At 38.9% G+C, this 144,179-nt stretch overlaps 1 protein-coding gene across 9 annotated transcripts; it reads right to left on the bottom strand.

Annotated features, from left to right (window-relative positions):
• Positions 1 to 58,914: 58,914 nt before the first annotated feature.
• pbx3b (pre-B-cell leukemia homeobox 3b) lies at positions 58,915 to 137,645 on the bottom strand. Of its 9 annotated transcripts, XM_073867729.1 has the most exons (12): positions 136,877 to 137,645; positions 136,052 to 136,790; positions 135,221 to 135,300; positions 75,408 to 75,649; positions 73,763 to 73,953; positions 72,412 to 72,547; positions 70,867 to 70,896; positions 65,814 to 65,979; positions 65,206 to 65,283; positions 64,685 to 64,797; positions 63,735 to 63,824; positions 58,915 to 60,620 (listed from the first exon to the last, which is right to left on the bottom strand). In XM_073867729.1, exons 2-12 carry the CDS (start codon positions 136,246 to 136,248, stop codon positions 60,528 to 60,530), a joined length of 1,416 nt encoding a protein of 471 aa, XP_073723830.1. In that variant the 5' UTR covers positions 136,249 to 136,790; positions 136,877 to 137,645; the 3' UTR covers positions 58,915 to 60,527. The 9 variants fall into 9 exon arrangements, with proteins under 9 accessions (XP_073723830.1, XP_073723829.1, XP_055023911.1 ...); XM_073867728.1 differs by having other exon boundaries at positions 136,052 to 137,645; XM_055167936.2 differs by having other exon boundaries at positions 135,221 to 135,294; positions 136,052 to 137,639.
• Between the last annotated feature and the right edge of the window lie 6,534 nt (positions 137,646 to 144,179).

The following is a 144,179-nucleotide window of genomic DNA, read 5'->3' as shown; positions in this document are numbered from 1 at the left end:
TTATCTCCTTCTGACATCACAGGGGGAGCTAAATTTCAATTATATTTTTTCCACATGCTTGCAGAGAATGGTTTACCAAAACTAAGTTACTGAGTAGATTTTTTTTCACATTTTCTAGGTTGATAGAAGCACTGGGGACCCAATTATAGCACTTAAACATGGAAAAGTCAAATTTTTGAAAAAGTGTATAAATTAACATTTTTACATTTTATATTATTTGTATTTGATCTTTTTCCATATTGTGTACCACCTGGGGAAGATCCAGGTACAACTGCTGAGAAATCCACCAGCCTAGCTTATTACCAGAATTTCTATTTCTAAAAATGAGACAATTAGGCAAAACTTGTAGGATTAATCACATCCAGAGTATGTTTTTAGGATATCACCGCGAGACAATGGTGAGCACAGTGGCTGGTTGAGCAAGGGGAAAAAGTGCAGGGGAGAAGAAAGTCCTCATTAACAACAGTGGCTTCGCAAATTGAACGGATGCACAATTCATCACGTCCTTTCTCCCCAGCCGGTAGAGGCAGGAAGGCCAACCAAACCAACTAATGACCTGGAAATAGTTCCTCTAGGCTTCCTGTAATGATGCGGCTGCTTGGGATTTCTTTTTTAATTTGGTCCTTAAGAAAATAACAATCCTCCGTGGCAAGTGCTCATTATGAGCCGGTTGTCGTGGGTGACCATTAGGAAGTGAAAATAACCTCGCTCGTTTACGGCCAGCAAAAACACTTAAGTTGGAAGACCCCGAGGCCAGGCATGTGTGTAAAGGATGAAATGTCCGAAAATAACTGCGCTTTTTCAGTGGTATAACCTGCCATTGTGATTTGAGTGGAAAGAATGAATGCGTGTATCGAGTTCGCCTCGAAACTTTAAATGATTCCAGCGGGCATTATAAGGAAATGTTGCTCTGTGTGACAGAATAGATATTTGGTCATTTAAAGTTTTAACATGTTTAACTCTCACGTTTGGGGTCCTAAAGGAACCCAGATGATGTTTAAGTAGAAGTAATTAATGTAATAACAAATTTATCTATGATTTTCCTCAGATTTTTAAATGTTAATTCAATCATACTGTAAACACCAAAAAAAGATATTTCTGTTCTCTTTATATTCTGTTTTACCACAAAATCTGCAATTTTCAGAAATTGTACTATATAATATCGGCTAATAGGCTAATTCTCTTTGGGGTCCATTTGGCTTCAGCATAAATATATCATAGAAAAACACAATGAAACGAATCCAAATAGACAATAACAATTATACTGCTAGTGTACACCAATCAGAATGCAATGCACTGAAATCACATCACTTGACATTATGGTAGCAACCATAATGTCAGTTATGCGATTTCAGTGCAGTTGCATTCTGCTACGTATTAAAATGATCTACGTAGCATTTAAGAAAAGCAATGTATCCTGTCATGGAATCATCAATATAGAAATAATCACCATAATAATGTCTAAAGTAATAAAGAATATAGCCAACTAATAATTCACAAGCAATATACTAAACCCCCAAGTGGCTGCATGAAAACCCATTGATGTGGTGGGCAGTGTATTGTGCTGTTTAAAATGAAGGACTGGTGTGTACGGGAGCACTGAGGCATGGTGAGCACAGTGATGCGTTTCTCCAGGCACTCTTCATACCCATGGGTTTGCTAATCCAATCTCAGGCCATCTCACACAAACTCACAACACTTACAGGCCACGAGGACTCCAATACATGAAAACACACATGCAATTCAATCCTGAAACAAAACCATACACGCACACACACAAAATATGAGGTTTATTTCATTCAAAACTTTAAAATGTCATGTATATTAACACATATACCAAAACAACGTTAACAGAAAAGCAAAGTTTCAATCAACCAAACATTATTGATATGTGTGAGTTTGCTGGCGTTCATTGTCATGACAATGGTGCAGAGCAAGTTCAACGATGCACATAACCGAAATCCAGTTAATCGCTTCGCTTTTTTTCTTCTGCCAGCAATATATTGTAGTTTGTATGTCTGAAACATGTATAACCCTGCTTATCAAGCAACACATCTTAGAACTACAGTTCCCATCCTGCTTACATACAGTATTCCTCAAGTTCATGGTGCGCATACAAATATTTCTGTTTCATATGCCATGCGCCTCATTTTACGCTTGGTTATTTTTCAACAGCATAAAGTTAAACTATTTAATTAATATATTAATTAATTAATTGTCAACGACAAAAAATATGCATGTACTGTAGATACGTTTTGTTGTTATTTGCTTAATCTGAAACGAGTGTGATTCTCCATCAGTGATGTCATTTTAAAGGAACAGTTCACCCAAATATTAAAAGGGACCTATCATGAAAATCAGACTTTTTTATGTTTAAGTGCTATAATTGGGTCCCCGGTGCTTCTATCAACCTAGAAAATGTGAAAAAGCTCAAACCAGTAACTTAGTTTTGGTAAACCATTCTCTGCAAGCTTGTGAAAAAATAGGTCATTGAAATTTGGCTTCCCTTGTGATGTCAGAAGGGGATAATACTGCCCCTTAATCTGCACTATCCAACCACGGCACTGCCATTTAGTGCAGAGATCAGCTAATTTGCATATTAAAGGACACACCCAAAATGGCACATTTTTGCTCACACCTACAGCCAGCTCCTTGTTTCCTGTCTGCCATTATTAGACAAACGGATTAATCCAGGTGTGTCTGATTATTGTTGTTGTGACCACTGAGGTCAGGCACACTTGGATTAATCAGTTTGTCCAATAATGGCAGACAGGAAACAAGGAGCTGGCTGAAGTTCAGGAAGTAGTGCAGCTGGGCATAAAGCCTATTTTAACATGCTTTAAATAAATTATCAATATGGTATGAGCTTCACATACGTACTCTGGGGACACCAAATACGTATTTGACATCTTATGAAGCGTCTCCTTTAAAATTTGTGATTTTCTGTACTTATCCTTGTGTCATCTCAGATGTATATGACTTCCTTTTTTTAGTTGAACATAAACAATATTAAAATGCTTTCATCTTCTCCTTAATTATCTGTGGGTCAACATATGGCAAAGCTCCAGAAAGCAGACACATTAGAGTAATCCAAATGAGTTAATATATGTCTTCTAAACGCTTGTTTAGAGGAAAAATATATTCTAGAATTATTTAGCGATCAAAATGTCACGTATTCATGGCAACACAGAGATCAGTGTGGTACATTTAAATTTAGATGCATATATGCATATATGAAAACATCGAATCTCATTTGTGTGTTTCATCCTGACACATGCAAAAACAATGAGATTCTGTGTTATTAAAGTGCATCATATTTAAACTTACCGCTCTGAAGTGTGTTTACAATAATACACAATGTATGGATAGTTAAATAAGCTCAACTATTAAACATTTTTTGCATGTTGAAGCTACACTCTGTTGACCTCTTATATAAGAAGATAACATGATGACATTTTAAAGTGTATTGTCCATTATTCATTCTGAAAGGCCTTTTGAAGTGGCCATGATTGTTCTCACTCCAAAGTGGCCTTTGGATGTGGATTTATTCCGTTTGGAATGCACCGTAACTATTGCTTATGCGTGATGTCACATCCAGACCTACACTGTAAAAAATGTCTGTAGAAATTACAGTATTACTGGATATTACTGCCAACTAGCTACCAGTAACTTACTGTAGATTTTACATGCATGTTATTTACTGGGAACAGTTTGTTCAAAGTTAAATGAACATGAAACATTTTCAGTCTTTATATTCTACAGTAAGTTACTGGCAACCAGACTTTTTTACAGTGGTGTACAGTGTAATGGCAGCCATATCAGCCAGTGCAACATCAAAAACTATTGACCCTGCATCCGAAATCTCATACTCTGACAGTACGTACTTTATTCAGGCCAAGATTGCTTAATCACAATAATAAAAGCAAGGCTCTCAGTCTCAGATTACACAACTCAGTGGTGTAATGCAGGGGTTCTCAAACTATTCCCCTTATAGGGAAGAACATTTTTCAAGGACCCTCTTATAATTATAAAAGTTATTAAGTATACACAGTATGCTTACCACTATTTGCACTCACATTTTTTTAATTCTGAATACTTTAGATCAGATTTTTACCGATAAACAAAACAAAAAAACATTTCACATTAAATCATGTTAATTCCACTTATGTTTTTGTTTATAGAGTAATTTTATTTAAATTACATTTTGACTTAATTTGTATAATTTTTACATTTAAATCTTAAAAGCTTTAATAAAGTCAAGAGTATAACAAGACTGGCATAGTTGTAGATGGTCCCCATTAGTAAATATGCACTTTTAAATAATATAGCACAATTGTGTAATTCATAACAAATTATTTTGCAGACCCCCGGACCCGAGAACCCCTGGTGTATTTTAAGCAGCAACCACTACCAAGGGCCAAAACGTGAAAAAAAAGGTAACACAGATTTAAAATTACGATAAAGAAAAATAAAAATAAAAAAGTAAAAAAAAATCGACCACTTGTCATAAAGTCCTAAAGTGACCTATCTCATTATTCCAGGCTTTAAAGCACTACCATAGTCTTGTCCCCACCAAATTGAGTGTTGGTTGATTATAAGTCTGTAATATTTTTTCCTGTTTATCATTTCTTCCACATTGACTTTTCAAGCACTTTGTAATGCTAAGCGATGCCTGCCATACATTAAATGAAAAACCTTAATGCACCGCCGTTACTTATACAAGCAGTAAACATAATAAAATCAAAACGTACAGACACTATATTGTGAGAGCTCTCTATTTCAGTCATTGATCTGACCCTGTCCCCTCTTATCATAAAACATGTCCATAGTGTCTCCGTCAACAGCTTCCTCCTTAATGTGATATCTCTCTGATTACTGCATCCACTCCCCGGCCCTCCCTCCAGCCCTTTAATGCACACAGCACTTTCAAAAAGCATTTGTTTCTCTCAAGATCAAAATAACACCAGGCCTTCCGTGGGGAAAGAGGCATTATGCTTCCTTTTTTAAAGGTGCTCTCCGGGGACCGACATTGATTCATTAATGAATGGAAGTGGGCAGACAAAATGGATCTCTTCCCCATCGCAGATATGTTTGCACGCTTCCCCTTTAACGTGGTCCCTCGTAGCATTGCATTGCATGTGATTACACAGCGGGAAGAGGGAGATGTTTGCATCTTTATAAAATATTCATCGCCAGGGCTGGAAGGGTTGCCTGCGTGCATCAACCCACACGGAGAGGAGGATTAAGCCAAAGATACTGTGAAGGATATTGTTTTGTTCAATCACATGACCCTTGAAACATTGGAAATGATAAAATGTATTTATTTACTCATATTTAGGTGGGGGCGGACAATATGCCGGTGCCTGCGGGTTGGCTTTATTTACAATAAAAAATTTTATCGTTCAGTGGATTACTAAGAATTAGCACGCATGATAACATTTCTAAAGTGTAAAACACGGAAACTCTCTTTATATGATGATGTTTCTATAGTTAAACATATTTACTTATTTAAGCACATCATTTTGTGAAAATAGGCATCATCATTAATTCATTTAAACATGTCTTAATGTGTCTTTATTGATGTGTTAATTATGATGAGTATTTAAATGTGAAACATAATCAAATTAATTGCATGTTTCCAAATGATGTCCATAATTAAAATAAATGAGAGTTATAATATTTGGCAAGGATAACACTGCCTTAGTGTATATTTAGGACATTAGAATAAAAGATTAAATTGAACAACTCTTTGAAACAAATTTAGTGACATAACTTGATTGTCCATGAGCTTATTCTTATTCTGAGAAATTCAACATACAATTATATATAGTGTAAAATTAGCTGTGACATTGAATAATGAAAAATACCTTTGTTCCACATTTGTCTGTTTTAATATTTGTTTTAAGGACATGCCAGTAGATGTCACTGTTCCAATAACAGCAGAACATCAAGTGTTACTGTACACAGATCTTTTGTGTGGTAAGACGAATCTTAATTAATATTGTGATGTACTAAATATTTAAGTTTTACAAAACGTACTGTCATTGATGTAAATAACTTGATCATTTAAAATCATGATTAAAGACTTTAAGCAGATCTCATCTCGGCATCTTACCCCATTGTGGCCTCTCTGGACAATTTCACATTATCGTGACAATCTCTAAATGAAGCACTTGACAGCTAACCCTGCTATCACCGCATATTCTTACCTTTGACAGTGAGGAGTGGGTGAGTTGATGGAGGGAGAAAAAGAAAGCAAGGCAGAGAAGCTTGTCAGAGGAATAATACTGCTGCCTTGGTATCTTCTAAATTGACTGGGTGACAAACATGTCTGTCAAAGCTGTGCCAATATAGTTTAGGGCCTCTCGTGATGGGGCACACACCCAATGACAGAAACAGGTCATTTCCACCGCCTGGCCACATAAATCCACAGTCTGGCCCTTGTCCTACTGCTGAGCCTGCAGAACACATGCTTACAATGAACATGCATGCAGAAAGACACTGTTTGGAAACTACTGCGTCACTAAGAATACACACGCTTGGACTTGTAGATGGAAACAGGAAGTTGTGAAAACTGTTGGGCATGACATGCACTTATTGTCGTTTGTCATGACTTAAATCAACAGGCAGACTGTATACAGGATTCCCACTGGTCCTTAAAATCCTTGAAAGTTTGTGAATCTGGGGGGAAAATTCAAGGCCCTTGCAAGTTTTTGAAAATATACATGCATAGATACAGGTCATTGAAAGTGCTTAAATCTATTTTTTGCAAGAAGTTTTCTGGGAAAAAAAATCGATATTATTCCCTGTGTAGTGTAGGATAATATCATACAAATTCTAGACTTTTTAAGCACACGTGCTAAACTGTTCATTTTAAATGCTTGTTTCTTCTGTATGCGAATGTTGATTCATACCAAAGCGCTTTTTTGCATAGATGTGTTTGACACATGAAAACGTCTCGGGTTACGTATGTAACTGTTGTTCCCTGAGAAGGGAACGAGACGCTGTGTCTCCCTTGCCATACTTCCTGCGTCCCTGTAACGCCGTGTTTGTCAATATATCAGATAGCGATATACTTCCTGGCTCCCGCGTCACCCTGTCTTTGTCATTAAGCCTCACCATTGGTTGAATATGATATACACATTTAGACGCACTTACCCCTAGAGGCGTCCCCAAAGTGTCACCGCAGTGACGCAGTGCAAGTTCCCTCAAAAGGGACCTGTAACAATATATCTTAAAAGGTAACACGATGTAACCTTGCTCTCACTCAAAATGTGTCCCCATATTTAGTCCTTAAATTTGAGGGGGATTTATACCTGGAAAGTCCTTGAAAGGTCCTTGAATTTGAAGTTAAAGGAATAGTCTACCCTTTTGCCATTTTAAACTATGTTATTACTTCAACTTAGATTAATTAATACATATCTATCTTTTATCAATGTGTGCACTGTACAGCGTGTTGTGAATGTGTTAGCATTTAGCCTAGACCCATTCATTCCTATGGTACCAAACAGGGAAGCCACCAAACACTTCCGTGTTTTCCCCATTTAAAGACTGTTACATGAGGAGTTATACCAGTAAGTATGGTGCCACAAAATAAAACTTTTTTTTGGTACACTGTCAATAATAATGGTACGAAGCCGCCACTGGGTCAGTACGCTTTAAAAAAGGTCCTAACATGTACCATTTAGGTAAAAATATGTACCTTTAAAGGTACATTTTGGCATTTCAATGTACTAATATGCAATATGTGGTTACAAAGTTGTACCTTTTTGAAAGGGTACTGTCCCAGTGACAACTTTTGTACCTTTATTTCTGAGAGTGTACCATAGAAATGAATGGGGCTAGGCTAAATGCTAACACATTCACAACGCGCTTTACAGTGCACGCATGGAAAAAAGATAGGTATGTATTAATTTGTCTAGGTTGAGGTAATAACATAGTTTAATATGGCAAAAGGGTAGACTATTCCTTTAACTAAGGTGTGGGAAACCTGTGTATATATTATTTATGCAAACGTATATAGTATAGTGTGGAGACTGTCACAAAGGCTAATCACAATAAGTGACAGAATGGGGCAAGTTGTCACACTACAATTTACAAATTACAATAGTATTACATTAAAACGTTTGTCAGCCCTTATATTTAAATGGCAGGTTTGTGACAACTTACACTATACCTGTAAACAGTATGCTACAACATTGTGTATAGAAGAGGTCTTCAACATTTTTCAGTCCAAGGACCCCTTCCTGGATAGAGAGAAGAACCAAGGACCCACAGTACATGTCTCAAATTAATACCTTACATTTTTTTGTTATGATGGTTACATTACAAATATATAAAATTATCTTTTTTGTATACATAGATACATACTGTTAACATACTTTATATTTTCATTAAAAATTACTACATTAATTCACCCCCCCCCCCAAAAAAAAAATCAAATAATATTTGGGGGACCCCCAGTGAAACGACCACGAACCCCCAAGGGGCCCTGGACACCCTGTTGAATACCAATGGTGTATAGCATTATATATTTTTATGGGCAACAATAGTTTAAATGTTCAATGGCTAAATATACTGTATATATATATATATATATATATATATATATATATATATATATATAAACTTAGATTTAAATACTGTCAGTATTAGTTGTGTGTAGGAGAAGAGAGGCATAATGCATTCAGACTTGTTACATTTGGATTCAAGGGTATAAAAACACCCAATTTTATTCTGTGTCAAGGTGACCAAGCAAACCAGAATCTGAATGGTTAAATCAGACTCCTTTATTCAACTCAAATAATTCTTGAGTGATAAACTGAAAAAAAGGATGGCACAGATAGTCCTCATAACTCGCTTTAAAACACACATACTTACACACACCCTATTTCCTCTCTCTGAAATGCTAATACCTCTCCAGGTTTCACGGCGCTCCTACAGTAACACGCATTGACAGTCTGTGTAGCCCCCTTTTCTCCGGAAGGCTGAAAAAAGCCCACTGCAGTGCCTGTGTTTAGAGCGGAAACGTATTAATGTTTCAGTATGTAAGGGCCATGATCAAATATGCGCTTAAAAGATGCCTGAGCTAGTGGCTGGTGTGGAATGTTAAAACACGGTACATCTTCAAGGTTATCTGGGAGGACAGGGCCCCTTTCTCCATATCCGTTTTTGCCTTATTCCTTTGAACGCACGCATTAAGTTGCTTGCGAGGTTTGCGTAAGACGGCTGAAGGTGACTTTTAAAAAGCGAAGCCAAGTTCCTGTCTGTGCCCGCTGCCTTGCGCACTTTTCTAATGGCGAGTAGATGGCACGAGTGAGTCGTTTACGGGGTCGGGTTGCTGTTATGGGGTTTAAAGGTGGGTCAGCTTTAGGCGGTCCCGCATACGGTAACTGTGAGGCTTTCACCCACAATAGCTGTCATCGGAGCAGGGGTCACTTTCTCAGCTTGTGCCGCGATATTAAAATTAGGTCATCATCTTTGCACGGGCCGCTGCCATAGATCACCACAGACCCACTCCTGGCTCCTCATTACACCATATTTGGTCAATAAACCATTAACATGCCGCAGAGGATGTTAATAATAAGCATTTCGCATGAGATGGGTGCAAAAATGTGCTTGTGTCAGTGTGTATGGTGGGTGGGGGAAGCTGGTAAGAGGGGATTATTTTCTGTAAACGAGAAGATGTGCTATACTGTAAAAGGAAAGCATGGCCAAAGCCATTTCCAAATCCCTCCGGACACCCTCAGACCTGATACAACACCATGCATTTGTGGTTAAATTTGACACCAAGAAGTCACATTCTGTGATTGTCATTGGTCAATACTGTTGACCTTTCACCCCTTTTACCAAGCAATCCATGAAACAGGTTGGAATCAGGTTTAGTTGGCTCGGTAGCGTTGTCTAGAGTGCCTTTGTGGCATTTTAATTTTATCTGGGAGAAGCAGAGTACTGCATAAACAAACAGCGCCCCGAGCTATCACAGACTGCTTACACAACCCCAGGCTCTTCTCATTTAACTGCTCCTGCACAGTTTAACCACACTGCACTTCACATTTGGATAAAAATATCCAGCTTATGCTTAAAGGATGGTTTCACCGGTCCAGTGATTGGATGAAGGAGGCAAAACAGAATTTTCAAATGATATTGAAGCCTGTGGGAGTTCATGTACTGTATATTTCATAAATTGTCAATTTTGAGACTGTGACAATTGACCCTATGTGGGATTTTGATTAACAGGTGAACTGACCAATCATAACACCGATATGTTGCATCACTGCTATTCGCCATTTTGTCCGACATTCAAACCACAGAGTACAGTTTAACCGTCTGTATGCTAAATGATCTTAAATAGCCATTTTTGTGAAATTAGACGTAAAATCTGATCACAGTTTCTTCCGTTGACTAAATCTGACAGAAACAAACGACACTTACCACACATTCTGTCGTTACAACAAGCAGACTATAGGCTAATATTACTCTAAAGGGGGTCGCACACCGGCCGTGCAGCTCAGCGTCGCGTCGCGTCTAGGATAACACGGAGTTATTGTAAACCGGAAATGCACATTAAATAGCGCGAGCTATGATGTTATTTTATGTTAAACTATGTGAGTGGCGCTGTGTGGTGCGACAGGGATTTGAGCAACTTCCTAGTCACAGCTGGGCGGCGTGGACAGGCGCCACCTGGCGGCTCCGGTGTGTGTACACTCATAGAAAACAATGCGCGGCCGGTGTGCGATCCCCTTAACACTATCTAGGATGACCTACTGAATGTGACATTATTAATGCATGTTTTTTGCTTTTAAATCTTTGCAATAGTGAAGAGGGGGCTATACTCAGCTTTACAGGAACAGTGTTGCATTTTTATCTTTCGTCTCAATGGCGAGGTGGTGCGGTAGATTAGTTTTACCCTGTGACTTGTAGGCAATAGCTTCAATCTTTATTTTCTTTTCATTTCGAGTTACGCTTACATACTGCATATATCTCTTAAATGCAAATTGCAGACCTTTCTGTCTGCTTCTGCCTGAAACCAGCATGTAATTTTTTCAGAAATTAGTCAATATTTACCCAGGATGTGCACAAATTGACGCTGGGAGCCATGGCTGATACCGTAAGGTTGTCGGACATAGAAGAGGGGCAGGGCATTGCGAATGGTTAATTGTAAAGTAACTGAGTACATCTAAAAATAAAGTAAAAAATTAAAAACCCATGATTTACTCACCCTCAAGCCATCACAGATAGTGTACATATGACCATCTTCTTTAAGACAAACACAATTATAGTTACATTAAATAATGTTTTGGCTCTCCCAAGCTTAAAAATGGTAGTAAAGTGATTTTAAAGCTCAAAAAAGTACACCCATCCTTCACATAAGTAATTCACATGGCTCCAGTGGGTTGATAATGGCCTTCTGATGGTAATTGGACGGTATTTGGACTTTTTTATTATTGGCATCAGCCGATAATTTTTTTGTAATCGGCATGTAAATTTCTCTATAAGGCTACTTAAATTTGATGTTTGTAATAAAAAGACGCTCAGTGTCACTCGATGTAAAGCGAAATTCTGGTTATTCTAAATAACCAATCATTATTCACTTTTTAACATAACTTTATGTTGTGTCACACACAACACCACACTAGTTTAACACACTTATTCACTATATTATTTACTATATTACACACTTATTTATTTACTGTCATAACATTTGTGTTATATTGACCTCATATTGGCCATACAGCTTTCTTAATATCGGCATCGGCCATAAAAAAAACCCATATCGGTCGACAACTACTATGGGGTAAGTTGTAACATTGGCACTCCTGTTACTTTTGTTGTAATTGTATAATAACGGTAGGTCCCACAAACCAACTTTAAGGGCCCTATTTTAACAATCTAAGCGCATTGTCTAAAGCGCATGGTGCATGGTCTGAACGACGTGACCAATTTCACTTTTGCTAATTTATCGACAGGAAAAATGGTATATGTGCGAATGGTATAGAGTTGATAAGGATACGTTCAGTCAGAAGCATTTGTGGCTTGCTGTCAATTACCACGAAAAATAAGCTTGACTTATCACTCATTTTATATATGCTGTTTGAACTGTAAATGTGTCTTTATAACTACATGAACCCTGAACATTCCTTTAAATCATATTCTTCATCTTTCAATTTTTTGTACAGTAGCTGTGTACAGTATGTAGAGTGTTTACTATTTCAGAATAAACTGATTACACATCAGCTGTCGTATAATAACCTGTAAGAGCAGCTGCAGGACTCAGGCCAGAGCAGCCATCACCTGTAACAACAGTCATTGTCATGACCCATGTTCTCGTTTTCTTTTAACACAGTTACACACGTGAAGCATAACATTTTACGACCGACTCCATCCAACACGGGTGGATTACGGCAAAATCAACCCAAACCTGGTTTGCCGACTCCCCTCGTCTGATGACTCGCTCCCGGAACATAGCACAACAACGAAAAAGCACATTATGAACACTGCCCTGTTATTTTATTATATTTTCTTCTCTTTGATTTAATTTATTTTTCCTTGCCTTTTTCCTGAGTGCCTTCTTCCTGCTTGTGAAAATGGGGTTTATATTGATGAGCTGGGTCCCAATATTGATTTCCCATCACTCTGGTGTGGACATTTTCTGGTCTATTATACTACACTTGCAGCATATTCCCACAGCAGCTGTAAACTGGATATATGGACAACCTGACCTTGGCAATATGGAGATAATGAAATATCCTTAATGACCCTCTCGCAAAGATTTTACAGGCAGCGCTATAGACTGCCTGCCCGTGTACAATAATAGCACGGGCAACAGTGGCTTTCTCTTCCAATAGCCCAACAAAATTCAACAGCTATAAGTACGCTCGTAATATTTGTCTATTAAAGTTGGGTGACTACTGTAGGTCTTGATTGTGTATTCATCTCATCACAAATGCTTTGACATATATGTGATGTACAAAAAAAGCTAGGCCGAGAATATACATTTGTATAAACTAATAGCGGGATGTGCAAATGAAATGCCCCGGTTGTCAAAATTATACCTTGTTCCTTAACAAGCATTGGTCGAAAAAAGCAGGCAGGAAGGATAATGATAAGGTATTTCCGATCCTATTACTATCGGGAATCTGTGAATGAGAAGCATGTTGAACGCGTCTGTGCCTTGCTGCGCGAGTTGAAAACTCGGCATCGGGTGTATAGATCATTACTTGTCTGACTGTCTGACAGGCCCCTTCACTGCTCCGTGCCTATGGAAGATAATCATCGGCAGAGCCGGGTAACAATGAACTCGTTCCCGTACTCCAGTATTTCCAGGAGAGCACTTCAAACGCACCTCTTCTCCCAACACAAAAGAAGCCATCTCCTTTGATGTCACTGTCAAAGACTGAGTTTTGTTTCCGTCGCCTTCCCAAACTCCACCCCTTTCTCTATTTCGTTCTTCGTCTCAACTGGAGAAAAGGAGAAAAGTAAGAAGAGATGCGCGGTTCCGAATCGTGAGAAAGAGATTTTCACATGAAAAGTGCACCTGCGTTGTTGTAGAGGCTCCTGGATACTCCGCTGAGAGGCAATCAAACAAATACTTCACTTTTAACGTGATCGTCTGGGGACTGTGCCAGCATGTCCGTCAAAACAAATCTGTACGGTTTAGTGAAAGAGTTTTATATCTTTTAAGCCAATTAAACCGTCTGCTAATTATAAATCTAAGCATGTTATAGGTTGAGGGAGGAGGATTTTGTTACTTTGTTGATTATTTTTCATTTCTTTTTAAAAGCCAGTTAGCAACAGGAAAACAAATAAAATGTAGATCTCACAACCACAAAAACAAAACAGATCCTGAGTGAAAAGGAAACATAACCACACATTTTTTATAATAATATTTGTATAAACTATACTTTCACAGCATGATGTGCACATGATGCACTGGTTGTCCAAATAATACCTCATTCCTTATTGGTCGGAATAGCAGGAGGGATAATGATACTGTAAATTGTATTTACGATAAGGCCCAAATGAGCCATTTGTGTTATGCACTTTAAAAATCTGCAACTTAAAAAATAAATAATGTTAATTCAAAAAAGTATTTCTATATTATTGTGTAAGAAACATGCTAAATATCAGTCAAACACTTAAAATTGTATTATTGTTATGTCCACAATAGCAAGAACATTATGCCTAAGAGGACGAAACAGAGAGCTAAAGTTAGGCATTGATTGGTAATTAGTTAAAATTTATTTATATGATAATACTAATTTCTACAAAAACAGAATTAAATGTTTTAGGGTAAGAAAAAACAAGTGATATCTACCACAAAACATCACAGAATTAAAAAAATATCATTATGCTAATTCCTCCTGACCTTAGTAGCCTACTGTTGTGCCACTCAAAAATGACATCACTTCCTGGAGGAAAACATCATTAAGTAACCAGCTTTTGTTAAAGGTATACTACAAAAGTATTTATTAATATTAATTCACTAAATGAATGAAAGATATTTCCAAGAAAAATTTTTTTACATATAGAGCACTGGGAAAAATTGAGATACATTGAAAATAATAATAAATTACCAGCTTTGCATAAAGAAGGTGATGCATAGCAGCCAAAAAATGTCAATATTAGTTTTGATAATTTAACTCATAAGTAAGGAATATAGGCAAATGGTTGTTATAGCAGAAATAAGCCCCGAATTTGCAGAAGTAAGGCTTATTTTTACTATAACATCCATCTGCCTGTACATTATCTTGCTTATTACACAGCTATTTACCTCATAAGTAAGGTAAAGAACATTAAAAATATATTAAATATTTTTATTAGCTCATTTTTAATGAATGCAGACCTTACTTTTCGTTCAAAGGTCACAAGCACATTATTTGATTCAATCATTTGTAAATACAATGTCATATATGTTATTAAAAAAACATATTTATATTAGTTTTTTGTAATATTAAACTGCTCCAGGTAACCTTGAATAAGTGGTTGTCACTGTATCTGGGAATAACAAACCTGCAAATGTTGCGACTGCCCAATCAGAATCAAGAATAAAAAATATAAAGTAAAATATATTGTCGCTGTCCGAAGAAAACCACGTATGTCCATTTTGCCGATTTTTAGATTTTTCGACGGATTGAATGTCCAGGTTCATTTCCGTATACAGTATGCTTCACATACCTAAATGGCCAATGAAAAGTTGTGAAATCATGTCATCTGATTTTCCCTTATAACCATTGGGTTTCAAATCTGTCAATCACGCCACGTATCTCCTGCCCTGTGGTAGCATCTCACCGTCTCGTGAAGTTTCATTGAAGCTCAGCACTAGATAGCCGAATAAACATAGCCTGGTGAGACAATGACTTTCCTTTATCAATAATAAACTAATAAACTAAATAAACTAAGCGTATTTAATAAACTAAGACGTAGGCTATTTAATAAACTGAGCGTATTCATCTGTCAATATGAAACGCGACTTGGCCATTCTAATTAATGATCGGAAGAACGCGTATCGACCACCGTTACTGTAAAATATGCACGTATGTCCATTTAAATTCAATTTTGGTCAAATGTGGATTATATCTTTACACTGGCAAGAATATGGTTACATGTAAAGATGCCGTACCAAGTATGACAATGCAACATTTAACTGTGGGGGTTTTTTCACTTCCTGAAAAGTAACCGTTTTGGACATACGTGAGTTTCATCAGGCAGCGACGATATATATTATAAAATGTATATTATAAAATATAAGCATAATAATAACATCCATTATGTTAATGCATATATGGGTGCATGAAAGCATATTGCGTAACAGAATTGACCAAGCTGCCTTCTGACTGGAATCCGGATTAGAAGAACCAAGAGAAGGAATGGGAGAGGATGTTTTAGGAAAAAGCGGAAGAGGTAGTAGATTAACTGATTCTTTCAGCCGTGGTTTAAGTGAAAAACGAGATTTTCAGAGCGAATGACATTCAGATCGCACGGGTATCCTGGTTTTGCAGGAGTAGATATCACATTGAGCACAATGGATGCTCTCAGGCTTAGCATCCGGCTCAGATGAGCAAAAGACTTGAAAACTGTGCTCAGCCCAGCAGGCTGGAAAGGCCTCAGTTACACTGGGTATTATCTCAGATAACCAAGAGCAGCATTGTGCAAAGATTAATTAAATGCTTTTTTAAAAGATTCACTCAGAATTCCTTTGCTTGGATAGGAAATTCCATTCTTGAATGTGGACCTATGACTCCAAGGTTTTGTTCACTTAGCATACAGTACAAATACGAGTTTGATCTAAGCATTTGATCTAAAAGTCTCTTTTGCAAGTTATAAAATCTGATCAATTTGTTAAGACATTGTAACAAATTCTAACCGGTTGCCGAAGTTTGACTTTTGCTTTACATCTTTTCTGCAAGGCAGTGCAAAAAAGTACATTTGAACTCTATTTTCATGTAGTTAGAAAACAAATTGATTTTAGTCGGATGCCAAAAATTCAGATTACTGCAGCCTGTTTCAACTAATCCTAAACAGTCTGCACCCAAAGAGCTCTCATTAGTCTGTGCACCACACACATCATCTCTCTCTTCCCCTCGCCAACCCCACCCTCTGTCCTTCTCTCTCGTCGTGTTTTGAGCGTAAAACAGCCCGCTGCTGATATTAGAGAGATCACATATCGGCCCGCTGACATATTTCAAATGTATCGCAGATTAATAGCGTATCACTGTGAGAGATCTACAAAAACCATTAGTAAGCCTGACACTTTGACGTCAGATTTTTAAAAATTCCCAAGTAATCTTTTTGATTTATGGAAGTGTGTCCAGGTTCATCGAGAGTGATTTCAGATTTATCATGTCCTGGTTAGAATTATTAATGATTTTCAATTTGTAAATCTGATGCTGGCGGTGTCTATGGGAGCTCGGTTGAATCGGTAAGCGCTGACACCAGGGTCTGCTGCTTGTTCCTGGAGCGCCGATTACTTTATCAAACTATCGCTCGCTTTGATTTACATTTTACTTCTTTTCTGCTTCTTCTACCTCTGTCTAACCTTTCAGACTCTCTCGCGCGTTTTTATTCATCCACCCACCACCTCAGTGTACTCCGCTCTGGCTTCTTCTCTTGTGCTGTAATTACAGTGTCATCTTTAATTGTATCTCTGGAAGCCTCCAAGTCTTTAAAGTCAAATTTTATTCTTCAGAGCCTTGGGGATAAAGATTGGCTTTTGAAATTTCTGGGCATGTAATAATAGGGATTTCCTCCTGAACAAACTCTACCCGCATGTGCTTCATTTATGATGGGTACGTCTCTGCTGCTTTAAACCATGGTAGACCAGATTATGAATAAGCTTGGTGCAGTGATTTATCTAATACAGAGTAACCAACTGTCAAGAAGAAGTATACATCTACTGATATTATAGGTGCCATTTTGGTTGATTAAAATAAGATTATATTTAGGAGGGAGTAAAACTCAGAATCCATAAAGACTGGAATTACTAAAGTATTACCACAGCAAGGTCATAAATGCTTCTTATTTATTCTTCTTATTTAACTCTTTCGCCACCATTGACGTCAATCAAGAGAAAACGCTTCCCTGCCAATGACGATTATTTCCGGCTTTCCGCAATATCACTATTATGCAACTTATAAAACCGGAAGTATCGCCCTAAGACAAGCAACAGCATGTCCGTATATGTTTTGAGGATCGCTCTGAATCTGATCTCTATCAAAAGTCCTTCCCAAAAATGGATTTATCTCATATATTTGAGAGGTGATGAAAAGAGAACTAACGAAGGCAGGATGAAACTTTTTATTTAGTTTGAAAGCAGATCTGTTCTTTCATTTGATATATTGTATGTTTATATTTAACCTCCTGTTGTTTGCACAATTATACTTAAAGGGGGGGTTTAATGGTATTTCAAGCATTCTGACTTATTAACACAGTTATAGAGTTGTTTCCTCATGCTAAACGTAGGCAAAGTGTCAAAACAGCAGTTGGACGTGTTACAGAGTATTTCTGTGCCGAATGCACTTCGCCAGGGTTCGTACAAGTTTCGGCAAGTTTTTTCCGATTACAGTTCTAACTGACGTTTCAGGGGTTTTCGATACGTATCACTTCTTTATATGGGCTTCCACCGGAAAACTTCCCCCGGAAAACCCCGCCCACCCGTCAATCAGCGGGAGACGCTAGAGCTGCTAACAGCTTATCACGCCACTCAGCTTTGTTTAATTTCAAAAGTCAACAATGGCACGAAAGAAGAAGTGTGTTTTTGGATGTAAGGAGAAGACATCCAGCCTTATGGAAACAATGGATATAGTTTATTATCCGGATTAGCAGCAAGTTTTGCGTGTGTGTTTGATGCTGTGGATTTTCCCAACGAGGTCATGACGAGTTGCACGCGGTAAGTAAGACTTCTGTCTTATGTTGGAAATAGTCGCGTGCATATTATATAAAGGACACGAACATGTAGTGAATCATCAGTTAAAACAGTGTTGTATAGTGTTGCATGACTCGTACTCGCTCCTCCCACGGTAGTAACTCCTCCTTCTTCATTTTTTCGTACGTTATCGGAAAGATTCGGTAAAGCTAATCTTTCTTTTATAAATCTGATTAAACCAAAGACTCTTCAGAGATATAAAGGATGTCATACTACTCTATAGGTACTCCAGATTAACATCAGAAATGCAGAAACAGCGTGTGTTACGTGAGCTTTAATTCTGTGTAACTGTAACGTGTTGTACGCAAACGTGGACAATTGCACTGCTTCATGTTCAAAGAAAAATATTTTGTTATTATGGTTATTGGTTCTTTTTAAACCCCAAATAGCTGTAAGAAATCTGAAAAACGACAAACCAAAGCTCAGGTCTTAGGAGGTTAAAACAAGCAAAAAAAAAAAAAAATCTGCCAATGGAATAAGAATTTTTTCTTGAATTTACTTAATACAAGAAAAAAGTCAGCAAAAAAATTCTTATTCCATTGGCAGATTTTTTTTGCTTGTTTTAAGCACAAATTCGCTTAAATTTGATATGTTTTGTCTAAAAAGTAGACTTATTTTTTTAGATCATTTGCTCATCAAGAAAAAACATCTTGATTTAAGAATTTTTTGATATTTCTACTGAAAACAAGACAAACATACTAAGTAAGAAAGCCAGTTTTTTGCAGTGTATATTTAAAAATTACCAAATTTAATATTACAGACAAGGTGCATTTATAAAACTGTGCGTAGGATCCTTACTAAAAGTCTAAGTACGCACAAAAGCCAAAAATGGCATACGCCACTATTAAGACTTATAAAACAAAGCAATGTTCCCTGTTTAAATCACAGATCACCTGCAAGTGTGCATACATGAATCATCCTCATATAAGCCCATTTTTCCATTAAGTTAGTTTTTTATAGAACACAAACTTTGTGTGGGAACTGGCATACGCACATTTCCAGCCTCATTTTTTACATTCGCCAGTTCCCATGCAAAGTTTGCATGCTTTGTAAATGAGGCCCCTGATGTCTAGGACATTACATTGGCTATTCATAAGAAAAGTAAACATTTTAAATGATGTATGCATAGCCTTAATACTCATACTTAGATAAATACTCAATAACTGAGCATTTTGTGTCTCCAAATTCATACTCAGACGTGCATGCAATCTTAAACTCAGTCGTGAATCTGTCTATGCCTCATCATTACAAAACAGCACTGAGTTTCCTAATGCTCGCAGTTCATGGGCAGAGAAACTAAAATGGCAGCCAGTGGCACAACACCCAGTCAACAGACAGACGATGATGCTCATGACAAGTCAACACATTTGTGTTTCAATCTCTCTTTCTCTATCCCTCTCCTCAGTCTGTGACTTAGTGCTGTATTTACTGGTGATGAAACATGCAGTGAGGAAGTGTTTACAGCGAGTCGTGTGACAGACGTGAGCGTGGATGGCACTTTAGCGAGGAGACGGTTTATTTCTTCCATTCTAAAGTCTTGCGTTGTTGTGACACTCCAGCTGAAATAAATGTTAGAAACCACACAGCGCTAGTTCCACACAGATAATCTAATCTCACTTTTGGTTTGAAATAAGTTACACTTTTTTATGTTTTCATTTTGAGTTTAAAGACAGTGTTGTGAGATCTGCTTTTTGAATATTTGACTTGACATCCCATAAATAAAAAACTAAACAAAAAAATCACATACAAGATATCTTTAATATTTTAATGATTTCACACCATATGGAAACTTTTGCATCTCCTGCATCTTAGATATTTCTCCTGAGAAAAAGATCCAAAAAATCTCACAAATGTCTCCTTAACAATGTTGATCTTAACAATGTCACAAACCAAGCTCATATTTGCCAAATTTGCAGATATGCCAAAGTTTGAACTTAAAAATCAACTTTACCCAAATCCAGATGAATTATTCCCTAACACTTCTCAAAATAAAGTAAATTGATTATATTCTTATGCAAGTAGTACTCTCAGAAATAAAGGTACAAAAGTTGTCACTGGAACAGTATTAAAAAGGTACACCTTTGTACCCAAAGAGTGAATATTAGTACTTCAAAGGTACATATTGGCAGTATAAAGATATTGTACCTAAATTGTATATTAGGACCTTTTTTAAAGCGTACTGCCCCAGTGGCAGCTTTGTACTTTTATTTTTAACAGTGTATATCAGCAACAAAATCAAGATTACAGTAACCAGTGAGTCTTTCTGCTAATCAAGAAAAGTGTTTTACTAAAACCATCGTCTGTCAAGTTGTGGCTGCTGTGAGAGGTAAAACTGTACGTCCAGCTGTGAAGTATTTCTGCAATGTTTCTTGCTTTTCTTTCTTCAGACTTTTTTCTTGCCTTACATTCAATCTGCAGGAAGAGATGAACAGAAGTGTCAGGCTGTGCTGTTGACATTAACCGTTTCTCATTTAAATAGGGATTTGGTCCTATCACACGTCAAAGGTTTTGACCTTCTCAACTGTATCTTTAATTGAAATCTGACATAAAAAAAAAACATTTATTAAATGCATGTAGACTACGTATCTATAAAACAACCTTTAGTACCAAACTACTGTGCTAAGCTCTTACTGAGTGACAGCTTAATTTGTGCTAAATTTGAAACCTGTTACTTTCAACCTCTTTACTGATTTATTTCACAAAGCATATGTTGAAAAGGAGTTGCAGGCATTTTGTACTTTCTTGGAATTCTTGGAATGTGTCATATCTATTAACACTGTGTTTAACATAGTGGATTTTCACTGACTTGCAATTGCATTATGGACCGTTAACATGTGTTATGCATGTGATGAAGTGGTACAGGATCGATTTTACAGTGTGCAAGCAAGAACACCAAAGTCTGACTTTCTGCGCTACACTTCATATGACAACCTGACTGACAGTTCTCATGTGATAAACCCGCACAAACACACAAGAGTACACCAGTAGCGTCCCCACACTTACTGTATCTTTTCTGTTTGACTCCATCTCTGTAATTCTTTTTTTTTGTCTTTCAGTCAAGTGACGTTTTCTCAGCTGTATTTCTATTCTAGTCCTCAGTCAACTGATGTTCTCTCAGGAGATGATGCGCATAGTGATTGCATTAAATTAAAAGAATGTTAATCACTAAACCTGACTCTTACTGACTTTTCTGGTCGATTGCCCCGTGTATAGTAAGATCTGTATATGGCAGTTTTTTTATATATGTCTACAACTTTTATTTATTTGCAACTTGCAACTATTTTGACTTGAAAAGTAAAGCCCTCTGTGTGGTAATTGAAAACGGATTTGTGTATTTTCCAGGATTTTAACGAATAACATGGCCAGAAACAGTAGGGGAGAGCAGGGGCGAAATACATTTTTTTCAGAAAAACTTAATTTTAAAAGATAATTTTATACACAGAGATATATTTCTGCGTGGTCAATAACTCACAAGTGTGTTCGATCAATATCAGGTGGAATTTTGTAAAAATTTAAAACGACTTCAGTATAATTTCACTTTAAACATAAGTAGTGAATTGTTACTTTCGACCCCGCCTGCAGAGACGAAAGTAACACACAAGTGAGTCAAAAGTAACACAAGCAAGATAGATTTTCGTGTTACACTTGTTTTTATTAAATATACATGACTATGACCTCGTTGATATGTAACTGCAAACATATTTTGTTATTCATCTTTGTAAAAAATTTTGAAATTACATTTTCATTTTAAATTTCAGTTTTATCAAATGTTTCAAAAGCAACCAACTACAAACTTAAATTGTTGAGAATAAAACATGTTTTCAACAGTTTGAACACTATGAAAATGAAATTAAATCAAATTAGAATAATATACATTTTTTACATATACAACAGTATTAGCAGCGGGACAAAAGTAACAAGTGTTACTTTCGTCCAGACAGTATCTCCTCACATTTAAACACGATTTACTTTTATTTTGAAAAACTCAGAAAAGTCAAACTTCAGGATGTGTTACTGTAGGGGCCAAATTTATAAAATGCTGCGTAAAAACCATCCTACATTTGATCTTACGATCATTTAACAAAAATGCGTACGTGTGATTCATAAACCGAACGTACGCGCAGAAAACGCGCGTACCCCTTTCAAATCTATAAATCGCAAATGAACGCAGCCAAGCAGTTTCAGATCTCCGCCTTTAAACGATGTGTAATTAATGTCAGATATATAAAAGACTGCTTGTCAATGTTTAAACCCAATTTCAAACAGCAAGAATGGCTTATATTTCCAAAAACCTGCAGCAATCAGACAAGCAAAAGTGTGTACGTCTGCTCAGACCCTGACGTGGCGCTAAGCACTTTTCCACGTCAAAGACAGTTTTTATAAATAAAGACTTTGCCGTGGATTTTTGCCTACGCACACTTTACGATCAAATCAGTGCATACGCACGCTTTATAAATAAGGCCCTAGGTCACTAAATAACCTGTAGATTGATCAGTAATTTAACACATGAAACCAGAAACACAACGCGTTATAAGAAAAAAAACAGCTTTTTTACTTTAATATACTTATCAGGATTGAAAACACCTTTCTGGATCTACACGCAGAAAACGGTGAGTAAATAACGCGATATTTGTCATCTCTGTCAAGGGTTTGTGTGCTTATGATGCAGTCATAGTTTAGGATGCAAATGTTATCAAGGCTCGGAGAAAATCACTTTATTACTTTTGTCCCGCGTTACTTTTGCCGCTGCTCTCTCCTACAGTTTTGAACCTTCAAAAGCGTACAGACATTTATTGCAATTTATTGAAATCATTATACCGTTTTACATTGAGCACAATGTGATTGTTTCATTATGGTTACATCTGAATTTCAAATACAAATTTCCCACATATAAATTATGTTAAATGTTATGAAAACCCAACATGATCTCACGGAAAGTCGTGTTATAGTCACGAAAATTTTAATTATTTATTTGTGTCCATGGCACGAAATTCAGCTTTTTTCGTGCCTGGAGCACGAATGTCTTTTTCGTGTCATTTTATGTATTGTTTTCTTTTTTTCTATTTTTAAATCATTGTCGTTTGGGGTTGGGGTTGGTTAGATTTGGGGTTTGGGTTAGCATGTACTTTTATATTTTTTTTTCTACAGGTTTTTCTTTTGCTTTTAAAACTATTTTTGCCTGGAGTTGGGGTTAGAGTTGGGGTTTTGGTTAGGATGTCTAAAAATGTAACAGAAAGTGATTCTAACTCAACTCCAAGTGACAATGGTAAGAAAATAGGAAAAAACAATGAGAAAAAAGACATAAAATAAAACGAAAGACATGCAATGGACACAAAAAAGTATTTATATAAATATGTGCGGGTGACACGAAAAAGACATTTGTGCTCAAGGCACGAAAAAAGAGCTGAATTTCATGCCATGGACAGGAATAAATTAATAATTTTTTTTGTGACTATAACACGACTTTTCGTGAGATAAGTCTGTAAAAACCACATACACCGAAACATTTAAAATGAAAGGTAGTATATTTTTTATCAATGCAAATATCAAATGTTATCCAGACCCAGCTTGATCTCACAGAAATTCCTATGTATTTTACGAGTTGGCTAATTCGTATGAATTCATATAAAGTGAATCATACAAATTATTTAATTATTATAAAAACAACAATGAAACCCCTTCCCTAACTCAACGTCACATGGGTGAAAACAAATTGTACAAAAACGTACGAATGTGGTCATACAAATTTTGGTCGTGTTCGTATTAATACAGTACATACAATTTGCCATGAGATTGTGTTGTCCATATCACAAAAGTCATACTTAATTTGTTACACAGGTGTCACAGGGAGTGTACAGTATACCCAAACTATGTGTATAATAAGGAAAGCATCTATTTATGGTTGTTTACTTGGATTTGCATCAGGACATGTCAATAAAGTTTATTCTGGATGGAGAGGGGATAATAACAGCATACTGACAAATGTTAATTACATTACCTGTGAGATATTATATCTGCCATTGGCTTTGCAAACAACATTCACACCTGTTAATAACAACGGATTTTCTCCGTACAGCTGCGCTAAATATAACTACACCACATCTCCCTGTAATGTTGTAGGAATGGAGTGCAAGGGTGATAGACATTTTCTCATTAGGGTGAGCAGACTCACTCTTAGTTAGTGCTGGGTTAATGAAAGACCCTCAGCCTTCCTCATATCCTCCATGCAATCAACTATTCATGAGACTAATTTGTAATGCTTAATCTACATGGTAATTCATTTCACGTGACATGTCAAGGTGATAGCAATATTTACATGTAAATATAGAAATCCACGCTATTTACTCAGGGATGGTGTTGATGAATTACAAAACTCATTATTTAAGACATAATTATGGCAAAAAACATATCTGTTCAAGGTTGTCAGTGTAATAACTGACTTATTAGGGGTGGTTTCCTGGACAGTGTTTTTCCTACTCCCAGAATAAAATGCATGTTTGAGCTGCTTAATTTAAAAACATCTTGCACTAACATATCTTAACATACAGTATATAAGTGCCATTGTTTTGTCTCAAGATGAACATCAGTATTTTTTTTATATGTATGCTTGTAAAAAACTACTTAAATGTCCCAATTTAACTCAAGGCCTAATCTGGATTGAGCTAAGGTCTTTCCGGGAAACTGACCCTAAATGTTAAATGTCTAAAATGTATTATTCTGAACATTATTGTTATTGTAGCTGGTGATATCAAGTAAAACTTAATACCTGTCTGAACTTTTGTTCCAATACATCCTCTTAAGATCTTTAAGATCCCACAATCATGGTCTATTAATAATTACTCTCGATATAAAAAACACAGTGACCGTGCCTTTGCCACTATTGCCCCGAAACTTTGGAACAATCATCTCTGTAGTGGCAATCTGTCCACAAAAAATGTCACTACAGGTAGTTTGAAGCCCTTTCCAACTCTTGCTGTTGCAAATAAATGAGGTCCTCCATCGTTGTATAATTCACTCTTCTTTATTTCGTAAATTTAAAAAACATATACAAACGACTGACTTAACGTTTAAAGACAAACAGACTAAAAAACCATCACCATCGCACAGCTGAGGTTGAAAAACTGTGTGGCTTCCTCAGCTAAATTCCTACTCTGGCTTCCCCGTGATTCCCTTACTAACCTGGCTGATTAGCACATCCACACAGGTGCGCAGGTGACGTAACGGACAAATCATTCACGCAAACCTAACCCCCACCCACACACGCTATACATGCACACACATTCACATTGGCCACAACACACCGGCCCCTAATTGTTACTGTATAAAAACACAACAATTCATCAAATTAATAATGGAGCCAATGACAAATTATTCAGTAATGTTCATAGTGCAAGTGTGCATTTTCAATCAATAATGTTCATAGTGCAAGTGAATGTCCATGGAGTAGATAACCTCAAAGTTGAGGTTAAAGCATTACAAAAGTCTTAATCAGCTTCCAACAAAAGACAGATCTTAGTGATCGGTCTCTCAAGTATGTGTTGCATTTAGTCAGGACTTTGACAGAACGTACCAGTCCCTGTGTGTTTGGAAAGGTCTGCAACACATTTCCTAACAGCCAGGATCCACGAGGGGCAGTAGAGTCTGCCACAAGAACAATGTCCCCTACAACAAAGCTCCTCTTGTCCTTGAACCACCGTTGCCGTTCCTGTAGTAGTGGAATGTACTCCCGAACCCATCTGTGCCAGAAAAGATCAGCAAGAAACTGAACTTGCCTCCATCGCCGTCTGGTATACAGATCACTTTGGTCAAAAAGTCCTGGTGGTAAAGCAGGTTTTCCCTTTAACAAGATAATGTGATTGGGAGTCAGGGGTTCCAAATCATTAGGATCATCTGAACTTTTTGTGAGTGGACGGTCATTAAGGATAGCTTCCACCTCACACAGAAGAGTTTGCAATCCTTCGTCATCCGTAGTTTGCTGATGAAGTACGGAATTCAGCACCTTCCGGACCATACGAATGATTCTCTCCCATACCCCTCCATGATGTGAAGCACTAGGGGTGTTGAAAGTCCATTTTACTCCAGATTGAAGTAATGTATTTTGAATTTGCTTGTGATTCAAAGTAGACAGAGCTTGTCGCAGTTCACGCTCTGCTCCGACAAAGTTAGTTCCATTATCAGATCTAATGTGTGACACTTGGCCTCGTCTTGAAATGAATCTACGCAATGCATGGATGCATGAACTGGTGTCCAGTGAGTACGCCATTTCCAAATGTACTGCCCTGCTGGCCATACAAGTGAAGATAACTCCATATCTTTTGATGCGGCTGCGGCCTGCCTTCACTTCAAAAGGACCAAAATAATCGACGCCCACATTCGTAAATGGTGGGAGATCTGGTTGGAGTCTTTCCTTTGGCAAATTAGCCATCTTTTGTTCACCCAAATTTCCCCTATAGCGTCTACAAATAACACAGGAAGAAATGATCTTTCTGGCTGCAGAATGAGCACTGGTGATCCAATACTGTTGGCGGAGTCTGGAAAGCAGATGATTTCTTCCACAATGTCCCAATTGCTCATGAATGTGGCGCAAAATGAGAGTTGAGATGTGCTGATCTTTAGCAAGAATGACTGGGTGTTTTATGCCATCAGGCATTGCCGCTTTACTGAGTCGTCCTCCCACTCTCAAAAGCCCATTTTCCAGCACTGGATCAAGTTTGTAAATCTGACTGTTTTTCTTAACTCCAGATGTTCCGCTTTTCAATGCAGTTATTTCATTGCTGAACTTTTCCATTTGGCAATACTGAATGATGGCACTTTCAGCAGTGTTAATATCTTCCAATGACAAAGTCTGACCACCCAATGTGGCTTTGAAGCCTTGCATCTCATTTTCCACTTTGTTCTTCTGTTCAGATATGTCAAGTCCACTACCAGACACACACTCTTGTATTTCCTGTCTTTTCTGACACAACAACTGCAACACCTTTCTCCAACGTTGAAACCAAGCAACTGAGATCTTCAGCCTTTTCCATGACGAGAAGTTTGTAATCAGCTGGGTCATTGCATTCTGTGACTCTTTGAGGATTACAGTATTCATAATAGCCTGTCCTTTGACCTCAGGATCATCACAGCTAAGAGAAGAAGTAGGTTCCACAATATTTATAGGCCAGTCACCTTCATTCTTGAAAAGGAAGTCTGGACCATGGATCCATCTGCAACATGTAAGAAGTTCTTCAGCTTTTAAACCCCGAGAGGCCTCGTCTGCTGGATTCTGGTTTGTGTCAACATACCTCCATTGGGAGACAACAGTGGCTTCTCTGATTATGGAGATCCTATTTGAAACAAAGGTGTGACAGCGTTTCGTTTCATTCCTGATGTACTTTAGCACAGTTGTGCTATCCGTCCAGAAAACTGAACTTTCCAGCTCTAATTGCAACTCTGCTTTCAACATTCTGTCAACTCTTACAGCAAGTACAGCAGCTGTTAATTCCATCCTTGGGATTGTCACCTTCTTTACTGGAGCAACTCGTGCCTTTCCTAAAACGAAGACTAGGTGAACTTTGTCCCGGTCATTTTTTAACCTCAGGTATGAAACCGTGCCGTAGCCATCCTCGCTAGCATCAGAGAAGTGATGCAGTTGAACACTTATGAGCTGTCCACAATCTTTGGGTTTGATGCATCTTGGCACACTGAATGCGCTAAGCCTTTTTAGGTCTTCTAGCCACCTGACCCATTGCAGCTGGTATTGTTGAGGAATGAGGTCATCCCAACTGTAGCTTAACCTACAAAGGTTTTGCAACATCAACTTGGCAGGTAAGGTAAAAGGTGCCAAGAATCCAATGGGGTCGTATACGGAACTCACAACAGACAAGATGCCTCTTCTTGTAAATGGTCTTTCCTGGACTACCATCTTGAATCTGAAGGTGTCAGTTTCTGCACACCATTGCAAACCCAATGTTCTCTCTACAGGAAGATCGTCTCTGTCGAAGTCCAGTCCTTTGATTTCTTTAGCTCTTTTCTCTACATCAATGGACTCCAACACTGATCTGCTGTTACTGACCCATTTCAACAACTGAAATCCTCCCAAATGGCATACAGCTGTCAGGTCCTTCACCAAGGCCATTGCTTCTGCTTCTGAAGGCATGGACTTCAAGCAATCATCTACATAAAAGTTCTGCTTGATGGTGTTGATCACATGTGCTGGGAATTTTTCTCTGTTGTCGTCAGCAGTCTTTCTTAGGGCAAAACTAGCACAGCTGGGTGATGATATTGCACCAAACAAGTGAACAGTCATTCTGTATTCAGTGAGATGTTGTGTCAGTTCACCATTTGGCCACCAGAGGAAACGAAGAAAATCTGTGTCCTGTTTTGCCACTTTGACTTGGTGATACATTGCCTGTATATCCGCCATCACTGCTATAGGTTCTTGACGAAACCTTATGAGAACTCCAAGCAAAGAATTTGTCAAGTCAGGTCCCTGGAGTAGTTGATTGTTGAGGGAATCCCTTTGAAACTTGCACCGCAGTCAAACACCACTCTCAGGGTTCCCTTTTTGGGATGATGCACGCCATGGTGCGGGATGTACCAGACCTTTCCTTCTTTTCCTTTCAATTGGTTTTCTGGCACTCTCTCTGCATAGCCCTTGTCTATGACATCACCAAGGAACTGGACATATTCCTCCTTAAATGTTGAATTTTTCTCAAGTTTTCTTTTCAGGCAGAGAGCTCTTTGCTCAACAACATGGCGGTTATTGGGCATAACAACATTATCCTCTCTAAAAGGTAATCTCAAGCAGTAATGTCCACTGTTGAGTTCAGCTGAATTGTTCATGATTGCCATAAAATTGAGATCTTCTCTAGACATTTCTAGCTTGTCATCTGCCGATGTCTCATTGAAATCATGGTTGTATTGCTTCACCAGTAGTTCCTCTATATGAGCAATAGTTATTCTGTTGGCTGTAATAGTGGGACAGCTAATCTCAGTCTCATTGCCTCCTCTTACTGGTCCATTTATAACCCAGCCGAGTATCGTTTTGACAGCATAAGGTCCTTCGTTGGTGCTGTGTAACACTTGCCATGGTTCCATTGCCTTTGGAACATTGGTCCCAATTAACAGCTCTACATCAGCATCAATTACAGGAATTTCCACAGAGCTTAAGTATGGCCATGCACTTAACTCTTCCTTTCGTGGGATGTTGTCACGAGTCACAGGCATCTTACACTGGGTGTAAACTTCTGGCAATTCAAAGTAGGTGTTACCATTGAGTGCAGCTATCTCCAATCCTGAGATAACATGACTGTCAACAAACTTTTCTTGATTCATAGTCCTTAACAAAATTTTGGCACTCCTTCCTCTGACTTTTAGCTCCCTCATGAGTCGTTCAGAGCAGAAAGTGGCTGTGCTGCCAGGATCTAAAAATGCATATGTAGTTAACACTTGGTTACCTTTCTTAGCCTTAATCTGAACAGGCACAATTGCCAATACACTGTCCTGTGCTCCGGCCCCTATATGGCCACATGTCTTGGGAGAAACCTTGTGACTGTTTGCTGATATTTCCTGCTGTGTGTCCTCTGAATTGGTTTTCTTCTCCTTTGAATGGATGTGAAGGATGGTAGGGTGTTTCAGATTACACAATTTACAAGACAGACGCTTATGACAGTCCCTGCTCATGTGTCCAACAGATAAACACCCAAAACAAACACCTTTCTCCTTCAAGAAGTTAATTTTTTCATTGTGTAACTTCTTCTCCATCTTGGGACACAACTCCAATTTGTGACCCTCTTCACACAGCAGACAAATTACCTTATTTGGTTTATCAGGTAAGTTTCTCTCATTTTGAGTCACAGGTTGAGAATTGACAGCTGTTACAGAAGTAGCAAAACTGCTTCCTTTTCCTTTAAAGCATACTCGTGAGACTTTGTTTCTCTCCTTATGCTTAGTCGTTGAGGTAAATGTATCCTGAATGTTTCCAAAGAGTGGACTGGAAGCAATAGACACTTGCCTTTCAATTAAGTTGACAATATCACTGAAACGTGCTTGACGACTATGCTTCTCCTGCAGCTCATAAGCAGTGCTTCTCCACTTTTCCCTCAACTTATATGGTAACTTCAAGACAATAGCACGCATGTTGGATGGCATATTCATCTCTGACATATAGCTGATGTCCTCCATAGCATTACAACAGACACGTAAAAACAAAGCAAAGGCTTGCAAAGCTTCAATGTCTTCAGATTTTACTGATGGCCATCCAAGAGCCTTTTCCATGTATGCAGTGGCTATTTTTTGTTCATTTCCAAAACGTTCTTGTAAGAGGGCCTTTGCTCTTTGATATCCTCTGTCTGGTGGCATGTGCTGACAGCTCTTAACCAGCTCCCTTGGTTGGCCTTTAGTATACTGCTCCAAAAAGTATAAACAGTCTATGCTGCTACCAGCAGCCTTTCCCTCCACTCCATGCTCAAATGCTCTAATAAAGGTGCTGTACTCAAGCGGATCTCCATCAAAGCATGGTATATCCCTTGGAGGTAATGATAATGAAGAATGTTGTTGCACTAATAAAGCTGTTATGTCGTTTTGTTGTTTCATAATGGAAAGAAGATTGCCCTGGTCCGCATTAGTTTGCATCAGGTCAACATGTTGAATGGGTTCCTTTGTATGACGTGTTGCATGATATGTTTCCTGACATATTTGAGGTATGCTTGGTTGGGGATTCAGAGCATGAGCTTTTGGTACAACATACTGTGAAAATGTTTCCTTGCGTCGTGCTCCCATTGATATGGCAGTTTTGTCACCTCCTATTGATGTAAGATTGAACTGAGGATTAGAATACTTAGGCTGAGCCTCTGTTAGCGCTGCTGCATTGCTGCCTCCTGTTGGTGGAAGATTAAACTGGGGATTGGAATACGTAGGTTGAACCTCTGTTTGCACTGCCACATTGCTGCCTCCTGTTGGTGGATGATTGAATTGAGGCTTTGAACTTTGTGGAACAAATTCCGTAGCAGAGAGTCTGAGAGAAGATTTACGTTTAGAACTTCGCAAATATGAATTCATTCCATCTGAATGAGCTTGTGAGCTCTCCACATCAGATCCTCTGTAAACATTAACCTTTGCAGTTTGTACAGCAATTTGACTTTGCAATTCCAGCAATTCCTTTTTCCGTCGGATTTGCTCCTCCTGAGCGTCCAGCTCATGTTTTTCTTTAAGGGCAGCTGCCTTAGCAATAAGAGCAGCTTTTTCCGCTTCTGCTTTTAGGCATGCAGAGGAAATTGAAGACCTTGAAGACCTATTGCTGTAACGGCCAGTTGATGAGCCTGATTTACCACCAACATTAGAAACGCTGTCCCCTGGACTAATGTCATCAGTGACCACAGTGGTGGCTGGTGCAGCTTCATTTAATGCAACATCATCATCATTGTCCCCTTTTTCAAACAACCACTTTTCCACATTTTGTATAATTGCTTTATTGTTGTGCATTTGATTTTCAACCCATTCATTTTGCTTTGACATTTCATCATCAGGCAATTTTTGTTTCAATGCTTCGTGAAACTGTTCAATTTCCACACAAAGTTTCAAACACATTTCATATTTTGTTTGTACCTCAGACACATTTCCCTTTAAAAGCATCAGTTGCTTAACATCCTTTGTTAATTTGTATAATTTCTTTAACCTGGAATTCCTATCCTTTTGATTTGATATGATTTGTAAGTGCAATGCTTTGACCGTCAAATTGACCGATCTTTTACCACTTTCATTTTCCGTTTCATTTTGATTGACAGCTGCAGACACATCACTCATTTTGATATAGCAGAACTGCTGAAGGCTTTATTAAGAATTGTAGCAGGACGTACCTGTGTCCTTTTTGTGAGAAGGCCAATCTCTTCAACACAACTTGTAACAATCCTTATTTTGTCCTACCGTGATTCCTCCGCGAAGCTCTTTCCAAGCGTGTGTCTGCAGTGAGTGGATTCAGCTGGCACTCAATCAATGAAGCGCGGCGCTGTCCTTCGCGTGGCAAATCCAATCTTTCCTTGCTTTGAAGCTGAGTTTTTCAACAAAATGTAGTGGCAATCTGTCCACAAAAAATGTCACTACAGGTAGTTTGAAGCCCTTTCCAACTCTTGCTGTTGCAAATAAATGAGGTCCTCCATCGTTGTATAATTCACTCTTCTTTATTTCGTAAATTTAAAAAACATGTACAAACGACTGACTTAACGTTTACAAACAAACAGACTAAAAAACCATCACCATCGCACAGCTGAGGTTGAAAAACTGTGTGGCTTCCTCAGCTAAATTCCTACTCTGGCTTCCCAGTGATTCCCTTACTAACCTGGCTGATTAGCACATCCACACAGGTGCGCAGGTGACGTAACGGACAAATCATTCACGCAAACCTCACGCCCACCCACACACACACACTATACATGCACACACATTTACATTGGCCACAACAATCTCTTTCATCTTTTAAAATCAAACTCAAAAACTCATCTTTTCTCATTGGCTTTTAATGTTCCGTAATGTCTCTAAATTTTTTAATTTTCTTTTTATATTGGATCTCTTATTATTTTGTTTCTTTTTTTATTTTCTTGCTGTCTTTTATTTGTTTTGTCTACTTTCTTAAGTTATTGTACAGCATTTTGGTCCACTCCGGTGGTTTTACAATTTATTAAATAAAGTTTGATTGATTGAATTAAACTTAAGTTGATGTGACAGCTGTAAACCATATTTTGCTACAAACAAAAAAATACTTACCCATGGATGGTCAAACACCAACCACTGGGTTTTTGCATGTTTGTGATCCAGTCGGTGAAAAAAACAGCTTAAGTCATTTTTTTTGTAATTTCTACAGTACATAAAATCATCCTGAAAAATTGTCAAAAAATGGTCTCTGTGACACTGCACTGTAAAAAAATGATGTAAAATAAACACATATTTTATATTACTTAACAAATTAAAGGTGCAATTTGTAAGATATTTGCAGTAAAATCTCCAAAAACCACTAGGCCAGTGTTATATATTTTGTCCAGCTGATTACTATCAATATCTGTAATGTTTTCTACTACTTGTAAATCGTGAGAAAATTTCCATTCAAAACATTGACACGGGGCAGTGCAGTCTCCTGTCAATGACGTTAATATCCATGTGACCCTTTGTCACCGCCTTTACTGACGTAACCCACATGAAAACACTGGTCGAGCTCGAAAAAATAAAATGGCGGCCAAGGAATCGGCTGGAGCACAAATTTAGTGAAAATAAACGCATATTTTCACTTTTTAAGCATTTTAATTTCATTTCTAGCGAGAAATTAGTATTGTAGTTTTCAAATATGTGATTAGTTATCACAAAGGCGCTCTCTGTTTATATTTCAAACACGCTGCTTTTGAAGTGCGTCGGAAAGCCTTTCTCTGAGCGGCCTTCAGGCCTCCGAGTCCGAAGTCATGTCCTCATGAGGCAGCGAGGCAAGTCCTCACTGCCTTGAGTTTTCGGACGCAGCCAGTGTTGTGGACAAATGCGGAACTATGCGCTTGCTTATGGACTTATGGATATCTCTGTACCGTCTGCCGCTGGTTGTGTCAGCTCTTGTAAGCGTACGGCCAACCAAACGACCCAAGAAGAGTTTGGAACAAAACGAGGGAGGATCAATTTGGTGTTGCATTATATGGATAGAGAGAGCTTCACGACAACATTTAACTAGACCGAGATTCTGATCCTGCTTGTGTTTTACGCGATGGGTGAGTTGTTTTGATTCGTAACCCTTCAAAAAACGTATGCTATTATATTGATGACAACATTACTGTAATCAGCGCGTCTTCCCGCGGACGATATGCACATCAAAGGTATTGTGAGATTCTGATCCTGCTTGTGTTTTACACGATGGGTGAGTTGTTTTGATTCGTAACCCTTCAAAAAACGTATGCTATTATATTGATCACAACATTAGTGTGTAGACTGTAATCAGCGCGTCTTCCCGCGGACGATATGCACATCAAAAGGTATTGTACAGCAATATAAATGGTCATTTTAAGACACTTCACAATAAGATTTGTACTGTCAATACATTATGTGAAAAATCATTGTAAGTTGAAAACTTAATTCTGAGCTGTGTTTACCATCGAATTTGGACTAATACTGTAATATCAATATGACTAACAATTTCGTTTTGAACATCACATATAAACTTACATAAAGAAATAAACGATGTCATCAAACGCAACATTTATAAGACTTGATTACCTTATCCATCAACGTGATTTCTCGTTCTCGTCTGATTGATGGCTAAAGTTAAAGACTACAAATCCCATAATTCCACGCTGCTTCAGAGCGTCAGTAAACAACATCATTGTTTTTGTTTGATCTGGTGCCATCTTTCGGCACATAAATACAAATTGTATCTTTAACAAACAATTTCAACTTTTTTATAGGTTATGTCCACGTTATGACAAGTCCACACTTAAAATAGTACGTTGAAAAACTTTATGCTGCATTCTTTTTACACTATGAGGCAGTACCGTTTAAAAAGATCCTAATGTGTAACATTTATGGTGCTTTTCTATTGCAGAGTACCCCACGATCTCACGGATCTCCGCATTTTTCTGTGGCCCTGCTATGGACTGTCTTTTTCCGTGGCATTCTCACGGATTGGTTACTCAAGTGCTTTGTCCTATTTTAAAACCATTTTCGCCTCGGTTTAGGTTTATATTTGGTGTTTGCGTTAGTATGTCACTTTAACTATTGGTTTATACAATTTTTTCTGATTTATTCTTTTATATTTTCTAAACTTTAAACAATTGCCGCCTGACGTTGGGGTTGTTGGGTTTGGGTAAGGATGTCATTTCATGTAAAACAACCCTAAACCCAGTGATGCTGGTAACGCGTTACTTAGTAACGCGTTACTCTAATTTTACCACTTTTTTTAGTAACGAGTAATCTAACGCGTTAATATTTCCAAACCAGTAATCAGATTAAAGTTACTTATCCAAGTCACTGTGCGTTACTATTTTTAAAATTTTCCTTAGTAAAATATATATTTTCTTGTATATTTCTTCTTGCGTCTCGGGAAGTGAAGTCAGGTGTGCGACAAGTCACGTTTTCAGCACGAGGACAATTCAGGTCACGTGTAAGCGACACAAACGTAAACAACGTACACTGGAGAGAAAAGAGAGATGCAGCTACAAAAACACTATGTCAAATTAAAAAAAAAACATTTGGAGTCGCGGCACGGCGCAGACAGTCAAACTAAGAGCAAGTCCCACCCGGTGATGCGAAGCAGTGAGCAGGAGTTCATCCACTACCCAAACAACAAAAGCTGGACTTCAGTGCAAAACCAGTAAGTGTGGGAGAGTTGAAGAACGAAAGTAACAAAGCGATTTTCTCCGAGCCTTGATAACATCTGCATCTCACTATGACAGCATATTAGCACATAACCTCTGAAAGAGTTGACAAATATCGCGTTATTTACTCACCGATTTCCACGTGTAGATCCAGAACTGTGTTTTCAACCATGATAAGTACATTCCAAAAGCGGTCTTTTTTTCTTACAACGCTTTGTGTTTCTCGTTTCATGTGTTACAATACTGATAAATCTACAAGGTATTTACTATATAACATCCTGAAGACTTCTCAGTTTTTCAAAATAAAAGTAAGTCGAGTTTATAGAGTAAGTAGATCCTGTCGGGTCAAAAGTAACACTTGTTAGTTTTGTCCCGCTGCTAATACTGTGTATAATATTGTAAAAAATTGATATTATTCTAATTTGATTTAATTTTATTTTCATAGTGTTCAAACTATTGAATTTTTTTTTAGTCTCAGCAATTTAAGTTTGTACTGTTGGTTGCTTTTGAAACATTTGATAAAACTGAAATTTAAAATAAAAATGTAATTTAATTATTTTTTACAAAGATAAATGACAAAATAAGTTTGCAGTTACATATTAAAGAGGTCATAGTAATATATATTTTATAAAAACAAGTGTAACACAAAAATCTATCATGTTTTGTTGTGTTACTTTTGACCCACCTGTGTGTTACTTTCGTCCCTGCTGTCAAGGTCAAAAGTAACAATTCACTACTCTTGTTTAAAGTGAAATTATACAGAAGTCGTTTTACATTTGTTCAAAATTCCAGCTGGTTTTGATAGACCACACTTGTGAGTTATTGACCACAACAAAAATATATCTCTGTCTAAAACATTAACTTTTAAAATTACGTTTTTCTGAAAATGGCCCCTGCTCACCGCTATTTATGTTAAGTGAAGTCAAGAAAGACTCATATATATATATATATTTTAGTTTTTTAAAACACAACAGTTCAACTTAAAATGTCAGGAGATACATTGTTGACGTTACTGATAAAAATGCACTTCCAATAAAGTGAGTGTTGGCAAAACCGGTTGTCATTTTTAATGTTGAGGCAGTGGGGGTGTTGGCAGCTACTGGAATGTAACTAACAAAGTAACTTGTAATCTAACTTAGTTACTTTTAAAATCAAGTAATCTGTAAAGTAACTTAGTTACTTTTTAAAGGAGTAATCAGTAATCAGTAATCAGATTACTTTTTCAGAGTAACTGTGGCATCACTGCCTAAACCGAAGCGACAATGGTAAGAAAATAGGACAAAACAGTTGAGTAGGAAATTCGTGAGAACAGGCTGGTTTGGGTCAGGTCAGCTTACTTTTGGGGGCTTTTCCACCAGGTGCAGTACATACTGTAGCACCCAATACTTTTTTAGTACCACTTCGGTTGGGGTTCCAAGCGACCCCAGCTAATACCAAAACATGACGCAAAAACACTGTATATCACTGATTGGTCTGAGAGAATTGTCACTACCAGTGTCATCGCTATAATGTAAAAGATTAGCTTTACCTTCGTGCTAGCTTGCGCTGTCTCGAGTAAACCTGTTGTCATCTGTGCTTTGCTGTACATTTCCATGGTTGAGAATCAGGAACACCATACCAGTTTTTTCCGGACTTGCAGTTTGTGGCGTCACATATACGACGTGCACGTCCACATATATGCTTAAATGCAACCTAAATGAGGCTCAGCGGAGCGCGTCGACTGATGCCAAGAGTGTTTGTACAGAAACTGTCAAGTGAGACACAGGTAGTGATAAACGCAACATGCAAACATCTATTTGTGGTGGTCAATTTAATTGACTGAGAAATAAATTAATGTATAGGGATGTATAGCATTCCAACAAGCTCTCACTTGTATGATGTCACAGCAGTAGGCAGCACAAATATAACAACACGCCTATAATCCCTTCCACTCCGAAGTGTTACTAAACTCAATGGAAAAGCTAACCGAGCCAAAGTGAGGTGAGCTGACCCGACCTGTCCCGACCTAAACCATTGGGTACTATGCAATGGAAAAGCGCCATTAGATACAAGTATGCACCTTTCAGGTATCAATATGCACTTTTTGGATAACAATATGTACCTCTCAGGTACTATGATGAACTCTTCAGGTACAAATGTGTACTTCTTGAAAGGATACCACCTGCATTTTATGACCATTTTTTTGTGACAATGTAATGTAAAGAACCCTCTGTGAAAATATAACCTTGATATGTTTAAAATGTTCATAAGGCCATGACAAAAATTGAAATCAATGACTGAAATCAAACTTTAATGCTCCTAATCTCATAATTAGATTAGAAGATATTACCCATCCATGGGCTGTAACAACACAGCATATAGCCTACGGTACATCTGCTAAAAGATAATACAGAAATAAATGCCACCAATTTCCAGTTTTGGTGTATTATTGTAGCTATTACATCTTATTTTTAAGACTGATATATTGAGATATAGCTTTTTGCATTTTTCTAGTATTTACAAAGGGTCATAGATTCAGGCATTAGTGTGCTGTTCAAACCACCGGTTCACATTCCAATCCTTTCTCTTTCTTTCTTTCTTTCTTTCTTTCTTTCTTTCTTTCTTTCTTTCTTTCTTTCTTTCTTTCTTTCTTTCTTTCCTTCTATCTATCTCTCTTTCTCTCTCTCTCAGCCTGGGGACATGAGACCATTAACCTCCTGCAGCCGACGCCTTCTATCCTTAATGAGGGGCTGCTAGTATGACCCACTATGTCGTTCATATTTCTCTTCTCCTCAGTCCACCACTCTGAGGTGATCTGTCGCTCCTCCGAAAAGGGGGATGGGATGTGTGAATACGTCCACAGGAGAGAGAGAGAGAGAGAGATATTGTCAGATGCGTCCTATACACATGGACTTGAATTAGTAATTGACTGCTACATTAATGTTCTGTTGATTGAGGATTAATTGTGTCATGTTTATTTGGGAATTCATCATGCTGCTACATACTGAATGTAGAGTTTCCCCTATATCTAATTTCCCCTTTTATGATGGATGTCCCCGATTTGTCCTCTGGTGTCTGTGAGGGGGACCACACAGGCACCATAGGAACGTTCATATTTGAATAGCAGATGACTTTAAAGATACACGTTGAACGTTGGCGTGAGAGGAAATCGGATTCGTTTTGTCAGGGGACTTGCCATTATATCTGACTATTAATAAAATAACTGCTATTCCTTCTCACCACCTGTAGATAAGAGATCGAGAGCTTTTAATAAATACTTAATTAATATTAGTCCCTCACTTCTTCACTGCCCATTGTTGACATGTTTGCATTGTTATTGCTCCTTCATACCTCAGGATCCGAGACTTAATTAAATTCTCAGTCGTGGTTTATTTAATAATCAACTTTATGAAATAACTTTGAGTAAATAAAATAGACACAACCGTTGACATACATTTAGAATATAGGGCTGTAATTAACAAAGATGCTGTTTTTGCAAGGATTTGATGAACAATTAAAAATCGCTGACAAAACTAAGCATATCCCAAAACATTGAGATCTCTTGTGAAACAGTTTATTCCCGAGGATACACTACAGTACGTTCTCGGTTTCCATTTGCAAATCTCAAATCTCATTGCTGTCGAAGAGAAACAACTGAGATATTAAAGAGTTCTCATTTGTTATTTTCCTTCGGGCTCTCCTCTCCAGTCAGCCCTGGCTCCCTGACAGAGAAACAAATCTAAGATGGCTGATGATAAAGTATTGTGGTTTGAGAAGGTAGGCTGAAAGTGCCAGGACTTCATTTGTGTCAGACGCTCCATGATGGTAATGAATTTCTGTGGTGAACCCGAGACAGAGAAACAGAGAGGCTTGCAAGCGGTACATGCATGCGGCACCAGTCAATATCTGCTGATTTTATCTGCATAGCCTTGTCACTCCATATACCATCACATGACATGGTACACCTGTATAACGCTTGCATAAGTAAGAGCAAAACTTTCCGTTTTACTGCTCAGGCCCTGCCAAACCTGCATTTTTGAAAGAGAGGCATATTCACATGCACTCAAGACGTTAAAAGGTCTATAAGAGCAGAGAGACTGACTCTTTTATCCATCTCATAAAACCCTTTTGATTCATATTGTCGATGGAGCGTATCTGGTTACTTACTGTAGGTGGAATCTGAGTAGCAGAGGAGATTTAATTGCTCCCAGCGAGTGCAGTCGAAAGACTTGATTAGACCCTGGACCACTTCTCATGTTCTTCATTTGTGTGGCGACGACCTTCTGCAGTGATGGACTCAAGCACGAGGGCATTGACTCAGGGTCTCCTCTGGGAACAGACCTCTTTAAAAAGAAAGAGTCAAATCACTGATAAACTTCAGGATTTATTTTGAAACACATACTGAGAAACTTAGCCAGAGGAAAATTTTATTCATGTTTTACGACACTTCTCTCTCAGTAGTTTCCGGTGATTCTCCTTTTTATGATAAATATACGCAAAGAATAGTTCAGATTGTTTGGTCTTTAATGAATTTGAGGAGCATTATTTGATATATTTATAGAAACAACTGAGAAGCCAAAATTTTAATTTCCTCTTTATTTATACTCATCCGAGTCATTGGCTGCTTTAAAATACATAAAGTAGAGCAAAACTCCAAGCCAAACTTTCCAGCTATCATTACATCTGAAGCTATGAACTGTTTCATTGATTTAAAACTTTGAAGTACTAATATACAAAATACCTTCATCCCAAAACATTCAAACTGCCAAACTTGTAGCTTCTATGAATATTTTGTCTGTAATCTCATGAGAAAGTGCCTGGTGAACTTACATTAGTCAAACATAACGTATGATGCTCCTCCCCTGCAAAATTTTAAGACTTTTATTTCCAACTATATGCAAGGCAAAAATCAAGCTAACATTCTGACACGGCTGTAACATAGTCATGAATTTTTTATTCACATAATTTCATGCAGAAATATTTTTTTGGGAAAAAATCCACTTTATGTATCGTTTGACCATTATTGGACATTACATCCACAAACAGCTTTAAATGATAGTTAAAAATAAGATTTTTACGTGTTAGGCATTGCTAAAACTGTAAAAGTGCTAAATGCATCGTATCAAAGAAGTGAAACGAAGGAGGAACGAATAAGAATACGAAAAAGAGAGGTAAAGCAGAAAAAAGCACTCAACCTAGCTGCCTGCCATTAGCAAGATGAATTAACCAAATTCATGCAAGTGACAATGGCTACAGAGGGAACTTGATACTGGAGCCTGAACAACCTGAAGTCCCAGACGCCATAAGGAGGCAGACAGGGCAGCCCCCTTGAGACCCAGATATCAAACACACACGCACATGTATTTACACAAGCACACAAATATGCACATCTGCAATACGTGAACACAGAATCGCAAAGCAGTAATAGTTTCAACAAAACAACATGGAGAAAACATGTTTTTACATATGTGAAATTCATCTGGTCTTTCTGTAAGGATGATACTTTGATGTGTTTAATGTCAATTACTCTGCTACTCCAAAACAAATGCAGTTAGACATGGTATTGCATTAATCATGTATCTTTTTTAGTTTTAGTAATATTCAGTATTGTTTATTTTACAATTTAGCATGTATGATGATTTGGACTGTTTTTTGAATGTGTATAAATATGTGTATAGATACATAGACTTTAAACTGAATCCAAAGTATGTAGGACTGGTTTTAGGGCCTTTCTGCTGCTCTGCACCGTTGCACAGGCAGAAGTGGTGACATTGACTACAAATGAGTTTAAATATTGAATTCAAGACTGGTAGACCCTGGACCCCACTCCATTACCCCTGGGAACCTGGCAGTCACATGTAGACATGTGTATCAGATCACACTGGAGAAGTTTTAGAGAGAGAGAGAGAGAGAGAGAGAGAGAGAGAGAGAGATAGGTAGGTAGTGAAGTGAATCTGTGGATTTCTGTAACAAGTGCAGAACAATATGACATTTGAAAGACTTTATAAAAGGATTGTTAGAGTTACATTGAAAGTTAATATTTGATTCATCATTTTATTTTTGCATAGGCTACTTTACAAGTTCCACTGAAACATTTCCTCTTTTTCCCATTACAGTCATAGGGCCCTATTTTAACGATCTACGTGCATTGTCTAAAGCGCACGGCGCACGATCTAAACGGGCGTGTCAGATTCCACTTTTGCTAATTTAATGACGGGAAAATGGTATATGCGCCAAACGCACGGCCTAAAAGGGTTGTTCCTATTCTCATAATGAGTATTGGGTGTGTTTTAAGCATAACGTGCATTAAACCAATGAGAGTCTCATCCCCCTTAAAAGCCAGTTGCGCTGGCTCCATGCCTAATCCCTATTTATAAAGCAAAATTTGTAAACTGAAAAACTAAGTGGAGAAAGAAGACCACCAGTTTAAGAATAATGTTAAAAATTATGTTGTTTTCATTTTTATTGAATTTTTTTTTTTTAATTAAAACTTTTAAAAGGCGTTTTCTTTCAGTCATAGAAGTAAAAATAGCAGGCTTTTAATTGCTGTAGATGTATGGATATGGGATATCCTACATAATCATTGTAATCTCATAAAATAATTTGCAAATATGCAAGAAAAGGTTTGTACTCTACTTTATTTGTAACAAACAAGAGATAAAGATTTTACAAACATGTGGAGACCTGTTTCAGCACTCCGACAGCGCCATTTTTTTTTTACAGGTGAAGCAGCTCTTTATGCTTTCTAACATCTCATAATCAATCCTCATTTATGTCCAAGAGACTCAATAATAATCTTTTACATTTTAATCCTTTAATTTTTTATATTTAAAAGCGTTTTAGTACTGCTGCGCATCCATGTATGTGATAAGCAAACCCGCATTGTCGTTCCGTTTATAGGCGCATATTACTAACGCGCTCTTTAAATAACAAAAACAATATTGCGCCATAGACTTTAGACCTGATTTTAGTTGGTCAATGGCGTAGTCTATTTTAGTTGCCTCAAAATAGCAACGCGCCAACAATGCGCCGGAACAAACCTCATTTTCAGACCAGAACGCCCATTGCCGCAAAATTGGGCGCCAATGCATTTGCTATTTAAACAACATCTTTCCAATCTATCACTTTCCAAAAAGGAAACAACATCTATTGATGCTCATATTAAAAACAGACTTATCAGTTGTACCTTGAACTCTGTAGCTGCACATCCTTACCACAATGCATGTGCTAACTATCACAAAAAATGACTTGATAAGAGTAAACCCCAGCACTTTGTCTCACACGCTGTTTAGTCTCTGACACATTGTGTCTCGGGGCCAGCGTGGTGTCAGTTACGGTGTGTTTGATATTAACACATTGTCTTTGTCATAATGGCGTCCTCCTGGTTTGTGCCACACCGCTCGATCGTCTCCGATGGACAACGGATCTCTGATGAGCCTTGACATGTGAAGTATGACATCATGCCAGTGGGTGGCCTGTCGGACGGCCCGCACCAGTGAGGTCACGGGTCCTGTAATGACTTCCTCGGGGTTCAACAGCAGCTGTGGTAAAAACCCAGGGCCTTCGATTCTTTCTGTGTGTTTCCTCTTACTCATTTTCTCTCTTCTTGTACTCAGGTGTTGGCCTTAACTCGAATCTCTCTGTCAAACGATCGTTCATCTGAAATAAACAGCGTCGACAATGCTCTATTTATTCATGTATTTTTTGAAAATGCAAACCAATATGGACTTAAGTGAGTAAGGTTGACATCAGTGATTATTTTTTATCTTAAAGTGTCAAATAAACTATTTGCAGAATGATTTTTTTGTTTTGTTTTATTTATTTATTTATTTTGACAAAATTAGAAATATTCATTAAACTACAAACATAAAACATGTATTGTTGTTTCCTTGTTTCTTTGTAGCTTAACTGATATATTGCACTTGTAGTTTTAAGGTTGTGGGTAGTGGCGGCCGGTGACTTCTTTTTTCGAGGGCGCACGATGCGAAGATCGCCACAACATGTATGTAGCCCGTCATGTGTGTGGTTCGTCATTGTTTGTTTGTAGCTCAACTGATATATTGAACTTGTAGTTTTAAGGTTGTGGGCAGTGGCGGTGTGTTCGGCGCGTCGAGTGAACCTATGTGCATCATGTGTCTTGTCAAAATAAGCGCCTGCTGCAAATGCTTCTAAAAGGTTTATGATAATGTTTTGCGTGTATTTTGTGAACGTGAGCATCTCTTTCATCATAAACAGTTTTGATGCGTGTGCAGCAGGCACTTATTTTGACAAAACATGTGATGCACATGGTTAACATGACGCAACAAACACATATTTTGAAAACACGAGCAACACACACAACACTCCGAACACTTAACTCATTATAACAACTAAACTCCGGTTATAACAACTCATCTCTAGTCAAGATAAATAATAGTAAGTTGAAATTACTTGAAAATTTGAGTTGATTCAACTAAAAAATTAGAGCAGCAAAAATGTTTTACAGTGTTGAGGTATTAAAATATGTAGGGGCGGTTTCCCAGACAAGGCTTATCCTTATAAATTTCTTAAATGACCTAATATAAATAAAGCCTATTCCTGTATTAACCTAATTCCTGTCTGGGAAACTGCCCCGTATTATGATACTTAAATGTATTCTTTGGTACCAATATGTACTGTACCTCTGAGGTACTAATAGAAATTATTTAGGTGCAAAGTGTAGTTTTTCGAAAGGGTGCCTCCTCAGTGACAGCTAGCGACAATTTTTTTTACCTTTTTTCTGACAGTGTACAAGAATATTAGATAATTGTAAAACAAAGATAAACTACTAAATGCAGATTGTTTGGACTAAAGCAAAAATCTCAAGAACAAAAATCAAATATATTTAAAATACCACAAACTGACATTATCTAAAAGTTCAGTTTAGTGGTGTATATGTCAGCGAGATCATGTGACATTTGCAGCAGAGGCGCATCTACAGGTCACCCTCGCCGACTTTCATCTGGATTTATTCTGGTCTGAATCATAGCAGGCCCCGGGCTGTCTTGATAAATAGCTACTACAGGCAAACGGAAGAGTGTGCTCTTTGACTTCGTAGGTCATGTTGCCTTGTTGTGGGGACATATACTAATGCGATCTGAAGTGTTAAGTTATTATGGCGAAAAGCAGACCGGCGCTCTGTAAGCGAGGAAGTCAGCAAGGAGGAAGGAGGCGGAATGGTGGATGAGGAAAAAGAGAAGGTCACCAGAGAAGGAGAGATAGCGAACAAATGAGCGGCTGAAGAGGACATGTAACGCTGTGATGGTATTAGAAAGAGGTGAAATTGCTACCTGATGACTGGAGGGCGAGAGATAGGTAGAGGAAAGAAAAAAAATTAAGAAAGAGGAGACTGTGATATCCACAGAGAAGGCGAGTTTAAATGAAAATTGTGAGCACAGGGGCCTGTACTACATAGCGTCGCCTTGTTAGGGTGCATTGTTTGTCGGAGGAACGTTGTTTGTTTATCCAAGCTCACTTGAATAATGCAGTAGTAACTCAACTCTCTGAGTCTCCAGAGCAAAAGCTTCAGCACCTGTCAGAGATCTGCTTTGCCTGTCGAGAGAGACACGAAGACGAAAACACGCCATTGTTACAAAGCCAAATAAAGTCCAAGTAATCGCTTACAGATGGCAAAAACAAATTGCAGCTGTTAATTCTATGTGAAACAGAAAATATGAAATATAAATGAAGCACGGGGGGAATTCGGAAGGCAAATCCAACGCCGACGTATCTTTATTACATAGTAGAAAATGTGATTGACTGTGAGAAACACAGTATTGCCCTTCAGGCACTTTTGGTTTTTAATGTCAGTGGCCTTCTTGAGGTACTTTGAGAGATGTAATATGGATAGAATGACAGCGTAATTCTTTCAAAAATGAAACTTTTGTCAGTAGTATTTAATCATTCTGTTATTTTTTTACCATGAGAATTTTCATAAAGACATGGCATAGATGCTCTCTATTCAGCTACAGTATAGTGACTTTGAAATTACAAACTATAAAAGTATTGTTATCCAAGACAAATGTTCTCCATACTGCTTTTATGAATGATCCAAGTCTTCTGAAGGGATATGACAAATTTAAAGGTCCCGTTTTTCTGTGTTTTTGAAGCTTTGATTGTGTTTACAGTGCGCATTATAACATGTGTTCATGTTTCACGTGTAAAAAAACGTGGTATATTTCTGCACAATTTACTTATCTATATAGCGCTGTTTTCACTGACAGTCCTCAAAACAGCCTGATGTCTTCCTTGTTCTACTGTATGACGTCCCTCCTTTAGAAATACGTAACAAGTTCTGATTGTGTAGTTTGTTTAGTGTGTTGTGATTCGATAGCAGCTTAGCTTACCGTTAGCTTAGCTGGCGACTGATGTATTTCTGTGGGCGGAGTTTAGTCAAAAAAACATTTCTAGTGACGCTATTAAAGCAGGAAGTAGAGGGCTGTAGTCCAAACCGTCTGCTCGCTGTAGGCTTTGAAAGGCGAATTCTGTTAAATAAAATATATCACCTGGCAGTGAACTTTGAGCTTTATCATTTTACAGGTATTATTTATGCGATTAGAGCAACATTACACACTAAATAGGGTTTTAAAAATGGGATCAGAAATAACGTGACCTTTAAAGCATTATTTATCAATGATCCTCAAGAGCGCAAACCAAATAGGTTGTCTGGTTTCAAGACAAACAACAACCAGAGGTCACTGATGTCCACGGTGGTTGTTAGTTTTCTAAAAAAAAAGACAAAATAATACTTATGAGGTTGTAACAACACAAGTGCAAGTAAATAATGACAACTTTTTGAGTAAATAATAGACAAATAAGAAAAGGTTAAATTGATGGAGAAAAAGTGAAAGAGTCGGATATGGGTGTTGTGTCTGTGATGACACTATGGCTACATTTACACGTGGCGGCTATTTTCATAAACGGACATTTCAACCTCTCCGGTTTAAAAAATAGTATCGTGCACACATGTCAGTTTTCAGAAAAGTGTACATTTACACGTACCCATGCATATATGCCATCAAGAAAAGCTTGAGCCCACGTAAGCCAATCACCGGCGGCGCTAGTGGTGATGCGGACTGTAGTAGGTGTTCGATGACGTCAAAGTACTGCGGGAGCGATTCGAAATTAAGCCTGTACGTGTGATTTCTCAATTTGCTCTCGCGGTACGTTGACATCATCCGCCTGTCGGTTCTTGCAGCACCGCATGAAGTCGAACACGCCTAAAATTGCTGACCTCCAAGCACTCGTCTCTGCTCCTCGACATAATGGACCAGCTGTATTTGCAAGTACAAACACACGCAACGAGTTTGCACGAACATAAATGTTATCATGGAAGCGTTCAGAATAGCAGTCACATGTAAACATAGGTCGCACTTTTGACGTAGGTGCGAGCTCTGGGGCATACTCTGTGACGTTGGCCGCCTAAACATCCGTTTGTCTCAGTTTACATGCAAGCGTGCAAACAAAGGTTTTCAAAATATCCACTTTGGCCAGAATTTTTTAGAGGCGAAATCTACGTTTACGTGTAAACGAAGGGCACAAACGAAGGTAAATGTCTTCGTTTTTTAAAATACCATGTACGTGTAAACGTAGCCTAGAGCATTTTAAAGCTTTGATGTGCTGTCTGAAAAGCCTCTGTTGAGAGCTTAAAGAAACACCTGTCTATTTCTACTGTCACCAGAATTCACAGCTCTGCCATTGCCCTCGACATGCAGATAAATCATCAGAACAGTGAACGTAAGAGTCGTCATATACTGCCTATCCTATTGCTATAACATGTAATACAGCTAAGTGTTGAGGGCGAGAGATGCAAAGTGAATTGCTGTTGAAGGGAATTGTTTAAAATCTAATAGAATACATCACTTAGAGAAGGAGGTATGGTGGCATGTGATAATTAGTACAGATATTTACATGAGCCTGAAGAAAACAAAACACAGTTCTTTGAGAACTTAAAAGTTTTAATTGGATTCTTGTAACTTTGTGTTCATTAGCAAGTCTTTATTGGCAAGCTGTGAATTACACCTGACAGATAAAATTAAAACATATATACATGTGAAAAATCAGTAGCCGAGGCAAGAACAGTAGGCTATGTCCGAATTCCTAGTATTTGAGACGAAAAGATGTCCTATAACTTCTGGGTAGATATTTAAGTGTACATTCAATGGATGCTTTATCCTGTGAGGTCACACGAACTAAAGAGACGCCAAATTAAAAAAGTGAATATAATAAAACTATCAGTAATATTTAGTTTTTATTATAAGTAGGAGTGATATCTGTATTTTATTTATTTGACAGCTCAAGTATTTATCCTTAAGAAGTGTAAATTTCCCTGTGGTAAGACGGGTGCGGAGAGAGGATAAAGCAAAATGTAGGAGGGGATTGGGAAGGAGGAAGGATGCTGGATGAATCGTCACTGGGGAGGCGTGAAAACTGACTCGCTTGAATAGGCCCTTAAGGAGATTGACGGGACTGAATGTTTAGGCTCCTCCCGAACATATGTTTGGAACTTTATAGAAAACAATTACTGTACGTTCACACCGCCACCGACTTGAGCTTCCAAATAAGCTCAGGCAGCCCGGTCAAAGACGCTTGTCAAAAAGTACGGGGAAGCTTGTTGACGCTTTGGCCGCTCTGAAGTCTGTGTCACCATTTTTATAATCATTTTGGTCACATTTGGTCTGGAAAAAATAATAATTATCTTAACGATACTTGGTGCAGTCCTACTGGCAATACACAGACACATTTGGGTATCTATCAGTACTAGTTAAATATATTATAAATCATCAGAACACACTTCGCAAACTCACCGGGTACACCAACTATACCAGCTATTTTACCCCATGCCTCGTTCTTTTGTAACTGGTCCCTATATGAAAATAACATCATAACATATATGATAGGAAACCCAGCAACAGCGATGATCAGTTTCTCCTCCATGTTCTCGAACTAATGTTTTGGTAGGAACGAAAGTTTACACCGTATTTTTCTCTGGAATCAGCCAGTGATGAACGTCTAGGCTATATTCCGATTGGTTGCTGGCGTTTTGCCACTGCTTGCGCTGAACCGCGTCATAGCTCATTACCATAAAGTTGAGCTTTTTCAACTTTCTGATTGACGCTCTGGTCACTCAAAACCCCCAAAACCAACCTAATCTCACGAATTTCCTTTTTATAGTGACGGAATATTTTGTTCATTTATCCGTGTCATTGTTGCGGATCTCCGCATTTTTCTGTGTCCGTACCACAGACTTTCTTTTCCGTATCAGTTTCACGTATTGGTTACTCAATTGTTTTTCCTATTTTCTTACCATTTTCGCGTGGATTTGGGGTTAGAATGACTTTCTGTAACATAAAATGACATCCATATGACATAGTATAAACCAATAGTTAAACATCCTAACCCAAATCTAACCCCAGACCCACGCCAAAATGATTTAAAAATAGGAAAAACTATTGAGTAACCAATACATGAAACTGACACGGAAAAAAGTCAGTGGAACAGACACGAAAAAATGCGGAGATCCGTGACAATGACACGGATTAATATGCAAAATATTCTGTGACTATAACACAGAGCTTTGTGAGATCACGTTGCCCAAAACGTGACGCCGATGGATTTGACGCTCCTTGCAGCTGAGAGAAGCCAACTTCCATTGTAAATGAATAAATTCCAGTAACTTTGGAGACTCAAGTCGGTGGCGTTGTGAACGTACAGTTAGGCTATACCCTTCTTCAGAAATTTGTCAGAACACACCTGGAATCACACCTGTCCGTATCCACAGTCATTCAAACATATCTGACATTTCGCCAATGTCTTTGACAGAAACTCAGGGAACATTACGCATTCTCTGTATCCATCAGCCCGGATGTCCTCCATTACATTAATCAAACCAACATTGACACCATACAACAGCAAGCAAAGTGTGAATTGAACTACGTAGCACCAAACTTCAGAGCTCACTTCAACTCCCGACCTCAAAGTACACTTAATTTGACAAAGTATCTGTAATAAATCACACACTCATTTTAAAATAACCACTCCATTTATATTCAGATATTAAAGAGCTGGACATTCTCCTTTAAAATGTAGGGTTCACTTTGAATGGAGAATAAGAGAGTCCACTGTAATGACTTCCAGATAGCTGTACTTTTTGAGAGAGCCATACATCATACTTTAACAAGTACCAATCAACACATCTCCTCTCCGTTCGCCCTCGCCGTTCCTTTGTTCAGTGTGCTGGCTAGGTTGTGGGAAGGTCCAGATGATGTCCTTTGTGTTGTTGCTGTTGATATTTTTATAGTGTCAATGAAATGGTACAAGGGTACAAGCGTATAAGCACCTGTTGGAAATCTGTTCTGTCTGTCTAGAGAGACGCCGGAATAAACATATGGTATTGTTACAGAAACAGATAAAGCGTAATCATTTACAGATTATTAAATTGGGGGAATCTCAATCCTGCACGTTTTTAGCTGAAGGTGATTTATTAACATGATATTTCAACGCTATCGCATGAGAATTTTATGAGTTGGCTAATGCATATAAATTCATACGACCACATTTGTACACTCTAAAAAATGATGTGTTGGATTTACTTAAAATATATATGCACCATTTTTTGCATCACACTTTTTAAGTAATCCCAACTAGGATAATTTTACTTAAAATTAACAAGAAAACCTGTGTTTTATGTACTTAAATTTTTGAGTAAAGAATGTTAAATGAACTGAAATATTTAAGTTCATATAACACATATTTTCTTGTTAATTTTAAGTGAAATTATTTCAAGTTGGGATTACTTAAAAAGTGTGATGCAAAAATGGTGCATATTTTGAGTAAATCCAACACATCATTATTTAGAGTGAAGTTGTGTAAAGAGCAATTTAGTATATCCAATTCAGCTTACCTGCATGTTTTAAACTGTGGGAGTCTACATAGAAAGGTCTCCTGAACAAAGTCTGACTTAGCTCTTGCTTGAATCAGAGACCTTTTTTGCTGTGAGGCAATTATGATGCGCGCTATCCCACTGTGCTGTCCTCTATCTATACTGAGTACACACTTCTCAATCATGGTAACAATGAACAAACATCATTCTTTCAAAATAACTCTAAATACAACATATAACTAACATTAACAACATATCAACATAAATAAAGCCAGCAAACATTAAAACAGTCATCTTTTTTAGTAAATATTAACCAAAGATGTGAACATGTCGCAATGCATGCTGGGAACCATTCAGATCATTGTTTTTTTTAATTGCTTGTTCAGATTACTCAATTCGGCAAGTTAGGTAAATGAATTGGACAAAAACTTATATTTATAAGTCCAGTCAACAAAATAAAATGTGTTAGCAGGATGATTATGGGTATTTCATTCAGTGAACACAAAATAATAAATTGACTCCCTTCAACAAGAAAAAAAACTTTGTTCAAGTTCTTTGTTAAAAGATAATTTTGAAGTTGGATTTTTTTACAGTGCATGTGCTTCACAAAATGGCTAGAACAAATGTCAGAATTTTTGGTTGTAAAGGCATCATGGGAAATTTGCATATCACGTGGCTCTATAGTTACTTAAAATGTTATGCTAGATTTACTTAATTTTGTAGCAATTGTTATAGTAGTTGGCATTACTTATGTTTTTATTTTATTTTGCATACATTTAAGTTCACCTGGTAACTTAAATTTGTGTGTTACACATACTATATATGTTAAGTAGAGGTTAAAAAAGTTATAAATACTAAGTTATTCGTGTTTAATCTAATTACTTTAATAAGTAATGTTTTTTCAGCCAACGAATCGTTTTTAGAGTGTACGTTTTGGTACGATTTGCCCTGACCCCTGTGATGTTGGTGTTAGGTGCGGGGTTAGGGGCGCGGTTAGAGGTTGATTTTTATAGTTTTTTTTTTATAAGAATCATATGATTTTGCACGATTAACTTCGAATAAATTGATACAAATTAGCCAACTCGTAAAATATGTAAGATTTCGCATGAGATCAGGCTGGATATTTTCATGAAATTTGATTGAAATATGTTGATGTTTGATTCAAATGTAAGGACTCATAGCAGGTGGCTTCTCTAACTTGATGCAGGCTATGTGAGGTTAACCAAATACATAACTTGATGAATTAATAAATACAGTTCTGTAAGTTTTTAGTCTTTAGGTTTTTTGTCACACTGAAGTCTGAAAATACATAAAATATTGAGGTTTGTTTTAAGGGAAGTGACATTTATTAAACAACAACATATTGTTTGGCTTCTCATGAATGTTGAAGCATTATTACAGGGAAAACAAAAATATAGTTTAATTTTAAATATATTATTTTGAATAGAGAGAGAGAGAGAGAGAGAGAGAGAGAGAGAGAGAGAGAGAGAGAGAGAGAGAGAGAGAGAGAGAGAGAGAGCATCAGTGGAGTGAATGAAATATTAAAGGCCTCTAATGAAGAATAGGAGGTTTGCTTTTTCTTTTGCACTTTCAAATGTGTTTATTAATTTATAGTTTTAAATCACAGTCATTTCATTTCGAGCAGAGTAGCATCAAGCAAAAAAGATGGTTTAGAATTTTAATGAATAAACAATGTCCTTTCTCTGAAATGTTACATGGGTCTTTGAACAACGCGCAACCGGCAATTAATCAATAAGAGAAGAAAATTACATTTCATATTTAACAGAATATGAACTCTGGCTTAATAAATGATATCTTCTTTTAATTTAATTGGCGTCAGCTCAGATCCAGCAGATTGCTAATAAAATTCAGGATTTCCATATTTAATGATGCATGCTTTTCGTGCTGAATTTTACAGGGGAAATGTTGTCTTTAATGAACCTTAGATACAATCCTAATAGACATTGTCTTTAACAAATGTAACTTCCCTTACATTAAAGGTCTTTTGGCCGATTTTGCTGATTTAAACACATTTTGCCTCTTACGGAGGAACGGAGAATTATGATGTTATTGTGCCTGCTGTTTTTGTTTGCTAAATTACTGCAGCATTATCCATTATTCAGATAGCACAAAAATAAAACGAAAATAAATAAATAAATAAAAAACCCTCCCTCGAGCTGCTTCATCCTTTCCTCGGTTGGGTTAAAAGGCATGGTTCATTTTAAAGAAGTCTGCAGCGAAAATGGGAATAAATGGTTGTCAATTTCCATTTTAAATTGGTAGCCAATGACCCATGGAGGAAGCCCTTTCCACCACAGACAGACAGAATAACTCGAATTAGAAGCGGCTGACATTTCAGTTAATTGCTGCGAGTGTGGCCGGCTCCTGCAGTAACCTCCAAACCTCCAGGTTCAATTAAGTCCTCACCTTTCCAGCCGAGAGTTTGGAGGGAAGGCGAGACCGACGGCACTCAGATGGAGGAAGACTGATGCTCGGACCATCGATAGTGACAACCCGAGTTTCTTCCACAATGAAATCTCAATAGTTGTTTCGAAGCGTGAATCTCGCTTCATTTCGGCAGTTTGCCGAATTGGGGTGGTGTGAAAATTGACGCCTCGGATACGGCAGGCTTTTTTTAATCATGTCTTAACTTTGTTGACAGCATATTTCAAACACGACAACATCTATCACATTCCTTAAATTTTTGACGGGGTGAAGTTGAACGCTATCCACATGCTGTGATCTGTTCCCAGTTTAAACTCGCTTTAACCACAAACAGGGCGCGTTATACACCAAGCACCATCCATTACACCTAATAAGCTACCGTGCCACTTTAAGCATGTTTCGTTACCAATAATCGGCTTTCACTCAGGAGAAAAACGCTCATTTTCTTTAAATGAGCACAAGCAGACACAAAGACCCTCTTGTAGCAGTCAAACTCGTCTCTGTTCCCACATTACGTTAATATACAAAAACACTATTGCGACAAATGAGGCTATTGAAGGCTTGCATTGGCAGGTAAATCATTCTGGTAGGATCAGAGGGGGAATTGTTTAAATTGGCTTTCATTATTCAAGGTCTGTATATGATTTGTACTGCCCTTTCTAATTACTAGAGGTACTGACCGCTGGGAGCAGTTGACTGAGGCAATGCTAAATAGGTTTACCTGCAACAAGATCTGAAGGTCAAACTGTTTATCGCCCGTGCCTCTCAGATTGCCATCTGAGGAAAAAGATAGACACGAAGGGAAGATGATGTGTTGAATATGTGCAGGTGGTTTGGTAAGCTATTGAGACATGTATAGATATGTTCGGTTGTGAAATGATCAAAATAGCCTTACATTCATTATGGCATAAAGCAGACTTAATAAATGGGCTCATGTCTTCCAGGCATTAAACACATCCAGTTCACTCTTTCCTTAGAGCCATTATTTCTTTCTCCGTTCGCAAAGTCAATCAGGTCATTAGTCAGACAAAAGGTTTTGTATAAGTGCATACACTACCTGGTCTAAGAAAAGACTACTTTAGGTTAAATGTGACACGGTGGGGTGGTGCATGACCTTAGTGATGATAGCTTGGTAATGGTGCTGTCGTTTTCCCTGCTAATACTTGGTACAGTCAGTATTTGAACAAGGTTGTATAAAAATCTGCTCTGCTTTCTGGAGTTCATAGTTTAGAATTGATTCACAGCTGATATGGCAGTTTTCTCCTGTTACTGTCCAATCAGATCTCATTTAGTTGCAGATTTTGTTGTTTATTTATAACTTTGTACTTTTTTGTTTATACTTTTATTTGTACATTTTGGATAAAAATGTGAACCAACTCAGACCACACATGCATACATTGCGAAATGTTAATACACACTATTAATAGTTGAATAGTAAATTTGAACAAATGATTTTATGTAAATCATGGCTCAATGCATAACAAATCTATCAAAAAAAGTTGTTTGCAGCAATGTCATACAAAAACTACTATTTCCAGTAAGAAGACTCCTTTAGTCAAAGGTTCTTAAAAGAACAGTTTCTTAAAAAAAAAAAAATGCTTAAAATGTTATAGGGGAGAGCGGGGTAAGTTGTCACACGGGTAAGTTGTCACACTGTTCATAACTCCAACACTATAGAGGCTCTGTCTCAAAAATCAAATAGCCACTTTATGTGACTTCTTCTTCTATAGTCAACTTCCTGTTCACATGTGGTCAAGATCACTGTAATCTGAGGTTAGCACAATTTTCTTATTTTTCTGCTTAAAAAGTAAAAAAAAATCACTTTACATTTTATGCAATACAACTTTGTTAGGTGTGAATGTTTAAAATGATTATTTTGCACAAAATAGAGGAGACCGCAAAGTGTCTTTTGATACTTTAGCTAAAGTGATATGATGAGGTAAACTTGAGATTTAGACAACATTAGCACACAAGTAAGTATGGGGCAAGTTGTCTCAATGACTTTGGGGCAAGTCGCCACATCCGACAACCCGCCCCTGCACAAACAAACACACCGAACACGCCCAGAAAACATGATACAGAAAAGAACAAGCCTCAATCCAGCAAAAAGCTGCCTCAAAAGAAAGGGAAGCAGAAATCTGGACCTATGAAAAACAAGGCAGCTAAAAGAAGAAAAATCATGCAAGAGTCATCATCAGATGATGAAGAGTGCTTCTGCCTCGTCTGTGTAGAGCCATTTTCAAAGAGTCGTCCAAAGGAGACCCGGGCAAAATGTGCAAAATGCAACAACTGGGCCCATGATGCCCGCACCCCAGGCCAGGCAATCCACGCGTGCCAGAACCGTGACTCCGGAGATGAGTCCCACCAGTCACACAGGGCATCCGTTTTGCTCAGAGGTTAAACATGTTAAGTTAAGCAAGTTATCTGCAGCGTTCCATTCAGTTATCTGGTTTTATGTGAAAGCCATAGAACATTTGAACCAAAGTTCAAAGTAAAGTGGTCTTGCCACTTAATTGAAATGTGCATTATTTGGATTGAAATAATTGTTTTTCCAGATTCTCCAGGCACGGATGTTTATATTTCCAGTTTGGTTTGAGTTTAAAAATTAAAATCAATGTTCACAATTAAGTAGTTGTGTTCTTATTTTTAGATAATCTAGTGTGACAACTTACCCGCCCTAGTGTGACAACTTACCCTCCGATGGGGCAAATTGTCACAAGTGCACAGTCACTATTCAACAGTCTACAACTCTGTAATGAGATAAGATATAAAGATGTTATGAATACAACATATGTGCCCAAGACTTCCTTCTTTCATTTGGTATGAGATTTATACCATTTTGATGTATGGTGCTCAGTAAATGTTAGACAGTGTGAAAAGTGTGACAACATACCCCGCTCTCCCCTATTCTTTAATTTTATTACGAAAAGCAACAGACAGTTTCTGTGGATGTTGAAGTTCCTGTAAAGTCAGATATTAAATGTGTTCTTTCACCCAATCAAAAACCACTAAGTAAAAAAAGTTGATAAAAATAAAATCTTGGAAAAATAGGCAGCATTCTCTGCTCTCAAGCGGTGAGGGGGTGTCCGGTGTCAGTGCTAAAGCCACGCCCACTTGCTGGAAATCTGCCGTCTCTCTCAACTTTCAAATATCGCTACAACCTGAATGAATGCTCGCGATTGTTTTGGGGCACAGCCATAGTGGCTCAATAGGGTACATGCGCAACTTACTTCTGCATTCATGTTAAAGGGATAGTTCACCTTAAAATGAAAATTCTGTCATCAATTACTCATCCTCATGTTGTTGTAAACCTGTATGAATTTCTTTTTTTCTGGTGAACACAAAAGAAGATATTTTGAGAAATGATGGTAAACACACCGTAGAGTAAACACAAATGATGGTAAACACAAAGTCACAGTAGATAGTGACCATTGACTTCCATAGGAAAAAATATTTTGGAAGTATTGTGATAAATGATGAAGCAAATATTTTGATAAATGATGGTAAGCACACAGTTGACGGTACCCATTAAATTCCATCATATTTTTATTCCTACTATGAAAGTCAATGATCACTATCTGCTGTGGTTTACCATCATTTCTCAAAATATCTTCTTTTGTGTTCATCAGAAAAAAATAATTCATACAGATTTGTAACAACGTGAGGATGAGTAAATGATGACAGAATTTTCAGTATAAGGTGAACTATCCCTTTAACCAAAGTACATCACTTCCGGTTCTCTATGCTCTACGCTGACATGGTGCTGTTTTCATACTTGAAGCCAAAGACGGAGCTACCAAAGATGATATTAACTGATGTCTATTGGATATTCTCGTTAACATCTTAAACCTAGGTAAAAGAAAATTTACTAACTTTTTAAATACTTTTATAGCTTTTGACAAAGGCATTTTTACTCACATACATTCAGATATTACAATACAAAAAGAACATAACACAAATAATAATACTACGAATAACAAGTTACGATAGCACATGCCGGCCACTGGAAGCGACACATACATTGTTCAGTACTGTAAACAATTAAACACATTAAATGAGAAACACAACGCGTTATAAGAAAAAAATGAACGCTTTAGGAATTTATTTATCATGGTCAAATAATAGCTTTCTGGATCTAGATGCGTGAAACAATGACGAAATAACGCAATATTTGTCATCTCTGTCAAGGGTTGTGTGCTAAAGATGCTGTCATAGTTTGGATTGCAAATGTAGTAAGTGCACTGAGAAAATCACTTTTTGTTACTTTGTTTAGAAACAATTTTCAAGATTGACTTTACAGGGACTTTAAAGGTTCTTTATGGAACTACACAACCTGACAAAGAACCTTTTAGGAACCTTATTTTTAAGAGTGACGGCTGTATATTTAGGATCTCATAGGAGTAAAACTTAAAAATGCTGCCAAAGGTTCTTCACATCAATGCTATCAAGGAACTAATTTGGTTCTCCAATTTACCACTCAGTAAAATGTTTTAAATAATCTTTATCTTTTTACATTCTGAAGCATGCACTTCAAAGGACATTTTGTGAAAATGAAAGGGTTTTTGGATATCAAAGGTTCTTTACGAAACCATATACAACTACATTTTTGAAAATAAAATCCTTTAAAGGTTCTGCACAGCAATGCCATTAAAGAACCATTTCTGGTTCCCCAGAAAACAATTCAGTCAATGGTTTTTTAAAGGTCCATTATGTTTTCATATGTTTCCATTTCATAATCTGAAATGGAATAATTTTTTAATCACAAAGAACCTTTTTGTGTAATAGAAAGGTTCTTCAGTTGTAATGGTTCTTTAGACAAAAATGGTTCTACTACGGCATCGCATATCACCTGTATTTTTAAGAGTCTAGCTAAAACCGATTCTTAACAGTTGGTTCAAATTTTTAGTAGACACATTTTTACACTATTTTTTGAGTTTACTAATACTTTTAAGTTTAATTAACGCAAAATTTTAAGTCATCAGCTAACTTACTTTTTAAGGTCAACCAACATATTTTTTACAATGTAGTATTGTAGCACTTTCATTTACTGGAGTATTGTAAGTAGGACTTATTGTCCAGAAATCACATGCTGTTTATTTGGAATAATCTCAATATTTGGCTAAAGTGCAAATCTACAAACAGGCCAATTAAAGCAAGCCATTAATTTAGTTGCATTTGTCAAAGCGCTCAGGCAACAATTAGTACTATTAATGCAATCTTGTCACATGTCGCCGTGCCACATGGAATAGCTTCTCACAAGCTGTTGTATGGATCCCTATCAAACCAAATAATTCATTTGGCCCCAGCAGCCCTTGCTATGCTAAAATCTCACTCTTTCTCTCTGACAGAGAACAAGCCTGCGGGGGGAGTCGTGATTTCTTTGAAGGGACTGTCAATTCTTCTTAGTGGCTTTGTCATGCGCATGTGCAGTTTGCATAGACATGTACTAATGCATGCAATATAGAGCCGTATATGATTGTCTAAGTAATGTGACACAAGCACTTACGTGTGAGCAAAATGGGGTGCTGTGTTTACGATAGATGCTTGATTTAATACATGCGCACTGGAGTAGAATAACATTTTTCATTTTGTTAAAATATTAGAGGTATTCATGCAAATAAAAAAACTTGGGTTTTAAATGTAATGGATACATGCATGTATATGTTGAACTTAAGTATTAACTTTATTCCAAAATAATAAAATGTAATACTTTTACAAACATGCATGTTTGTGCATATAAATAAACTAACATTTTAAAGTTAAATCTGTTAACAATTATTATATTGTTAATTGTATACATTTGTTTGTGACTTAAACAAATACGACAATAAGAAAACATTCTGTCATCATGAAAGGAAAACAGTTTATTCATGTTTGAAATTACACATAACTACCACAAGGAAGACTTTTCAGTCCAGGGTGTAGTCTGGTTAGAAAGAAACACGAAACATCTTTAATACATTAGAACCACTGCCACAAATAAATTTCGTATGATTTTTTATCAGTTTCAGAATCACATACGATACAAAAAGGAGAAAGAAAGTTGGAACCCTGTCACACAGGGTTTGAAATGTACAATTCTGAATACCGTAACCTCTATGCATTACAGGTCTTCTTTTTTAATCATGGTTTTTATTTATTAATTTTTTATTTCTTTTTTGCATGAATTAGTAACAAGATGAGCAACATTCAAAATGTTCTTCAGTATTTACAACAGTTTCACTGTTTGGTGTTCATGTAAATGACCGTGTTCCCCCTTGCCTGTTCCTTCAGCCACAAAAAAACCCTCTCCACCTGCAACTGTACTCTCTATACTCTCTCCATGATATTCATTTTATTATTATTATGGTTATTTTTTCTTTTTTTCCATTTTAAAAGTCGCAACAAAGCAACTTGGTTTTCTTAGAAGGTTAAAATATACATTAGATTACATAACAAGTGAGTGTGAGAGAGAAAGTTTCTTACAAGATGCGACCGAACTAACAAAAGGAAAAAATATATTTAAAAGTCAAAGAAGAAAACGGCAGAAAGTAAAAGACAAAAATGGCGGTGTCGATATTGTTGAGAGGTAGTCAGTGAGCACTATAAGCTAAAGAAATGCTTTAAATCTATTGGTTTTCTATGAGTTCGAATGAGGTAATAAAGCTGAGTATTGATTGGTGAGATGTATAAATACTCTTAAGCTAATTCATATACAAGAATGTAATGTAATGGAAAGTTGACTGCAAAGTTGCCAACAAAAGTACTGTATGTCCCAAATTTCCAACGGTGTCTTCTACGCTTCCTTCATTAGTAGTATTGTACTGAATATTTATTACCTTTCTTGTACCTAAAAAAAGACATTAATTGCCAGATATTTAAAAATCACCCCCCAAAAATTGGAGTGGATTGCGTTCTGTATATGGTCTTGATTAAATCAATGCAACCACAACATATGACATTACGAAACAATCAAAAGAAATAAAAACAACAACACACAAATTATATCAGAAATGAATTCCCCAAGCTGCCTTCTGTAGCATTTAGCCCTGTTAAACGGGTTAGCATAATCTGAATATACTTTGTAGACATATGTTCTTGTGTTCTTGCACTAAAGCTTTGCTGACAGTCAGTCAAAACAATGAATATCAGCTATGAACACTAATCAACTCATGAAAACCTAAAAAAAAAAAACTTTTAACATGGATTTGAAAGGATAAAAGAAATTAAACATACAGATTTAATATAACCGGAGGAGAGACTGTTAGTAGAAACTGCACTGGACCGATGTGACGGATAAGAAATGTTCGGCTTCCAGAACTGTTAAAGTACAGTGGATTTGTATGCTTGAATATTCCATGAAGATGTTTCTGGATTAGCTGCGAGAGTTTTTTCTGTGTCTCTGATTGGTCAGTCTGTGGTTTTGTAATTCTGTGATTGGTTATCCACAGCTTGGGGAGGGGCCATGTCAATGACGAGATCAGTTCGAGGTATCAGAGTGCACACTACCAGGGCCTTCTGTAGGGGAGATCACAGAGGATGGAGTCGTAGCATCCTGCCACCCCCCGTTACCCTAAAAGCACAATCATAAAAAAAAGTTTAGTGACTTTTTCATTCAGAAATATTTATGTAAGAATTGGAAAAAATAATGCATTAATCTTCCTGTAGGAAAATTGTGGTTATTTGTGAAAGCCCAGCTAATGTCATTTTTGGTAATTTACTGTTTTCTACATAAAATCATTCTACATAATGTAAAGAACATTCTATGAAAAATAACCTTAATGTCTTTTAAATAGACTGTAAGATCATATTGAAATTAATGTAAAATCGGTACGTTTAAGCAAACTTTAATGCTCCTAATCTCACAATTAAATTATGAGAATATCAACCCAATCTCACGGAAATTTGTGTTATAGTCACAAAATGTTTGATTAATGTATTTGTGCTATTGACATGAATTTCCGCTGTTTTTCATGTCCCTGGAGTATGAATGTCTTTTTCGTGACACACAACACCCCTTTCTGGACTGTGCCAATTTTATATTTTGTTTTATATTTTGCACACAGACGAATTTCTAGAATTCTTTTTGTGCACGTGGCACAATTTTCTGGATCGTGTCATTTTGTATTTTTTTCTCATTGTTTTGTCCTATTTTTTTACCCATTGGGTTAGAATCACTTTCTGCAACATCCTAACCCAAACCCCAAATGTAACCCCAAGCGACAATGATTTAAAAAATGAATAAATAAATAAATAAATAAATAAATGAATAAATAAATAAATATATATATATCATACAGAGCTATGAAATTAATCTGGACAGTATTGCTCAAATAATTTGATTCAAGAAGAATTTGATGAGAAATATTTAAGTTCATTTAATGCAAGCCTTTTTAAATGCATGTAACATTACAGGGGTCCTTCTCTTAGGAAAAAATCTGAGAATGTGATCTCCATTTACTCTCGTTGATTTTAATCATTTATCTAAAAGAAGGTTTTTTTCAGCAATAATAAATGCACAGTAGCATGTGTGGCAGAAAGTGTGTGTGTGTGTGTGTGTTTGTGCGTGTCCTGATCCTGGTGGGTACGTGTGAGGCATGCATATATATGCATACTAATGCATTAAGAAATTAATAAGAGAGAGTGTCTCTTCCGATCTACTGTCTGACACGCCGACGGCCATCTTGCCACGTTACACTCGCATGGGCTTCTCCCTCCCTTGCTCTCTCGGAAAACAAATTCGCATAAATGTTGTGGCCAATGGGAACGATTGCTGAAATCAATGTCTAATCAGATTTCAGCGGTGGGTCGACAGCTTGTCGCTCCGTATTTTGATGTCAGTCAAGAGGCGGGAGACCAGGGCGGGGATTGGGGGGGATATCGGGAAGGATGCTGAGTGGAAGTGACGGTGCAGGCCTTTCCTCCACCCTGCTTGCCCGAGCGCTCCCAAGCGGATTGCTTGGCTCTTGCCGAAAAACAGCCTTTGCTGTGTATCTTCCTGTCTTAATGTCAAAAAATAAAAACGCAAAATATTTCCCTCCCTGCATCCACAACAAAATAATATATAGTTTGGTAATCTGCAAATGATGCGTCGGGTTATCAAAACAATCCGTCTGTGTTTCCCAGAAAACCCGCGGGGAGAGTGTGTGTGTGCTCGTGTGTTTGTTTTCACGAAATTAGGATTTTGCTGATTTCGAGTTCCAGGAAGAGGTCAATAAATAGAGTTCGTTGGTCTCCTCCAGCCACAGTGTCTGGACTGAAGCTGAAACGCGAGCGTTGTGAGGAAGTCTGCTGTACCCTGATGACATGTATCACTCGCATTCAGCCTGACACGCGGGCACACAAACACGCCGCCCGTACCCAAATGATAGAGTGAGTTCTGACTTGAGCGGTGGACCGAAGTGAGAGAGTGTGAAAGTGTGGCGTTTGAGCCTGCGTGAGGCTGACACTTCATCTACACAGCTACGGGCCACGGAGACCTCCAAACACGCACACATCGACACACAGCGTTAGCCACAGATACACTGCCATGTTCGAGTCCCGCTGCTCCAAAACATCGGGCATACGTTTTGACTTATGACATTTATTGTGTTGAGTTAATTCATGCAAATGGGGCTCTAACAGTCATCAAAACGTACACATATGACAGAGACGCTCTATTAATTACCTCACTGGAAATTATTCCTCCATCTGAATGCATCTGTTTCTCAATAGAAAGTGATTTGTTTAGCTTTTGGAAAGCTGTTTATTTATTTATTTATTTATTTAACCATTTGCAGCTACAAATATGCAGTTTTGTATCAAAATGTATCTATTGATATTGTCAGTCAGCAGAGTTTGTACAGTATTTTAATGGTTTAGGGCAAATCTAAGTCTATGCATTTATAAATAGCACCCTAACAGATATAACATCTAAACTTGTGTTTTGCTATGTGTAATACACAAGGAAGATATGCCTGTTCTCTCTCTCTCTCTCTCTCTCTCTCTCTCTCTCTCTCTCTCTCTCTCTCTCTCTCTCTCTCATCAAATAAATGAGTCTTTACTCTGATGGTTTCAGATTACGGAGTGTATGGGGAAAAACACCATATCAAACCTCATCAACGAAGATAAAATTCATGCCTGCAGACGGCTGCAGGCAATCATACTTTCATATTTCATCATGTTGATAAGGATATTGCAAATTCTTTGAAGCATTTCAAAACAGGCAAACAGAGGCACGACGTGCTGGTAAAAGCCTTTTCATCTTACCACGTTATAGGTTACTGTAATATGAACTGTTTACACAGGCAGCAAACAGACTTAATATATTTCTGAATCTCATTTTCATCACACCACTCCCAATACTTCAGTTTTTACTGAGCAAAGCATATATTCGCACTTGGAAAAAGGATCACATATTCGGATTTATGCATATTATGGGACAGACTGTGAGACCACTTTGTAGGTGGGAGCAAAAATGTGCTAATTATTATATGAGCTATGATATTCTCATTAATATTATATCTTTGTTTTGTTTCTATTTTCGTTTAGGGCATTCAAAAAACATCTGAGCCAGAGTTGATACTTAGATAAAAACTCCATTAGGCCTCCAGAGCTATAAAAGAGACACCTCTGAGCAATAAAATGCATTTCTCATCATTATACGTTTCACTGCCACTTCATGGCTGAATAAGACATTATTACTTACATTCAAGCCATGTGGACTAAACATGGAGTTCCCCCCCAGGGCATCATTGTATCCTGCCGTCTGACTGATAACATGGCGCAGGGTATCCACCTGAAGAAGACACAACAGGGAGTCAAACTTGTCAACATTCTGGAAGACACGAATATAAACACACAGTAATGTATGGTTATGTGTGGACAAAGCCAGTGGTGTTTAAAACAAAACATGTATGTAAGGCTATGTGGTTTACTAAGTGAATCATACTACAGTAGGTGAATTACACAGATGAATGAAGTTAGGGATACATTAAAAGTGTGGTTTAATGCAACATTTAGGACAACATATGCACATCTGGGAACGATTACTCTATTTCCAGAGTACAAGAGCTCAGAAACACAAAAATAAGTATTCTGATTTCAAAAAAATAAAATAAACCAATACTCATACACGACAACAGTTGGAGGAGAATGCAGTTACAATCGAGTAATTTTTGTCTCTCTCCTTCAAATGATGTCTTTTAATATGAAAATGTCATGAAGTTGGAAGAATGGCAAAAAAAGGAAGAAAAGGAGACAGAAAAGGATATAGTGGTTTGGAGAAAAACAGTACCATACACCCAATACTAACCGAAGAGCTCAAGTCAGAGCCAAATGCATTCACAACATCAACTACAAAATGGGGTCTGTCCCAGGATCGATACGCTAGCATACTTCTGCAAATAATGAGTGCCTATTCAGATGGGCTGTGATATGATAATTTAGTCGGGGTCCAGTCTGGAATTTTGAAGGATCCATCCATAGCCAGACTAGTGATCATTAATCTTCCATGGCTATAATGAGACTAATTGTTGAAGGGGTGATTGAATCTATATCACTGTCTGTATGTTAGGGGAAGGGTTTATAATGTGGATGGTAGGCTAGCTGACAGGCCTTCTCTGGTTCACAGCCCCAGTTCCTATGCGTAGCGCCTACCTGTGACTGCATATTGGCTCCAACTTGTGCCCCTTGGTAAGAATCCCCATTCAGATTCTGCATGCTCATGAACATGTCCCCCGAGTTTGGGAGGTTAAAAGAACCTGACGAACCTAGAAAGGAAAAGATGAGGCTGAATAGGGTGAGAAGGAGTAAGAGAGGCTAACGTACAGACTCACGCATACACACAACGTCTACAGTGACGTACACGCACCACAACTAAGATGCGAGATACTGAAAAGGCAAGCGAAAGAGGAAAAGTAAAAATGGAAGAAAAGGAAATACAGAAATGGATATGGGCTGCATAATAATTTCTAGGAGGACATGGACGAGTTGCACCAAAATAATGCAAAATAAAAGAGGAAAAAAAACAATAAAAAGACAAAGATTACATATGGAGTTGGTGGTCAAGGTTTTCACAGGGGTTCACAGCTACACCTAATCTAGTGGACTAGTTCATACGGGGGGTAATATGCCAATGACAAGAAGGACAATAAGAAGCTTATGGAAAAGGCCAGTACCAGTGAACATGTTGGTTAATAGAGTGTTTTTGTTCTCTGCAGAGTCCAGCTGAAATTCTTCATCTTTCATCTGGAATCCTGGGTGCAAGAAAAAGGGGACCCCTTAAAAATTGCTTACCCAAATCCTCAGGGTCTAAGCCATGTCATATCTTCTGCTTATTATGTCTGAAGAACATCCATTTTAGCTACACACTGCATCATGCTGCTAATCAAATATTCATCATTATTCCATACTGCATATTTGTGTAAGAGCATAACATGCTCCAAGCAAGAGATTTCCATCAATTCACAGCGGGAGTAACACTGTCACATATTTATGGATACAAAGGCAGGAAAGTGGGAGGACAGGAGTATCTCTTCTACCGCCACCCCCCAATACTACAAACATATTCAGCATGGGCAACCAGCTCACGCCATTTCTGCATGACTTTGCTCATCTCGTTCAGCATGTATAGTCTCAGAGGCAGAAGAGTGAGTTTCAAGCCCCAACCTGGGACCTCTCACTGTCACAGCAGCCAATCAGCATGCCAGAGGGAGTGGAGGATCAGAAGCAACCAAGCTGTGGTTGAGGGATAGCTGGCGGATTTTTGGGATAAGTGTAAGCTTACCAGAGTTAGGTGTGGTGGGCGAGTTGGTCTGACTGTTCTGGACGGCAGCGGCTACTGCATGTGCGGCGGTCACGGCTGTTTTAGCGGCATACAGGTTGGCCTCCTCTTGGAACTTGCCAATGTTTTTTTTGTAACGGATCCTCTTGTTGCCAAACCAGTTGGATACCTGAGGGAGAGATGGGAAGAAAAGGAAAGGGAAAAAAGAGGAAGGGGCGTCAGACGTCAATGCAGACGAGGCACTGTGCACTCAACAGAGTGATTGTTTCAAGATGTCATGTTTGGGTCTATCAAGTCCACAGTCCCCAGCCTCCTACAGTAATATCCGCTGGGCATGCAGACTAATTAAGCGATTATCAGACAGGGCTTGTGCATTATTGCGGATGGAGGCGTGACATGCTCTCTGTTTGTCTCTAGACAAAAACCAACACACAGGGGGCTTCTTGTCTGGGGCAATGTTAAGATCAGTGTTGCACTTACAAGATCAGGTGGTTAAACCCAAAAATGAAGGTGGCACATTTCCTTATAAGGTTAGCTGAGACCTTGCTTTGTGTTGGTGTTGTTCTTGTTCCCTAGTCCTAATTTCATATACGAACAAATTCCCTGTAATAGTTTTAACATAATGCCTCTTTTTTGTTCTCTTTAGAGATAATTTAATAGAAGATTTATCTGACTGCCTCGATTTCAACAGCAAGGCTTTTATGCATCTTAATAACACTAATGTTCATTTCTTTTGCATAAAACCACTTTTGTGCTCTTGCCTAAAGACAAATAATAGACACGCTAATAACCACAACTCTGATTGTACACCTAAAAGCGATCGTAACACCTCAACCCAATACATTAATAATTACAATAACGCTAATTTCACTAAAAAACAGCAGCCAGAAAACAATAAGATCTAGGTCACATGGGGGGTGGTAGATGTGCAAATGCTAGCACTGCATAATTGTGGAATAATAAAGAGATTAAGGGTTGTTTCTTAATAGCCCTATAAATTACGGTGGCCTGTCGCCGTGGCGATCTCTCCTGCCGTATTCCGGCTCTGGCTGGACTGGAGGACCAGAGAGCCTCAGCCCCTTAATGATGCTTTATTTAATTTCCACCTCTCTGCTTCCATTTTAATATCTCCAGCAGCTCGGGCCACGCTACGCTACAGCGGCTGAATTTACATGACATCAGATCATTTCTACCCCCACCATGCCTCTGCGCTTCTAAATCTTTAATATCTAGGCAATTAAAATTAATGACCATTCGACTGAAGCCACCACCGTTGGCAGGCTTTTGCCTTAACATCAATTGTTTGATGGGTTTACCTAGAGGTTAAACTAACAAGCAAGGTTTAATTGGAAGCAATGAAAGCACTAGCTGCCATCCTTTTTACTTAACCTGCTTATGAAGCAGCTTTAAGGCCATGGTAAATAGGCTCAGCAAGCCTGCGTCCAAAGATTAAAGATCTAGATTTTAACTCTTCCTAACCCATATATTTCATATTTGGCTTACAAACTAACCAATTTTAATGATTGTTCTCTTGTTTGCTGTCTGCTTTGCATTTTGAGTCAATTGTGTAGCTATACAGTATATACTTTTCAGAGTTCCTTGTTTGTTGAGTTTCATACACCTACATAGTGAGCACCACGTCTACACAGGAGGTCTACGAGGATTTCGCACACTACTCATTCACTTTTATTTGTTGATTGACCAAACCAGTGCGGCGTGTTACCGAAGACTACAAACAGATTAACTACTGTATAGCTGACCAGTAAAGAGAGAGAGAGATAGAGGGAAGAATCACTCTAGAGATGCAGTAGTCCTCTATATCTGGAACCCAATACCTGGTTTGTTTGCTCTAAAGCAATGGAGAGGAAAGCCTGTGTAGGTGTAGTAAATAATTCACCACTACTACCTCCCCAGGCCTGGGTCAATACGCCGCTGGTGTCACTGAAAGGGGATGGATGATCTTACCCCGATCTCAATACCACCCGATTTATACTGCTTCTCTTGCAGAGATCGGAGCTTAAATGGAGACCCAGACCTCTGGCTTCACACACACACATTGCCCATCATGGATGTTTGCAGTGGGCAAGACTGCTGATATTATCAATAATGAAGCGGCCTGCATTAATAGTTAACACATTAACCTGAGGCAGAACTCTGCTACATGTATAATGAGCTGAAATATTGATAAGTGTCGCTCGTTTGAACCGCAGGAAGATCGAAGCGGAAGAACCACACTTAATTGGGTGACGGGCACCACATTTCGCGCCCGCTCATTTGCAGGGAGCACAATATCCCCACTAGATTCAAAGCCTAAAATGATAATGGTTATGGAAACGCTTCCGAAAAAGCTCATGTGACCCTGTGTGCTGTGCTCGGTGCTCATTTGGGAGGCTGAGCGTCACACATGCACAGAGATTGTGTCCAGATAATGAGGTTGATTCTGTGCCGTGGTGTCTGATAAAGGCGAATAAATTTCATTGACAGTACCATTAACAGCACACATCACTTCTAATCAGAGCATGCCTCAGACATGGGAAAAAAAACAAAGCAATTTATCCTTGTGCTAGAATTTGTTGCAATAAGACAAATTTTAGCTAACTGGAAAGAAGTAATATTAATATTATAACCAGAACTTCCTAATTGGTCATATTTATATGTAATATGTTTGTATTAAAGGAAAACACCACCATTTTTCAAAATTCAACTATGTTCCTACCCCAACCTAGACAAAAATACACATACATATCTGTTTTCAATGTGTGCACTTAATCTTTGTACAGCGTGTCGTGAATGTGTTAGCATTTAGCTTAGCTCCGCTACTTCCTTAGGATCCAAACAGGGATGAATCTTGAAGCCACCAAACTGTTCCATGTTTTCCCTATTCAAAGACTAGCACATGAGTAGCCACACGATCAAGTATGGTGGCACAAAACAAACGTGAGGACTTTTTAAGTGGATAAAAATGAGAACTACATTGTATGGCGGAAGAGCACTTAGTTTGCAGCACTTCGGCCTCATTTTTTATCTGCCCAAAAAATCACCACATTTCATTTTGTGCCACCATATTTACTCCTGTAACTATGCATGCAACAGTCTTTAAATAGGAAAAACATAGATGTGCCTGGCGGCTTCCATACCCATCCCTGTCTGGATCCCAAGGAATAAATGGGGCCAGGCCAAATGCCAACACACTCAAAACACGCTGTACAAAGATTAAGTGCAGATATGTATATATTTACCTGCCCAAGCTGAGGCAAGAACATAGTAAAATATTGAAAAACTGTGATGTTTTCCTTTAAGATTACTTAAATGTGCTACAATATGTGCACTAAGACCTACAGTATTTAGGCTATGAACTGAAAAATTGTTTTTCAATTAAGTTCAAGTGAATTTTAAGGGAAATTCTCATTGGGCTGTATCACTTGCTGGTTTACCAGTCCCAACAAACAGTAACATTTCAATGTTTTAGGAAAGAACAGAATAAAATAGACCTTTATTGTCATTAATTAGAAAACAATGATAGACCATTTAGCAACTCTTCAGAATAAAAGCAAACATAAAACAATAATGCTAAATAAATGTTAAAGGAATTGTCCATTTTTTAAAAGAAAAACCAAATAATTTACTCACCACCATGTCATCCAAAATGTTGCTGTCTTTCTTTGTTCAGTCGAGAAGAAATTATGTTTTTTGAGGAAAACATTGCAGGATTTTTCTAATTTTAATGGACTTTAATAGAGCCCAATAATATTTAAGTTTTTTTCAACGGAGTATCAAAGGACTATAAACGATCCCAAACGAGGCATAAGGGTCTTATCTAGCGAAACGATTGTCATTTTTGACAAGAAAAATAAAAAATATGAACTTTTAAACCACATCTTCTCGTCTAGATCCGGTCGTGATGCGCCAACGTGACCCCATGCAATACGTCATGAAGTCAACAGGTCACAGAGGACGAACGCGAAACTCCGCCCCAGTGTTTACAAGTGTTGAGAAAGAGCACCGTTCCGATGTTGTTGTATGTCGAATGATACTAATTAATGTATTTGTGTCAGTTTATTGTTAACAATGGTCCGCAAATGTGCATTTCACATATGTAACACGTGACCTCTCTACGTCACTATGCATTTACGTTAGGTCACGCAGGAAAGACCTAGACGAAAAGTTGTGGTTTAAAAGTGCCTATTTTTTTATTTTTCTTGTCAAAAATGACAATCGTTTCGCTAGATAAGACCCTTATGCCTCGTTTGGGATCGTTTATAGTCCTTTGAAACTGTTAAGTGTTGAGTATTAAATGTTGGGCTCTATTAAAGTCCATTAAAACGAGAAAAACTCCGCAATGCTTTCCCCAAAAAACACAACCTCTTCTCGACTGAAAAAAGAAAGACATCAACACTCTGGACGACATGGTGGTGAGCAAATTATCTGGATTTTTTTTAGAAAATTGACTATTCCTTTAACCACACTAATCCAACAAAACATAAACTATCGGAATTTGATGTTGCTCTTTGTTTAAGTTTGTTGTGGCAGTGTAAACTTAACTAGCATTGAGATTGCATCTTCCAACATACAAATGTCAAAAAATCCAATATATAAATATATCCTGAATATATGTAAACACACTTATCAAATACAATGTGGGGTAAATATCTATCACACGCATGTCAAAATGTGTAATGACAAGACATAACACTAACATAAAGGACATACTTTAAGTGGTTTGACAATCAGGTGAGTGAAATTCTCTAGGGAAGAGTGGAGGGGTTATATACATGTATTAAAATATAAGCATTAGAACATAAACATCTGATTTCCTTAAAAAAAAAAATAATAATAAAGATGCACTTTTATTACTACCCACTCCAAAAGTAGTGCTACCCAACACTGTTCAGTGTTATAGTGCAGAAAAAGTTAATATAGGGAACAGAGTGCTGAGTATGTAACATATTCTAAAGTGTCAGTGAACATACACAAAGGGGTGAAAGTATACAGGAAAAGCAACAATAAAGATAAAAACAAATGGCACAACAAAAGTGGAGCAGAAGTCATGACATACCTGTGCCACTGTGATGGTGGTTCCCACCCCCTGAAGGCAAAAAAGAATGGCTTTTACAGGATCTGACTCTGAACAACCCTCCATAAGCCCCTCCCCACAGAGAAAAAACATTTATTCATCATCACAGAGTATGCAAATATACTCTTCTAAGACCCAATAGGTTAATATTTCACATTTGACCTTGACCACCTCTGTGACAGTTTGACAAAGGAAAAGAGTTTTGTCTGTGGGAAGATGGGTGTGGGTGGGTACTCTTGCCTTCAGGTGGATTCTGAATATTTGTATTATAAGAGTGGGAAAACACTGTGATTCTTTAAAGACCGCATTGACATTTTGTGGCATGTTTCTGTTAAGTTTGAGCTCAACTATATACTAGTGTACTCCTAAAAAAATCACTTTTAGCTAATTTTTTGTACTTTTAAAATTCTTTCCCCAAAGCAGAGCAAAAAAAGAAACTGGTACTACTACATTACATTTCCAATTAAATGCACTCAATTTCCACCTGATGGAAATTACTAGCAAGGAGGTTCATCGGTGTAGGATAGCCAAATTCAATTTGCTTATTTTAAAAGAGATAAACCATTCAATAGTGACGTACTGTACCATACATCAACACAGCTATTCAGGCGGTCTTTAAATACTTTGCAATAGTGAGAATTGTTTGTTTGAAGAATGTATCCCCTAAAAATGCGTGACTAAAAGTTTGTTTCTCATTTCTCCGCTCTCTCTGACACACATACACTCTCAGACACACACACACACACACGCATTTACTCTAAAACACAATGACTGACACAGATCACCACAAACTGTGGCATCCATCCCCAACAGGGTACACGCTGTGTCTTTAGGCCCTGCTTGAGACACAGTTCAGTGAAAGTATCAGACCGATGTGTTAGAGCAAACAGGTATGCATGCTAGACAGTGACAAGAGGAAATAAGGGACAATGAGAGTGAGTGTGCTAGAGAATGCTGATCTAGGACCATACCTATATTTATTATCATATTATTATTAACCTACCCTGCTGGACAACTCAGCTTAAGATGGCAGCTGGTTTAAGTTTTTATTACATTTTTGCATTTTGCAAACACTTTCATCCAAAGCGACTACAAAGTATATATTTTGTCAGTATGCGGGTTCCCTGTGATCAAACCTGTGATCTTTTCTGCTGCTAATGCGATGCTAGTTTCTTGCTCGTCCAAGATGGCCAATAGACAACTAGACACCAGCTACCATGTTACAAAACACAGATGGGTTTTCCAGCAGGGTTTATGATGGGCATCTAGGCCAGGGGCCCCCAAACTTGTTCCTGGAGGGCCAGTGTCCCGCAGAGTTTAGCTCCAACTTGCCTTAGCACACCTTCTTGGAAGTTTCTAGTATGCTTAGTATGACCTTAATTAGCTGCTTCAAGTGTGTATGACTCTGCAGAGACACCGGCCCTCCAGGAGCAGTATTGGTGACCCCTGATCTAGGCAATGACCTTTAAGTCATTTTTCCAAGCTATCCAACAAATATGGAATATGCTACATAGATGGTGGGCTCACCTGTGATACTGTTATGCTGCACTTTTTAGCCAGCTCCTCTTTGGCCTCTTCGCTGGGATAAGGGTTACTAAGGTGTGAGTAAAAGTACTCATTCAGGATCTCGGTGGCCTGCTTGCTAAAGTTCCGCCTTTTCCGTCTGGCAAAGAAAAAAAGGATAAAACAATTAGTGAAGAATCAACATTCAAACTTAGCATATTGACTATAAGTTGACATAACTGAGTCTTCATTGGCCTGGGTACCTGATAACAGTTGTTTCTTAGTTCTTATCTATAAAAACACAATGTCCCCCCCCCCAAATATACAGAGATCAGCAGATAAAAACAAAGCTTTACCAATAAAAGTTGATGAACATATAATACTTGCAGAGAGCATTTGGTTAATATCATTATCTCATTTTTGACCGAGGTGGCATTTAGAGGCTTTTGCATCTGAGTTTCTCATATGCAGTTTCAACTGAAGAAAGCACACACATGAATGCACCCAAACGAATGCAGTCACATTATTGGTTGATCTCTGAGCGTTTTGGAGCAAGCGGAGTGACTTTCCATCACTTGTTCTTCCTGTTTCTTTCGCTCTGATGGGGACATTGACTGGGAATGCTTGAGCACCTCTAAAAGGCGACATTAGGGAAATCAGGCCATGGGCAGCTAAGCACAGTTCCTCAAGTACCAGGGCAGGGCCTGATGGAGCTGCACTTACCGCCACTCACCCAACGACCCCCCGCCCCCTCTCCCCACCACGGGCCCACCACTGTTAAGCGCCGGCTGCATTTTCTCGTCTTGTTTAATGCCTTTCAGAAGAGCGGCCGGCTGAACGATTGTGCATCCGCTCCACTTGAGCGTTCTCCAAGAGACCTCTTCCACGGCTCGCTCTTTCTTGTTCTCGCTGCATCATTTCTCTTCCTTCTCTGCCTCTCCAGATCTCCTCCACCAACTGTTTGTGATTACAGTAATCTGGACCACCTGCCGATGACCTCCTACCCACCAAACGCAAATGACTTCATTTCCACTCTATAAAACTCTTAACTGCTTTCAGGTGCTTAGCCTGATTGCGTTCAGTGGATGGCCTCTAGGCTCAAGAGCTCTTGTCTTGGCAACAGAACATCTTAGGCCGCTAATGGTTGAAAAATACAGCATGCTTTTTGTGCTCGATTGATGCCCTAGCAAACAGGTGCTGTAGGGTCAATGTCAGTGCCCGAACAAAACATTTATTGCATAGGTCAAATTAATGAATTAAATAAAAAAGCAGGTTTAAGTTACAAGTTACAATACTCACATTGTTGCGTATACGATGGATATTTGAAATGCAAGTATTTGCGTGCACTACGGATAGATCATACGTTCGTACTAACCTGGCATCGAGGAAGCGGGATCTCAGGATCATTACGGCCTCGCAGGTGCTCTGTTTAAGCTGCATTTGGATGGAGCTGAATTTACGGTGGATGATGCTGACCATACGCTCGATCTCTTTGGGCGAGATGGGCCGTGTGCGGGACTGCTCCCTCAACAGGTTCATGACGTGGGTGGTGAATTCGTTACATGCCTGTGGAGAAACACAAAATTTTTATATACGTCAAGCTGGGGATATAGCTTCCCCGTACAATGAGTAGATTCCAGGTGAGAACGTAGGTGTAAAACTTCTAAATTAACCAAGGCTTAAATTATGTCTCTGAAGTCATTAGGACCCACTACCGAGACTCAGCTGCTAATAAATAATCTTCTAATTTACGATTCATGAATCTTCTTGCATATAATTTGAAAACATCCAAGATATCGACGCTCTGTTTGAAGCAGTTACGTGCTCTCAGCACAGTGACGGAAACGCTCTTTGACATTACACGGCAGAAGAAACGCTTGCAGTTCAACGGCATTTGTTTGAAGCTCTCCGCAGCAGCAATCAGCAATATTTGAAGCAAGTTCAAAGCTGCTCCTCTTGCATGGAAAAAACACATTTGCAGCACTACCGAGGACTCAAACGGCGTAATAGTCGAAGTCATCTATGAACGCAAATGCCGATTTGCAATTTGGCATCTGTCCAGCGCCCGTAGAATTCAAACAGCTTTTCGTTAAAGCAGTAGTTCATACATGATTAATTAGAATAACTCATTTAGCTAGTGCACACTTTAGCTCATTACTCGGAGTAAAATTCGTTAAGTATTTACATTTAGCTAATTAAAACCAGGGAACGCCCCCCTAAAGAAAGATGCATTCACTTTGTGCCACCTTTTTAAACAGTTGAAAGTTAATCAGACTAATTTAGCCCATTGCCTGACGAAGTCATCAGCTAAAACAACTTCCATATCATTAAAAAAGGATTGTTATGAGTCTTCTACCTACCTTTGCTTACCGTTCACTGTGTAAGTACTGTTTTTTATGGACAGCTGGGGCACAAAGACCTGACTTTAATTTCTAGGAATATCTCCTTAAAGCCAACCTTTACTCACAACACATCTGAGAAAGTGATGGAATGGCACTCGCTCCACTCATCCTTGTTTATGAGGAAAATAACTAAAACGCTGAATCAAAAATTAATGTCAGCTCCATTAAAGAATCAATACATGACCTCAATGAAGCAGTTCCATAGCAACACTCTCAAATGCACCATGCAATCAGAGGCCGCTCTCCACACTGTAACTAAAAGCATCTGCTCAATATTTATAAGAAGATGTCTAGACTACCGCTGTTCTGGGGTCAGGTAAGTTGAAGATGTCCTTATGCCTAAATATCACCATAAATCACATCCACTCTCAGCTGTAATAGTGATAGACAAGACTGTAAAACAGGAAGTGCTTGCTCAGGACACTCAGTTCAGTGAAAATCCTCTATTTAGACTAAACAGCAAGATGGACCTTCAAACATTCATATGGTCTGTAATTTTAACGTACTATTCTTACACCACCCGTATGCCATAATTACGCATTGTGTCTGATGAGCTTCAAAAGATGGTGAGATCTTAATGGACCAAAGGTACAACATCAGACAAGGTGCGTTTTTCACCTGCTCATATTTCTCCAGCTCGGTGTGGTAAATCTGTCTGATCTGCGAGAGTTTGGCCCTGTAGTCCGAGTGTTCGATGGAGTTGTCGGTGGGACTTCCTGCCGCTGCGGCCGCCGCTGCAGCTGCTGCCGATCCTCCGCCCTTCTCCGGTCCTGACACGCCCTCAGCCAGAAGCATGTTGTCAAGACGCATCAGCTGAGGATCGGGCGGGTCCTCCTCTTGAGCCCCGCGGATACTTAGACCTAACAAAAACAAAAAGACAAGACGGGAGTGGTCAGTGACATGGTACAATAGAGGCTTTGTATGTTCTTTAACTTTTTTGAAATCATTGTACATTTAAAAAATAAAACAATGTTAAACAAAACATATGCAATATATTATAAACACTGAGTTGCACTGAGTTGATCATAAGGAAAAGTGGCAAAAAACTATGCTTAATGTGGAAAAGAGACATTTTTGTAAAAAAATAAATGAGGACTTTTTGGTGCTTGACTCTGACACTCTTTAGCAATCCAGTATGAGCCTTAAATGATGAAATTTAATTAATAATTGACAAATGATTGATTTCCATACAGATGTTAATCTAAAACAATGCTAGCAAGCTATGCAATCACATCTTTGACAGTCAGCAAATCTGTCACAACAGACTCCAGATAGCATTAGAGCAAAAATTCATCGTCCATTGCGAACCATCGCTATGCTTGAGTTAAAGTGAGACAGATCTGGCTACTGGTGTATTGAGAGAGTGCAAAACAAGGCCCGTAGGTACAAATTTGTTTCTCCTCTGCTTTGCAATGCCACCTTCTTGAATTTACAAGACACCGCACATATAGTGTGTGTACGTGTAAGCCATACATGACAGGGACGTAAGGCACACGTGCAACAGCATCTCTCTGACGGCAAACTGAAAGGTATTGGCTCTGTGTGTGTGTGAATATGTGTGCACGTGTCTGTGTGTGCGGGCTCGCCTGCTGTTCCGAAATCATGACAGCAGCGTAATAATGAGCAGAAACTGTTCTCACAAGTGCTGTTATGTTTTGTTGTTAACAAACTGTTTTATTATACAACGCGGTTCTTCCCGCCGCAGAGCCGAGGCTGCTTGAAATGTATGTAAATTTGCATAGCAATCGATACAAGGGTGAAAGATAGCTCATTGTGTTCGCTTGATATTCATAATGAACCTTGGAGCAGTAAAGAGCCATTAAGATTGATTACAAACTTCCTCATCAGTGCTTGCCTCTCTTCCCCTCTCTCTCTCTCTCTTTCTCTCTCTCTCTCTCTCGGTATGTTTGTGTAATGAACTCCATTCATATAGGAAAATAATGAACCAGAAAAAAAGATTTTAATCAAACATTTTAATCTTAACATGTATTTGTAATAGTGCCGCTCTAAGATGACACAGTCATTCTTTGTCTCCGGCTGCGGCCTTCTGCCTTTGTTATCGGGTCACGTGGTCTGTTCTGCTCTTTCATTTTTCCTTCGTTTTTCTTTTCATTTCTATCTTTCAGTGAATCCCAATTAGTTCACATTCAAGACCTGTTCTGGCAGCTCCAGCTTCATAACAAAAACAAATACCAGAAATTGAAAAGAACTATCCATAATCTGGATGTTTTTTTAAATACTGCAACTGGTCAAAAGTTATTATTTTAGTTTTTTAAACATTTAGCAGTAAATAGTTATATGAAGACTCTATAAACAATAGATGTGTTTCTGTAGCTCAAATGGTAGAGCATTGTGTTAGCAATGCAAAGGTTGTGGGTTTGATGCCCTAGAAACACATAGACTGATAAAAATGTAAAGCTTGAATGCACTGTAAGTTGCTTTGGATAAAAGCGCCTGGCAAATCCATAAATGTAAATTAATTGATTTTGATAAAATAATAATAATGTAGTTAAATTTATACCCACAAACACCAGACTGATCTCATAAGAATTTGCATGAATATAAATAAATAAATAAATAAATACATAAATAAATAAATACATAAATAAATAAATTTATTTATTTATTTTATTATTTATTTATGCAGGCACTTTTATCTTAAGTGACTTACAGTGCATTACAAGCAATACATTGCTAATAGTATTTGTGTTCCCTGGGTTGGAACCCATGACCTTTTGCGCTGCAAACGCAATGCTTTACCACTGAGCTATACAGGAACATACAGGAAGTTAATCATGCAAAAACATACAATTAATTATCATTAAAAAAATCTATAGCGAAACCCCTCCCATAACCCCAATGCCACAGGGGCAAAGGCAAATCATACAATAGTGTACAAATGTGGTTGTACAAATTAATACGAATTAGCCACCTTGTAAATATACGAATTGCCATGAGATAGCGTTGCAAACAAATATAGTAAGTTTAAATGCATACCCATATTTATATAACTGACCATAGAATATACATTTGTAATGCTTTATTTACGCTCAGGTCCTACTCTCGCACACGTTAAAACAAATATTTACATGTCGGTTTTGTGGTTTTGTAAACAGACTTCAAGTCCCAAGTAGCACACTACAAAAAACACTACAATCCATCACTCGGCTATCACACCCCACAAACAAACAAACCCCCACCACGTTCGGACACTAAAGCTCGCCCGCTTTTATAAATAAACAAAGAAAAGATGCTGTCAACACAAGAAGACCATTTACTTCGCTAACACGACAAATCTACACGCCCATCCTGGGCACCGATTGAGGTGCTGCCCGTCCTGTGCGGTATTGATCAGGTGTTAGCTCACGTATGTGCTGGTGATATTAGGCCACGGGGTGTAATGGTGTGAGAGGCAGAGGATGAATGAGGTCATTTGTGTGAGACGCTCAGCTGGCCGTGTTGGACAATGCAGTGTCAGCGTGGAGAGCCAAGGCCACACGAGGGACAACATGACCCTGCTCCAGTGACTCCATGAGCAGTCAACACAAACGCTTATTTACACACATACACAAAACAGAATTGCTACCTGTATATCGCCTTTGTGCCAAAATAGCGGGGAAGGGTACCAATGGTACAAAGAATTAATAACAAAAATTTGTGACTGTCCACGCTAAAGTCTCATAAGCTAATTATGATGAGATTAAGAGCATCAAAGTTGATTTCAATCTTACTCAGTCAATATTGAAGATATTATATAAAAAGATTTATATAGTAAAAAATGACTTATATAGTATTAACACATACCTGTATCACCACATTTATAGCACGTGTGCGTCATCGAAAATGTATCTTGTCAGATGTTTTTGTCAAACAACAATTCCAGTGTCAAGTCTGTTGGTGTTGGCTTGTGCATATATATGCTTGAAATGTTAGTATTTGTTGATATACTGTGAAGTGGAATATCTTTCTGAGACGTTTGTACACAAATACGACTGTTAAAGAGAGTGATATATTCCAGACGACGCATACTTTTCCGCAGACGTCATCAATGTACGTTCGCTTGCTAAGCACCGTAGGTATGTGTATATTTTAGTTCGTATTTGATTTGTGTTATGCTGCTACGTGTTAAGTTAAGGTGCTAGCGGCTACGTTTAGTACGTTCGTTTATTTTTTCTCATCGCTGTCAGGTATATTAAATATACCACAGCTGACACCCCTCCACACCAGCCCCGCTTGTCATTGCCATTCCGCTCGGTTTCTCCTGAAGGACCAGAACAGGAAAACGCAGCTGGGGGAATTTACTGAGCTTTTCACTAAAACAGACATAAATCAGCACTTTCATTCAAACCAAATAATCTGAGGCCGTAAAGAGCTGCTTGTCTCGCGCTGTATATTACCGTCGAGTTCCTGTGAGCAATAACACAGCGGTTCGCGGGCGAAGCGCAACAGAGAGGGACGTGAAAATGTGACGTGTAATGCGGTTAGAAGCTTCTGTCGCCCACACCGGCCCTGACACTTTTATCATACGTGTCCATTTCTATTTGGGAAATGGCGAGGATAAAAATGATTACTCGGCTGTGCAGAGAGCGCGCCGGGCCCCTCCAGGCTGCAGACGGGGTGCGTTGGTGCCACGGCAGCCCAGGAGAGCCATCCATAATGGCCGTGTTTTGTAGACACATACCCCCATTCTTTCTTCCACCTCTACCACCTGCAAAAGCTTCAAGCAAATAGCGCCGTGGTTTATGGGCCACTTTCTTTTAACCACCGAAGTAACTGGGAAGTTGTTACCTGTTATATCATCCAGTTCTCTCTAAAACGCTCAAATTCTTTTTATTAGCTATTGTATGCCTATATTTCTTGTATATTTTTACTTGTATGCATTAGGCAGATGCTTCAAAGCACCATACTGTGCATTCAAAGTGAAATTGCATCAGTATCGAACCCACAACCATGTTCTGTGGTAACATTTGCCTTTTGCTTCTTTTTCCGACACATTTTATTAAAGCTTCGCTATGACTTCAGACTTCCAGACAAATAAGAAACAACCAAATCTCCTCTGTTGTACTGTAGCAACACTTTTATCATTTCAAACTAAACCCCAATGTGTCTGAAATGAATTACCACTATCATATCCACACAGCAGGTTATTTTATCCCGAGGCCTGTGATTTTCTTTAAGCTAAGCAGCTAATAACACTTTTTAGGATGAGCAATGTAAACATCATGCCGCGATACTGTTAAAATAGGCTTTGCGGTGATTAAATCTCTCATCGGCAGCAAAGCTGCAAATACGCAGTTGAGAATTTCCATCGCTTTAGTCACAGATATCTGTACTGGATTTACCTAATACCTCACTCTCAGCATAAGCCTGACGGCAGGTAGACACCACGCGCCTCGCACATTCCTTCATCCACCGGCTTTACCGGTAAACTGATGCAACAATCCAGGTACCGGCACAAAACATTCGTTTTCTGCCTTTAAACTTTTTTCGTCTGACTTATGCTCCTAGCCAAGGCGACAGATAAAGCTCTGTTCCACACAGCTGGGTCTGATGCAACGTTGCTGGTATCACAGTAAATGGACAAAAGGGGTTTGGAGCTCGTTTGAAGAATGGAGGCCAAGCGTCAACTTCCCTAGTTCCCAAAAATACGTGCTATAAACACGGAACTGGTCCCAATTACAAGGAAAGCTGTCACTTGATTTCATCAGCTCGAAACAATGAAGGGAGGACTGTAGCATGTTACTGGTGTAAGTCTTGTAAAAATGATTGAAAAACGAATCAAAAATAAATATTCTCAAAGTACACAATCGCAAAATTCCCACAATCTAAATGCAATGCAAATCAATGTAAATGCAGCATTACTCTGCTTTCTGTGCATAACTTACACACATCAGCTCTTAATGCTTTTTTAAAAACGTCCTACAGTGCTGGACGGCTATATTAGACACATGCGAACCGTCACAACAATTACGGCAAATTTACACCATCTCTCTCCTGTCTTTCTTTCCCAATCTGTCCCTTAGGCACTAGGCATGCCCTTACGACTGACCTCTGACCCGTACCTTGTTTACTCCCATCACTTAAGAGTGGCCATGAGAGTCATAAAGACTCATCCTGCTGTTTTAATGTGCAGCTCATAACACACATACACACACCACTGAGAGTCATTTACTACCCAGTACTTGGTGCACTTGTGAAGCCTCATGTTCGTGTTTACAACTAAGTTGTTTGTTTTCTGTTCGTCCACTTAACAGAAGGCTTGAAATTCGACTGTGATGCGCTGACAGCAGAAGCGCTTCCCTGTATTAGTCCGTATCAGAGCAGCTGGAGCAACATGAAGAGACGGGGAAGAAATTTGTTGTGATTCAGATATCCACCGCGTTTGAGTGATTTCTTCTCGCACGCTCTTTCATGCATCCATGGTCTGTGAGTTTTGTTCGATACACCTCCAACTGACCTCTAACCCCTTATTCCCCCCTCTCTTCTTCTTCTTCTTCTTCTGTTCAATGAGTTCCTCTGCAGGAGACCAGAGGCTATCGACACCTTGGCACATCTAATTGCATCGATCTGTGCAGGTCTCCCAAAGCTAACTAATCGAAAGGGAATTTATTTCCTGTCAATATCTAGAAAGGTCATCTCTCTCTCTCTTTCAGAGCAGTGCAGTGCTTGGCTGTTCGTGACCATGAAAATTGTGTGTGTGTCAGATTTTGCCTACATTGTGGGGTAGTGAGAAAATGGCTTAATAAACATTCTAGCGTTAAAGAAAGTGTAAAATTGTGAGATTTAAGTTTAGAAGTATGTGCAGGGATACATGTTAGGTAATAAAACAACAAGAGTCAAAAGTGGAAAGTCACCTAAATGGCAGAAAAACATATAAATATTATGTATATTATCTCTACCTGAAACAACTACACTCACCTAAAGGATTATTAGGAACAACTGTTCAATTTCTCATTAATGCAATGGTGTGGGGAATGTTTTCTTGGAACACTTTAGGCCCCTTAGTGCCAATTGGGCATCGTTTAAATGCCACAGCCTACCTGAGCATTGGTTTTGACCATGTCCATCCCTTTATGACCACCATGTACCCATCCTCTGATGGCTACATCCAACAGGATAATGCACCATGTCACAAAGCTCGAATCGTTTCAAATTGGTTTCTTGAACATGAAAATGAGTTCACTGTACTAAAATGGCCCCCCACAGTCACCATATCTCAACCCAATAGAGCATCTTTGGGATGTGGTGGAACGGGAGCTTCGTGTCCTGGATGTGCATCCCACTAATCTCCATCAACTGCAAGATGCTATCTTATCATTATGGGCCAACATTTCTAAAGAATGCTTTCAGCACCTTGTTGACTCAATGCCATGTAGAATTAAGGCATTTCTGAAGGCGAAAGGGGGTCAAACACAGTATTAGTATGGTGTTCCTAATAATCCTTTAAGTGAGTGTATTTTAAATTCGTATGAACTTGTTCAAAAACATATGATTGCATATTAGTACTTACTGGTACTTACCTCAAAATAACAAACTGTAATGAACCTGAATGGTACTGTAGGACAGCTCTTGTACCTTTTTCGGTACACAGACAATTAGTGGATCAAACTAAACTACCTGTAGCGTCTACGGTGGGCCGAACCGAGTTTACAAAACACCTTTGGCACTGAATCAGCAATTACGGCGTGCGGTGGACATGCACTCATACACCGTGAGACGTACTCATTGCAGACGGCACAATCCGCCTCGCTTTCATTATCTGACTCGATCACGCCTGTCTGAGAAACTTGAAGATCAGAAAGCCGCCAAACCGCTGAAGTGGATCATATCGCTTCTGAAAATCTTTTGTTCTGCCAAGTACAACAAAAAAGTCTGCCACGTTAAAACATCCCTAAGTGTCTCTCTCTATCTGTAGTCCATATATGAGTCTTGGCCTGTATCCACATGGCAATGAAAACGGTGGGGAAATCGCCTCCGGGCTCTCTCTCGCTCTCACATGTAGGGTAATTAACATGCCATTAACACATTAATACACATTAGCTATTCCCAATGTTAATGACAGACTAATTACCATACCTGAGACCGCACTGGGTAGGCCAGCGCACTGTGCCCTCCCACCAAATCGACTCGAATCAGAGCCCCAATCAGACACTAAAGGAACTCTATTTGACCATAGTCGGTACTAAGAAACCCCTCTTCATACAGCTTCATACAACACCTAGACTACTAAAGTAAAAATCACATAGATTTTCTTAATAAAGAATACAGTGTAGCCAAAATAATGCAGTATAAAACATTCAAGACTATGAGCTTAGAGATGCTTAAGGAACTATATATGTTTTAGCATATACAGAGAGAAAGAGCAAAGAAAGCATTACAACCACGTTTGTCTGAGAGGACCGATGATGTTGATGATACACAGTATCTCTCCCCTCCGTGCACAATGATAAGCTAATCATGACCGTTGACAGTGATGCGTGACAACATGCACACACCTTAGAGCTGCAGCAGGGCATCTGAATCCCAAACATCTGAATTTTAAATGCACAATAGCAAGAGAGAGAGACAGAATGAAAAACAAAGAGCGAGAGACGGAGACGTGACTAAAAGTGGCAGCAGTCAGAGTAGAGGATTTCCTGTCAGTTCAGGTAGCCCGTGTCCCTGGATGATGATGCGTTTCCTCTCCCCGGGAGAGAGGTTTCTGACAGCGTGAGGGAGAGGAGGAGGCGAGGGAAGACAGGGGTGGGAAAAGATAACCCAAACAAACATCTTGTAGACATTTTGCCAAGCACACCAAAATTAATCACTGTCCCGTTGAGGAGCTGACATTTGTCTGAAGTGACACACAGCGTGATAGTCCAGGGGGAGAGGACGGAGAATGCGAGACAGACACGGAGAGTGAGACTGGCTAAACAAGAGAGCCTCTGTCACTGCCGGATTGTAAGCGCGTGTGTGTGTCCTCCTGGACATGGAGTCGGCCCTAGGCCAAAAACCACAGTGGTCAGCGACCAGGCCCACTTGTGTGTCTGCGTGGAGGCTGGCCAAACCGGAGCACAAGGCCGAAGTGACATAGATCGACATACTTGCTCACACACAGTGACCTGACGGGACCTATTCAGCATGGGCTCCTGTGCTGGATCTCACGGGGTCACTGACTTTGGCCGGGCTGAGCATTATTCAATCATTTGTTTAGCCTGTATGTATAATTACTCACTGGTCAGGATGCTGAAGGCAGCATAATTGGGTGCACATACCGTAGTAGAGGCCACATAATAAAATCTGCTAGTTTAGATATGAATCTTTATTACTTATTAATATGCTAAAGTATGGTTGTTTTACCATTTCTTCTCATTAATGCCTTCAGCAGACAGTTTTATCCACAGCAACTTACAGTGCATTACAAAAAAATACGTTGCTGACACAATGCTCTACAACTGAGCTATACAGTGATTAGTTTGACCTATATAACCTAATGGAAATGTATGTAACCCAATAAAAAACCTTGTTATAAACTGCAACGCTGAATTGTATTTTACTGTAAATGCCCTTGAATGATGATTCAAATGAGTAAATCAGTATTTGAATCAGTTCATGTAAATGAACTGTCCAAATAAACGATTTGGTCTATTGCTGATGCATTTTCCCTAAAAATAAAAACATTGCATGAAATATGCATATGAGCTTTGAGCATTGTTACATTTCAATATTCTACATTTCCAATTCGACTCTCTCAATTTCCAGCCTGTTTTGGCTCGTCATAATTCATGTTAATATCTGCTTAGGTTATTTGTTCTTGTCTTATTAAGCTCCTGGCCTTCATTTGTGGCCAAGGTAGTGTGCCTCTTAATGTACACCCCCAGCAAATAATGCAAATGTGTCATTGAATGGCACTTATGAAATACCCACGGGCGACTAATCTATGCAAGCCGCCTCGTCCTTCTCCAGCACCGCCTAATTAGGCAACGGAGAAGTATGTAAAACCAGGTCACACACACACACATATACAGTATAGTACGAAACAGAACGGCAGGTTCTGGTGTAAGCATGGCGGCACGCAAAGCAAGAATAAAAAGCTTTGGGCAGACGTGCATATCGCTGTAATATGCATGCGCACTAATCCCAGAATCCTGTCTGTCGGGTCTCTTCATTTCTCTCGGTGCGATATGCGCCGGAGCTTTCGTGCATGTTAGATGCCCACATGTGCATCTGTACGCGTGCCTTTAAAAAAAAAAAGACGTGTGTGTGAGGGTGTGTTGATAAACAACAAAAGCAGTGTTAGAAACGTACAGCTGGGCCGTGATCCACTGCCAAAGAAATGACTTTTTGCAATGGTGTCCTCTGTGCCAGATTTGACAGTCCATCATTTAAATTTGGCTGCTGTGAATCCATAGCAAAGACTCTGATGCCTAGAGCGAAAAGTGAGCGAGCAAGCAAGAGAGAGAGAGAGAGAGAGAGAGCTCTGAAGGGTCTCTTCTTTCTTTCTTCAGACAAGAACTATACACCAAATTACAGATTAGCATTGCCTTGTCTTGTGCATCCCGAGGCAAGAAAACCTGCAGAGCTTCAATCACAGAGGATGCACGGCCAACCGGGCTAACACACAATTATTTTTCCAACGCTGCTCTACAAAAGCCTTTACATTGCACACAAAGCTGGTGTAAAGAAACAAGACACGTCATAAGAGAGTAAGGCTGTGTTCATTATGGGTTCATCAATAAGAATCAAGTATAATAAGTCGCTTAACATCATTTAGCATTAGCATTATCAAAATAGCATTTTTTCCTAATGTACACATACTGTACGCATATCTAATTGTTTTCAACTCTCATTAATTATGCACAAATGAATGCAGGTGAAAGGAGTAAAGGTGAATAATAAAAGTTATTTTATACGCAAGTGCTAATGAGGTTTTGGTGTCTATGTTGAGGTCTCTGGCATTTAGCTTTTACCTCTCTATATTAATATTATATGCACAAATAATCACACCTTTCCAATCCAAACTGCACTCAAGCACAACATTAAGACCTTCTGCTTAATGTTAAATGCTGGAGAAAAACAGAGGTAGCAGAAGCGAGAGAGAGTGAGAGAGAGAAAGGTCTTGCTTAGCTAATTACAGTAATTAACAGTTACAGATTTAATTGGAGGGGAAGACATTAGAGGGGATAACGTTTTGTCGGTTGTGGTCGGGGTGGACCAATGTCTTGCCAACGTGCTTTTGTCTCGGGGCGATGAACGGCACTGGTTGACACGACATGCGTCAGGTTGAGATGCCGGGGCTCGTCAAGCACGCGCAAGCGCCGCCGCTAACAAGCTGGAGGGTTAATGAGAGCACGCGAGCTCTGCACAACAACAGCACCATTAGCCCGGCGTGCCAGCAAACAATTCAATCTTCATGCATCCTTTCTTCACAGAACTTGATGCTTTTAGCAACCTCACTTCAGTGCTTCCAGCCCGCAGATGAAGGGCTTTGAGTGCATTCTGCGGGCTGGAAGCTGTTATTATTATCCTTTTGTTCACTTTTTTCCTTTTTATGAAACAGATGAGGGGAAACATGCATTTCGTCTCCATTTTCGAGCCGGCTGCGGTGGCGACTGACCTTTTCAGATCGGATTGCCTCGTGTTTCTGTTTCGCATGTATATCGTTTCTGCAAAAGATCACGCAGCCCGTGCAGTTTCGGGTCAAACACGAGGCATTACGAGCGCAAAAAGCCCACCCGCTCGGTGGCAAGCACCCCCCCTCCTTCCTCCCTCGTCTCTCGGCTTCTTAAAGAAGCTGGCACTTATACCGTAAAGTGCTCGCTCGATTCACTGGATCGTCTTTCAAAATGTGTTTGTGAAACCCCACACTCCTTTGAAATGCGAGGGGATTTATTGGAACATGGTCCATTGAGAGATTTCGAGACATTCTCGCTCTTTTTTTCTAGCCCTCCAAAGCCCTTTATCTCCTCGCACTCTCTCGCTCCCTCTCTCGATGCTTGTTGTTCGGCAGTCTGCGTCGGGCAATTACAGCGCGGGCTGAAAAATGAGGATCCAGCACTGCTGTGTCCGTCTTTTTAATAAGCTTTGCTAAAGATGACGTGTTTGAATGAGTTCGATATCTTCACAGTGGGGCAGTGGAATGGCTGATTTTAAAATATGAGAGCGGTGTAGTAAACAGTGTTTAGGATTGGGGAAGAGGAGGGGTTGCCGCTGTCTTGCACGGCCTCGTTGTTTCCTTTCATATTTTTTTTTGTGTGCGCCCTGTGTGTTTGTGCATATAAACTCAGGGGCTTAGCGGGAGAGGAATGACTTTTGTCTGCATTTTTTGGAGCACAGCGGTCAGTTTGCGGATTTGAATATAAATGTGCATTGTAAGGTTTTATATTAATAAGATAGGAATGCACTGCTGTTGGGTGTATATTTGTTAGTGCTACTTGACAGTACACAGTAAAGTACCCTTGCAAAATGTACCATGGTAAATTCAGAATAAATAACAAATAGTTGTTAATAAAATTATTATGAATTCAAACAGTGTAAGATTATTTTGTTTACTTTTTACACAAAAATTGTTGTGAATTTTTGTAACGCAACATAAAAAGCCAATTATGTGATGGTCATTAAGTGTTGCCATATTTTGATGCATTCAAAGGTTCACTGCATATAATGTACCGTACAGCTTCAGCTTTCAATTATCCCTGCGGCTTTTATTTTTTACATGACAACGTAACTCAAAGTGGAAATAATTTAAATGTCTGAACAGCTCTGAGCAGAATGGTGTAAAAGCGCCATGTTTGAAGCCAGTAAACCAGTCCATAAATACAGGCGGTGCTGAGTGAGAAACAGAGTCTGGGCTTCGTTTAAAGGAGGTGGGGTGGATGGAGGTATGCTGCTTCTTTTCAACCTCTGTGTGTATAGATGACAGCCACATTATGGGCCCCTCAATCCGCCCAGACAGCATCCACCCGAAAACCATATCTGTCAACATTAAATACACCCGCATTACCCATGTAAACAAAAGCATCCGCCGGTACAAGTGCATCTACGGCCACAAGCATGAAAAAACACGGGTGTTAGCGTGCGCGCTACAGGCTGCGGCTAACACAGCTAGCTTTTTTGTCAGGTTGTGAACTCTCTTTTGCCCTCATTACTCATTCAGTCACGACAGACAAGTCCATTTTTTGTTTCTCTCTCTCTCTCTCATTCTCTCTCTCTCTTAACCTATGTTTCCTGTTTGCTGTCTAAATGGACAAGCGATGACACTTTCAGTCAAAATGGAAAGCCCATTAGATAAGCAAACACTTTGCTAAAACAACTCTCACCTGCTAAGCAGGTACATGAGGGTATGATTTCATGGCTTGCTCTTTTTTATTTCTCCCACTATAACACCACTTAAGCTAAGCAAATATTTTAGTGACCACATCAGGCACTCGAGAAATCTGTTTATTTCCTTTTTTCCATCTTGCACTCCCCCAGCTGCAGTCTTCGCAGGAAGTGTTTACAAATGAAAGGATTCCTCCTGAAAATGCGAGATGGGGGCTTTTTCTAGGGCAGTATTTCACAATGGGGCCACTGTCTGGGTCTACACACTTTAGATTTGACTGTCTAACAATGCAACAATATGTCACATTGCTATCCATTTTAACAGACTGTTGCTCAGAGACATAATACATTATATGGCTTCATACCACTTAACATTATGTTCCCATGAAAATAGAAAAAAATGTTTATGCATGTGTTCTCGACCCATTTTAGGCATTTCTTAATAATGGTAGCTTTGTATAGACTGGATATTATAGAAGCACGGAGAAACCCTAAGTGGTACAAGTCCCGAGAACCAAATGAAATGTATTAAACATGTGGACTTTATAAATCTCCACCGGCTCTGAGAAGGGTAATAGTGATGTATGTGTGTGCGCACCAGGTTTCCTGATCACAACACGGCGATGAACACAGCCTATTAATGTAGTTTGATAAGAATAGATTAAAAGTGCAGTGTGTAAATATTAGCAGCATCAAGTGGTGAGGTTGCGAATTGCAACCAACGGCTCAGTCCACTGCTCACCCCTCGCTTTTGAAACACATAGAGAAGCTACGGTAGCCGCCACGGAAAAACATGTTATTGACGGAGACAACTTAGTAAAAAAGTTTGTCCGTTAAGGGCTTCTGTAAAAACATGGCGGCACAAAATGGCGGCTTCCATGTAAGGGGACCCTCTGTGTATGTAGATAAAACGTCTCATTCTAAGGCAATAAAAACATAACGGTTCATTATGAAAGGTCTTTATACACCCCATGATAATTAAGTTTTGTATATTATTTTGCATTTCTGTCAAGAGATCCCTCTAAAAATTACACACTGCACCTTTAAAAAGGAAAAAAAAGTATATCATCATTTTTTAGCATTTTTAGCAAAATAGTAAACAAATTGTTTACTGCTTGTATTTTTACAAAACCTACAAGACCTATAAGACAAAACCTATGCTGCTTGTTTTTACGTGTTTTAAAATAAATATGTCCTCGTAAATGTGAAAAAGTGCCCCTGAAGAACAACTGCAGGGCACAATTACTGCCCCTTAATGAGAAAGTTCCTTTCGGACACTGGTGGAAACTAACAAAAACGCCTTCATTAACATATATTACAGACAAGGGCAAATTCAGCAGTTTTCATTTTTCTAATCTTTTCCCCTCTATCTGTCTGCACAGCACAGGGGCAGAGCTCAGTAACCCTGAGGGGACGCTTTCACCTTCAGCAACCGATGAAAGGTAGAGAGAGCCTGAAGGTTTTGCCCGCTGCTCTCGGCGTCATGCCCTGCAAAGCTGCTCGCCAGCCGGGCACAACCAGGCGCACGTACACCTCCCGTGCCAGGCAAATAGGGTGTGAAGAAATCGTAGGATAGATGTAGAGTCATTTTAGCTAAAACGACAGACAAATTTGGGCTAGAAACCTTCCAGATCTGTTTTTAAATAAAATATCAAGGTGAAAAGGACTCAAGTGTGTTTCTATGGGAATCCGTGTTAAACATTGAAAGCCATTCTGGTCAGCCCCTAAGGATTATGGGTACAGTATAATCTGTCCTGTTCTCTGCAGATGAGATGTAAAGGCATTATGTCTATCTTGTGATAGCTAATCTGTGATCAGAAAAGATCAAGCGCGCTAAAAAAAGACTCGCACATTCAAGCAGAAAGGCATTCGCTTCGACCAAATCCTTCGCTTCCATATTATCCAGGCAAAAACAAGGTCAATAGTGCAGGCATATGTTTTAAAAGCACTCACGAAATGTCATCGGTCATACACAGCGCTGCTGAGTGCCGAACCGCATGTGTGTGTGTGAGCAGACCCATGAACTCCATTAGTATAGGCTATGGTTTGAAACCCCCTGTCAGGTTCTGTATTGCAGGGCAAGAGCTTCACACAGGGAACGCTGGTCTCAGAAATCACCAGGGAGTCCGGCTTTGTAATGTCGAAGCAGAAAGCTCTCCGAAAAATACGCAAGAACGCGAGAAAAGTCGTCTCTGTTAGCCTCAGCTTATTACTCGAGGTCCTAAAACAAATAAGAGCCTGGCACCTTTTAAATCACTTCAATTCGCATTTCAAAGTATAATTTAATCTTTTTTTCCCCTCTCTCCCTTTTGCCCGACATGTGACAATTACTTCATCATGGCGTAGTGACGGATTAAAAAGTTGTCAAATTAAATATTTAAGAGGTCTGTGGGCGGGCGTGAATTTGTTTAAGGAATAACAGAGAGCGAAGTTAAGACATAAAAGCTATACGCATATTTCATCCCTTGGAGACCGAATCCATATATTTTCCTTTGGGGCCACCTACTTCTTTCCACAGAACAGCGTAGTCTGGGGATATGTAGCTCCATGCTGTGTTGGGCCGCTAATATCTGTGAAAGATTGCTTTTATATTTTGCCGTCAAAAGGAATATGGTTATGTATGATCACGTGGAATAAAGAAAAGAATACATTCAGAGAGAGTGAATAATTCGCTAATGGTTTCAATTGCGATGCCTGGGAGTAAAGCAACTAGTTCCTTTTCATGTCATACGAATCAAACAGTAGTTAACAGCATTTATTTTTCAATAACTGCAGAAATCTGAGAAAGGAAAAAGGAACGCCCCTGTGGAATACCGTGTAATACAAGATATGTTCTTTTGTGCTCCGGAAAAATGGAAGTGACAGGTGACAGTAACGGAACGACGGTTTTCACGAGATCAAAATTGTGCACGCTCACAAAGCTAGCATGCCAGATCCAGCAGGTTTAAGTCTTTATAAACACGAAGAAGTTCTCACAGTCAACAAGGTGCTAAATCTATACACGAAAGAACAACCTGATGTAGATTTTGTAACTCTAACTCAATTAGGAGCATCTTGGAATGAACATGATCTGAAAAGTCTGCTGTACAATATTAAACATCCCTAAATATAAAGGAGGTCCTGACAGCCACCGATTCAAACCTTGGAACGCTTACAGAGCAGAAGGCTGATGGCAGTGAAGAGTCATGAGGCATCACCTCTGAATTATGGTGCATGATGTAAAATGACTGACAGGAAAGGAGACAGCACATTGAGTTGTATGCCTGTGCACCCAGGAAAGAAACTGCTGTGCTAGGCTGTACTAAATCTAGGACAGGGTTTAAAATTAGCATTTCTCACAGCGAGTTGCCTGCTGTGGTGATTCGCTGTCACTATGTGTCCGGTTCACTTTAGTCCATCTTAAAAAAGCAGAGTCATATCTTAAACACAGCTGGCCCCGTCAACACAACATAAATGTCACTGTGCCAAATGTAAATACGGCTCTAATATTCAATCGGGGATTCACTTCAAAGTATTCACAGCTCATTTACAGTACTTAGTACACAAATGACAGAGAGCATACAATGAATCGTTCAAAAAAGGAAAGAAAACAAGTCCTACCGCGAATCTCCTACTTCTAGTTAAAATGGACTCTAGGGCTATTTCTTAAAACACAGTTTATTTCGTATCACTGTTCACATCTCCTTTATCCATCTTTCTTTATTCTCATTTCTCCCTTCCTATCTCTTCGTCTTAGTCTTACATATTCTCGGTCTCGTTCTGCGGCCCCAGGCTGCATAATTAATGCATGCACTGACAGCAGTGTCACCCGCTGACTGAGGACTTCTCTGCACAACCGTCATTTTACCCTGGAAGAGGAACTCGAGAGAGGAGCGTACAGCTCCACAGCCCGGCACGGAGGACCGACTGCCTCTCCGCCGCCCTCCTCACGTTCGCTGTTGTTTCATCACTGTGATTGAGCGGGAAACAGGAGCGTAGCAAAATAGCGTCTTATGTTCGTATACATTATGCATTCGAGTTCTCGGAATTTATCATTGACTGATCCTCAAATATTTCTCTGCTTTTAGCCCCATTCTTTTCACCTTACACTCGGATCGCTATTAGGCATGAGTGGGCCGCGGTTGCGCACGTGTGACAAGGAGCTGAAATTATGAATTGCTCCTATCAAGCGAGAGCTGTTGCAGGCTGATGAAGGGAGCGCAGGTGATTGCCGGTCGACGGGAATGCTGTTTGGAGACGCAAACGGAATTCTATCTCCGGGAACGCTCCCTCCGGAATAGTCTTCAACGTAAAGAGGATGCACCCCATTCCCAGTGCGGCGAATTCATACATTTCAATAGAGAGCAGTTTCACACCGCAGACTTGGTGATTAAATGCCGAAGCCTGCCATTTTGTGGGACTACATACAATTCCCTTGGTGATTCCGTGATCGTTTTTACCTGTCAAAAACAATTGGCGGAGGACAATACAAGGTGCTGTGAAATAACACATAGTTCCTGCTGAATGAAACCTGGGGCGATGAATGTACAGAATATTGCGAAATCTGTCTCTTCGATCCGCCCCTCCACCTAGCATCTCAATCTCTATAACTTTCTCCTTTTTCATCTCTGCTCCACTTTGAAACCCATTGCTTCGGCTGAGACACAGATTAAGTGACTTGATCCTGCAAACATTCAAGGAATTCGGGCTCACAAAGGGGTCAGCGAAGGGGCGAAGGGATAGTTTTACACACATATACACACGTGCACACAACCACACACACAAACACACTCAGACTGCTCCATTAGCCCGTCAGTAGTGCTGTCACTGTTGCAGCCTAGCAGAGTTTTCTCAGGGAGAAATAGCCTCAACAAGCTGCACTTATTTCCCCTAGTAGTGCGGCTCTGACTCACGGCTGCAATGGACAATTACAGCCCAAGAAAAATATCAAGAGAGGAGAGAGAAACAAGAAAAGAATTTGCTTCTTTTACTGCTGTGAAAGTATATCAATACAAATGTCTCCATGAAACTTGGCCATTAAAACAATTGGACTTCAATTAAACAATTAAATTCTTTTTGAAAGACACACAGAGCCACAAAAGCACACGTTTAAATGCCTGCTAATGGTATTACATATTTTCCGCATGAATCCCCCTATGTTTCTGTGCCCTGGATGTTTAATTGTGGAGGGGTGGGATTGGAAGGAGAGGATAGGGGCTACACTTGGGGCATCGGCCACTTTTCACAAATTGCGTTCTTATTCGATTATGTTTACATATCGTGGTCCACAGTCAAACCTCTAATGGTACGTCTACCACAAAGTTTGCTTGTTTGGAAAAGCCGCATTAAGCAAACACACATGCATATCGCCGTCTCCAGTCTTTACCTCAATTGGATTTTCTTTATCTTACTGGGCTGTGACACAACTATACAAAAATGTAAAATTGCAGTTTGAGAGCTTTTTTTTGGGGGGGGGGGGTACATTCCCTGAGTACAGATGAGCTTATTCATCACAGTATTACTTAGTACTGGTCTAGTCTTAGTTTACAGCATAGCCAAATTCTTGATTTGTGTGATCCTGGCTGTGGCTTCTGGCCAAGACAGGAATGTTTGTTCATGTAGAGACCAACTACAGTTCGTTTTGTTATCTGATGAACACACAAAAATAGTGAAGAAAAAGTGTATAGATTGTGATGAGAAGTATTATTATAATATATAGTTCGGCTTATACATTTACATTTAGGCATTTGGTGGATGTGTCCAAAGTGAGTTACTGTATGTGTGTTCTTCGGGATCAAACCCAAAGCTTTTAAGCTGATGAAGACTACATGTAGTATTCCTCAAATATTTTTGTCCTTCACTATTATTAAGCTATGCAACACGGTGCTTTCCTGTTTTCTCAGTCTTTTCTGTTTTTAGCTACTAACTGCCTTGTTAGCATCGAACCAATGCTGTTCCATCTTGCTTCCTGTATTATCTGAATCAATGAGCTGGACTACATGAGTATCTCTGCTTTCGTTGCACTTTTCCCAGACACTTTAACAGAACGTCTACCAAGCTAAGCCTACCAAGAGATTTGAAGGCGTGGCAGTCGGCACTTAGCCTTTAGCATCGCAGTGACATGCATTCCGTTAACGGCTAACACCGCCTCATTTATTTCACTTATCCGGAAGATTCTGTACAGTGTCGAGAGAACCTGCTGACCTTGTCACTTCACACCACCACAGTCTCTCTCTTTGCTCTGGAGCTAAAGGACCTGCCGGTGCACGGGTACTGTATGATTAGGAATTAAAATAAAAACTAAAAAATTGAGAGCAGATGCTTGAATATAAGTACAGTCCATGATGCCCACGGTGTGCAAATGCTTCAACACAACACAGCAATCGTTAAAACAGAATGCTTAAAGGGTTAACGCATATGAGATTTAACTGTGACTGTTAGTAGAACTGAACAATTTTTCCTCTGTAAATTGACAAAGAAGGAAAAGGCAGCCGTGCCATCATTAGAGAGCACACATTCACATCGCCGGCGCTCCAGCCTGCTTTCCGCTGCGTGTCCTGATAAAAGAGAGGGGAGAGGTAAAGGAGGTGTGCGAGGAGCATCTTTGAGCTTCTCAATAAATTCTCATTATTTGAAGTGGAGTATTTGAGAGCTAAGAGTGGGGTGGTGTGTGTTCTCTTAATCTTGTCGTCGGTGGCAGGCTATGTGAGGCAGGGTGGGTTAATGTAATATCACAGTTGGGTGCCTCACCATGCCACTTAAACCTCCTATTAGTAAAACACTCCCTTTCTCCCTCAGTGTTATAAAAATGAACCCACGCTGCCACTTCAACGACGCACAGGAGAAAAGACTGTCAAAAACTGGTAGCGAATTCAGAAAAAAACGAGTCTAGCCTCTCGGTTATAATTATTCCCATCATACCTAAACCTAAGATGAAACAACAGGAGTTAGCATTAAAATCCATGTATATGAAGTTCTAAAAGCATTATTAGGGTGTTTCAGACAAGTAAACTTAAATGTAAAAAATGATGGGGACCAGTATACACCCCTGCGGAACACACCGAAACTTTAAATGTAAATTGACCGCAGGCCAACGTTATAAAAACACTAAGAAAAATACAGATAAAGGTCATATTGTGTTGAAAATGGGAAAAGATAAAACCCAAGGCTCATCCAGAGGCCCTGGCACTCACATTAGTAATGGGCATAACAGTGTAATTGGAAGTAACAGTAGAAGAAAGGAGCGGAAATTCACACAGGCAGCCATGAAAAGACGTAAATGAGCTCTGGACTAAACAGGGGAAAAGCAGACCGGCTTTTCCTCGGACTCCCGTCTCAATTAACGGCTAACACAATCCAAACATCATCCCATGTCCACTTGCTCCAATAAAAGCACGAATCTGCCTTCGGATCATTTTTGCGCTGTCTGAATAATGAGTTTTTATGGCTGTACTTTCTTTCGCCACACACGACTCTTATGGACCCTCGCTGGCATATCGAATGAGTTAGTGTGGCGCCCGGGTTTCTCACCTGGCACGAGAGCTTTACAGCCCAGGTGCTTGGAAAGCTCATAAATTTGGATTTTATTAAAAGAGAATTAACATGAATGTCACTCAGATGCCTATGGGCCTTAGCTTTGGGAAAAGGCTGCGAATCGGCGACTGTATTTGCAAGGTGCGAGAAGAATGAAAGCTTGGGATAGAGGGATGAATAAGAAATGTTGTTGACATCAGATGTGTATTGCTCCCTTCTGCAAGGTGGCTTTATGCCCGCTGAGCATCTGTGTCACCACACGGCACATCGAGGCTGCCAATCTCGCATGGGCACACAGCGGCACTCGCCGAGCCACCCTCTGCCGCCTCGGCAGCACCGCCATGCCACGTTTGCCGGCGCGTCCTCCCCGCTTCTCCTCCTTGACGCGCAGGGCCTCTCCAGCTGCAGCTTAATTTCCTGTGACTTGCCTAATTACTGTAATTAAGGATTAATTGCCATTAATTATTCACACATAAGCTCATCGCAAATCATGGGGTAAATGTCTTCTGAAAGCTGCCATACTCACCATGGATAAACACACTGGGATACTCCAGGCAGCTGAATCTATCACTCCACCCCGCAGCAAAAAGTCCGCCTGGCCCGCCAGTCTTACCAAAACAGCTATAACTCTCCACGAAAGAAACGTCGGGTCTGACCCATGAGAGGAGAGGTTCTGTCGCACCTAGGACGTTCCGTTATCAGTGCTTACGTTACTGTAAAAATGGATTGAGGCCGGCCGAGGCGCCAGGCCAAGAGCGCTGGAACGTTTTGTGTGTAAATTATCCAGGTTTAACATTTGAGGGAGGAGAAGAGCTCTTGGAGAGAGAATTTGGGCAGCTGAACTTTCAAGAGCTTATCGGCTAGTTTAAACAAACAGCTAATGCAATGGTGCAGACAGGGATTTGTGGATTTATGCTGTTTGTCGTGCACAAGGTTATTGTAAAAGGGGATTTTCCTAAAGCTGAAGCACACAGGTGTCTTGTATCACCCTATACTCACTTTTTAATTCCTTACAAAATGCCTAGAGTCAAACTGAAACTACTGCCCATTAGGTTTAAACATTGTAGCTGGTTTTACCAAATTTGTAGCTGAATTTGTCACATTTGCTTCAGGTGGTTGACTGCATGAAATACCAGCTGATGGGGCTCACGTCATATTATTGTCATACTGCAAACAGATCTTCAGAGTAAAAACCAAAATGTGGATGGAATTGATTTATGAATAACTAGATAGATGAAAAGTGGCTATTACATTCCAAATAAACTATTTCATGGCTAAAAATACAAAATGAGGTTTTGTGACCGATTATCATGCACACCGAGTATGAGTATTGAGGAAGGAGATTCATGATGACTTTTCTCTAGTTCCACCTGATCACCACATGACACTACAACAATATCTTAACAGACTCTCTTTACTACAGGCTTCTCATACTGTTCTGAGCTTCGCTCTTCAGTCTTTATGGTCTCTTTCAGTCAGGAGCTTGTGAACTCTCCGAAATTGCCCTAGCGTTTCTAAGGCAATAGTTTTAAAAGCTCACGCTTCATAAAATCATAATAATGGCCATCATGTAAATCTGCTGAATATGAAATGTCTGCCGGGAGGCGGCATGCAAACAGTATTTAAAAAGCCGACACTTTTACAAGGCCTTAAATCAGGCGAGCTTCGCTCTGGTCCTCAACGCTTGAAGCTCGAGGAAAGCGAGAGAGCCGGAGAATCGAAGAGACTCACAGCTGGTCTGTGAAACTTCACAGTTGTCTGACAAACTCAGTCATAATACACCAGGCTGACAATTACTCGCTGACTCTTGAAACAGGGTCTCTAAAGCGTCTGTTGCTTCGCCACTAATAGGCGACCGGAGAAGAAGCGTTCGTGGTCTTTAAACATAAACACTTAGAGAATGAGAGGGAGGGTGAGAGAGAGAGAGCGATCGAGCGAGTTGGAGAACAAGAGAGAGCGAATGGGAGAGGCACTAATTGTTCTGCTAGAGCCTTCTGCTCCAGATTAATGCAGGAAAACATTTTCATTTGGGTACATAAGTTTGTTTGTCTGATTTAAACATTTATGCTAATGGCCCTTCTGCCAGCTCTTTAATGCTTTACACACTGTTGTAAACAGCCCCTGAGCTTATCCATCACACTAGCTCTCTCTATTTCTTTCTATCTGTGGATTCCAAGACAACACGAGAAAGAACACAAGTACAAATACACACTCGGTTTTTCTGTACACACATACTTAGCAACATTAGACTTTTATTACTTTTATATTAAGACAATTATAAGTAATACACAATGCTTATTCCAAACACAGAAAAATTGAAAAATGTATATTATTTCTAAACAATAACAAGGAGGTTTTGTCTCCAACTCCCCCCAATTATTCTTTTATATTCAAAGCGCCTCTCTGGCACTGGTACCCAAATGTATACTAGTATTTTTGTACAACGGCATTTTTGTTTTACTTTGGGGTACCATAAAATTACCATGTTTGTAATCTTTGTCATTTTAATTAGCATCAGACATTTATTATTTATTTTTGGGTGAACTATCCCTTTAACTAAGTACTTTAGCACAGACTTTTTGAAACACCATCAAAATTTTGCGCTATGTTTGGGCTGCGCTCCCCACTGCGCTCATGTTCCATTACAGGCGATATTAAGTGACACAGACCCCATGGTGCCTTCCCATCTTTGATCGCGTATGCGCGTGTGAACGCAAACTCTGACACCTTTCAGAGCGAGCATTCATCAGTATCACTGTCACTTAATTGATACTTACTAATTTCTTCTCCTTCTCTCACTGGCACTCTATGTCAGCTGCCAGGGGTCTCAGCATCACCTTCATTTGTGGACATCCAACGGACTCCACGGGGGTAATTACACTTTACGTGTTAATTGGTGTAAATACAAAGATGGAAGCTACACCTGCATCGCAACTGGAAACGGCATGTCTGAATTGGTGAGCAGATCATGCAGGGACGAGTGCATGCGAAAATAGGAACAGTTTTGTGGTTTGGATTTAAAGGGATAGTTCACCTTAAAATGAAAATTCACTCATCCTCAAGTTGATCTAAACCTGTATGAATTTCCTTTTTCTGATGAACACAAAAGAAGATATTTTGAGAAATGATGGAAACACACAGCAGATAGTGACCGTTGACTTTCATAGTAGGAATAAAAAAATATGATGGGTACCATCAACTGTGTGCTTACCAAAATATTTTCTTCATCATTTATCATAATACTTCCAAAATATGTTTTTTCCTACTATGGAAGTCAATGGTCTCTATCTGCTGTGTGTTTACAATCATTTCTCAAAATGTCTTCTTTTGTGTTCATCAGAAAAAATAAATTCATACAGGTTTGAGAACAACATGAGGATGAGTAAATTATGACAGAATGTTCATTTTAAGGTGAACTATCCCATTAAGATGTCTTATATAATGATTTGAATGATTTTTTTAGTTGGTTCCGTGTAATAGTGGGAGGGGCGTTTTTATTCTATAGAGCATTTAATTGTACAAAATCTGTGCAGTGCAAATTGAGTTATTAATTTTCCCAAAAGAGAAAGATTGCAAATGTAATTTAACTGTAAGTTTTTGTAATACTCACACACACACACCCAAGTTGATACTTTTTAATGTTTTGTTTCACCACTGTGGCGCCCTTTGGAAAGTCTCTGTTGTCAGCAGATGTCATTCCACAGGAGACAAAGGAAATGAGAAGGGCTTTGGATATCATCAGCATAAAAATGAGCCTCTCTCTCTCTCTCTGTGTGTGTCTCTCTCGGCTTACACCGCAGTCCTAGCCCGGACCCCGGCCCGCGGCTCAAGCAACTGTGCTACCTTTTCAACTTGCAAATGACAGTGTCACCAAACGCTATCCTTCCATCAATCAAGTCAGGAGGGTCATGAATATACAAAAGGCGAACGTGGAGACTCGGCCACCACCCGCAGCTTTGCTCGGCCCAATTATAAAGCTCTCTCACTCCAACCCTCCCTCGCTTTCCTTGTACGTTGTTTGTTTTCATTTTAAAAGGTACGGTCACGTTCAGCCGTAGGCTACAACGAGGTAGGTCAGCCATGGTGGCCCTTGTCAGAAGAGACTGCAAATGGAGTTTTGGGCTGGATAGCCAATGTCGTCTCTCTTTTGCGTTGGTATTTCAGAGAGCTGGCTATAGTAGGGGTACGAATACGTTCTCACGTAAAGAAAAGCACATGATATTACAAATGTTTATTTTTTAGGAAACCAATCTATAAATTTAAGAGACAAACAAAATTCTCCATTTGAACTACATCGAATAGTAAAAACGATGCATTCTTTGAAATAGGAAAACACACAAGTGGACAGTCCAGTTACACACAAATACACACACAAACAATTAACATGCACTCCCTTGATACACACCTCCTCAACACAGGAACAACCCCACAGCCACCCCACTCTCTCTTTTTCTCTCCCCCTGGCCCAGCTGTCAGCTCCTAGCGTGTGCATTAGCATTCTAAGTGATCCACGGCTGCCTTCTGATGAATGAGTGTGTGTGGGTAACTAATGACCTCCATGCTGCAAGTGGAACTGATAGTCAATGGCTGCCACTGATCAATAGCACAGAGCTGGGCCTGGCCACCGAGAAATCATTTCCAAGGCCAAAGACATCTCTTACACACAGACAGAATGACTATCAGCAGAGAGAGAGAGAGAGAGAGAGAGAGAGAGAGAGAGAGAGAGAGAGAGAGAGAGAGAGAGAGAGGTACAGTGAGGGGTATTGGTCAGTTTCTAAGGAGAGAGAGACTGAAGAGAAGGAATGTTTTCATGTGGAATCCTAATGTACTAATTTATCAAACGTAAACTGTGCACTTCTCTGTAAGAATAATCTCAATCTAAAAAAGCGTTTCTATAGAGGGTATGCACGTGACGTCACCTTCGGTGAAAATGACTGAGGTTACGCCCACTGAGTGGCAAAAAACAGAGCGGCAACATTTGAATACAGTGTTAAACCAGCGAAAACACAGGGAAAACGCGTCTAAATGGGGAAAAACTGTTGTGCGATAGACTGTACTAACAGATTAACAAGAGCTATCATTTTACAGACTGACAAGAAACACCGAAAGGAGAAGTAAATTGATCGTTCATTACAACGTCCACAGACCACAGGTGGGTTGACAAGTTGCTAGGGTCACTATCAAGCAGAGATTTTACTTTCTACTTCAAGTATTTGTATTGTATCCGTGTTTTTCTTTGGAAAACATACATTCCAAAGCATATTATCATATTTTTTTCTCTATTACATTTCGTAAATACAAGTTTTTGTTTTACATTTAATATTTAAGTACATTAACATACTTTTACTCAAGTAAAAGTACACAATTTTAATGTAGTTAGATATTAAATACATTTTATTATGCAATATAAAAGAATACAGTATGATTCTATGCTTTAAATGTAGTGAAGTAAATTTTTTCCCCATACAAACACCCTAATAAAGCACAGATGCTTGGAAAATGTAACTAATGTAACTAAGTATTGTCCACCTCCGCTATCAAGTCAACTAAATTCAAGTTAAGCTGATAAAAGTCAGTTTTACTGGCGTTTTTCGCAGCAGCCGCTATGATAACCAGCCATTTTGTTGAATCATTTGCCACTCAACAGGGCGAGTTCAGGCGTGGTCACGTGGAAAAGTGACGTCAATGCATACCCTCTATAGCACCACTTATGGTTCAACATATATGGTTCTACACAGGTGGTACATAGGTGATGTTAGCACTAAAATTGGTTCCCATATTATTGCAAGCCAATGAAGCTCTTTTAATGCTACTAGCACCATTTTTTTTACTATGGTTACAATAAAAATTTAAGAATTTACACACATGGACAGCTAAAAATGTAGTAATATTTTACTAGTTAAGTTAATCATTATTTATTTTATTTTTTTGGACTTTTAATGATACAGTACAGCAGCGATCAATAGGATAAAAGTTAAACAACAACATAACTTTAGCTACTTAAAATCGCTGCAAGGCTGTTATTCAATCACCTGAATCGACAATTGGTTAAAGTTCACTTGATTACCTAACATCTCAGATTATCTCAACTTATTTAATTATCATAAATAATGGTTGCCATGGTCAACAGAAAATGTTGTAACAATTTACGTCAAAAAAATCTTCATCTTTAAGTGTTAGAATACTAAATATTTTATTTTACTTTTTTATTTCGCCTCATTATGATTTTGGGACTTTATCTGCTAATATGAAAATAATGAAAAAACAAGACAAGGAAAAAGATTAAGCAATTCCTGGTGTGAGAAATGTGAAAGGTCATGTTTGGAGCTCTGCCCTCCGGCTTTTTAGGAAGCGCAAACGCGACTGTTACAACCACAGCAACAAAAACACGCAGGCCGGCAGAGAAAAAAAGAGAAGCAGCGTGGGGTTAACGTCTGGCTAGGGCTCAGAGAAAATAAATTGCTTTAAATATGGAAGTGGACGTCGGAATGGTCCCTGCAAGAGTGGAGTGGGTTTGGGTAAACCAACAGTCTGTCGAGCGTAATTTATAGACAGCTATGATAAATACTATTTGTCCATGACAGTCACATGAAATAATAAACCTTGGCTCTGCTATAAACATTACCAAATCCTGACACTATTGATTTATAACGGCTAACACTGACATCAAACCAAACAAGTGACAGAAACAATGCCCGGGCTTTAGGCGCCGTTTGTCAACTATTAATACTGTCAGAGGGGGCTTTCGTTTTAGCTGGGAAAGCCTGTCGCCCAGTTGTCAGTCGACCATGCTGAGGAGGACGAAAGAGAGAGAGAAAGAGGAATGTGTTGGAATTGCCAACAGGGGTCCTAGCGGCACGGCTGCGTTAGCCCTAATTACCCCACCGGCACGCCTGAACCCCTCCCGTCCCTTAAACGCTTCCTGCTCTGCCAGCATCAACTTAAAATTGCATGTTAATTATGTAAATTATTAATTGGGCTGAGACTGTTGTTTATGGGATTTTGAGCTTAATAACTGGATCAGCCCTCACCCGGAGTATGACCTGCGACAAGCCACAGCCAGCCAGCGAAAGTGACATTTTCCGAAACATTAGCTCCTCTACACACACACACAAACACGCACACACACCTCTTCAGAAGGCCCGTGGCATGAAGAGTGAAGAAATGATATTGTGCAGGTGGTGCTGTGTAATGTCGTATTCTGTCTTTTTTGTTTGATTTGGTCTGGAGGAGGTCAGAAAGATAGAGAAAAAAAGAGAGAGAGATAGTGAGTCTCATTTCATGGGACTATTCGAGGACCTGTACGCACACACCTGTGAGAGGCCGAGCTTGAACCCTGTCAACACCTGCCACGAGGAACCAGCTGAACCTAAAGCACACAACCTGAACCCTACTGGTTCACATACACACACCACAGTAAAACCAGTATCAATCCATAGGTTTAACCAAAGTATACGTACAATGAATCCTAACCAAGTTGCATGTAACTTCATAGCCTACAGCAGCTTAAAAAGGGAATTTGGACAAATTTAATTGTATATTGTAGATAAAATACCAGAAGTGTCATTGGCAAATTGTCAAACTTTATACAAAGTGAATTTTCGGGATTTCTTAGTAACTACATCTGTAGTATAATCGCATAAACATTATCCACTTACATCATGTAAAACTTTATTACACAAAACTTTACAAACATCTTACTTAAAGGTGCAGTGTGTAAATTTTAGAAGGATCCTTTGACAGTAATGCAATATAATATACATAACTATATTTTCAGTGGTGTATAAAGACCCTAAATAATGAACTGTTATTTTTTTATTACATTAGAATGAGCCGTTTTTATCTACATACACCGCGGGTCTCCTTACATTGAAGCCGCCATTTTGCGGCATCATGTTTCTACAGTAGCCCTAAACGGACAAACTGCTCTACAAAGCACGTTTGTCACTACATTGTCTCAGACGATGACATGTTTGTTCTGTGACGGCTACCGTAGTGCTTCGAAAGGGAGGGGTGCAATTTGCAAACTCACCACTAGTTGCTGCTAAAATCTACACACTGCACCTTTAACCTAAAATGTGTGCCATATTTGTGCTAAAATAAATGCCCCTGGCTTTGATATTGACACTGACATTCACGCATATTTAAGCACTGCTTAAGTGTCTAAATTCTTCTTTGGGGCCACTGTCCTGCCTAAAGCTTTGGTGACTGAATAACTTTGAAACTCAAACCATCAGATAACTCTCGCCTGGAGCTCTGTCACAGCAAACCAGGACGCAACAAACAAGCTATTACAGATCACCGTGTCCATTTAAGTCTACTAAGAAACTTCACACTTCAAAAGGAAATTTTTAAGAGTTGTTATGGACTTCAGTCTGGGTTGCCAGAACACCATTCTGAGAAAAAGTTTTCACCATCATAAACCATTACTGTTAACACCCTCAATAAAAAAAGCAAACAGAGAAAAAAGTTTGGAGTTAGGGAAATTCCAAAAGTGTACATCATAGACACAAACGCACGGTGCGCGAGTCATATATCAGGTCCTGTCCGCACTAGCTGGGCTTAACTTGGCCGCTGCCAACAGCTTGTCTGTGGCTCACCGGACCCTGGAGAACTGCAGCAGGGCTTCCTGTACAGAGACCGGGGCTTGATTCAGCACACACAGACGGACATGCATGAGTGAGAAAGCGCTACACGACACCCTCGGGCTCCTGAAAAGAATCTCTGTAGCCAAAAAGTCTAACATTAGGGGACCGCATAAACATTTCTTTTCTTGCTTTCACCGTTTGTACGAAAACGCCTCGAGGTGATTTTCCCCGTAGAGAAGCTGGATGCTGTTGTGAGTTATGTGACCGCAGGTGATTATGTAAACAAATAAACATAATTATATGGGAGGCCGGGGCTAGTTGTCACAGTGGCTATATATCAGTGCATATAAAGTGTAGAGTATATAAATGTATTTTCCTTAGCAGTGTTTTTGTGAGTTAGTTAAACATCTAGTTTAATTGAACTAGAATAATTAGTGAATTAATATTAGTATGTGACAATTTACGGTACATTTCTGCTGTTTGCTGTTATATGTTATTTGCATTGTTTACTGTTTCTTAAAGTTAAAATTGGACTAAAAAGCCTACAGATTATTCAACGGCTTCTTAAAACTTTAATAGATGCATTATGACTTACCCCAAATAGTGTGACAACACTGAAAAAAATGATTGATTGAATTTAATCATTTTTTTTAAGGTAAGTGGTTGCAATCAATTTATTTAAGCTGCATTTAAACAAAAGTTTTATATTTTATTTTACTTTAATAATCTTTTTTGTTTAAATGTAGCTTAAATAAATTGATTGCAACTACTTACCTTAAAAAATTGATTAAATTTAATAAAGTTTGTGCCTGTATATCATTTTAATAAAATAATACAATTAAAAAAATTAAGATGAATATGATAACAATAATACAATTTAACCACTACATAAAGGCAATTTATCTGAAAATTGTATCTAAATATTACTCCACTCCTCTCCCATATCGAATTTAATTCTGAATTTAACAACACACAAGCACGTTACTATACGAATAGTTTGTTTTGTTGTTGTAACTTTCCAGTTAGCAGCGACCAAAGGTTTTGCTTTCAATTTACAATGTTAACATGTAATCCGAGCTCCTTTCCTGAGAGCCGCGGTCATTCGCGCAAAAGGAGCGGCAGCAGAAAGGGAAAACGACCGGCATGCTAAAAAGAGCTGAAGTGCACATCGGCATGTAAAGGATCTCTCCGCAGCTGAAACGGCAAGACAGCGAGGTTGAGTTGTGCAATGGCCCTTGACCAACATAAAAGGCAGATGAAATTACATCCTTTGATTTATATACTAAGAAGACAAACTTCAAATAATTACAAATTCAGGCTTTCAAAGGGAGTATGTGTTGCTCGCTCGGTCGAACACGTATGTGAAATAGCATTCATATACGGATGGGGCGAGCAAACAAAGGACATGTGGTAAAAACACGTATGGGTGTGTGGGATATTTTAATTTTGGCTCAATTGTTCACCGGGTGAATTTAAATTATAGTTTGATTAGACCTGAGCGTAAGGTAACTGTAAATTCTCTTCTCCTTGAATGTTTGCTGCAATTCCTCTAAAATGGGAAATATTGATCAGAGTGATTTCCCTGGACACCCGAAGGGGGGAGAAAAGAGGGAGATAGCTTAAGACGCACAACAACAAAACAAAATAAAGCAACACAGCCTCAAGCCATGAGAGGGCTATAAAAGTCTGATGTTAAAAGCTTACAAGTCATTGTTGAAATCAATAAATAAGATAATTCACTAGATATGCAATCCGGTATGTACACAACATGTCCTATATCACGTCTGCAATAAAACAACTTCTGCACATGTAGGAAAATATCAAGCGTCGAATGTAATGTGATTTAAGCGTGCCGATCAAATACAAAAAAAACTAATAACTGGTTCATTATCCTTCGTACTCGGAGAGGAGATGAGGTAAACAGGTTTGGCAAGCCTACAAAAGACCATATCATGTGCAGACACATCATTTGATCAAAGAGGCTGATTCTCGCAGTGCCAATCAATACGCTCAATCGGTTGTGCCGTGGATGTTAGTCTTGGCTGAACTTGAATGGAGACACATTTTTTTTTGTTCTTTTTTCCCGTCTCAGACAGATGAGCTTGCTTGAAAGGCATCAGTCTGACAAGTGCAGGTAAAGGATGGCCGGGCAATTGCCTGGGAATCGGGCAGTTGTTGATTTTACATTATTAATTGGAGACGGGCGAGGCCATTGGGGCCGCCGGTGTCATGGGAACGGGCCATAGGCGACGCTGAGCGTTGCACACACATTGACTGACATCCCGAATGCTGAATTGATTGTTAGGAAGTGTGATCAATGTATAGAAAGCAATAGGCCTCCATTCTGAAAGTTTAAAGCTTTAACCCTTGCTCAAATTGAAAACATGAACAAACAATATTATGTACCTAATTTAATGTTTTAAATCTGTTTAATAGTTTTTGATTGACATTATATTTAAGTTTTGAACCGAATTAAACCAACAATAAGACATAATTACAGTTGCAGTAAAATAACACTGAACATCTGAGGTGAAATTACTGACACAACAGCGTTTCTACTTTGAGAGACTCGATACAAAAACAGAACGGCCACAGCATCGAGCAGCTGGCATCAGGCAAATGCTTCTACTGAGACCGGTGCCAGTTTCCAATCGCCCTAAGCGCCAAGCCCGCGCCAAGCCTGTAAACAGCCTTTATCAGCAGTAATAGTGGCATAATCCCAGCTAAAGAGGAAGCAGCATATGGCCCGGGCTTTACGAATGCAGTCCCAACAAAGTAACAGGATTCACAGAGGAGGGGTTAACAGTAATGGCTACTTAAACAAAACCGTGTCAACGGTTTCTTTTTATTCCCTGTGTTTGGAATTCACCCACTCGCTGCCTTTCCTTCAATAACCACAACGAGGGCGGCGCGATGGCTCGGTGTCAAATCTGAGAGAGTTTTGGGCCGGCTGGCGTCACCGTATCTTACGAGCATGTTTTTTGCGCCTTGCTAATGAATGAATGACTTATATTGGAAGTTAAAGTGGTTTGACACGATAAACAAATCAGCAATGTTTCATTTTCAAGCGAAATAACATGAAAAGTTGGCAGTATGAACATCACACGCTGACTAAAACTAGTGCTCGGGGTTTCTCAATATCTGTAGGCGCATCAACTGCCTAATCAAATCCAGCACAACAGAGGATTCAATCACTTTCTACTGCCTCTGCACATTTGATTAAGATGTATCCTCAATAAGTCACACTGACAGTAGTCTGCTCTGATGTGTGAAGCTGAATCTATATCTGTATTGTCAGCTTTCTCTGGATCCCTCCTTCATTAAACCCATCCAGCGTTCTTTCTTGATCACAGATCCAAGTCCAGGAAGATGGATCTTCGGCCGTGAGATGGCAAGCACTTGCCAGGTCTTTCTCTAAGCCCCCCCCCCCTCCCTGTGCACACGCGTACCCTTTGCCATTGATTTTTTCTTCACGACTGCCGCAATTCATTGTTTGTGACATTCCACTGTCGACTCTTTAACACCTGTCAACCGAATCAATTTCATATTTTTTGTCGATGTCTGGCTAGATTCGGAGGGACTGACATCTGATTTAGGATGTTGATTTTCAGCAACAGTTTCAGTCGCAGATTTTATGAGAAAGTCAGCCAGATGTTTTCATTTGAGAACACATAATGGAGAGAAATAGAGCATTTGGGGTTCGGATCTGGTGAGCCAACTGGCGGGAAAATCTCGGATTTGGGTCATCCTTAACATGATGACAGTATTATGCACTTACAAAGAATGGCCATGAATCAATTTCATGTGTTTTCTTTCACAGAAAAGAAATAAACTTTTCCAAACCAGTCAGTGTTTATCTCTTATTAAACTCGAGATACTATAACGTAATGATGAAAGCAACGCTTGTTCAAACCGACCTTGACGTCTCTTGAAGAATTACTAATATTTGATAAGGACATTAAGAGAGACAGGTAACTAGATGAATATTCTTCATTCAGCTCATTCCGCCTTCAGCAAAACTTTGAGAAGGGGATACAGGTCGCTCCGGGTACGTGCTGGTCACTCTTAGTTGTCAGGACTGATTTATTGCCTCCTAGCTGTTCAATTTCGCATTTCGTCCTCGTCATATCCCCTGCCTCGTGATCATTCGTCGCTGACCCTTGTAGGGCAGCTCGGGAATATTGATAAAACAATTATCTGCTCGCCGTTCATTTGATTTTCCATTTCAATTACGGATTGGAGAAAGCAAAAAGAAAAAGATTGCGCCATTGATTTTTTCCCCTTCTTCCCTCTGCTCTCTCTCTCTCTCTCTCTCTGACTGTGTTTTTCCAGTGACATGACATGAATGCGGGGCCTGTGCGCTTAATGTACGTAGCATTTTCATACTTAGCTTTGCGGCCTGACATTAAATTACGATGCTTTGCTGCAGGCTCCCGTGTTTTTCAAGGCAGCCACAAAAAGAAAACTCTCTTTAGTATCTTTGTCTTGTTTTCCAGCAAAAATGCATCTTATTGTTAAAACAAGATGAATTTACATGGATAGCATAATTGCATTAGATATTAAGAATAGTTTTCCAAAAATACTGTATCTCTTGACTTAAGTTTACCCTGTTGGCAAAATATTTGTAAGAGCATAAACTTCCCAAAATTTTGTTAGATTTAGGCCTACAACAAGAAAATTCGCAATAGAGTAAGAAAATAAAGTTAATTCAATATATATTATTGTGCTTCTCAAGGAAATGTATCTTGTTTGAAGAATGTTATTACTTAAAAAGAAACATGACAAGTATTCATTAAAAATGATATTGTGCAATAAAACGAACTAAATACAAGGATTGCACATAGAGAAAGAACTGGTCAAAAGAATAGCCGACTGAACGAGAGAGAGAAATCGAGCGACACACACACAAGAGGAGCGACAGAGATGAGAGTAATTCCTTTCATATCATCCACAGCAGAGCTGCTCTAAGCACTCGTTCACCTCTCTCAATCACACATCTCACATGAATGCAGACACGGTGTTACACAAAAGAGAGGGCAGCCTTAATCTCCTCATCTCTCAACCAATGTCTGCTGTGGGGAGATAAAGAGAAGGAGTGGCTATCCCTAAAGACAGGGGAAGATGTGTGCTATACAGCCTGTAGATGGCCTGACACAGGGAGTGAGATCTTTACACCCACTCCAGATTGGGAGGCCTTCTTGATGGGGTGCAGAAACGGGGAACCCTGGTTAGATCAACCGGCACCGACCAATATAAGGTTATGAAGGCCTATTCTGATCCCTTTGACTACCTCTTTAATACTTTATGACTTAAAAAGACCCAACTGGTTATAAACAATCAATTCAAGTTGGAATAAGAAATAAACCTAAGTAAAATGAAATAATGATTCTCTAGTTTCTTGAAAATGTTATGCTTATCTGAAAAATGTTTTATTCTCCAAAGAGCCAGATTACAACAGTAAGAGCCTTATACACACAAAAAATTATTTTTGAAAGAGAGCCTGCGGAGACCCACAAAAGCACATTTATTGCCAAGAGTGTGAAGTAAATCTCTTTTAAAACAAGTGATGTGATCCGAGTTCACAAAGCCCAGTTCATCAAACTGAAAGATATCAGGGCCTACATTGATTGAAATCATTGAATCGTTGGATTTTAGCGCTCGAGTCAAAGCAAACCCGGACTTTGGAGACAGAGCTAGAACGTCAGACGAAAATGGAGAAGTGGAGTTGAGGGCAGCACTTTAGTACTTTGACTTTCAAATAATAGGAGAGAGAGAGCGAGAGAGAGCCATGAGAAGTGAGTTCATTACAGTATAAGGCTCAATAGATTCTCTGTAAATGATTTGGAACATTGATAATGGGTTAAGGCCCAATGGGAATCATGCTGAAATAGCCCTGTGGGAGCCTGGGAAAATCTGCTTCAGCTGAAGTAGCCGGCTCACGGCCAAAACCCTCAACTCAGGAGGAGTGGAGGACACAGTTTGTGTGTATGCATGAGGATATGAAAGGGACGGGGAAAGAGACGGAGATTTGCACGTGCAAAGTGAAAGCCAATGCTGCAGGTTCCAATATGTTTCAATAAAAAGTGTAGATATAAAGTGTATGCTTAGGCTGAAGGGCATGGCAAACTGTTTATGGAAGTGTTTATCAATGGATGTACCCTTGTAAGAAGGGAAACATTCCTTGTGGACCACAAAAAGACATTTGAAATAGACCAGCATTTAATTCACATCTGTGCGCCAATGCAACATAGTTGTGTGTGAATACAGTATGAAGCAGATATGATGTGACCAACAGTTAAGATACACACCTAAAGTTAACTAAGCAAATCATGTCTCTTTTCATATTAAACATAAGAACATACATTTATTACTACATTCAAGGGTTTGAACAAACCACATACTGTATATACAGTACCCTACTCAGGGAATGAGAAGCAGTATGCACTCTATGAATCAGAACGCAGATGAGATCAGACAGAAGAGAACAAGTGGTAGGATACTGGACACCAGGCTTGATCCAATGATCCAGCACGGTCACTTCAACTGTTCTCACTTTCTTTCTTCCCACACACATTCCCCTCTCTTACCCTGCACTCCACTGCACACTAACACTCCAGGGGGAATTCACATGAATGACCCCAAGGAAGTTTGGCTTTGATCAAAGTTTAAGCTAGACAATGTAGCAGATCAACCTTAGAATGAATCTCTTTTCTTAATATCCCCGGCAATGAGAAGCTCCCAGGACCACAATTAAAATCCCTCTCCATCCCCAAAACCGGATTACCGAAGCAATTTGACTAATGAAGTAGCTAATACTAAAGTTCTTTACTTTTCTGGTACATGAACCAATTTTTAGACTACAAAAAAATGTCAGCAAATGCTCAGCGACAATTTTGCATGTTCTGCATATCACCACATCACTTTTGCTTACAAAAGATGTTGCATATTATGCATATATGACTACTAAAAATGTATGCAAATAAATAAAACGACCCAAGTTTACTGAATATCCTACCCTGTCTCATGTAGATGCATATAAATAGCATAAAGTGTGAAAATCGTGCAATATATAAGCCAAATTCCAATTTGGCATGCATATGATATTAATTTAAACGGCACATTTTTTTTTGTCGTTTTATTTATTGGTTTCTTAATTTTTTTCAGTTTTTTTACCATTTTACTTGGGTTAAGGGTTAGATTTGAGATTTGCTTAAGGAGGTTATTTAATATACAGGTTTCTCCATATTTTTGTCTATATTTAAGCCATGGTCGCTTAAAGTTTGGGGTTAGAATTGGGGTTTGGGTTAGGATGTCATTTTTATATAACAAAAAGTTATATATACCCTAAAGCCAAGTGAAAATGGTAAAAAAAGCAACACATTTGAGAAACGAATTAATAAGATGACAAAAAAAGATGTACTGTTTAAGTGAATGGGAAGGACTGGCGTATCATATGCACGCCAAAGTGGAATTTGGCGTATGTATTGCATGATTTTCACACGTTGTGCTATTTATACGCAACTCTGCGAGACTGGGTTCGAATATACATCTCTTGGAACTTGTGAGCTAACGTAACAAAGTATAAAGATCAAATGTCATTACAGCTTTTTTTACCACTTAAGTAAAGACAAGCCCAGGCCAATGCGATGTTTATCCGGGCCGTAATGTTAAACATATGCAGGGTATTGAATATCATAGGGCCCTTGGTGCTCAGTTTCAAAGCAGTCCTTCAAAGTGGCATTTCATGTTGTCATACTCTCATGTTGGTGTTTTCCTTGATGATACAGGAAATGATTTCATGAATGGCACAGCACAATGAGGCACTTTGTCCAAGTCGGTGCTCAGTAAAATAACACATCCTCCACGGCGCTGATGTCATCAAGGCAAAGACAGGAGGACTGTTGTTTTACAAATGTGCTAAGAAAAGTACAAACTGAAAGAGCGAGAGAAAGAAACCAAAGTCTATTTGTGGGCCTCCAAGTGTTTTGTTAGTTTCACGGATCTCTTAATATTTCCCACCTTCAATATCACCCCAACACACACACAAACCCCACAAATGCGCACAGTCCCCATCTCCTGCTTGTGTTTAACTTCTGTTCACGGCTGCCTTTTCCCATTTAAACACATTACACGGCCCCAAATTTCACTCTGATATCACCTCATCTCTCCATAGTACATTAACCCTTGCCAATTGCCTCCCAAATGACCCCATTACGATGTAACTGCTTTCACACTCTCTAGTAATTCTGCTCCATTCATGACACACACACACACACATACACTATGTCCTCATTCCATGTACTGCACCCCATTGAGTGGTATGGCCACTGACCACAGGCACGTCCACAATTACTCTAAAAGCTAGATGCGGTAGGTGTCCGCGCGCACACGCTTGCACAAGACTCATGTAGGGAAGCTTAATGAACTTTTAGAAGTGAAACTATTTTCGCACCACAGTTTGATGTTAGTGCACTGTCATCAAACTGGTAAGAGACTCTATACAGAGTGCTTAAAAGTCACTTTATGACTTTCACTTTACCTTCTTTATCCTCTTTTATCTTCTCAGATTGCCACAAACCATCTGTTGATGGACCATCTGATATGCATTGAATACGGCAAGCCACAATCTGATTGGCTAGTTCTGGAGTCATGTTTACATGCTGGCTCTCCTGATTTTGCCAAGTGGTTGATGTCCTCAGGGCAACATTATGTTGACCCTGGGACAACATTTCAATCAACCAATCAGATTTCAGAAATAAGTTGACAGTTTAAGCTTCAACCAGGATTAGCTGTTTCTAGAGCATTGTTTTCACTTATCATGTCCCTCTGATTTGGTTAGGGTTGGGGTTTAGGTTTTATTTAGAAAAATGTTGTCCTTGGGTCAACACACTATGTTGCCCTGAGGACATCAACCACTTGGCAAATTCAGTTCAAGCTTTACATGCTACCAAGTCTCTACACTCTTAAAAAAGCAATTCCGTAGAAGAACCATTTCTGGTTCCCCAAAGAACCTTTCAATCTTTCTTTTACAGTCTGTTCAATCTTCACAGTTTCCAAGGTACAATAAAACCATTGTGGGTCAATTTCTTGCCAACTGAGTGGCGATACTTCAAAGTCTGGTTGCACGAGACCTTAAACCAAGTGCACTGTCTCGATCAAAGTGCCCTAAACAAGCTGGCCAATCAGAACCGCACGCATCCGCAGAGCCGTGTCCGTCACAGTCGGTGTGCTCTTGCAGGTAAACCCCTCGCAATACTGATGCATTCACATCACCCCATGGATAAAAAATAGAAATCCTCAGCCTTCCATTTGAATGATATTTTGAGCGTGAGAGCAGTGGAGGGTGGTGAGGGGACCTGGCATATCCATACGCACCCTCACCTACAACTGCTCCCCCCGGAGAGAGTGTGTCAGGAGCGCTCAACTCTCCCCGTACACGCGTTCGGATGGGTGGGGAGAACGGTCCTGACAGTGATGTATTGCAACTGGTTGCAGGTGTCGAAGACTCGACCAGTCATGGGTGGGTGGGCGAGAGAGAGGGACGTGAACCGCGAGAGAGAGAGGGAGAAAGAGAGAGATACTCTGCAGGGAATAGAAGTGATAGCCCAGTTTACAAGTTGACCCCCCCTTCACTCTTGTCCTTTTCTCTTTCGCTCTCTTTGCTCTTACAGCATTTCTATGTCTTTTACATGTTCATTTTGTTCAGAAAGGTACGTACAACAATATTAATACAATCTTGTACCATGAGAAACTTTAAAGTAATTATTTTAAAATACTGTACACACTGACAGCTGACGAATGCATAAAAATGACAGGTAAAATATTTCCATATTGATTTTACATACACCAAAAGTTTGGGACCACACTGAATAGAGTAAATTAAACCTGTGTAAGTGATGCAGTATAAAACAAACAAGAAATAATTTATTCAAATTTAAGGCTGTTTACACCTGTTCACATTTCCTTGCATCCAATAAAGCACACAAGATGTTTTTGGGATCGTTCTCAAAATCATGCTGGGATAACATGAATCGTAAGGTTTTGCACATAGAGCAAAAAGTAAACACACCAAATACAAAAACGCACTTTTCACCTTTTCACTTACAGTAAATTATATTTATAATCAATTTATTATAGACAAGTTTTCTAGTTGCCCCAGACATTTAGAGCTCACAAGCTTCAAAGTAAAGCTAACATTTGCTGTCCGCCTTCATATTCCTCACCATCCACTTAAAATATGTGCTATATGAAAACGCGCTAGCAACAATTGTTCACACACGCTCACACGAAATCAGGAACAATCTGTGTCTCTCTCTCGGCTGTGTTTGTTAAAGCGCCGTTCATGTGAGATCTCTTATGTGAGGCACTTTGTTTTATTGTGGAATATGGAGGTGTTTTCGTTGCGAAGCTCTAACTGATCCTGCGGGATTTGATTCCTGCAGGCTGTTCCCCTCTGCCTTTCAACACCAAACTCGGCACTCCAATCAAACCCGACCACGAGGGACCCCCGCCCCCCACCCCGATTACTCCCGTCCCAGCCGTGCTTCCATTGATCGTGGGGGAGATCTTTACTGAAACGTGCACTATAAACAGCGGTAAGAACAAAGGCCTCGTTGCTTCCTCCTACACTTAGTGCATCTTTTTCTGCCCTAGTATCTCTGTTTAAACAAAGGCCTGGAAGATCTATGCAGTTAAAGGTTAATCAGGTTCTTTCTATGTTCTCCGTTCACCCTGGAGTGTCAACAAGAAGCGCGTCTTTGTGTATTTCAGTCAACACAGCATGGTAGATTTCATAATCTGGATATTTGTACTTGCAATCCGTGTGTATGCAGGTTTGGCTTTATTTGTGTTCAATTTAGTTGGTTTAATGGTTTAGTTTATGGTTGCAACATATCATATGAGATCAGTCGTCACTGACACACCTGTATCAGACTTGTTTCCTGGTTTGAAATGTAAAAACATCTCAAAATCGAGGTCAATTAGGGAACTCGCTTGATTATGAGAATCTACAGAAGTCACATGACCTCAGATCATCTCAGCGATTGGTGAACCGCTGAGACCGAAGTGCTAATTATATCAGAGAAAATGTGTAACTCTTCCTGGCGAGGCTTAAAAATAACCGTGCTATAAATACAAGGCATTCATTTAATCAGAGGCTAATTCACTTCTGACAGGGAGTAAATTCCACTATTTTCTGTAAGGCTTTCTGAAATTGCCATCATTTTTAATTAATTCTTAATTAAAATATATTACACCACAGCTTCTGCCCATCTCTCTTGATATTGTAACATAATCAATTCAGAACCATTTACATATCATTAATTAAAAGCTTTCCCCTCTCATCCTTAAAATCATAATGAGGCTCTATTTCTCATTAAGACGGCATACGAGAAAAATAACAATGCTACAGAGAACGCGAGACACAGAGGAAGGTCCGTCGTCACACAAGTTCAACACACAGTTTCTCTTTTACCTTTATAAGGCAGAATGAGATTTCAAGATGAGATTAATAAGCGATGTGCTTGAATTGAGCAGCTACACATCAAATATGCATCTATCACTTTAAAGTTTACAATATTTGATGCTGGACTGGGATCCTGTTTAGATGGTAGACACATAGGAGCATTTCTTATGAACAAACTTTGAAACTTTTCAAAATAAATGTACACTGTAAAGAATTCCTTGTTGCACTTTTAATCAACTTGAATTTACAATTATTTTCAACTTTTTTGACTAGTGAGGAGTTGCTATAAATTAAAAAAAAATTATGTTGAAATAACTTAAACTAATTCAACTTATTTTAATAATTTATAGTAACTTCTCTCTAGTCAAGAAAGTTGAAATTAATTGTATATTTAAATTTAAGTTAAACTTAAGTCCAACAAGGAATTTTTACAGGGTAGGGACTTTACAAATTTTAAACATGCCTCTGTTAAAACATTTACATTTATGCATGTGGCAGATGCGTTTATCCAAAGCAACTTACAAAGTATACCTTTTAACTAGGGCTTTCAAAAGATTAATCGTGATTAATTGCATACAAAATAAAAGTTTGTTTTGCATAGTATATGTGTGTGCATTATGTGTAATTATTTTGCATATATAAATACACACACACACATGCATGTATGTATTTAAGAAACTTTTACGTGTGTGTATATATATATATATATATATTTATTTATTTATTTATTTAGATTTTTTGATATATTTTATATTATATAGAGATTAAAAATATATACATGCATACAATTTTTCTTAAATGTATATATATATCCACACACTATATATATATATACACACAAAATAATTTCATACAGTCCACACACATATTATTTAAAAACAAACTTTTATTTTGTATGCGATTAATCGCGATTAATCTTTTGACAGCGCTAATTTTTACAGTATATTTGTTCACTGAGTTTTTAAACCCATGACCTTTCGGGGTGTTACAGGAGCACAAAAAAAAATTATTACAAGTTAATTAAACAAGTGAAGTAAAACAAAAAGTTGAAGTGAAGTAAACAAATGAATGCAATTTTTTTTAAGATGTCCTTATTAGAGTTTAATTAAACATTTACGTACCGAGTAATAATAACGAACAATATGTACTTACTGTAGGGTTAGGGTTAAGATTAGGGTTTGGTTTTAAGGCTGTATGTAACTTTGCATAATTTATTACCATAGTAAGTGCATGTGTAACAAAGACACTGAAAAATAAAGTGTTACCAAAAACATTAACTGATGTAAGAAGTTGGGGAAAACTTGGATTAAAAATAACTGTATAAATTTGCATTTAATATATGTTATAAAGTTACACATTAAAAACCTTAAATACAAATAATAATACATGTGCAAAGTAAAATAAAAGGCCAAAAGTTTAGTTAAAAAAAATAATAATTGTAGCAAAAAAATCTAATTCCGGAAGTAACATCACGGTTGTGTTAAAACAACACATTTAATGTGTTGTCCTAACTAGACACATCTTATCATTGGAACAAGACATTTTGTGTTGTTTTAACACATTTTGTGTTGTTTTAACACATTTTGTGTTGTTTTAACACATTGTGTGTTGTCCCTTTAATTTATTTAAACACAAAATCAACACAAAATGACACATAACGCTGATAAGCAGCAGTGCAAAATGGGCGTGTCTAGTCACATATCACTACACGCACGCCTCTTTTCTCACGTTTCTAACATCAAGCACTGATGAGTGCTGGCGTGAAACGGATCAGGCGGATTCTGATTTCTATCATCTCTTGCTCTCTGTCACAGGTGTCCTGCCATTGGCTGTCAGGGAGTCCTCGGCCCATCAGATAAAACTGCAAGCCTGCGTTTGCACATACTGACAGCAATTTATTTGAATGTTTTGTCACCGCTGTGCTGCTTTATATAAAGGCGGCACACCAGTATGCGCGTCTACCCCCTGCTCACTTGCGTGTGGACACACACATGCACGAAACATAACAACATGTAGCTATTGTCACTCTCATCCACACACTGCATACATTTATAGAAAAGCGGCAGTTGCGGTACAACGCATGTAAAAGACTTCACACCTGAGATAAAATACGCTGTTCTTTGTTTCCTGTCTTAAGTAACAAAAAACAAAAAAGTTGTGACATTCAACTAGTTTTAAACAATTAGGCCTCGAACAAAAGATGAAACGTTGCAAATTATTATCAATTTAATCTATATATAGTGTTAAAGAAAAAACACACAAGGAAAAATAAAGAATAAGAACATTTTCTATTTACACTTCAAAGAAAGGTGCTAACATGTTATTAACACAATACGTGATATTCGTATACCTGCAGGAGGCGACGCATATTTTCCCGCCTTACTTTAGACAGCAGTAAACACACCGAGTCTACTGTAAACTGGTGTGTGTTGGCAGCAGCTGTGTAAGTCTTGTTAGGGCAGCGTTAATGCTAAAACACACCGTCAGACGTAGTTAGCAGCTGTTTCAAGCATTTAGAAGATCGCCTCTCCTATTACATTGTAACACTTCCACACACAGCCCTCGCTCAGCAGACATGCCAATTACAACACAAACCTCCTGCTCCACACACACACAAAAACACCAAACAACTCGGCTTTATTTCCCAAAGCCCTTTTCTTTTCCTAAATATACATACAACTTGCATATATACACATACACACAAAGAACTCGTCCGCACACACGGTGCACGAGTCCAGGCCGAAGAAATGATTAATTCATCTGAAACCACAAGCACATTAACAAGTCTCTAAGGTTGGCTCAAAGTAGGTCTGTGTAATACTAGATTTTGAACAGCTACTTAGCCACAATCTGTCTGGACTTCTATCGAACACACTACCTACACACACACACACACACATTTTTACACGCACACACAACCGAATATTATTGGATATATAAATGAAATGTGATGTGAATTTCTGTGTTTGAATGGGTCTTGGATTGTTTGTAAATTAAACAGGAGAAGAAAAGAGGCGTTGTTTACATTGGATGTCAGTACAACTGTACACCACCATTCTCCAAGTATGTACACCCCCCCCCCCCCAAAAAAAAAGAAAACACTGCATATTTTTGATAATTTAGCGCAGCGATAATTAAAAGACCTCTTTCTTTACATTGTAAAGATAGCTGACGCCAATAAGGACTGCATGTGTGATCTTTACGGGATGTTTCTGCACTGAACTAGTTCCTCAAATCTTATCTTTCAGCGTTGCGAGATCAATCAAAGATCAGGTAATGAAATATGCTCGGTCCCGTTTTGTTATCTATTTATTTTTAGCATGCACCCGGAACCCCTGACAAATTGTGCGCAATCGCAAATCTCCATAAATCAGGATTATAGACAAGTATATCATCATCAGAGCATATATCTTCTCCAGCCTGACCCGTTCACTAATGAGAAAAGGCCCCGGACGATCTCGCCTGATTAATTAATTCAAAATGTCGGCTGTTATTCAAATTTGAGCCTGGTGCTATTTGAATAACACTTGACAGCGAGTGCCTGAAGAAATAATTTCAAGTTTGTGTGACCCTCCGCTGGATTGCTGATGATGGCTTATGGAAATACTATACATACAGACTCTTTCATACTCTCTCTCTCTCTCTCTCTCTTTCATCCTCTGAGCTTTTACGTTATGTTTTCATTACTTCACTTCAAGTACAGGTTGAGCTCAAGGGGGCTGCTTCTATTCCACTATGGCCCCTGTGTGCCATGCAGTCTGGGCTGATCAGTGGTGCCTGGCCAGACAGGAGGAGAGAGGCGGAGCATCACACCCCAGGTGAAAAAGTAATACACTTTCATAGTGTACTTGAAGTGCTCTATTTTCGCACACTAATTTTGTACTTAATATACTAAAAATTCATCTTTAGTACTTCTTAAGATTATCTAAGTGTACTTATTTGTGCTATTTTGAGACACCATAAATATGTACTAAAATGTACTAAAAATATATTTTTTAAAAATGTATTTAGGTACCACTTGTAGTAAACTTTAACCCATCTTTGTATAAAAGTTAAGTTCAAGTTTAACACAAGTGTTAACTAAAAAATGTTTTAATACAGAGATATTATGTTAAAGTCGCCATGAAACGGAAGTAGCGATTGCCTTATTTTCCGCGTGGTGACATATATATCCGAATGAAACGATTTCTGAAATGAAATAAGGCAGGGCTGGATTTGAATTTGTCCATCGAGATCTGATTGGATTGTTTAAAGTTGGGTCGTGTTGCTAATTGCTAATTGCTAATCGCTGCGATCTTCTCCCAGACCCCGCCCACCTGCCATACTTATGACCCGAAGTGAAGAGAGATCGTTTTGAGGAGGGGAGGAGATTTGCATTTTTGATTGAAGATTATGAGCACACACTAATTTTTTAAAAATAATGAAGCTCACAGATAAGTCATTTGTTAATAATACCACAATATTAAAATATATATATATATAGTTTTTCATTTCAATTTCATTGCGACTTTAAATGAATAGTCTACCCTTTTGCCATATTAAACTATGTTATTACCTCAACTTAGACAAATTAATACATATCTATCTTTTTTTCAATGCGTGCACTGTACAGCGCGTCGTGAATGTGTTAGCATTTAGCCTAGACCCATTCATTCCTATGGTAATAAAAACAGGGAAGCCACCAAACACTTCCGTGTTTTCCCTATTTAAAGACTGTTACATGAGGAGTTATACCAGTAAGTATGGTGCCACAAAATAAAACTTTTTTTTGTACCATAGGAATGAATGGGGCTAGGCTAAATGCTAACACATTCACAACGCGCTGTACTGTACAGTGCACACATTGAAAAAGATAGGTATGTATTCATTCGTCCAGGTTGAGGTAATAACATAGTTTAATATGGCAAAATGGTAGACTATTCCTTTAAAAGTGCATTTTAGTTCATATTCATGGTGTCTCAAAATAGCACAAATAAGTACACTTAGATGATCTTAAGAACATCTTAAGAAGTACTAAAGATGAATTTTTAGTATATTAAGTACAATATTAGTGTGCGAAAATAGAGCACTTTAAGTACACTATGGACGTGTACTACTTTTTCACCTGGGACACTACTGAAGCAACAGACTGTTTGTTGGAGCAGAGCAACTTGGAAATGAACAATTATCAGAGTTTGACAAAAGCGGTCAGTTGGACAGTAACATTGACTAAAACTTACTAAGATTTTGAATTAGAAATTATTTTGAGGAACAATGAAAATCTTTGTTTTAAAATAATATTTAAACCTGGTTTTATACAGAAAGTTTAAGAATTAATAAATTGTAAATTGTACAAAAGGTCAGATTTCTTTTTTTACTGACGTTCCTGGATTCTTTTCAATGCACGCTCGGAAAACATGAATCATATGGTTTTGCCAGTCCATGCCAAATAAAATGTGATTTGCAATTAAACAATCTTTAATTTAAAAATAAATTGTATAATAAAAGAAATCTTAGCATTTTTGGACCCCACTGTATGTTCAAATACATTATAAAATGCATATTATACAGTAATGTGCTTGTGTGTGTGTGTGTGTATCTCTGCTTCTCATCAGGCGGGCAGAATAATCAGGGCTCAGGAGATGGCAGACTCTTAGTCATTAAATAAATTAACTCTGCTACACCACCATCCCTCTGCGAGCGCGCAACTACGACCGTGCTCTGCATTCACATACACACACGTGCACAAATATGATGCTTTCATAAATATCTCAACCAAAAATACTGCTTAAATACCGCCAGCAAAAATGCAAAGTTTGCATTGGAATCAGCAGACGTACACATGCCAAAATATCCATATCCTCGCTCACTGTGTCAGACTGAAAGAGTGTCTAATTTAAGCAGGAAGTTGAGAAACGGCCTCTGTCCTCAGTGTTTAATCTTCATTTGCATGGGTTTGAATGCCCTACACCACAAGATTATTATTTTAAAGCCCAGGGCAAATTGAGAAAGCTGTGAAGTGCTATGGTAATAAAACACACACGCAATTTATCTATTTATATATTGCATACATATTAATTAAAGTGAAAATATTTGCTTGAAAATGGGCTTCTATCATAAGGATGTAGTTTTAACAGCAAACTACTTTACTACATCATCACAGTCAATATCTGATATGTCGAAATTCGCTGTGAAATCAATAAGCCCTCTACCAAACACTTCATACCGCTTGTCTGTCTGTTAACAATAGTACGTCTTTCACGAAGCTCATTGCTCCACTTCTAAAACTCTCAACTCTCGATCTTTGTAAGGCAGTCAAGGGAGTGAAAAAATCTCAAACTGTGCCACGTAAAACAAATCGCTATCAATCATTCTGACAGAGTTGCTGCTTATTTGAGAGGCAGAAGTGAGTTAAAAATCTAGCTGTCAGCAGAGTGGCCAGTGTCTAAACTCACACTTTACATTTCTGCAGCACATGCGCGCACTAAAGGCGCAAAAATGTAGCGTACATGGCCCTCTTATTTTCCTGGACCTAGATGAAACACAAGAAAGGTCGATGGGATACGTAGGAGGAGTGAACCGGGAGGCGTGCCGTGGCTGATTAAAAATGCATGCCATCACAGGCAGGACACAAGAGATAATGATACTGCGACCACAGTGTGTCGTCGAATTGGGTAGCCTACGCCTGATCCGACTTTGATGCGAAATGAAACCGCGCACTGTAACTTTGGAGATCAAAAAGAGGATTAAGTTATAGTTTCACAAAGGCGGTGGGGGGCATTTGATATTTGAGATCTAAATCAAAGAGCCGACGACTGAGGTACTGAGAAGGTTCAGTGGTTAATCAGCGGGAATATAACTTATGTTTCACTTCAAACAATCGATTTCGGGCACAAAATGCTTAATGCATTAATACTATATGTATTATATCAATGGCTTAATACGTATTAACGCTTAATGCATTTTGTAAACAAAAATTCAGTTCTCTTTCCCGTACACATCCGGGTTGCATTCACGGTGTTGTTAAGGGCAGATCCGTCTGCGTCAGAACCCTGCTGGGCACCGTGGAACAGCGTGTGTATTGACAAGGCTGAAAGTCTCAGGTCGCGGACATGCGGTTTCCTCTGCGCCTCTCTCTAAATAAGATTACTGCACCAGCCAGGAGAGGAGCAGAGTGCCAAGAACCCTGATTAAATGAATTAACAAGTAACTGAGGCGATGTCCCTGGGACCCAGCGGTTGCCAGAGAGAAAGAGAACCAGTGTGAGGGAAGAAAAATTGTGTGACAGTAATTAACCTCACTATCTTAACCGATATGAAGGCATGAATACATGGTGTTCAGAAAGTCGGATCTGATCAAATCCCTTGTGGTTTCCGTATGAATGATTATGCCTGTTTTTATTCAAGCGCTGTTTCACATTAGCTAGGGTTATACAGGCTAGACTATTTCATATTTGACTATTTTCAGGTTAGAGGTAAAAAAAATAAAACATTTGATTAATTACTAATATATATATATATATATATATATATATATATATATATATATATATATATATATATATATATATATATATATATATATATATGAAGAGTTTATGAAGAGCTAAATCCGTTTTTTCAATTGTTCAGAAATCTCATTTTTGGTTGTGCATTCCAATTAATATCAATTCAACTGCAGTTGGTTTGTTTTGATTTAAACCTTCATAACTTAAGAAATACAGCTAAGTAGCACCATAAAACAAAAAAATAACATGATAACATAATATGTTTGAATGGGTTTGACAAAAATGTAAAAAAAAGGATTTATCTCGCATTTATATGTATTTATATATTAATATACATATTAATATACATTTAATATACATTTGATTAATATTTGATTGAATTTATATATATATATATATATATATATATATATATATATATATATATATATATATATATATATATATATATATATATATATATATATATATATATATATATATACATACTGGGCTATACACAAATGCATATAGGCATCATCTCGCTATGTATTATATATAGGACGGACTGCACGATATTAAATAAACATTCAGTATGCAAAAACTTTTTTAATAAGCCGATATTTGAAAGTTTTGTAAATTACAACAATATAAAAAAAAAATTCAAAACTTTGAAATATATAACCAACATACAGAGCATGTGCTCTAACATCTAAGTGCCCGTCTATGTGCTCATGCATTGATCGAAAACATTTGACTATACATTACTTTTTGAAGTAATAAAAACAAACTATTGCTATATACCGTTTCATCAGGCCCACGTGCGGTGACGCGATAAGCGTCTGGTCCAAACTTTACGTCCGGTTTCTGTTTGTTTATTGGTCTGACTAGTTGCTGAAACTGAACTCTTAAACAAATACCTCGTCGAAAATAACAAATGTTTTGGGTTCCTGTGTAATCTACGTGTTGTTTAATTTGCTTGATATATAAATAAACTACTTTAAAATGACTTTGTTGTTATTTATTCTTCGCAGAGCTTACCGGAAGTTACGTGATGACCACGAAAACCGCGTGTTTATGGTGTTACTGCTGAAACCGTCTATATGCATATTGCAATATTTACATCTGTAATCATTTCAATATACCTTTGAGCCTTACAAATATATATATATATATATATACTGCACGCCTACTTTTTACTGACTGGTATCTGCATAAGCCATTGAAAACCCCATATACTGTAGGTCAACCACAACTGTCAACACCTCACTGAGACAGAAACACATCTAAGCTGGCAGAGGTTTCCATCCATGAGGACCTCTAACCACCAGGAACACACAACAAAGACAGCAGAGAGGTGAGAAAAGAAAGAAAATATACAGTGCAAGAAAGCCGAGGAGCGGAACCGAAGAGAAAAATAGAAATAATGTACTCGCGGGTGACCTCCGCATTCGACGAGAAAATAAAAGCCTGACCCGTTCCTGTTCTGCTTTTCAATCCCCATCAAAGTGCAGCAGAATGAAAGGAGCATGTTCCTGTACTCACTGCCATTAATCACTACTTTCCCAGGAGCTGAGTAAATATTCATTTCTGTCATACCAAACATCAGCAAGCATTGTTATGGTGCTGCACGCTCTTCATTTCGGTAACACGCACTGGCCAGGTTTCAACGAGCAGAGGAATTAAACAAGAGGAGAGGAACTGAATGAGGAGAAAACAGGAGAGGGATGGAAGAGAAAATGGGAATAGAAATAAAGTGAGAGGAGATGAATTAAATGAGAGAAGATGATGGAGAGAAGTGGCAATAAATGAGAGAAGAGATCTGGATTTGCTTTTTTTGGAGCACAGGAGAAAAAAAATGTAGAGAAATAGAAACAGTGAATCGAGTGAAAGAGCAAGATAAAGTAAAAGAGAGAGAGGGACTATCCCATGGGCTCTGACACCAATTAAGCCATTTCACCATGAGCCCCGAAAAGGATCTGCCCCCTCTCACTGAAACATGAGACAGCACCTAGCTTTGACTGGCCCTGCGCCATCTTTCCGTTGCTTCAGCTTACAAAAATGAACTTCAAGGGCTTAGGGTGAAGAGACGAGAGCAAGAATAAAAAATGAAAGAGAGAGAGATGCTATGTTTGGTTGAGGCTTTTTTAGACTACTTTAATATATGGATGTATAAAGATGAGAGACAGCATTATCCTCAAGCACGCTTCACAACCTGAATGTAAATCCAACTTGTTCTATCACAAATTAAATACAGTGCAGTCTTTATGAGATATACTCCCATGATCACAAAAACATGAGCATTTAAAATGGTAAAAAAGGGCATTAAATGTGAGCATTAACTTAAAACCCAGCGGTCAAAGTGAGCGATTGCATTAGACCGGATTCTTGATGTTAAATAAATAAGTGCAAATCAATCGATATCTAACCCCTCCAGCGATTAAATCCAAAGAATGCCTAGTAGTCGATTTTTAGAAACCACTCTTGAGGACGTTGCCCGACGTTTACATCTGCTTATAGTTTTTTTTTAGTCACCAATCGGCAGCAGGCGAAACGAGGCTTGTCAAACGGCGGCAGAATAACGCCAGCTTTGTTATGAATTAAATATTAGAAATCTTAACACAGCGACCAATAAGAATTATTTGCCTTGTTAAAGTAGCAGAAGACGCTGATTAAAATTTCATTGCATTGCAGTCTTTTTCCCATTTCTGCTTTCAATATATCATTGTAACGTATGAAAGGCTGAAGGAACAATGGCACGTGGGCTTCATTTCAGGAATGCAGATAGGCAGAGGAGAGGATTGAGCGGCGCTAGGGGAGAATGAGACCCTAAAAGGCTGCTTTAGGCTAAAGAATAAAACAGGGGGGCTTACACTTGACCCTAATTTTACCTTTAAAGAAAACATTTGGTTTCCTGCAAACTGGTGTGAGCCCTAAATATTGCATTGAGCAATATTGCGCACATTTATTGGATATTTCAAACACATTTCACTAATGTAAATTGCTATTAAAGTAGCTGAGATTATAAACAAAATTCAATATACAATCACTCAAAGTGATTTAAAAGTTAAAAGCATTATTTGCATAATACCAAAACTTAACAAAAATGAACACAATTTAAGGGCCCAATAAATTACAGCGAACAGTAAATGTGACTCTCCATTTACATATATAGTATACTTCGAGGTTTCTTCACAATGCAGTACTTCTGCCCTAGAAAAGCAAGTGTGCATGGACAAACACGGCTACACATGCATGTATGGTGTATGAGAATGTACAGACTTGCATCCTCTGCCCCTTGAGGAAAACTCTCCACTGAAACAGAGAAGGCTAATGAAATGGAGATCTATAAATAGCGATGTCATTACAATGAGAGGACCACTCTCCTCCCCATCCCTCCCACCTGACCCTCTTTGTGCTAATAAGCATTCTGACAGTGATGCAGGTTCTGGTGGATAGCCCGACCGTGCCGGGTCCAGCGACCGAAATATGAGGTGTGACCCAAGAACACCTATGTTGCAAAATGTATGCAAAAGCTTTGAGATAAGCAAGTAATGTAGTTATGTCAAATTTATAATCATGTCAGATTTATTTTCAGGTCAAGTATCTTAAATATCTATATTTATGGTGGCTACGGAAACCAAACCTTCTGGAATGATATATCAATAAACACAAAACCATTTCCTGCGATATCAAAAACATCTATATGTGTGTATATATATATAAAAACACATAGCTAGCCATCTACATCATGCCAATAACAAATGGGCCCCGTGTTAGACAGCGCCATACGAATTGAGTTACACAAATAACCTATCGAGAACGTTTGGCCAATGTTAGCATAGCTCATCACATCACGCTTTGCTCCGTATGCGAGACAAACACTGCTGTGGGTGGATGGTTGTTTCATGGCTTTTACGCCCCGGTGACAAAATTATTGATGACAACGCATCACAAATTGCACTTATTTCATATACAGATGACAGGGCGAGGGGAGATGTAAAATATTAAAACAGCGGCGCCGGGTGGGAACATTTACTCTTTCTTTTTTAAATGAAAATTTAATGTTTCAATACAGAGCACAATTTAGTTAAACGGCAAAGGATAGCTGACAATTCAAAGGTGATGTGAGATTCATCAGAGGTTTGCATCAGTCACCATGTCTGAGGAACATAAGTGTGTGTGTTTGTGTAGAGAGAGGATGTGTGCGTTTGGTGACATTGGTCTGGGGCTTCGTGGGGAGGTAAAATGGGGTAAAAAAAGTCAACATAAATACCACAACTTCCTAGAATATTAGACGTATTTCTATCCCAATAATAAAACAATGAGGTTGTGAAAATGCTGCTCTGATTGGCCAGACCCCAGTCTGATCTCCATCAACTATTTTATGTCAGCTTCTTCACAGACATGCTAGAAAAGCAATCTGAAGTCGGAGATAATTAAATGAAACATGGGCTTGTGTTACGTGGGGTAGAGCGGAGAAGGGGTAGGCTGTGCGTGTGTGAGCGCTGGAGAATCAAGAGGCAATTTATGAAAAAGACAAGCAAATAAAAGACAATGTGGCTAATAGCCATACAGATGCTGGGAAGGTGGACATTTCCTCTCTTAAAGAAAAGACCACATACAGGGAAGCACTGCAGTGGCTTATTAAAACTCTTCCCTATGTCACACTTTCTATCACAACACTTTCCTTTTTATTGAACCCAGAGGAGGCTCAGGTGATGTAGACAACCCATCACATATTCACCTGAAGCTTACACATTAAAAAATAAAATAAAGGCAAACCTGTCAGAGCGGTGGCCTAGCGGTTACCATACGCCTTATATACACCGAGCCAGGGTGCTCATGTGGGACACATAGGTTCACATCTGTCCAGTGTCTGTTTTGTGTCTATTTCATGTCCCTCTTTTGTCTCTTTCAAAAAACATATACATACGCCCGTGCAAATGTGTTCACTTTTCTAGCTACTGTATGTCTACTCGCATGTACAATGGGAATTTTCATAATAAATCAGGGATAATTTAGGAGACCGTAATTTTTATGGCAATTCCCATAAAGGCTTATTTGCATAACGAATGTGACACAGAAAACGGAAACAAAAATGGAGAATAGGTCAAGAAATCATTTTGATGTGAATGCATTTGTCTGCACTTGTGCCTACACGCCATATTTGGCCAGACAGTGCCACATTGGCAAGATTATCCTCATAGGTGTAAAAATATGACTAAACAAAGGTACAGAGCACAAACATTTCATCTCAAAAGACAAATATGCATGTTTTCTTTCTCTTTAGCCTGACATACATCCTTAACCATACTGTTTATTTTTTTATTCTTTGATCTGCTATTTGCTTTTCATGCACACCTTCTGAAAGCTCAAAGCAAAGGTTTCTATGGTCCTCGTGAAGGCAGATAGCAGCCACCCTTCCTCGATTTCAAACACCAGGTCTAGTAAAGGCAAGAAACGGAGAAAGAGAGAGAAAGCGAGATAAAGAGAGAGAGAGAGAGAGGCCACAGCATTCAGGCGTCCAGACACCCTGCTGAGCAAAAGCCATTCTGCCTTGCTCTATCTTGTCACTGCAGACGCATCGCTGGGGCAGACGGGAACAAAAAACCAGCCCAAAGTCAATTGTCTCCACCGCTGAATGGCTTTCTATTGCAGGCTGCATACATTTACTAGGGCATTTATGAAAAAGAGGCTGCGCTATTGTAACTAAAGGCGAGAGAGGAAGGCGATGCTCGCTAATATTTACTTTGGATCTTAATGACCGGGCTCGTGATGATGTCATAAAGAGACCGAGAGGCACAGTTTTGCACCTACTGAAATATAGATCACGAGCCGCAGTCGATTTTTCATAGTTTCATGGTTAAGTGCTCTTTTGTTATTTTATAATTACCAAACAATTAATGAGTATGTTCTCTCATTAATTAATAAATGTGTAATTATGCCGTATTATAACGAGCCGTCGGGTTTAGCCTATAACGTAATAATCCGATCAAAAATATTAACGTTGATATTGTAAACATTTCCTCTATATACTACTGTACTTAACGGAATGAAAAACGATAAAAATAAATACCAAAAAACAAAATGATAACAATACAAGTAATAACAACAATAACCCAGCAGATGTCAAATTAACTTCAGGGTAGATTTAGTTGGCTCATTACCGCTTTGTCGGGGCGCCTCAAAATGAATGGTCCCCGAGGGCTTAAGAAACGCTTACTCTCGAAATCCTTGCATTCCATTTTTTCAAGGTAATGCTTTTAGCCAGCCTTGCATGTGGTTAATTACGACGGTGGCTACAAATTAATTCAGCCGGTTCAGAGTGCACAAAAAACGGGCTTGAAGATAACAACACACTACTCTTTACTGAAAAATAACCACTGTGTGTGTGTGTCTCTGTGTGCATGAAGGTAACAGCACAGCGGGGGCCACACTGCTGGCTTCCTGCGGTCTCTCCTCCAGACCTCCCGTTTCTGAACTTGATGAGTCAAAGGTCAGAAAAACAACAAGTCAATAGGCAGGCAGTCGCCGGCGAGCCTGCAAACAAGAGAAGCGAGAAGCCGAGAGAGAGAGAAAGAAGAGCCTATGATTTTGGCCCCGTAATAGTTTTCTGTAATCTCTCTGTATTGATTAAACCTCACTTCAGGACGGAGTGTTGCTTCAGAGCGCACCTAACCCCCCCATACTCTCTTTCCTGGTCAGAAATGCCATATGGAGGTAATCTTTCACCTTTGTTATTCCTCGCCGCATCTGCCACTGCTGCCGGCAGCCCTGCTCTCTACCGGCGGCGAGAAAGCAAACAACCCGAGCGCGAGAGGCCCCCCCTCGCAGGCGCACGTACGCTGACTGATTAGCACACAGTCGCCCCAGCAGAGGTCTTCCTCGATTCGCCGCCGCACCTCTGTATTCCCTCTCGGAATAAACCAGACAAGTTTATTCTCTTGTACGAAAATCTTTTCACCTTTCCTTGCCTAGGTCTTCTGTAAACCAGCTCCATGGAAAATCACCCAAAATTATCTGTTAATTACGCCACCAAATAAAAAAAGTAGGCATACACATCTGCATACATACACGAATTTTGCAAGAAAAAGTTGTATGATAAAATATATTTAGCTATCACGGGGTGAATCTCGGCCCATATAAAAAAAACGACACAAGCGTGAGACCTCAAAAAAAAAACAGATAGGCTACCTGGAGGAAAGTGACAGAGAGATGGAGACCGAAAAAGACACTGAGAAAGCAAAAAACAGCATCTGCTCACAAAAAAATGATTTTCAAGCATTCTGCCACATTTCCTTCATTTGATTCATTTAAATGCAAAAGCGAGAGAAAGTGGAAGGAAAAAACAAACCCCTCCTGCTAAAAACACTCAATTTACTGACAGGCAAATGACTTCACGCTGCCACTTAATCTCATTTCTTGCATAATGCCCTCTAATTAGCATATCAAAGTGAATTAATACTTCTAGGGCATTAGCAATGGGGAAATCTACTCAAGGCCTCCAGTAGCAGTTAGCGTTGTGCCAAGAAGGCTCCCCAACACTACAGGCAGCTTTGCATTGCAAAACGCTTCTATCCATTTATCCGCCATGTATGCATCTCCCTCCTTTCCACCCACAGTCTCTCTCTCTCACATCATTTCACCCAGTGACTCTTTGAAAAAGAGAAATTTTTCATGCCAATTCTCCGCAGTGCCCCGAGGCCCCCACGAAAACATCTCAAACCTATCGGCCCGACACGACTTTGAATTTGCGGTAATCTGCGGTTAATCTGACAATTAACTCAGCGTGTTCATTTGTCAACATAGCAGTTGTCTTTCACAACCTTCAGAATGAGTGATAAGTGAGATCCAGAGGCCCTCCGCACATCTCCCCTCAACGCTGTAAATGTGTAACATTCTCACCCCTCCAGCGATGGTGACATGACGATTATGCCGAGAGAAACGTCTAATGTTCAGATAGTCGAGGCAAACACGAAATCTAGGGTACGCACTCAGACACGCTCATAAACCTATTACATACCGACGTGTGGACACACACGCACACACATACGCTCATGCAACACATCATCTCTCTTCACTCTCTACACAAACAGATCTACATACAGTGCTTTTCCTTCTCACTGTTTACATAGTTACAGTACAAACACTTCAGGTTTGATTTACCCTTTTTTGCCTTCAAGCCCCCTTTGCATCTGATCCAAAAGCAACAATGAATGTTTCATCTTTTCAAAGCTCCGCTACGATTCACAAATAAAAGGCCAAGAAACTTTTTCATACATCAGCCCTGGCAGTTGTTAGTATTTTCTCTTATTGTATAAAGAGAGATAGATTAAGCAACGTCTGCATGGAGCAAACTGTACAATATCAAAATCACACACACGCACAGTTCGACAATAAAAAGTATTAACGTCAAAAAAACGCAACTGATAACCACTAAATGTTATAAGATGAGTTGTGATGTTAGCAACCAGTTATGATGTAACTTCGAAGCTTTGTTATTGAGCACTTAATAAAAATGAGCTAGTATAAATTATCTCCACGGTGATCATAAATTGTCCGCACTTTACGGCACGCAAAGCAATTCACCATATACATGTATGTGTGCCCAGACCGTGTGCAAGGCGTCTGATAACTTTGAGAAATTAAATTATATTCACATGTAATAGTTTTCACAATTTTCACAATTTTTCTATTTCGACTCTTAACACGCAAACCCTCTCGCAGGACAGATTACCTCACTGTAACGGTATCAAACCTTAAAACAGACCCTCAACCTCTCATTTCTGCAGAACCACATCTGTTGAGTACGATAAGCGAAATGTACATACTACTCTGACACTATAGGTGCGCATTAGGTATGTGTGTGGCGTGTGTAAGAAAAAAAACTCACAAAAAATGTGTTTGGCTGAGAAACACAAGGAGCAGCAGTAGCAGAATGCTTATCAGTGGAAGTCACTCTTATCAGTCTGATGAGACAATGTCCTTCAACGAGCCCATGGAGAAAAAAGTCTCATAGTAAAAAGAAAAAAAAGAGGTGGATTTCTCGTAAAAATGCCATCATATTGCAGGTAGATCTGAGAAGTGCTATTTAACCCAATTGCCTCTTTTCAAAACAACATTCTAAGCCAATACTATCTCAGTCATCCCTTGTTTTTGCATCTTCTCTAATTATCCTACTGCATGCATGATTTTACAAAGCAGGAAATAATGAAAAGCAACTTACATGTACAAAGTAAAAAAGCGCAAAATATAATGCTTGAGAGTTCAATTGTGAGTTAAGAAACAAATTAGCAGAGAGAAGCTTGTTAGGAAATTAGTCCGGATGCGTTGAGAAGGAAAAAAGAAACCATTCAAACAGGCAGCGTCAGAGGGATTACCCGAGATTACAGCAAGTGAGCTAGTAAACAAGCTCATTTAAATAATTAGCATACTTAGGGACTCTACTCTTTATGCATATTTAATTAGAGCTATAATGTAATAAGGGACATAGGTGTATTAAACGAAACATGATAGGTGCACATGGAAACTCAGTCAAAGCTGCAGGTGGGTTTAAAATAATTACAATTTACGTGCAATGCAAAAACAGAGGGAATAAGAGTTTCTTATAAATAAAAATACAATTCACAAGCAGTCTTTTAAATGTGTTTGCTAACTTTTATCTGTATTCTGTAAAACAATAACAAGCACTGTTTAAATGGAAAAATAGAATTTACAAACACATACAGACAAAAAGGCCAGTCACAAAAAATCTGTGTTTTTGTGAGAAAAAAAAATATAACAAATGTACTGACAGTTTTAATGGTCCAGTAAATATTAAATGAAATATCCAAGAACACCACATCCTAAAACACCATATCCTAATACTTTTTGGAGATACAAATGTAGTCTTGTCAGATGGGCTACAATTACAACGTGTAGAAATAATTTCTTTTCTGTTCCTGGACAGACATAAAGAACTGCTCAAGCAGATCGGGCATTGGAGCAGGGCCTTGCCCTCCCGCAGTCGAGACCTCCAACGGCCGAGAAGTTCATTAAGTTTTATGATCTTCCTCTAGTCACTTCTGCTTATAAGCCACACAAAGGCCACAAATCTGGAAAAGCACTGTTCTGCCTGCCACCACACTGAGATGCAATAAACACATGAACTTATATTCCAATGCCACTAAAATGTTGTGTCTATCAGTTCAAAAACTAGACTTTAGTATGTAAAATGATCAGCTCATTGCTTTTCATCAATTACATGAAATGCTTTGAAATGAGTATGAGCCTATAAATATTGATATATTATTAATGAAATAAACTATATTAGCATACATTTATAATAATAAATAATTACATTTTTAAATAAAAGTAAATTTATAATTTTAACATGCTACATGATGTCAATTCTTAAAACCAACAATAAGAGTATCAGTAAAGACAAACCCACAAAGTTCTTATTTGGTCCAATTGAGTGCGCTTGCCATGGTGTTTTAGGCTCACCTTGTGCATTTCGGTCTGCTATTCTCCTTCCGCATTATCCCAAAATATATACAGCACATTCCTGGTAAAAGCCCTTTAACTAAATGTCTCTCTGGTTATGTGGTCATTCTCCCTTTATACCTGCATAATAGGAGAACGCGCGCGCCTTTGCACTCATTCTCGCCATATCACGCGCGTGTGTTAACCGTCCCTTTAATAAAACCGGCGGCTGAACATAGAGGAAAAACTGCACATTAAATTACATTCACTAACCTATTGGATGTACCGAATTGATTCCGTGTTTCAACGGGTGCTGATTTCACCCTCAAAGAAAAAAAACTATCTTTTGGGAGACAGTGACATATGCTAATGCTGGTGTCATTGGGGCAGGCGGTATTGGTAACGCACGTGCTGAATTGATGTTGTATCTGTCACTGGACTTCATTTACAAACTATTTTAGTGTGTCATGAAAGTGAGGACAAAATATTTCTGTTTGTGAGCATGGAGATGCGCTCATGTTTAGGCATATTATTTTTAATATTTTACAAATGGTATATCTTTTCTAAACACACACACGCACAAAGGTATGTGTGGTCACACACACATGATTCGTGAAAAACTTCAAACGCACAAGATTTTCCCCTTTGAACTTGCAAGAAGAACCAACAAAAATAACTTATGTAAATCGCGTTAATTTAATTGTTCATAGACATTGTCAGTCAGCTCAATGCTTAATGTTGGTATATTCACATACTAAAATATAATTGTAAAAAATAGCATACTTAAAGATCTTCACCAGTGATTGTAATGACCAAAACTGTACATTTTAAAATCCCAACTGTACGTTTTAAAATCTCTTTCTTACAAGTCAGACTCACGTCAAACTACATAAATGGGCTCCTATCAATAATAAATGACACGCCGACTGCTTTTAGCCATAACAAGTCCTTTTAACCAATAATGAAACCAACATGCCTTGCGTTTTTAAACGACATAACCAACCTTCACAATTTGGTGGAATTCGGGCAATAATTAACTGCGTGTCCGCCGATATTGCCAATAATGGTCTAGTAAAATGGTCGCATAATTAGGCAGAGGAGCGCAGGAACCGGACCGCTATCCGAACCACATTTCTGAACAAGCGTACTATAAGATTAAACAAAACAAGCTTGATCTACAGCATAAACACCCTACATAACATGCCCCAATAACAAATACACAATATCCAGATGATGCGTAATTTACAATCAATTCACGAGGGGTTTTGAAAGATTAAATGGATGGTGTGAGAAGAGCGCGCTGTAAACAAGGGTAAATGACCGGGGTGCTTCTCTCGTGCACGGCAGGCGCTCAGTTCAGCCTCACGGTGCAACGGAGGAGATGCAACGCAGAGGGGAATTGGCTCATTGTCTTTTTCGCAGTCTTATGCTGGCAAATGCAATTATTGCTATCCATTTTCAGATCTGAGAATCAGAAACGGGATGCTTAATTTGGCTCAGTGCAACTGGATCCCGCAGACGAGCAAATAAAAAGCACCAGTAAAGATGGCGGTGTCTAAAGGATTAGTGGCATTGTACTGTTGCTTTTTTTCCTCACGAGATGTCTGTGCGTAATTTTGCCTTTGCATTATCTTACCTGTTTTCTCTTTGATCTCGCAGAGCACACTGAAGAGGGCAGGCTTCATTCTGTGACAGTTCAGTCCATGTTTCCTGTGCCATTTGGGAGCAAGAGATAAGATTGATATATAGTCACTTAAAACTCATAATTCTGTCCCATTAAAAGTTTTGTGGTCATTCAGTACTGAATATGAATTTCCCGCGAAACTGAATAATTGTGATAGACTATTGACAAACGCATGTGGGTAAAGATAATGGTCAGGTTTTATTACAATAGAAGTTTTAAAAAGCTATAAATAAAATAAATACAGATTATTTATTTAATGCTAAAATAAGGTTTAGGGATTGTTCACAAAGGTTTCTTGTGCTAACTTAAGGGCCGTAGAAGGCCTCTTTGGTTCAATAGATAAAAAGTGTTATGTTCAAACTTTTAATGAGATGCCCACATGTGCTCACTACTTTCTCTGTGTATTATTGTCAATGTGAAGGTCAAAGAGACCATTTAAATATTACAATACACACGTGTAGGTAAAAGTATTGTTATATTCATCTAAAATTTCTATGAATAACTTTGGACTTTAATTGTGTTATTTTAACCTGTAAAACTGCCAAAAGAGATTTCCAATGCAAAACATGAAGGCGTGAAACTCTTTTCCTAGGCTACATTTGTAAAAACATCAATGTTAGTGTTTTCATTAGTGGAGGGCACTGTATAATAAAAGTTAACTGAATTGGTCTTTAAGGTAATGTGTAAATGACAGCATATTAAACCATTTAAAAGAAACGTGACTATGAGACTTTTTCATCAAACCAGCCACAATGAAAACATTTATATTTAAATTGCACCAACTTTGCTTGCGCCTCGTCCAGGCTTTGGTCGGTGATAGTCATGATTTGATGCAGAATGTCACCGATGTCTTGTTTTCTTCCATCACCATCGGTTCCGTCGTGTCCATGTGGAGGCGGCAGAGCCATGCCTCCCTGTACCGAGTGACCAGCTAGGCTGACACCGCCGAGAGCCTGCATGATCCGGGCTTGCTCGTCCATATTCCGCCGCAACACAATCAATGCGCTTCTGCTCAGTCACTGAGATAGATGAAATAAACTCGAATAATGCACATGCAAAAAACAACTTGATTATTGCATGTGCGGTGTTTGATGGGTCCGTATCATGTACAAAATATTGTCCGTGCGCGCAACGCAGCAAATGCAATAAATCGCGGATAAAATATAGTGAAATTGATGTCCCGGGAATCACTTTATGGAAAAGATTTAAATCGTCTTTGATCCTCTTGTAATAATGTCCATTGGAGAAAAATTAGTGGTGGTATTTCTTGTCTATTATTTAGGTAAACTTCAGCGTTCAGGTGACAGTGTTTGCCCGTTCAATCCTGTCCGAATCTTCATGCCAATTTGTCTTTTTCTTTGAAGAGCTGGATGTGATTGTTGAGGCTCCTTTGCAGATCTCTGGAATTCTTATTTGCTGTCTTCTTAGGATAATTACGCCTTGTGCACTTCTTGAAAACTTGGAGAAATCCTTGGTATCACAAAGAGTTGCAAACAAAACATCCCAATGTCTCTGATGGAATCTAACAATTAAGCAAAATTTTTAATTTTGCAATTAAAAAATAAACGCACAGAACGCATTGAACATAATTATGTGGCAAAGTGTTACCTCTGAAAAGAGTTTCCAAAAATAAAATCTGAGAAAATAAATGAAGTCAACTGAAATAAATTAAATCATCAGCACCGGCGATCGGAAATATAAAGAGTGTAGGAAAAAATATAAAAACGTATAAAAAGTTTTCTCAGTTTGAGTAGGGAAAATAGAAAAACTGGCGAAAAAATTAATCACGCGCCATAAAGCGATGCGCAAAAATATCTGCTGGCTGAAATTTATGAGTCGAGCGCGCGGGCTGTGTGTGCTTTATGTTGTTTGATGGCAGCAGTAGTGAGCGATTGACAATGTGCCAATGCCATTCACTCAGTGCAGACGTGTCAGAGGAGAAAAAAAGATACAAAATCGACATCAAAATGCACGCTCCGCCCTGCAGAGGAGGGGTCTCGGATTCTTGTCACTTCTCGCCGGAGCCCCCCGAAAACAAAATGCCAGTTAGCTACTAATGATACTGGTGGTGATGATAATGATGAGAGCAGAACATCAAATCAAAAGCGTTTAAGTCCCTGCTTTACGTGTGCCTCATTTCAAAGCGTGCCCGTGTACTCAAATGCCGTTACAATCTCAATAAAACAAACAAAAGGCAGTGCATAGCCGGAGTTTTATATTGTCTGATTCAAAACTAATAATGAATTGCACGGGCACCCTCGCTTCCTTACACCACAGTATGGTCGCCTCCGACAAGCCGTGCTTGCAGGGGCAGGCGAGCAGAGGACATGTTTATAATATTGGAAACAAACGACTCGAACCAATCAGCGAGGCCCAACGTTTGAGTGACGGCGCGCACGGCCAATGCGTGACTCCCACTGGCCGCCAGCACCCTCCTTCGGAGCTCAATACCTTTGCTACGGTTGTACAGAGAGATATCAACTTCTGATTGGTCGTTGCCAAGGGTGACATCCACTGCACAAGCAGGCGGCGCTGCGCAGCGCTCCTCGGCAGTTGCTATGGTAGCAGACTGTTCTGTGAGCTTCAGGCTTGAGATACATTGAAACATATCTGCGCCTTCCTCCGGCGTGGCTACGCTTTTTGCATACGCCTTACTAAGCTTTTTGTGGCCACTGTGTTTTTGATATCAACGCTTGACGTGCTCGTGTATTTCTCGTGTGAAATACTTCATCTTTGGTTAACGGCTTAAAAAGCAACTGAGTGTGCTTGCTACTTTTCATTATTTCAGTCTTGCAAACATGCATTGGTATTGTTTGCCCCATACAAGTGCAGTTCAGCAATGACAACTATTCTTTTTAAAATAAGAATACATCAACAGTTTGTATGCATTTATTATTATTATAATAATCATTATTATTGTTATTATTTTAAAACTGTCTAATTTTTTATGTTTGTTTGTTTTAATCAAATAAGTTGCTATTTCTTTCAAACTTTGATACTAATTAATTTTTCTAAATCATACAAAGAATATGCTTTTTTGTCACATCAAATGAAACGTTTAAGCTTTTATGTTACAAATGTAATTTCGTAGTATTTATTTTTCTGTAGATATGAAATAATCTGACTGTTGCACCCAACAATTCTGTGTATCACTGCACAGCACCCTTAAACATGTTTAACTTTAAGTGTGTCTCATTTCAAAGGCTGCATCCTTCAGAGTTGTCAGGATTTCCACCATGCCTGTCACAACAAAACTACATTTCCCATGATCCTTCCTGTCCATCACTAGCTCGCTCTGATTAATCATCACACCTGTTAGTCACCAAGCTTCATCAGTAACCCTCGCTGCATCCCAAACCGCCTACTTCCATACTATATAGTATGTAAAAAGCACTACTTCCCCTATATATAGTATGGAAGTAGGCGGTTTGGGACGCAGTGCCTATTTAAAGACAAACCCTATGCATTGTTTAGTCACATCTTGTTCAAGGACATAACTATTCAAACTTATTAGGTCTTACCTGGCTACTTACCTTGCATGCTTACACTTTTTAAAATAATTTGTTAAAACAACACATGTTGTGTCTGGTTAAGGACAACACATTATATTATAGACACATCTTTGTTTTAACACATCTTGTGTTGTCACTTTTATTTATTTATTTGAACACAAAAAAACAACAACACGAAATGACACATAATGTGTTAAAATAAAACAATGTGTTGAATAGAATAACACAAAATGATGTTTTAAAAATTTAGCCAGTCCTCAGTGTTGGCGATCTCCAGCCAGCTTAATGCAACAGCCAGTACTTGCTATCAGAGGAGATCTGTTCTCATTTAAGATAAGTTATCAAGACGTGTTTACATTTCTTTACCTGTCTGTTTGTGAATAAAACCATGATTATATCCATTCTGAGTCTTCTCCTTATGTGCATGTGACAGGGTGTCGCATTCAAAGGGTGCATACGTCATCTAATTTCAGAAAGTCGGACACTCTGAATGCGACCTTCAAATGCAACCTTTTGTAGGAATTTGGAGGATGCATGAGATGTATCCTTTGCTGCTACAAATAACCCACAGTTCCTTGGGTTGCAGCAAACTTTATTTTTAAAAAATATAATGGGGCTGACAGGTGTAAATACAGGCGACTTTAGTAGATAACCTTAAATTACACATAAATTAAGCACCTTTATTATATCAAGAACACTCTCAGAAAAAGTTAAGTTGTATCTTTTTGTCACTGGGACGGTAACTTCTAAAAGGTACAGATATTGAGGTATCAGTGTGTGCCGTAATATCTACCTTTTACATACAAAAGTGTACTTTTTAAAAAGGTACCCCAGTGACAACTTTTGTACCTTCATGTACCTTTATTCTGAGAGTGTAATATAAAACTATAAAAACTGTTTAGACTATTAAAGTAATGCAGTTTTTCCTAAAAAAAAAAAAATCATGAACACCAATTTATACTGTATTCTTCTTAATATTCTCCTCTGTCTCTTTAACAGATATCTGAAGTATATATCCTGAAAACATTGTTCATTAAAACATGTAAACAACTGAATTTCAAATTGCATTACAAATTGAGAAATAATTTTCCTTTATTTAACGTGTGCGAGAGTGTGCAAGTGCTGTAAACGTGTTGTCATAGCGACGTGATGCTTCCTGTTTTTTTCTGCTCGTATTATGTCCTACGAATGATGTCTTGTTTAATTCCAAGTTAAGGCCCCTCATATACTGTACCACATCCTTCAGAGGATTCAAAGTCACAGCTACTGTATTGTTGCTGTCCACGGTCGGTCAAGACTATTTTTCTTGCAGAAGGAAAGTTTTTACTGATTTTACTTCATGTCACGCCATGCCTAACTATGCTCTTCAGCTATAACTTATTTCACGATACAGCACAGCCTCTCGTACTTATTGCTTTTGCATCAGTGAAAAGTCTAACATTGGCAAGGTACACAGTATGTATTTGTGACAAATAGCACTAAAAGCTTGTTATCTTAGGGGAACCGTTTTTGGTGCTATGTAGCGCCTGTAAAGCATGAAGAACCATCCGGGGGTGATATAGCACCACTATAGCAACAGATATGGTTCTACAGTATATAGCACAATATGGTTCTACACAGGTGCTATATAGCACTTAAAATGGTTCCTCTATGATTACAAGCCACAGTAGAGGTACAGTAATACACTTTAGCAGGGTTGCACTTTTGACATGACAGCCTCTGATGTAATGGGACTAATTACCAAGAATCAGAGGTACATACAACGGAAACAGAGCTGTTAATTTTTGCACAGTACGAAAGTCAATCAGACACCCTTCCAAAACAAAAGCAAAAACATGTGATGCTACGCTGAGAATTTGTGAAAGCTGGCACCAGAAAGTCCCGTTTCATATAGTGCATGAACTGACGGAAGGCCCTGTGGACCGTCTCCATCACCGACACATCAACACGGGAAATTAACACAGGCTAATTAAAGAGTGAATAATCAGATATGCAGAAAATCAAAACTTCCTCTGGGATAAGCCGGCTGAGGATAAACAATAGAAGAAGTACAGAAGAACACGCCTGAAGGTTTGAGAGCCTGGATTTCTTCATGATTTTGATCACACAAACCTTATTTTTGTGTGCTTGGTGGATGTCCAGAAGACGTTAAATGTGACATTTTGGCAATGTGATTTATGTATTTTGATGTAAAGTTTCATTTATTCATACTAAATGCACAAAGACTGGTTTTTAATTTATTCACAGCAGCGCCAACAATACAGATCAAACAGTGGAATTTATAGTGGCATATTTGCTTAAACTCTTGTGTATGAATAGGTGTTCAGAGCAATTGATTAAATTCTTCGGGTGCAATAAGTGGGTGATATATTAGTCATGGATCACGTTAACGCAGTTACTGGATCCTGAGCAAGAATAATGAGCTCACCTTTAATTAACCATTTCACACATATCATGGAGTAAGACAACAGAGCCCTGTAATTCAATTGTTTTGGCTGCGACACAGTGCACTGTGCGTGTGCATTTGCATCGCATTGAGTTTCAACTTAATTCTTACATAAACATTATCATTTTTATTTTTAGTGTGTAAACGATTCAAATTTAATGCTGTGTGACCATCGGATTCATTTTTAGGTTTCTAAAAGTATGCAGTAATCAGTTCTGTGTTAAACATTACATGCATTTGGATACGCTTTATTCTTTCATACAATTGTTGTATGGGAATCAAACCCACATTCTTTGCTCTACTAATGCAATGCCCTACCCACTGAGCTACAGTAACATGTTTGCCATGAATTGAAGCATCAATATATTTTAATGCTCATTCATGAACAAGTCGCTGCAGAAGCTGCAGCAGGAAGCGTCTCGCTCTCTCACGCTCTCTTTTTAGCAAGCTGTGTGGTTCCGCTCTTTCATATTCACTTGACCTTGAAGCATCAGCCCAGCACACTCCTGAGTTTAGTGAATGGAAGTCCCAGACCCACTGCATTTATCACTGAAATACTGTGCTGTCAGGTGGCTCTGTATACCTGTCACAAAGGGCTCAAAGGAACAGCTCCAGATCCTCTCCTCCACAACGCCATGATTCTTCATTGCCTTGCGTTGCATCCCTTTTCGCCATTGTTTTCAGCCGTATGTCAACATAATTCATTTTCCCAAGTATGACAGCAAATCTTTTGGTGGGAGGGAAAAAGACACAAGTTTATTGTGGTCCCGGTGCCATGTTTACATAATGACATAAACACAGTTTGTATTATTGGCCAGTTACCGCTTACTTGTTTCTTGAAAAGTGAATTTAGGTGAATGATTCATAATTCGACAGAAGGGGAAATGTTTGTATGGTCTAAACATTTGGAAAGTGAATACGGAAACAGTATGGGGATATACACTCACCTAAAGGATTATTAGGAACACCTGTTTAATTTCTCATTAATGCAATGGTGTAACGGTGCGGGGGATGTTTTCTTGGCACATAGGCCCCTTAGTGCCAATTGGGCATCGTTTAAATGCTACGCACCTACCTGAGCATTGTTTCTGACCATGTCCATCCCTTTATGACCACCAAGTTCCCATCCTCTGATGGCTACTTCCAGCAGGAAAATGCACCATGTCACAAAGCTCGAATCATTTCAAATTGGTTTCTTGAACATGACAATGAGTTCACTGTACTAAAATGGCCCCCACAGTCACCAAATCTCAACCCAATAGAGCATCTTTGGGATGTAGTGGAACGGGAGCTTCGTGCCCTGGATGTGCATCCCACAAATCTCCATCAACTGCAAGATGCTATCTTATCAATACGGGCCAACATTTCTAAAGAATGCTTTCAGCACCTTGTTGACTCAATGCTACGTAGAATTAAGGCAGTTCTGAAGGCGAAAGGGGGTCAAACACAGTATTAGTATGGTGTTCCTAATAATCCTTTAGGTGAGTGTATATGCGGAGTGTCTTAATCTTACACTCTCTTTTCTGTTGCTGAGGTGGTAATGATGTTTTGTACCATATATATTAAACATAAGACAATGTTGTACCTTTTAAAAGTCACAGTTTGTATCACACAGTGGTACAAAATTGTTCCGTATAGAGTACACAATAGGTCCTTAAGGTAAAATATTGTACCCCATGGTACATTATTTAAATTTATTGTATACCCATAAAGGTACAAAAATGAACCTTTGAGGATACCACCCCAGCGACAAAAAACTTACAGTTTTGTAAAAAATACAATTCTGACAGTTTGTCAGTTGTAGTTTTGCCCAAAAATGGCAACAGTAACTTTGCTGTTGTTGATAATGTTGTTGGTAAAAAATGCCCAGCGTTTATGATTATTTTTATAATGGGCGCACCAGGCTTTTATTCCTCTAAAGGGGCAGCGAGTCACAATACTCCAGGGGTCTCCAAAGGTCTCCAGTGTGGTGCCCGCGGGTAGCCCAAATAGAGTCTGTGAGGTGCCCGCCAAAGTCCATTCTATTAATATTTATTTATCACATATTTTTTATATTAGCTTGGCTTGGTTTTACGTATGTTAACATTTTAAACAATACTAAAACTAAAGTATCAACAAGTAAAACAAGAAAGTTTTGAGTAGACTATATAAAAAATAGTCCTCCAGATTGTTTTATCCATTGTGGTAGCCCTTGCTCACAAAAAGGTTGGAGACCCCTGCCCTACACTTTTTACTGCATTGACTTCCATTCATATGTGGAAACGCAAGCTCGTGCGAAGCATTTCACCGCGTACAAAAGTATCTGAACTTTAATGTGCAAATTTGTATCACACACAGATGTGTGACCAGTAGAAAATCTGTACGCCATGGCGTGACCTTTCACTATTGAAAAGCAAAGATGGATGGACGAAGCACTATCCCAAGTGGTTACTTTTGAAACATAAAAAAAGAGCAGATTGCCCTAAACAGATTAATTATGTCCAAAAAACTATAGAAAAATGTCAACAATGTGTCACTGCCTGTGAAATCCAGGCTAAGCTCATTATATAACTTTAGGATTCGGAGCATTAAAGTTTGATTGCAATCATTGATTTCAGTCTTTGACATGACCTTACTGAGTCAATATTAAAGATATCAAGGTTATATTTTTAGAGAATGTTCTGTACAATATTATGTAGAAAAAAAGAAACAAACAAATTTTTTACTGATATAAACTTGATAAATATCAGTCGAAATGCCTGTTGCATGTGCAGTTCATTTGCCATCAAATGTATAAAAGGGGGGCACAAGCGTGATATAGTGGTGCTCCCTTTTATCCCCTTAATATATAATTAACATTTAATTATCTATTGCTTATTTATGCATATAGGAATGCTAATTAGTCATAAAGTAATTCTTATCTGACAGGTTAATTGACAGTCACTCTTAAAACAAATAGCCCCTGTCTAATAAC

This window comes from Misgurnus anguillicaudatus, chromosome 5, assembly GCF_027580225.2.
Source record: "Misgurnus anguillicaudatus chromosome 5, ASM2758022v2, whole genome shotgun sequence".
Classification (NCBI taxonomy): Eukaryota; Metazoa; Chordata; class Actinopteri; order Cypriniformes; family Cobitidae; genus Misgurnus; species Misgurnus anguillicaudatus.
Note: the sequence above shows the minus strand (reverse complement) of the source record. Positions and strands in the feature narration are given on the sequence as shown.

Bases quoted from the DNA above. Each gene is read 5' to 3' on its own strand.
- pbx3b (XM_073867728.1), bottom strand. From the start codon at position 136,248: ATGGACGAGCAAGCCCGGATCATGCAGGCTCTCGGCGGTGTCAGCCTA. The intron at 65,284-65,813 runs GTAAGCTTACAC...TCTTGCACCCAG, and splicing joins GCCCACCACACCTAACTCTG to GATTCCAGATGAAAGATGAA. The intron at 63,825-64,684 runs GTAGGCGCTACG...TGTCTTCTTCAG, and splicing joins GAGCCAATATGCAGTCACAG to GTGGATACCCTGCGCCATGT.